The sequence below is a fragment of the Quercus lobata genome, chromosome 12 (assembly GCF_001633185.2).
Source record: "Quercus lobata isolate SW786 chromosome 12, ValleyOak3.0 Primary Assembly, whole genome shotgun sequence".
Taxonomy (NCBI): domain Eukaryota; kingdom Viridiplantae; phylum Streptophyta; class Magnoliopsida; order Fagales; family Fagaceae; genus Quercus; species Quercus lobata.
This window is the reverse complement of record NC_044915.1, coordinates 28362121-28504769: the sequence shown is the minus strand read 5'-3', so window position 1 is coordinate 28504769 and position 142649 is coordinate 28362121. Positions and strand designations below refer to the sequence as shown.

General features: G+C 34.3%; 14 protein-coding genes across 20 annotated transcripts in view; 6 read left to right on the top strand and 8 right to left on the bottom strand.

Annotated features, from left to right (window-relative positions):
- LOC115971924 (peter Pan-like protein) overlaps window positions 1-1383 on the bottom strand; it is a 5365-nt gene extending 3982 nt beyond the window's left edge. The window contains exons 1-2 of the mRNA XM_031092028.1: window positions 1304-1383; window positions 224-292 (exon numbers count right to left, since the gene is read on the bottom strand). Coding sequence (XP_030947888.1) covers window positions 224-241 — 18 coding nt within the window. The 5' untranslated portion in view covers window positions 242-292; window positions 1304-1383. The remainder of the gene's footprint in view (window positions 1-223; window positions 293-1303) is intronic.
- A 1897-nt stretch (window positions 1384-3280) lies between these two features.
- LOC115972147 (pectinesterase inhibitor 6-like) lies at window positions 3281-4337 on the top strand. The gene has a single exon (XM_031092324.1). It carries the CDS (start codon window positions 3544-3546, stop codon window positions 4135-4137), a length of 594 nt encoding a protein of 197 aa, XP_030948184.1. The 5' UTR covers window positions 3281-3543; the 3' UTR covers window positions 4138-4337.
- Window positions 4338-20642: 16305 nt separating this feature from the next.
- Window positions 20643-25437, top strand: LOC115971363 (UDP-glucuronic acid decarboxylase 2-like). Its single transcript, XM_031091242.1, has 7 exons — window positions 20643-21567; window positions 21726-21873; window positions 22334-22413; window positions 22852-22935; window positions 23052-23126; window positions 24260-24352; window positions 24716-25437. Exons 1-7 carry the CDS (start codon window positions 20965-20967, stop codon window positions 24929-24931), a joined length of 1299 nt encoding a protein of 432 aa, XP_030947102.1. The 5' UTR covers window positions 20643-20964; the 3' UTR covers window positions 24932-25437.
- Window positions 25438-27522: 2085 nt separating this feature from the next.
- Window positions 27523-30314, bottom strand: LOC115969776 (small nuclear ribonucleoprotein Sm D2). Of its 2 annotated transcripts, XR_004087070.1 has the most exons (7): window positions 30204-30314; window positions 30034-30074; window positions 29859-29883; window positions 28562-28639; window positions 28172-28258; window positions 27978-28082; window positions 27523-27872 (listed from the first exon to the last, which is right to left on the bottom strand). XR_004087070.1 is itself a non-coding variant. In XM_031089388.1 (6 exons), the coding sequence occupies exons 2-6, from the start codon at window positions 30036-30038 to the stop codon at window positions 27756-27758; spliced, it is 330 nt and encodes a 109-aa protein (XP_030945248.1). In that variant the 5' UTR covers window positions 30039-30074; window positions 30204-30314; the 3' UTR covers window positions 27523-27755. The 2 variants fall into 2 exon arrangements, 1 of the variants encoding a protein (XP_030945248.1); XM_031089388.1 differs by lacking the exon at window positions 28172-28258.
- Window positions 30315-40329: 10015 nt separating this feature from the next.
- Window positions 40330-46530, bottom strand: LOC115969897 (caffeoylshikimate esterase-like). The gene is made up of 9 exons (XM_031089532.1): window positions 46471-46530; window positions 46129-46162; window positions 45880-45973; window positions 45728-45760; window positions 41952-42098; window positions 41740-41870; window positions 41182-41319; window positions 40975-41073; window positions 40330-40858 (listed from the first exon to the last, which is right to left on the bottom strand). Exons 2-9 carry the CDS (start codon window positions 46153-46155, stop codon window positions 40472-40474), a joined length of 1056 nt encoding a protein of 351 aa, XP_030945392.1. The 5' UTR covers window positions 46156-46162; window positions 46471-46530; the 3' UTR covers window positions 40330-40471.
- Window positions 46531-56029: 9499 nt separating this feature from the next.
- LOC115970811 (outer envelope pore protein 16-4, chloroplastic) lies at window positions 56030-58843 on the bottom strand. Its single transcript, XM_031090425.1, has 6 exons — window positions 58662-58843; window positions 58500-58551; window positions 58387-58418; window positions 58132-58165; window positions 57946-58013; window positions 56030-56534 (listed from the first exon to the last, which is right to left on the bottom strand). The coding sequence occupies exons 1-6, from the start codon at window positions 58731-58733 to the stop codon at window positions 56400-56402; spliced, it is 393 nt and encodes a 130-aa protein (XP_030946285.1). The 5' UTR covers window positions 58734-58843; the 3' UTR covers window positions 56030-56399.
- An 8734-nt stretch (window positions 58844-67577) lies between these two features.
- Window positions 67578-68830, top strand: LOC115970810 (60S ribosomal protein L22-2-like). The gene is made up of 2 exons (XM_031090424.1): window positions 67578-67893; window positions 68441-68830. Exons 1-2 carry the CDS (start codon window positions 67652-67654, stop codon window positions 68583-68585), a joined length of 387 nt encoding a protein of 128 aa, XP_030946284.1. The 5' UTR covers window positions 67578-67651; the 3' UTR covers window positions 68586-68830.
- A 1258-nt stretch (window positions 68831-70088) lies between these two features.
- LOC115970806 (pentatricopeptide repeat-containing protein At3g62890) lies at window positions 70089-72457 on the top strand. The gene has a single exon (XM_031090418.1). It carries the CDS (start codon window positions 70285-70287, stop codon window positions 72004-72006), a length of 1722 nt encoding a protein of 573 aa, XP_030946278.1. The 5' UTR covers window positions 70089-70284; the 3' UTR covers window positions 72007-72457.
- A 7135-nt stretch (window positions 72458-79592) lies between these two features.
- LOC115970807 (magnesium/proton exchanger 1) lies at window positions 79593-89615 on the top strand. The gene is given in 10 exon segments (XM_031090419.1): window positions 79593-79884; window positions 80403-80864; window positions 81623-81798; window positions 82257-82375; window positions 82532-82692; window positions 86718-86776; window positions 86779-86859; window positions 87297-87513; window positions 87730-87859; window positions 88755-89615. Coding segments are annotated over 9 exon segments (1635 nt in total). The 5' UTR covers window positions 79593-79884; window positions 80403-80470; the 3' UTR covers window positions 89053-89615.
- A 3174-nt stretch (window positions 89616-92789) lies between these two features.
- LOC115970808 (blue-light photoreceptor PHR2) lies at window positions 92790-114303 on the bottom strand. 2 transcript variants are annotated; one of them, XM_031090422.1, is made up of 5 exons: window positions 114277-114303; window positions 95052-96078; window positions 93649-93863; window positions 93463-93558; window positions 92798-93210 (listed from the first exon to the last, which is right to left on the bottom strand). In XM_031090422.1, exons 2-5 carry the CDS (start codon window positions 96027-96029, stop codon window positions 93132-93134), a joined length of 1368 nt encoding a protein of 455 aa, XP_030946282.1. In that variant the 5' UTR covers window positions 96030-96078; window positions 114277-114303; the 3' UTR covers window positions 92798-93131. The 2 variants fall into 2 exon arrangements, with proteins under 2 accessions (XP_030946281.1, XP_030946282.1); XM_031090421.1 differs by lacking the exon at window positions 114277-114303 and having other exon boundaries at window positions 92790-93210; window positions 95052-96246.
- Window positions 102178-105817, top strand: LOC115970809 (putative S-adenosyl-L-methionine-dependent methyltransferase MSMEG_1480/MSMEI_1444). Its single transcript, XM_031090423.1, has 7 exons — window positions 102178-102674; window positions 103212-103363; window positions 103446-103566; window positions 103817-103941; window positions 104055-104183; window positions 104278-104442; window positions 105449-105817. The coding sequence occupies exons 1-7, from the start codon at window positions 102494-102496 to the stop codon at window positions 105518-105520; spliced, it is 945 nt and encodes a 314-aa protein (XP_030946283.1). The 5' UTR covers window positions 102178-102493; the 3' UTR covers window positions 105521-105817.
- On the bottom strand, window positions 107840-119932 carry LOC115970804 (gamma-tubulin complex component 4 homolog). Of its 4 annotated transcripts, none has more exons than XR_004087154.1 (17): window positions 119607-119932; window positions 119247-119526; window positions 118403-118539; window positions 117152-117250; window positions 116878-116998; window positions 115670-115942; window positions 115358-115438; window positions 115197-115280; window positions 113117-113203; window positions 112918-112973; window positions 112582-112779; window positions 112089-112314; window positions 111242-111330; window positions 109945-110098; window positions 108777-108899; window positions 108567-108692; window positions 107840-108457 (listed from the first exon to the last, which is right to left on the bottom strand). XR_004087154.1 is itself a non-coding variant. In XM_031090417.1 (17 exons), exons 1-16 carry the CDS (start codon window positions 119729-119731, stop codon window positions 108624-108626), a joined length of 2202 nt encoding a protein of 733 aa, XP_030946277.1. In that variant the 5' UTR covers window positions 119732-119932; the 3' UTR covers window positions 107840-108489; window positions 108577-108623. The 4 variants fall into 4 exon arrangements, 2 of the variants coding, with proteins under 2 accessions (XP_030946277.1, XP_030946276.1); XM_031090417.1 differs by having other exon boundaries at window positions 107840-108489; window positions 108577-108692; XM_031090416.1 differs by having other exon boundaries at window positions 108577-108692.
- A 1172-nt stretch (window positions 119933-121104) lies between these two features.
- LOC115971242 (uncharacterized protein C57A7.06) lies at window positions 121105-129631 on the bottom strand. Its single transcript, XM_031091028.1, has 11 exons — window positions 129161-129631; window positions 127770-127935; window positions 125690-126165; window positions 124600-124821; window positions 124181-124516; window positions 123333-123680; window positions 123179-123259; window positions 123005-123085; window positions 122536-122919; window positions 121923-122054; window positions 121105-121701 (listed from the first exon to the last, which is right to left on the bottom strand). The coding sequence occupies exons 1-11, from the start codon at window positions 129503-129505 to the stop codon at window positions 121519-121521; spliced, it is 2754 nt and encodes a 917-aa protein (XP_030946888.1). The 5' UTR covers window positions 129506-129631; the 3' UTR covers window positions 121105-121518.
- An 8955-nt stretch (window positions 129632-138586) lies between these two features.
- Window positions 138587-142649, bottom strand: part of LOC115969988 (poly [ADP-ribose] polymerase 2) — a 7683-nt gene continuing 3620 nt past the window's right edge. The window contains exons 7-18 of one of the 2 annotated variants that reach the window (XM_031089630.1): window positions 142451-142506; window positions 141843-141916; window positions 141593-141639; window positions 141424-141473; window positions 141068-141130; window positions 140741-140821; window positions 140434-140544; window positions 140194-140269; window positions 139923-140065; window positions 139424-139497; window positions 139091-139193; window positions 138587-138909 (exon numbers count right to left, since the gene is read on the bottom strand). In XM_031089630.1, the coding sequence (XP_030945490.1) occupies window positions 138817-138909; window positions 139091-139193; window positions 139424-139497; window positions 139923-140065; window positions 140194-140269; window positions 140434-140544; window positions 140741-140821; window positions 141068-141130; window positions 141424-141473; window positions 141593-141639; window positions 141843-141916; window positions 142451-142506 (971 nt within the window). In that variant the 3' untranslated portion in view covers window positions 138587-138816. The remainder of the gene's footprint in view (window positions 138910-139090; window positions 139194-139423; window positions 139498-139922; window positions 140066-140193; window positions 140270-140433; window positions 140545-140740; window positions 140822-141067; window positions 141131-141423; window positions 141474-141592; window positions 141640-141842; window positions 141917-142450; window positions 142507-142649) is intronic. The other variant, XM_031089631.1, reaches the window with a different exon arrangement.

The window sequence follows — 142649 nt, the reverse complement described above, 5'->3', positions numbered from 1 at the left end:
TGCCAATACGGGTATTCCTCCACCTAGAATTTACAAGGGGAGGAGGTGCCAATTGAGCTAGAGCCCATTGGCTTTGACTTAGCTTCTCATTCTACAAAATTTTCCCACCTCCCAATTAAAAACAAATTTACCCACAATTCGTTTCTTTTCCTTTCATTTTCTCAACAACCAAATAGAGTGTATAATAAAAATCAAAACCAAACATAACAAAATTTTTACTTACATTACGAAAACGAGCCATGGCATCCAAGAACCTTGAATTTCACAAATTCAGTCCCAGCTTCAGAGCTTTCTGATAGAATTTTAAACAATAAATAAAACATTTAGCATAATCAAGAACAATTACAAGAGCAAAAGGCTAGGATTTTTGAAGACCCAGCTAAAGCTAATTCCAGAATTAAAAACAACAGGTCTGTTTAATTCAGCTGTTTGTAAAGTGTATTTAAAAAATAATTCTTTTAAAATGCGCGTTTTGAAAAAGCGATTTTCAAAATCACAGTTAAGCCTTTGGCAAAACATGTGAAAAAGTGTTGTTTATATTAACTGAGCGTTTGGATAAATATTAGTCTAAAGTTACTGTTAAGGTTATCTTATCATGCCAATAACTTGCAGCTCCTGACAAGTACTTGTGCTTCCAACAGAGACATTATCATGAAAAACTGTCATCTCTCCAATATTCTCCAACTTTTGTTTTTACTACTATTACTTGCTTCCCCAAGATTGCTTCTCAATTTATGTGAAATAAGATATAAAAGGCATACAATCAATGAGTAAAGATTAACAGTAGGAATAAGCAATAACTACAAATCTTTAACTGTAGGCTAAGCTAGGAAGAAATTAGTGAAGAATTCATGAACAGATAGAAATCATCTATAATAAACAGACCCAAAAATAAGGACCCTATCTCCTGGTTTACTAGCTTCCATCTTTATTTTAATCATATATATTAATCCTGATCATATCCAAACTGTTTTCCTCAACCCCCATCTACCTGAAAATTTTCTTAAAATCTTCACAAAACCTTAAAGAAGCAAAAAATTCCTCTATCAAAGTATGTCCCAAAATTTTGTTATCAAAAAACATTGTAACAAACAGAGGCTTTGTGGGTTTTTTAACATAACAGCAGTTTCTTGCTCAGTTGCTCTGTTTTCATTTTGTTTTTTCCTTATCAACCTTCTCTCAAAATGTTATCTTAAAAAAAAAAAAATTGACTTGAAACAAATCGTGTAACCCTTACCAACTATGCAAAAGCTCAAATCTAGAGAAAAAATTCAGGGAAAAAGGGCAATGAAGAATGGTCTACCTGAGATTTTATATATAACGGTAGTGGTATTTGGTTCTTCGTGTTCGTGTTCTGTTAGTGTTTAGGGTTTATCGTTTTCCAATACCAATAACAGGGTTTTTTAGTGTGACCACCAATTCGATCCGGACCATGCCCAGCCCAATTTTAGCTCATAATCTCTAGGGAGACCAGCTTTAGCCCAATTTTGGCCCACTACATTAAAAGAGCTTACTGTGCTCCATTTATAAATGTATGTATGTTCTGCCCAATGATGTACAAATCAAAATTTAATTGAGCAGTTTGGCATGGTTTTTAATTCATTATCAGCCCTTTACTCACCACCACTTTCATATATGTATGTTCAAAAATAAAAGAAAAACTATACTCGGAATTGCATTTGAATTTTAGTGTTGAGAGATTTCAATAACATGGGTAGGGGGTTAGAGGATTTTGTCCTAATAAAATTATTTGTGTTGAGTTTAAAATAACGTCATACAACTAATCATTTGAAATCCACATATTAATAAGATTTAAGTTTCTCTATGGATATTATCAATGAGTAATACTAAAGAGGTTTCGCAAAATTTCCTTCTCAAAAAAAAAAAAAAAAGTTTCACCATTTCACAAAATTTTGCACAACCATTGATGTTGCAAGTTATTAGTGAACGTAACATAACTTCCAAATAGGCTTATTATTGACACCATTTTATTAGTACCAATTACATCATGTCATCTCAATCTTTATAAAAACATTTTCTGTTTCTATACATTTTCTATCATTAATAAATTTGAAAAATCACTTTTTTTTATTATACTTTATTAAGTCATATAAACTAAAATTTAAATCCCATTTTTCCCCTTCTAATGTGTCTTTTCAAATGAATATTGGATGTATGCAAGGAAAATTATTTGTTTACACTTTCTGACCTATACATAGTATACCTACTTTTTTCAAAATATCCCAATATAGCACACAATGACACATGATGTGTACAGTATACTGAAATATGAGATAATCAAAGCCACCAATTTCTTACCTCCAAGTCACTTTCAAAATAGTCTAGAAATTTCTCAATAGATAGTGGACAAGTAACATGTTCTACCAGATGTATCTAGAGACTACATGTTAATCTATGGATTGTAGAAAACTGAAGTGAAGATCATGTTTTAAATTTTGTGTAACAGATGGACCAATAAATACTGGGAAAGATAGGTAAGAGTAAAGACAGCAGAAAGCACCTTGTCAACGCTGGTGAAATGCTTCTTTGTTGTATTCATGTGAAGTGTAACCATTTTTCAAGCCAAATCATGTGAATTGTACTGTGGAAGTGAATGGACGGTTTTGATAAACTTTTAAAAGCAAGTCTGAAATGTCTACAAAAAAAAGTGGCTGCATTAACCGCGAATGCGAACTGATTAGATTAACTAGTAACTACTTCCGGCATACTTTTCCTACTGTCCAATCAAGAAACTGTGCCTTCCGTCTTCACTACCACCCCAATTATTCACCTTATCAAGTTCCTATTTCATTTCATTATCAGTTTAGTCATGGACCACACATGTCCTACCGTACAGTTACAAATTGCATAGTACATAGTTATCATGGTTTGTGTAGTCACACTGGACATTCGGTCAGCATCATTGATTCATTATGGGTTCAATTAGTAAAATTTCTTATCATGGAATTAGAGATTTGGATTTGAATCTTTTTTCACACCAAAAGAAACTCGTCAGCGTTTTGGTGTGATGGTAAAGGGTCATCATAAGTTTAAAATCATTTCGTACCTAATAAAAGAATAATAATGACATGTTTTAAAGATGTTGCTATGATATTTGTTAGTCTATGATCCTATACTTGTGGTGTCAGAATTAAGATGCAATTTACTCTAATGTGAAAGAAGGTACTGAATGGACCTTATCTTGAATTCGTGAGAGATATTCACCTGCCCAGTCACAACCTATTTCAGCCTCGCTATCTCTTTTATGGAGCTCACCAGCCTCTTGCCTAAAAATACTCCTGCAAAAAGATCTTGCCCTTTCCACGTCAGCCAAAAGCCCTTTTTTTTATTATAAATCTACCATCAAAAGCTCTATGATTTCACAGTTCATGGGAATCAATTCAGTATCATTGAAAAGCGTGACTCTTTATTCTCACTCTTCTATTTCATACATGGACTCTTTGTTGTAGTACTAGTATTTACCTAGTGATAAAATAGTTTCTACTTCAATTGCTATCACTTTCTCCATCTAACTTCTCTCGAATGAGAATGGCTTGTATTCATTCACTTATGACATTCATGTTTGTTGCATTGCTGATGAATTCAGGCCAATTGGCATATGGAAATGGATGCAGTTATGTTCAAGAAGCCTGCAGTGTGACTAGGTACCCTGATATCTGTGTTCACTCACTAGCATCATTTTCAAGCACTGCTAAGAGAAGCCCCAGCAAGTGGGCACGGGCAGGAGTATCAGTGACAATAGGTGAGGTAAAGGATGTTGCTAAAAACTTGAAAAAATTGAAGAAATATCGGCTTATGAAGGGAAAGAACAGAATTGCCCTTTCAGATTGCATTGAATGTATTCAGGATGCACTTGATGAGCTTCACAAATCACTCGATGTGCTCAGAAGGCTTAGTAAAAGCACATTCAATGAACAAATGAGTGACCTTCTTACATGGATTAGTGCAGCCCTCACTGACGAAGACACTTGCTTGGATGGTTTTGAAGACCAAAAGGGAAAGCAAGTTAAGTTGCTTCAAAATCAGGTTTTGAATGCTACTTATATCACTAGTAATGCCCTGGCTCTGGTTAACAAACTAGCAGCCACAGGTTTGGCAAGCATAACTGTTCCATAGAGGTTCTGAATATGGGTTTCATCATAGCATGAATCAATCTAGGGATAAAGAAGTCTCTGGATTGATCATAATCAAAGGCAGTATGACTAATTAGTATGAGAATAAGGCCATCTCTAGCCAAAATATCTCCAGCTTCGTATAGCCATAAAAATCTGTGTAGTTTCTTTGTTTTTGCTCCTCACAAGTGACAATCTAAGTGATGCTGTTATTAAATCTTTTTCATTTATAAAAATTTCTCTTATTAAATTTATAAGGTGATACAGTTTCTTATATTTGAATGTGGAATGTTACGCAAAATTAAGTGTCGGCATATATAGGCAACATCATATTTTGCCATCCGTGGGAATTGTTGGCCTTGCCTACAGATCCCAGAGAAAAGTTGCATGGTGCAGAGCTGATCAATGGTCAAACGCAACCACAATGCTGCCTTCAAGCTCCCAAAACCCCTTGATGGAGCAACAGCTAGCTGCAGACATTGGCAGAAAGTGTTCAGTAATTAGCTCGCCAAAACCAAGAAATATTGAAGCATCTGCAACAAGCAAGGCAAGATAATAAAGGAGATAACTGCTTTTCCATTACAGGGCAACTCATGCATATTCCCCGATTCCAGTGGAAGAGTTTATATGTAGCACTTGGTCCTGTCCTAAGTTCCTAACTCCTAAGGACCTAATCATATATTAACCAGATATAACATCAATATATTATATTTAATAAACTATAGTCAGTATGAAATTTATAATACATTAGTTCCATAATCAACTACCATAAATTGGCAAAAAACTTTGTGAGAGATCTGAGATCCCCAAACTTCTGCAGGCTAAGAAAAAATGCTATAGAAATTTAGCATTAAAGGCCAAAAAAATAATAGGCAAAAAGAAAAGAAGATTTCAGTAAAAGTTGTAGAGAATTATGCAGCCATATCAAAATCATCTTTGCTATGATATTTGTTGTGCTGGCAACACTCATAGTGTGTTTGGATACCGCTTATTTTGCTGAAAACTGAAAACACTATAGTAAAATAATTTTAAAATGTAGGTCCCAGTACGGACATGACAAGACAAGACAAATTGTACCGAAAATAATTTTGAAGTATTACTTCATGACATGACACGCAAAACGCACAGACACTCTGCATTTGTCTTCATTTAAAACTTGTTTATCTTCATTTACATGCACAGTGCAATGGGTCTCACTGTTCAAACATCAAACGCAAAACGTGCAATCCAAACGCATTCTCAATCTCTAGGATATTTTAATGAGTAACTTTCCCAAAACACATTGATACCAATGAATTCAAACAAATGGCAAATTGTGATTGGTAGAGTATGAAGTGGAACACAAAAAGTGATATAAACTATTTTATATTCAATATGATTAAAGTAAGAATGACAAAGACAACTTTTACCCTCTAGAAAATACAAACTAAATGGAAATCATAAATATAAAAAGGACTATTTCTGTCCCTCCTCCCCATCCCCTCCCCCAACCCCATAAAAATATGTTGTTTGCCGACATTATATGGCATTAAAGGACATTAAAAAGACAATTACATTTTTTGGTGTTTTCAATTGAAACATGAGTTTGAATCTTTCTTCCCACTTATAATGTATAAAAATTAAAAAATTAAAAGACATAAGATACTTGCCATTTTTTTTTTAAATCAGAACATACCATTTCTTTGACCATCAATGTTTAGTAGTCCTACTCCTACACCCTAATCCCATTTCCTTCCTTCTTACTTCTTAGGACTACAAAGTGGGATGTTAATAAAGTGTGGGCTTGGTGTGTTTTCTGACTGGACTTAAGCCCAGATTGGTATGGGCTTTTTTGCTGGGTAGGCCTCATCATAAACTGTCCGGGTTGGATGTTTACCCTGATCAATTCTTTTCATGTAGAGACCCGGGTAGTGGGGCATCCTTTTTTTTGGCCTCATCATAAACTCTTGAAAATCTCACTCTCACATGAGAGACTTTCTACCCCAATTGTTCATTTACCTAAATCAGTGTTCATTGAGGCTACATCAACTTGTATGACTCTCTCTCTCTCTTTATTCAAACTAAAACTTACACGTTTTGCAAGTTGTAATCTATAGGATTAGTGTCTATCTGCCTGTAATTAGCTTGCCCTACAATGTTAGCTGGAGCTAAAGTTTGGAAGAAAAAGAAATCTGATATTGAAGTCTGGAAGAATGCATATGTTACATTTAATATATATATATATAAATAAATTTAAAAAAAAAAAAAAAAAACCTAATAACTACATGAGGAATATAGAGGGCGTCTGGGCTGGACGTTTTCTTGCTGATGTGCGTTTGCGTTTTCGCGTGGGACCCACGCTACAGTAACACAGCAAACACCTCCTCTTTTTTTTTTTTTTTTTTTTTTTTTTTTTTTTTTTTTTTCTCGCGTTTCAAGAGTAATAAGTTACTGTGCGGCCGTATATGTGGACTTTTTCAGTGTGAACAGTGCATTTGTGCACTGTTCACGGACCCACAAATTTCATTTTTCACAATTTTTTTATTAAAAATGGGTCCCACGATACTATTCACATATTTAAAAAATATTTCGCTACAGTGTTTTCAGTTTCAGTTTTCAGTTTCAGCAAAAATAAGCTCAATCCAAACGGACCCTAGATTCAATTCAACAGTATCATAGTGAACAATAGTGTGCATGCCCCAAAAGTCACAAGATCGGGCCCTCTAACACTTGGTCTCAAACCTTCCACGCTTTCGTTTTTGGTACGATCGGACCTGTATATAACCATGTTATTAGAACAAAAGAATGTTACCATAAATACCAAATACACAAATGTGTAGATTCTGTAGAATAGGGTGTGATATATAATAAACACTCTTCATTTTATTTTATTGCTTAAATAGTGTGTGACATGATTGCATCTTATTGGAAGAATAGGAGATATCCTGTTAAAGATATAATAACAGGAGACAAGTCGTATTCACAATTAGAGGTGTGCATGAGTTAAGTTGGAGAAATTTTTCACCACAATTCAAGCATGTAGGTTGGGCTAGGTTGATGGGTTGTGCTTACATGTTTCATGCCACACAAATACAATGGATTTCATAAACTATTTAATTATCATTTTGAATAAATTATTACAATTCACATATTATGTTTAAATTATATTGCAAAATTTCAAATTCATCAAAACTAGTTCTCTAAATACCTTAGTAAATCAAACAAAAAAAATAAGTTTTCTTTTAGTATGTTGGGTTAGGTCGGTGGGTTGGATCATGCACACCCCTACTCATGATACTATTGCGTATGGCATGTTTGGTATGTCACCATGTTGTAATAGGTTTTATAATGGAATCACTAATTATGTGGAATAGGCATTCAACTAGTTTTTTTTTTCTCAAAAAAAAACTTTTTTTTTTTTTTTTAGAAGAAAGTATTCAACTAGTTGGTTGCATCTTTATTACAAGTAATAATTACTCATTAAGAATAACTATTATAGTAATTCATTTATAAAATATTTATAAAATGACTGTAAAAGGAATAATTTTCAAAATTAATATTGTAGGGACGCAATTTGAGTCCTAAGCCCAAAAGGTAAAAGGATCTAGACCCAAAAAGTCCAATACAATGAATTTGTAGAGAGTGAGTTGAAAAACTAGGTTCTAACGAGTTGGGTAACAATCATAGGGGATTCAAATGACAATAAAGTGAATATAGACTAGTTTTATCTAAAGAAAATCGTCATCGGCACAATCTAAGGAGATTAGTTCTTGTATATATTTCTTGAATTTGATTACAAGTACAGTTCTTAGTGTTACAACATTCTTCTCTCAATTCTCAGGTCTCCTTCCTTCAGGGTCTTCTTTCTGTTTGATACTATCTTCCTTCCTTCATCTCTACCCTCTATGTGTAGAGTAGATTGCTGGTGTTGATCCTTGTCCCATCAGCACCTCTCTGAAATCTTTGATAGTAGTTGTAAGGCTGAAAATTACTGTTCATGTATCACTTCCTTATTAATGCGGCCAGAGAGTTAGCTACGGAGCATTCGATGCGGTGACAAGAGCTTTCTCTTAGATATTTTAGGACTTCCCTCTGTCCTGCACCTCTGTGATGCTTATCCTTATCAATAGAATCTCCTGGAACGTTGCCTTGGATAGCAGACCACACCTTCGGACCTTAGCTTTGCTCAGCCAAGGAGACATTCATCCTCGGACCACCCTATTGGACTCTTGTGACCAAAATTCGCCTCCTCACTCACTAATACGGACCCCCATGACAGTGTTTGTCTGTCCTCAGACTACTTCATGTTCTCAGATTAGGCCCCTGGCCGAATATGTACATATAGATATATACCACTAAGCCTATCACCCCTACAAATATATTTCCAAAAATATAAACTTCTATATGCACATAATAATTATTATTAAAAAATCATTAAAAAAATTCTCTCTTTTAAATTTGAATTTTTTTTTTAAGAAATATAATTGTATAAGAATATTTCATATTGTGTTTATTCTAATGTTATAACTTACAACCAAATAGATAAAAAAAATTTAATTATTCTATAACATCTTATTCTAAGTAATAAAAATTTATTCTTACTATAATCTTCATTCAATGTATTAAACGTGTCCCTAATTTTTCAAATCTACTTTCAAGTTTTAAATGTGCATATTTTCTTTTCGCATTTTAAAATATATGTATCAGTTATATAAAAAAAATTGTATCAGTGCATTAATTATGAATATTGTACAAAAGAGATTAAAAGAATATTTTTCCTACCAAAAACAAACCAGCTTTATTTGGGAGAACTAAGAATAAAGAATAATACACTAAAATGATTAAAGAAAAACAAATCAAATTACACCTATTAGGGATGGCAATGGGGTGGGGTGGGGCGGGGCCGGAGGATGGGATCTTCGTCCCCGCCCCGCATGGTTGTTGCCCTTCCCCATCCCCGCCCCGCCCCGGGGTGTGGGGCATACTACTTTGCCCCATCCCCGCCCCTTGGGGCACCGCGGGGACCCATACCGCCCCGCCTCTAATACAATTTTATATATATAAATAAATTTTTTGCTACAATAATATAAATCACAACAAAACAAAATGTTTTAAAATCCAAGCATTTAAATAAACCAAGTACTTAAAATAGTCTAATACGTAACAACATAATTCAAAATTTCTTATAACAAAATAAACATTGTCTTTGCATGAACAAAATCATCAAGGATAAGTGACCAGCCTTTTTTTTCCTTTCAACTGTGCTCATTTAATAGCTACAAACAAAAATACTAATTTTAGATAGAAAAAAAGAACCAAAATTCAAACTGAAAAAAAAAAAAGATTTAAGAAAGACTAAAACAAAAGGAATGAGATGAACCTAAAACGTAAAAAGTAACGTCTTAAACTTGGAGACTTGGAGTGGAGTTTGGCTTAAAATTGAAAAACGTGTATAGGCTATAGAGAAGGGAGAGGGTTAATGGCAACAACAGTAGGTTTAGAATAAAAAATATTTTATCTAATGTCTTATGTTTCACTTTAAATATTAGTGATTTAGGGTTTACTAAATTTACAATTATAGTCCTTATTAGTGCGGGGCGAGGACGGGGCAGGGCGGGGATAAAAATACTAAACTCATCCCCGGCCCGCCTCGGGGTGCGGGGACAAAATATTGCTCCATCCCGCCCCACCACCTTTACGGGGTGGGAAAAACCCGTGCGGGGTGGGGCGGGGTAGGGCGAGTCAAAACAGGACGGGGCAAAATTACCATCTCTAATACGTATGACCATATAATCTTCTGGTATTTGAGAAATAATTTTTTTTTTTTTTTGAGATAGATGTTTGAGAAATAATATGTACTCTGACACATTCCAGTCGTGGTCATGATGGAGGTAGTTAACAAAGTGGTAGAAAAAAAGAACCAAAATTCAAATTGAAAAAAACAGATTTAAGAAAGAGTAAAACAAAAAGAATGAGATGAACCTAAAAAGTAAAAAGTAATGTCTTAGACTTGGAGACTTGGAGTGGAGTTTGGCTTAAAATTGAAAAACGTGTATAGGCTGTAGAGAAGGGATAAGGGTCAGCGGCAACAGCAGTAAGTTTAGAATAAAAAATATTTTATCTAATGTCTTATGTTTCACTTTAAATATTAGTGATTTAGGGTTTACTAAATTTACAATTATAGTCCTTATTAGTGCGGGGCGAGGACGGGGCAAGATGAGGATAAAAATACTAAATTCATCCCCGTCCCGCCTCGGGGTGCGAAGACAAAATATTGCTCCATCCCGCCCCCCCACCTTTACGGGGCAGGCAAAACCTATGCGGGATGGGGCGGGACAAGGCGAGCCAAATCGGAGCGGAGCAAAATTACCATCTCTAACACCTATGACCATATAATCTTCTGGTATTTGAGAAATAAATTTTATTTAATTTTTTTTTTTGAGACAGATGTTTGAGAAATAGTATGTACTCTGACACATTCCAGTCGTGGTCATGATGGAGGTAGTTAACAAATCAGGCACAAGTAGTGGCGAAACGTGCGAAATCGTTAAGTGCCACGTGTACGGAGGAGAGTCAACGTTGCTTAAGAAAAACGAATCCCCCTTCGACGTGCAAAGAAAACAAACGAACTTGTCCTTTTTTTCTCCGTGGGGCCTACCACTGTGCTTCTTCTATCCTATTCTATAATATGCTCCCTACTGTCTCCCATCAGTGACATATTTAGCGCATTCCAAGCCTACAATACCGAAAATAAAATGTGAATCTTTCAGGATACAAAGTTTGATACGTATTTAGTGCTTTTTGGCTTAGCTATATTTGTTACTATATAGTTTCTAAAAGGTAGTCCCAAACCTATGACAAATGTTAATAAGTACAGTAGCGTATGAATAATTTCCTGTGAGGTCATCATATAGGGTATGGTTTGATGGTAGGAGTTTGTATCTCAACATTCAGAAAGAAGTAGTTTAAGTGATAGTCTCAACAAAATCTATGTGACACACGTGATATTATCAATTACTGTCACGTGGCTTAAAATCAATGAGCTCACACTTTTTATTAGCTTGAATTGATGATAAGGGCTCGAAATAAAGTTGAAGGGATAAGTAGAACTCAAAAGTTGGATCCACTAACTCTACACTCTATAAGGTTGATAAATTTTTTTTTATATAAAGTAATTTCTTAACAAGCAATTTACGGTGCCCAAAAACAAAACTAATAATCTATACTCATTTTTTCAAAAGTCTTTTAATTTCCTTTTATTTTCTTAGATAGGAACTATTTTGCAAAAACAAGCAATAGGTCAAATAACTAATTACTATTGTAGATTTTTTCCGTTATATATGCCTTATTGACTTCATGCATGGAAAGGATAGCGAAACTTTATTTAAAAAAGGAATGTTAAAATTTTCAATCATTATATATTGACTGCTCGCCAACATGCATTTCTATACATGCGAAAAGAAGACTTATTTGTATGTTTCTTATTTTAAGAAGGCAATTGGTGTTAGCTAGACTTTGAGTCTTAGCTAAGCATAACTTGGGACTTAGCTAGCAAATCTCCACAATGCACATGGAACCATAATTAAAAACAGTGTCACTGGTTGAAAAAAAAAAAAAAAAACAGTGTCACTGGTGAAATCTGTACATGTAAGTAACTAGTTCACACATATATAAGAACTAGCACCAACATAGAAGTATTAACTATTAACCATGCTTGTTAAAGAATTTAACTGAGCTATGATAATCTTCATATATGAGTGAAAATTGGTTGAAAGCATTGATAATCTCCACAAGAATCAGAGAGTCGCTCAATTCCAATCTACTAGTAAATTTTTCTAGTGTCCAAGAAAATGCATGCCCCCACCATTTTCTAGTATGGTGCGAGGTCTTCTTCATCAGCTAACCCAACAAAAACAAATCTCATGGACTTCGTTAAACAAAATACAATAAAAAAATGCAATGACAAGTGAAATTAATCATATATCAATATCATAAACATAGAACTAGTTAGAGAAGCTTCCTTAGAACTTAGAAAGTTAGAAGTTGCCATTTATTAATTTGTAATAATGAATGAAATACATGTACGTGCAAGCTATCTCATCCAACGTGCAAATCTCTTGTCCCTTAAAATTTTCATAGAATGATCTTCAAACTATTGTTTTACTTTTAGTTTTCATTCTTATGTACCAGTGGCGACTCTAGAAATTTTGTCCAGGGTGTTCCTATTTCACATTGAAAAAATTTTGGGTCATTTCGGTCTATTTCGGGTGTTTCAGGACATTTCGGTAAATACCAGCCGAAATTCAAAATTTGGTCAGCATGAAGTTTGTGCTTTAAAAAAAAAAAAAAGTTCTTAAGACCAAAAGAAATTTGGATTTTGCACACCGAAAAACCTCAAAAAGAAAAAAAAAATGAAATGAAATAAAATGAACAAAGGTACCTATACAATAAACTATAAGTTCATTTGACATATTAATAAAATTATTAATTATTGTTATTTAGTTGTTTCATTAATTTGTTTGTCTTTTATAAACTATAATTTGTTGTATTGTTATTTCATTAATTATTAAATTATTAATTGTTGTTTAGTCTAACATAATTTAATTTGTTTGTTTTTTATAATGTATTGGTTAATTAAATTATTAATTATTTGTTTTCCTCAATTAATTAAATTTTCTCAATTACAAGAACCAACTGCCAATCAGAAAACTTCACAATCAAAATACACATTACACTAAAAAAACAATTAATAATTTAATATCTCACCGACACAAACACACACACCGACACTAACCAACACCAACGGATAAGATATTAAGATAAAGACAAATTTAAAAAGTCAAAAAATCAGCCAAATATTAATAAAGATAAAGTTAAAGCTTAGCAATTCAGTGGCCCAATCACAGAATCAGATAAAGACAAAGTATTAAAATTAGTATTAAAGAATAGAGAGAGAGAGAGAGAGAGAGAGAGAGAGAGTCATAATTTTCATTTCAGAAAAAGTCATTTAGATAGAGAAAGAGAGTGAGAGAGTGAGGGAGTTAGAGAGGGAGGGAGCACCTGCACCGGAGCAGCCAAGCATCGGAGCAGCTGAGCAGGTAGGCTTGAAGGCTGAGGCCGCTAAGGCAGTGACGAGGTCACAAGGCGACGAGCAATCTCTGATGAGGGCAGTGGCGAGTGACGAGGACGAGGGGCAAGCGAGCCGAGCGACGATGACGATCTGGACTGGACCGATCTCCGATGACGAGCGAGCTGCGAGCGACGTGACCGATCCGATCTCCGTGACTCCGGCTGTTGGCAATTGGCTTGAGCCTGAGGCGTTGCTCTGAGGGACTGAGGCAGTGAGCCGTTGCTTGCTCTGTCTTCACTCTTTAGGTTTGCTTTAGGCCTTTAGGGATTTCTGATATAGAAAATTAGAAGTGAGTTCTGATTTGATTTGCTCTATAGCTTTGCATTGGTTTTTTTTTTTTTTTTTTTTTTGAGAATCCGTGGGTTTGCCTCTGTAATCTGTTGGGCTTGCCGAGTTCCCGTGGGCTTGCCTCTGTTACCAAATTTTATTTTGGGCTTTCTTCATTTATTTATTTATTTTTTTTGCTTGAAAGCAGAACAATTAATTTTTTTTTTTTTTAATTCGAGGGTGTTCCTATAATACAGAGCAAGTATAAAAAAATTTGTAAAAAAAAAAAATTTTCAGGTTTTTTTTCAAGTCAGGGTGTTCCTGGGAACACCCTGACTTACACACCATGACTTGCACGTGGCGCCGCCACTGTTATGTACATATAAATGGTAAAGTGAGCACTGAGCAAAGATAAATGTCTGTGCTCCTCAAAAGGAACGACTATTCTCATTATTACGTAACTTTTTTTTTTTTTTTTTTTGCTTTAAAAGACTAAATCACTTTTGAAGATTAAATATAAATAAATAAATTAAAAATAAAAAATAAAAAAGCTACCGTCATAAGGAAAGGGAAAAAAAAACATGGGAAAGAATAATTTGCAGTAATGGGGCAATATTCTGTAGGTACAAGTTAGGTTTGAATGAAGAAATGAACTTCTAAATCACTCCAAGTTTCCACCAAATTGTCTTTTAATTATAAAGTCGCGTAGTAGGGGCTTTCTACATTGACCCACTCAAGGGGCGGCTTCTACTGGTCAGTGGTCACCCTTAACAATTTCAATTTGCTATTACTAGTTGATACAATTCGATGCCTCTTGTTTGAGAAATTTACAAAACAAAACCTTCCACATAACTTTCCTTTAAAGCTACAATAGCACACACGTTAAACATAGACTTAATAGCTAGGTTCAATCAATGTACGGAACCTTAATTTGCCCTCTAAACAAGGGAGATGGTAAAACCTAAGTTTAATTTGCCCTCTAAATAAGGTTTGGTCTAATTAATAGTTTTGAAGCGTTACATGATTCAAAAAATCCTAAGTTTAAGTCTTCTAACTGAATTGACACCTCCTCATACGTAAGTGTTTAAAGGGTCTAGAGGGAAAAGAGTATGAATAATGGAGTTAGCAACATATTATAATTATTTCTAAAAAAAAGAAAAAAGAAAAAAAGAGGCTTATAACTTAACTAGTAAAGTTTTTGATGGTAGAATAAGATATTTGATTTCAATCCCCCGCCTACACCAAAAATTGATTGGTGTCTTGATTTGATAATAAAGAGCTGTACGACACGGAACCCCCAGACCAATTTGGGCTTTGGGCTTTGAGTTCCAACTTTACAATACGGCCCACGGGCCTAACCCTCTTGCCCAAAACTGGACCCTGAGCCTGCCAAGGCCATGGGCCCAGGCCTCATGACATTACGCCTGGCCCAAAATCCGTTGAGCAAACCGCTATAATGCATGTTCATAGTAGCTCGTAACCTAGGATCTTCTCGGGAAGATACACCTCAGACCAGAGCATGATTGCTCGGGGACACTATACCCCGGTTACACCGGTATCGTCCTGGGAAAAGCCTTCGCCGAATATCCCTTCTGAAGTGGGAAGTCAGTTCCAATGTCACTCTCATCACACCCCATTCCCAACTAAAACATCCACTAAGCAATAACGGCATTGGACCTCTCCTACCACTAACTGCAAGAGTAATTATAACTCCTCACTAACTATTGGGCTATAAATATGAGAAGATAAGGGAGAGGAGAAGTTTGTTGAGAGGTTCTAGAGAAAACTGAGAATAGGAGCAAGAGGGCAACAAGAGAACAACAGTAGTAAGAGTAGGGGAACTTTTAAGGAGAAGTTGGTTCGTTGGGTCTCTGTGTTGGGAACTATTCAAGTTAGGAAATCCAAAGCCCACATCACAAATAGATTGTGAGCCCAAGTGAGGCCTAGTCTATCAGCCTCAATTTTGGCGCGCATCAGAACTATTATCAGGAGCGGATGCCACGGATTGAAACTCTCTAAAAAAAAAAAAAATGTTAGATTTTTGTAATAATATCTCAATACTATCTTTGTATTCTTCATATTTATTTGCAAAGCTTTTTACACAATAGCCACCCACGAAAATAGGCCAAAAGTTAAAAATGTGGTGTTTGGTACAGGGGAATTCACATCACTCCCGTCATCCAGATTCCTTGGAATGTGATGCCTTACAATCTGAATGCCTTAAAATTTAACTATTTCTATGTTTGGTTTATTCATAGCAATCTTAAAGGAATTATTTATTTTTCCCATACTATCCTTAGATTTATAAATCCAATATCAATTTTTAAAAAAAAAAATTTTCCTCTAAATAAATAACAACAAACAAAATATAAACTATAAATTAAGACAAATTCATTAAAACTATAGTTTAACATTTCAAAATGACAGTTTTCAAAAAAAAAAAAAAAAATTCAAAATGACATGTATAATACAAAAATAACTATTTAAATTATTGTTCTTTATGAAAATCACAACATCATGTTTTGTTAATAAAAATAAATATTTTATTTTAGCAAATAACCAATCCCAAATAGATATTTTATTTTATTTTAACTTTTATATTGTTGTGGCGGGAAGAGATAAAAATAAATGAATAGATATTGATGATTTGTTTTATGTTTTATTTCCGATTATTTTTTGATAAGTATGTTTTATCTCCATTAGTTAAATGAAAAGTGGAAAATTGTAAAATTGTCAATTTACAACAAATGTAATTTTTTAAACTTGAGAATCTGGATATCCACCTGTTTCAAATAAAATCCACATTCCTAAAAAAAAAAAAATTATGTGGGAATCCAAATACCCCTAGCATCTGATTTCTTTGTGTGATTTGCAATCAAATGTAGAAATCTTTTAACATTTCTAGGAATTCTAAAACATTACCCCATTCCAAACGTTACCTTAGTACTATCTATTGTATTTGGTTGTTTTTTATTTTATTTTTCCCCTAATTTTTTCCCCACTTCTCTATATTTTTGTTTTGGATATTTTAATTTTTTTCAAAAAATTATAATAATTTTCACAAATCAATTTTGTGTGTGGGTGCTACTGTCAAGGTTATTTTCCCATAATAAAATGGTATAAAAGTATCCGCTGTCATAAAAGCCACCAATCAATTTGCCCAGTTCACGATTCTCAATTGTTGTTAAGGGTTCACGAGAAAAGTGAATACTTTTCTTCTCTCTTTATGACAAACTTTTTTGGTAAGAGAATTGGCATCTCTTATTTTTTATGGGAATATTCTCTTACCATCAATTTTTTCTTTGAAACTCTTAATGACAAATGGTTAACACTAATTAGTAAATTACGGTTGATTGTGACTGACTATGGTGAAGGCAGCCTACATCGCAGGGTAGATAACTAGAAAGGAATAAATGATAGCTTTTATAAGCTTTATGAATATCGAACAAACAGTGACACCCTCCCTATTGTACTAGGGAACAGGCTATTTGGCTGAGAGCCTTTAGTGTCAAGCCTCCCTATGGTTTGTTAAGAAATTTAGAGTGTATTTGTATAGAACTTATTTTGCTGAAATTAAAAACTGAAAATCGAAAATACTGTAGCAAAATAATTTTTAAATGTGTGAATAGTATTGTGGGACCCATTTTTAATGAAAAAATGGATAAAAAATGAAATTTGTGGATCCGTGAACAGTGCATATGTGCACTGTTTACTGTAGAAAGTCAACATTTGCGGTTACTGTTCAATGAACAGTAATCGCAATACTCCAAAAACGCGTGAAAACACAAAAAAAAAAAAAAGAAAAAAGAAAAAAGAAGAAGAAGCAAAACGCAGGAACAAAACGCAACGCAGTATAAGTGAACCCAAACACACACTTATAATAACTATATATATAGGCATATGCCATGCAAAGTCAGAAATTTATTTTAGAGGCTCAATTATTATATTTATTTATTTTATAAAAATGTTAAGAGGGGGGGGGGGTTCAAATCCTCTATCCCACACTTCCTGATCCACTATATACTCCACAAATAAAAATATGTCACATGTCCATCTAATTTATTAAATGCTAAATTTATGCCTTCTATTATTTCAATTACCTAAATTTGATGGGTTATTTATTTATTTATTTTAGGAAGTTGAAATAATAGAAGGCATAAATTTAGCATTTAATAAATTAGATAGACATGTGGTATATTTTTATTTGTGGAGTATATAGTGGAGCAGAAAGTGTGAGATAGAAGATTTGGACTCGGGAGGGCATTTTACAAACCCAAAAAAAAAAAAAAAAAAAGATGCCTCTCAACCAAAAATTATCTTGTGTGCCCGCTCCATTAATTGAATAGGTGCACAAGATACCATTTCTCTCCCAATACTAGTGTCTAGTGGTCATACAATCATTGAAAAAATATTGGCAACTCAATCTGCAGAAAGAGAGGGGAGTTCATGTGAATATGTTTATTAATTAGCTTCGCATTATATATGTGATATTTAATATGATACATACTGAATTAGGAACTAAAATAATATATTTTATTTAATTATACAGAGATGATAATGTTAATTATACATGTATACGCATTATATGAACTAACATGTAACCTATGAAAATGTATGGATGCATTTAAAATTAAACACAATTTTTATTATAAAAATATAAATAATTAGCCAAATTATTAAAAAAAATAATAGCATGTAACACATACATATGTATGGGTACATTTAAAATTAAGCACAATTTTTATCATTAAAGTATAAAATAATTAGTCAAATTAAATTTTTTTTAAGTAAATGTAATTAGTTACATATTAAAATTCTTACCTAAATTCAATAATACTTTTGATTATTTTTTATAATTTTTAATAAGATAGAACATGTGGTAATCTTTGTTGTGTGATGATTTTTATTGAGTATATGTGATCGTTTTTTATTTTTTATTTTTATAATTCATTAATATTAGATTCTTGGTATTTTGCACCTATTAACTCATTAGGCACAAAGATTAAAAAACTTAAGTGGACACATAAGTGAATAATTATGTGTAATCCTCACGTAAATTTAGATATATAGCGCAAAATTAGACTCTAATTTCAATTTTTAATTAAATTTTCTCTAAATTTTGCCTCTCTCTATATATATATATATAGATGTCATTAAATTGCTACATTGATATGTACCGTTTGCTTAATAAATTTTCATTTTACTTATTTCTTTTAATTATGTAAAATGTTCCAGTACTTGTTGACCATTAACTATTCGCAACATCCAAGATAACATTTTGGCAAAAACATAAATTATACCTTTAAAGTTTGATCTTTTTTTTCTTTTTTTTGATTCTGTATGTCTTATTTTTGTCATTTTGGTCATGTAATTTAATATTTGCTGTCATCATTAGTTCTTTCTCCACTCCATTTAAAAAGTTAACGTTAAGTACTAATACTAATGGTAACAATAAATGTGAACTTACAATTAAGTTAATAAAAAAGCAACTTACAGTATCAACATGAATTTTGATCAAATTTAAAGTCTGTTGTATTTATTGTTTTTAAAAGAAAATTTAACAGGTCTTAGTATAAAAAATTATTTTTTAATGGTTAATGGGAATTATGGATGAAATGACTAATAGAATAGTAATGGCAAATGTAAACTTCAAATACCAAATTGGTAAAAATAAAATTTGCATGACAAAAATGACGATTGACCAAAATTAAATGGTGTAACTTTGTATTTTTGTAGTAATTTATTTGATATTGCTTGGGTATATTAGTTTTTTTTTTTTTTTTTATTAAAAAATTTTATTGGAGAATTATATATGATATGTCAGATATTTAAACAGTTACTATTTAGTGCTAACAAAAGAGGGAAGAGTGCTATAGTTAGGTGGAATAAGAAAACCTATGATGATAAATAACAAATGAATAGGATTAGCATAGATTAAAATGTTGTTTCAATAATCAAACTTTGGTGTGGTCCCAAAAAAAAGTAAATAAATAATACAAGCCATGTGGAACGATGGCTATAATTAATTTTATTAAATTCAAACAAGATTTTTATCATATTACCTAAATAGAGTCACAAAAACTATAAATTTCATGAAACAACAAAACAAAATATAAATTAACTGTGAGTTTCAGCTAACTCAACTGGTAAAGTCTCTGACGGTTGAATAAGAAATCTGGGGTTCAATCCCCGCCTACACCGAAAACTAATTGGTGTCTTGGTCTGATGATAAAGAGCTATTATCAGGAGAGGACGCTATAGGTTAAAACTCTCTCTAAAAATATATATATATATATAAATTAACTTTTTATTAAGGAAAAAGTTAATGAATTCTCTAAGAACATTTGTTAATTAACTATTTAAGGAAATATTTTATAAGATTAAAAAAGCAATCAATGTTTTGGAATTTTTTTTTTCTTTTTCCTATTAAAATTGTATAAAAACTTTCTTAAAATAGTTTAACAAATTTTTTAAATACACCCGTATCCCTGTTAACCTGACCATTTCATAAAATCCTCGATCCAATATCAAAATTCTCTCTCTTTTCTTTTGTTTAATTACATTTACCCTAACATTTAACTTAAACTTTTGCTAGTGGTCTTTGACTTTTTTATATCACAATTTTATCTTTATTTATTACATGTGGTAGGTTTGTGCACGAATGTTTTATTCATGAACTTCTTGTGCACACGATCTTTTGCCTGAATAGGTTGTAATTGCAATGGCATGAGACATAGGTTAGTTTGGGCCAGTCCTTTTACTCATACATTTAGATTTTGGTCTGCGTCAAGCTATAAGCCAAGGTCCCAAACCCATCCACAACTACTGACCACAAAGCAAGATTTGAAAGTCAAAAAAGCCAACTTTTATTAGAATTTAAAACCCAATACCGCCCACATAAAGCAAAGTAATTAATAAATGTTTATTTTTTTTGGTAGATGTTTAAAACACATTACAAACTCCCCTCCTAAACTAGTAATTAATTAACCAAAATAATTTTTTTTTTCCAAATAAGCATATATTTGGCAGTTTCAGAAATTAAATATTGGCAATTGCCAAAATTCCAATCCCAAAGTTTCTTTAAAAACCTTCCATCATTTGTCTAAAAATATGTAGTATTATGAACGAACAAAAATTTTCCACCGTCTAATGACAACCGTATGAACTATGAACCGTTTACTTTTCAAAACACAAAAACCAAAAGGGTATTTCCGTAAATACAACACAAACCAATGCCTTATTTAACAGCCCTCACACCTTAAATATCAAAAACCCAAACACCACCTCTCTGACCCTTCCTCTATTTTTCCCACTCGCCGAAGCGTCCGAGTTGCCGGCGAGTTAACTCGTAACTCAGCACACACTCAATCACTCACCGATTCTCCTTCATTTTTCACCCCCTCATTTCCTTATTACCCAGAAATACAGAATTTTGAATCGTTTAAGAAGAAGAAGATGGGTTCGGAGCTGACTTTCAGAGGACACGAGAGCCAACCCGTGTCGGACACGTACACACCGAAGCAACCAAAGCCATGGTTCTCAGTGACCCAACCGATTCGGTACATGCTCCGAGAACAACGCCTGGTGTTCGTCCTCGTCGGCATTGCTATAGCCACCATCGTATTCACCCTCGTACCTTCCTCCTCCACATCCCGTGTCGAGTACGGACACTTCACGATCCCAGAAACGACGACACGGCTGAGCCAGTACGACCAAAAACCCATGTACGAGCACCGCTCAGCTTTCCACATGTACAGCTCCGGCAAAGTCCCCTTGGGGCTAAAACGCAAGGGTTTGCGGATCGTGGTGACCGGCGGGGCCGGGTTCGTTGGGTCCCACTTGGTCGACCGTCTGATGGAGCGAGGCGATAGCGTGATCGTGGTCGATAACTTCTTCACCGGAAGGAAAGAGAACGTGATGCACCATTTCGGTAACCCTAGGTTCGAGCTTATCCGACACGACGTCGTCGAGCCTCTCTTGCTCGAGGTCGATCAGATCTACCATCTCGCTTGCCCTGCCTCTCCTGTTCACTACAAGTTCAACCCCGTCAAGACCATCATATCCTTTTTTTATAAATACTATAAATATAAAGTCGACTTCAGATCTCTTATTCGACTATAAATACTCGTTGAGCTAACTGAAATTTCTATTTCAATTTCTGATTTATTTGTTATTTTTAGTATTATTTAGTGTTTGTTCCTTAATTTAATTTGTACAAGACCAATGTTGTGGGGACATTGAACATGCTGGGACTTGCGAAGAGAGTGGGTGCGAGGTTTTTGCTAACGAGCACAAGTGAGGTGTACGGAGATCCACTGCAACACCCTCAGGTCGAAACCTATTGGGGAAACGTCAATCCTATTGGTACGTTTTTCTTTTTTTTCTTTTTTTAAATAAATTTATTTCCGGCAAGGCAAACGTGCGTTTTTGTCGGAATATCCGGTGGGTACGGCGTTTCGCGTGTGTGTGTGTTTTGTCGAAACGGCGCAACTTAGCGTGATTTAAGGTTTCCGGTCCTAATCTGCGCGGTTTAGGGGTCCGGTGAAGACTCACTGTTTGATGTAAGAAAAGCCAGTTGTCATTTGCTTTGTTCCGTTTTGAAACTCACTCGAAAGCCTGGTTGTGGGACCCGTGGAAAAACGAGTAACCCGTGATGTGCGGTCTTGTTAATCAGACGGTCCACGTTTATCTTTGACTGTTTGAGTTTTTTCTTTCTGATTCATTGGAGGGAGTGTTTTGTAATTTGGGATGTGGTCTGAAATTTTAAGTGTTAAAAAACTACTAAAATTAGATCTGACGATTTTTAGTTGGGGATTTGCGACAGGTGTTAGAAGCTGTTACGACGAGGGAAAACGTACGGCGGAAACGTTGACCATGGACTATCATAGAGGTGCAGGCGTTGAGGTCAGCTTTTTATTATTATTATTATTTAATTTACTAAACTAAATATTTCCGTTAATGTTGATTTTCGTTTAATTAGTTAATTAAAGAATATTGCTTGTGTTTGATATTTTGAACTTTCCATGTGTGCACATGTTGTGTCACACATATCTTAATTAAAATGTTGTAGGTCCCACATTATGTGATTAAAAAAAAAAAAAAAAAATCATGGCTCGTTTGCTCTCATTTTTACCAGCTTCTTGATTTTTAATTTATTAAATTTATGTACAATTATTATTGGGGTTGTTAGTATATTTAGATGAAGTAATGTATTATAATTTTAAGATATATAAATCTATGAGAATATGCACTTCCAAACAAGTACCATATCCATGTGATTAATACATGGGTCCAAATAAGTACTATATGATATATCAATGTAACGGCATGGGTTTGTTGCAGGTGAGGATTGCAAGAATCTTCAACACCTATGGACCCAGAATGTGCATCGATGATGGTCGTGTGGTCAGCAATTTTGTTGCCCAGGTATATCATTAATGCAATATATATTTATTTATTTATTTATTTGACTTGGTTGTGCAGGAAAAATGAGCTGTTTATTTAATTAGTTTAGTTAATGATGATTGGCGGTGATAATGTAGGCATTAAGGAAGGAGCCTATGACTGTTTATGGTGATGGGAAGCAGACAAGGAGTTTCCAATATGTATCTGACTTGGTAAGTGAATGCTTAATTGTTTATTCATCATGCGGGTACTGTTGTTTATTCTTTGTTTGGTGTTGTCAAGGATAATTTATTGTTTGTTTTCCAAATTGCTTCTGATATCCTTTTGATGATCTTAAGTTGCTTCACTTACCAAAAAGATATCAAATTGCATCTCATGCCAAGTTTTACTTTTATATTTTTAACTAAAATTGTTAAAGTAAAGACTGAGACCTTGAATAAATGAAGATATTAAAATGTAACTGCTTTATGCTTCTTGTCTTTGCTATCTAGTTCAAAAACTAGGCCTTATGAATCTTAGATTACAATAAGAGATTACCTTCCCCATGTGCATAGCACAAATAAATAAAAAATTAGTGCAAACTTGGTGCCTAAATTGAAAAATATTATTGAATCAGTCTGGTTGTAGACTTCATGGAACCTACATTATTGTTTGTTCGAATCCTACAGTTTGGATAAAATGTTAACCATGAAATAAACTCTCAGTTTTAAGTGAGATTAAGACGATCTTATTCCCTACATATGAAAAGAGCGAATTTGAAAGCTGAAGGTGGGCCAGCCGGTTATAATTCCCCTTTACGTTTGTTATAATTCCCCTTTATGTTGATATAAGGCATGGATCGGTCTACTGAGTGAATTTTAACTCTCAAGTCTCGAAAGCATTAGAACTTTGTTTAAAGTTTAAAGCAAACGAACACCTTAATAAATTAAAGAGCGATCCCAGGTTGCTTTCAGAATTTAATTGATATTTCATGGTAGCAAGATGTATATTTGATGTGGTAGTAAAATATCAATAATGACTAATGAGATGGCTTCTAGAGTTGTTGGCTATCTGGGGTAGGGCGGCCTTCATTGACTAAGATATTATTTAATTTATATGATTGGGAATATTATTTCTTATAAGTGGGGTATCTGGGGTAAGCCTTTATTTTAATGAACGGAACTGTCTCTTCTGCGATAATGAAATTAGTGATAAGATTATCCTTAAAAAATAATTGGAATAATACGATTTATTTATTTATTTTCTTCTGTTTTCTTTTGGCGCTTTGTGTGGTAAATTTGCAATTACAGTTTCGTAATTTCTGTTCAGGATTATTAAAATTTTCTGGTATGTTGTGCTACTACAGGTGGAGGGTCTGATGCGCCTAATGGAAGGAGAACATGTAGGACCTTTCAATCTTGGTAATCCGGGTGAATTCACCATGCTTGAACTTGCTGGGGTAAGTTTATTGCTCTTCTGGAATTCTTACTTGCTCATTTTGAGAGAGGGAGAGAAACAACAACAACAACAACGTTTCCTGTTTCATGCCTTTGCTTTCCTTAAAAAAAAAAAAAACTAATTTGTGTTGTTGTTTATAACTCTTGATGGAAGGGAAAATTTGATAGGATGGTTTAAATTTAATGGAAGGGTAGCATCCTATAATTTAATCCTATAATGGTTACTATTGATGAACAGCTCAGTTGTTGGCTCTCTGAGGTTAATTTACATTTCTGGTTGTGAGTTGTGACAGTAAAAACAAAACAAAACAAAACAAACAGAAAGAACAATAAATTTTGAGCTGTACTGCGTGTCATTGGTGCAGGTGGTCCGGGAAACAATTGACCCAGACGCAAAGATAGAGTACAAGCCCAACACAGAGGATGATCCCCACAAGAGGAAGCCTGATATCACAAAGGCTAAAGAGCTACTTGGCTGGCAACCAAAGGTGGAACTCCGCAAGGGTCTTCCTCTCATGGTCTCAGATTTCCGGAAACGTATCTTTGGTGACCACAAGGAGGGTGGCGCTACTACCGCGTAATTCTAAGTCAGGCATATATACTTGAAGAGTGATGACAGAGGGAAAAGATAATTGTTTCTTGGAAAGCAATTCTCAGCTGTTTCCCTTCTGCAAACAAAATACAGTAGCAACACCAGAAGCAGCATTTGTGCTGCTTTTGATTCTTCTTTGGAATAGGTTTTAGGTGTCCCTTTGGCATTTGATTTCCATCATCTTAGTAATTTCTGGGTTACAAGCCCATTTAAGCGTAATAGATTTGTGATTCCAAAAAGTTCCTTTCCTTATTTTTTAAATTTGATTTGTTAAAGAGGCCTACAGTAATAGCTTTACCTGCTGCATTTTCATTCCAGCTTAATTATCACAGTTCAGTTTGTTTCCGTTTAGTTCTCTTAAAAGGGTGTAAGTTATCGCAGTTCAGCTTGGCAATGTTGACCCTTGAAGATCTCTTGCTCAAAGATACAATTGGCTATAAACTGCTATACATGTATAAGTGAAAGCTTACTAATTTTTCAAGTGTTCAATTCCAATCAATCAATAGAGATTATATTTCCTAAGTGGATCAAGAGGTTTAAAAAAAATACTTATACACGTGTACGCTAGAAGCCTTGTTTTTATTGTTACCATTAGGATCCAAACTTCTTTGTTGATACTTAAAACCTAAGGTCATTTTGCCCTACACAACGTAACACGGGGCACGCTGATGAACTCATTAAGTGCCAAAACTCTTCCACTAAAGTTTCTGAACAAGCTTCCCAAATTCCAAGAAATAACAACCAAATAAACGAAGCCAAAGCTACTCTCAAATCAATACGGTTATCGCAGTCTGTTCCTGAACAATTCTAGAAACAAGAAAACTGCCATACTACCGACAATTTCCTTTTTTTCTTTTGAGAAAGATACGACCAACAACTTGGAAAACCAAATAACTAATGCGAGTGAAACAATTTTACCCTTCTTGCTTTTGTGGGCCGTGAAAGCTCAGAAATAGAATATTCTAAAATTCAAGTCCCGTGTAAGAAAATGACGATACTGTCAGTACAAACTACAAATCACCACAGAGTTGGGTCCAACCAATTCCAATATGGTTATCAGATCGTAATTTACCAAGTTCTGTGCCCTTGAGTCTAGACAAAGGTCCACGGAAAGAAACATGACAACAAAAATAGAGCTTTCTCAACGAAAGAGGTAAAACTTAAACTTAAACCGATTCTCACCAACAAACAAAAAAAAAAAAAGGGGGTAAAACTTAAACCGAATAAGCCCCACAATGTGACGACCAGAATCCTATCACCTAACCCAAAAGTAACGGAAAGGAAAGTAGAATATAAGGCAGTACATGCATTTGTGGGCAACAACTAGGGGTGGCAAAATAAGCACAAATCTATTTGTCCATCTAAATCCACTCAATTATTAGTTGGGTTAAATGGGTACCAACCCAATTAGACGCAGTGATTATTAGGTTTTAACTAAAAACTCATTAAGGCCCATTTAATCTAAAAACAATATACCCAAATTCAACCCAGCCTTTCCCATTAAAAAAAAAAAAAAAAGCTTCGAACGTTTCAATGTTTCAGGGTTTTCATTTTCTTTCATTTTCTCGGCCTCCAAACACTTCTCTCTCTCTCTCTCTCTCAACAAATAAAAAAATAGAACCAAGCAATCGAAAATTTCATATAAACTAATACCGATTTCTTGCGCTAAATTTCACGCATGGAAAAAAGGTTAACCAAAAAAACAAAAACGCAAAATTTCCTACATTTTTTCATCAAACAAACAGATCAAACACACAGAGAGAGAGAGAGAGAGAGAGAGAGAGAGAGAGAGAGAGAGAGAGAGAGAGAGAGAGAGATTACGTTTTCCACCGCCGAGGACTTTGTGGACGGGCTTTTCTTTGCCGAAGAGCCTATAAACCTTGGCTTTGGCAGAGCCGAAGGGATTGAACTTCTTGTCGGATTCTAATTTGGACAACGATGACGACAAGTCATGGTGATCGGGGATCTTTTCAACGATCTTGTACATAAACGACTCCTGCTAACGCACATGGTCCGCCATGGATCTCCACCACACCAAAGAGATAGCTCTCTCTCTCTCTCTCTCTCTCTCTCTCTCTTGCTTGCTCTCTCTTTTCATTTTCCTTCATTGTCCTTGGAGAATTTCTATTTGCTTCTAGGACAGTTGCTTTTGAAATTCCAGAAAAATTTTGAGCTTGAAATGACATTTCTTTGTATTTGTTGCACTGTTTGGTTGTCAAGAAAGTGAGAAAATAGAAAAGAAAAAGAAAATATTTTTTTTTTAATCTGGATTTTTAATATAATTGCTAATGTGGATGTGCTTATGTGAAATTTTTTTATCCCAAGAATAGAGATTAGAGAGAGTGGAAAAGGAAATCCAAAAAAATGTTGGAGTTTTTACTTTAATGGCATTTTGGTAATTTTGATAATTGGGTAATTGGGTGAGTTGGGATTTACTCATAATAATTGGGTTAGGTTGGATTTGAGTTAGAAGCAATTAGTTAAATGGGTTTTGACGAGTAAATGAGTTTTATATACCCAACCCAATTATGCCCACCCCAAATCCACCCAAACCCACCCATTTGACACCCCTAGCAACAATTAACATAAATCCTCAGCAAGGTCACACATTCATAATAATAACGGCAATTCCCACGTGATCAACAAGTTACTAGCAAAACAAATAGATCATTAATAGTATTAGGAAGAACTTAAGCAAGGAACAATTCTCCTACTTAGACCACATTGTCATTGTTAAGTAAACCTCCAGAAAACTGCGACATCATCAAAATAAGTTGTTCATCTTCAGATGATCATGAGAACTGCGACATCTCTCACTTTGGGTTCCTAAGAACGATGATAACAGAGTCTCCCCGAAGAAACATCTTACTGATAAACCTATCTTTGTTGACAGGTTGAGCTTTCTTCTTGCCTTTACCAGTCTTTGGTACCTAAACCAAGAGTACAATGCATTAGTTAAATCAGCAAGCGTTTGATAGACATGATAGCATCAGATTGAGGAATTAGAGGGACAATATATTGCTATGGAAACCAACCTCAGTCCACATCTCCCTGACATTTTCAAGAACCATGTTACAGTGACGATCAAATGCCCTCACACGACCTAGAAGCTTCTTGTTGTTTCGGCAGTTAATGAGCACCTTAGTAAGGCAAGAGACAAAGAAGCAATCAACAATAAATCTATCTGATAACAGGTAAGAAAACTATATCTAAAGAACTGTACACTCACTGATATCACAAGCTATAACTCCAAGGGACTGTTTGAGAATTCTAAAAACTGGACCAGGCCTGGTCACTTGCATAATGCTATCCAGTTCTGGTGAAAACCAACAGCACAACAGTTTAAAATATTGCCCCTGACGCCTAAATGTTCAAACTAAGCTTAATGGCAATCAACTCACCTTGACTTAACAAACAACATGCATTCCCTATCCAATCAGATCACTCCCAGCTGACTAGATTTTGGGGTTTACAAATGGTTGCATATCAATAACATATATTTTTTACCCATTAACACAATGTTTGATTTACAAACACACACTCAATTTATTGTTTAAGACTTGCTCTGACAATACACTTAGGTATTTAATAAACTGCGCTTTGAAGATAATATATTTACCTGTGTGTTATTCTTAACACTCATCATCAGAACAGAGAGTGGCCCGGTGTTGAATTCCTCTTCCTCATTCTTGCCTCCCTGTCACAAAGAGTTTGGGTGAGTAGAAGCTTATATTGAAAAATCATGGAGCAATAGCTAATATCAGTAGAAGGGTAAATTCAATCCTGTATCAGTATGGGGAAAAAGAGAACATAGCAATGTAGCTAAAAATGAGCCCCACAAAAAGGATGACACCATAATACCTAAAGATAAGATACAGTATATAGGAGGTGTTACATAGAAGAGAGCATGCTCATGTAAACGTAATCAAGAATGGTGATGTAAAAGTACCCAAAATGGCTTAAGCAAAATTTCAATCATATATATATTTTTTAATAGGTAACAAAGTAAATCAAGTATGTAAAAGGATAAAGAAAACTTGATAGAATATCATTTTTCCTGATGACATGGTGTTTTATGAAAGCAATCTTACAATGGCTTAAGCAAAATTTCAATCATATTGTAGAATACGAACCTACTTTTTGTATTATAGCTATAACCACTTTTCAAAAAAACCACATCTGATTTTCTATTATCAATTTGCCACTTCCTTTCTTTACTTGTCAGCATCAAAACACAGGCATTTCCATTATGCTCTGAAAAACCAATTTTCTTGGCCATTTTTATTCCTATCCTGTCTTCTTCATTTGATTTGGTTTAAGTAACAAAATAAGTAATTAAGTACCTATTGTTAGTCCAACCCCAACGTATTTTTGGCTCAACTTTTTCAGGGTTGCCTTCTTTTGAGCTCAACCTTTTTCTTTTTTCTCATAAATTTAAATTTTACAAATTGGGTTATTTGATTGTTAGTGTTTTGCCTAAGCCATTGTGAGTGCTCTAAGGTAAGTGAAACTACAGTGTGGATGAATAAAACTCGCATGAAGGATGGCTATGATGCCAGAAGTTAAGAGAAGCTTCAAATATTCAGTAGTAAAAGTTAATATGTTGACATTATAAAACAGAAATTACAACCTCATCCACTTTCCTCCCCAAACATTACACAAGCACAAAATAGGCATAGGTTGCAGTACAACACGGAAATTTATTTAATAAAACAGGAGTAAGTATCTAAATGCCTGATACTTATGACAAATTGAAAACCTTATCACATCGTAAAATTCTTCAAGCAATTCACATTTTAGTTTTGACAGAGATAATTGAATGACCAAATGACAAACACATAAAAGGGCATGATCTTAGGAATAACTATCCACTGAAAACATTCACAACATGTGTGTGTAAAAGATAAATTACTTACAGTGGTATCCTCATCCATTGGCTTACTGCAATAGAAATAGACACCAAAAAAAAAAAAAAAAACTGATTAGTAAATTTAGTAACCGAAATAGCAAACCCTAATTCTCAATCAAATTAAACAAAACGAAGAAAATTTTGGGGAAAAAAACAAAAAGGAGTAGAAATCTTGAAGTTACCTCATGTTGATGATAATGTGATTCTCTACCAGGAAAAAACCCTGAAAACAGAAACAAAATAAGGTGTTTTTAGGGTAAAGCGGATCTAAAGAAAGATAAGAATGTGCTTAAAATTGAATGAGAGAGCTTTGAAATTGAAGCAAATTAGAGGAAAGCGATAGAGAACTTACACCGATTAGGGTTAGGGTTAGGGTTTAGGGAACTGCTCCTATTGTCGAGAGGAATATAGATCTCACGACTGAGAGAGAGAGAAAGAGAGGGTTGACAACTGACTATGTAAGTCCAGTGCCAAGTCACTTTATATCATACGACGTCGCGCCGACAAACGGGCATCGTGAGTCGTAGTAAAGAGATTACAATAGACTAATGATTTTTTTTTTTAATGAAAATACACTTTTAGTCTCTACATTTTGGACAATTTTTCAATTTGGTTTCTAAATTGATTTTGTTCCTAAGGCAATCCCTGACTTTTTAAAATCGTTTTTAAAATAGCCCTTACCGTCAACCTAGTTACAAAAAAAACTGAGGTGGCAAACGGCATGTCTTATTTGTTGACATGGTGCTGACGTAGATATTAAAATATTATTAAAAAAACTTATTCAGCTTTTTTAAAATGACAAGTCAGATTTAAATTAATAAAAAATTAAAACAAAATCCAAGTCAGAAATTTTAAAATAAACATTAATTTTATATATACATTAAAACAAAATAAATTAATTGAATGTCTCTTTTTTTTTTTTTTTTTTTTTAAAATTCCTTTCGGTATTTTTTCTAAAGTTCTAGTTCTTGTTGTTTGTGTTCTTCTTCCCCATAATCAATCTCCAGAGCAAAGAACCAAACCCCAAATCCATATCTCCAGAACAACACAGCACACTCGCCACCCAAATCGACTCACCACCCTAACCGACTCCACTGCCTCCATTGAGAGAGCTATTTTTGGATTCTCTAGGAAACCCAAAAACTTAGTGGCTCCAAACCCAAAAGCTCGACTACTTCAAGAAACCCAGAAACTCAAAAACTCCAAAAAAAACCCAAAAACTTGGTGTGGTGGGCCTTTTTGTGGTTAAAGTGGGCTGGGCTACCTCCTGCGGTATTGAGCTCGAGTATTCTGAGTAAGGAAGTTAAGACTGGTCCAACTGCAACTCAATTTGGTCCGGCTTGTGCACAAACTATGTCTCGTCTGCCAAGAGCACGCTTACGGCGGGCAGAACGTGGTGTTTATCCTCCGTTTATGCCGCAGAAGTAACTTTTCTCCAGTTTCTGCCGCAAAAAGAACTTTTCTCCAGTTTCTACTGCAAAAGGAATTTTTCTCCAGTTTCTGTCGCAGGACTGATTTTTTTGCTATGTAGCAAAACTTTCTACTGTGTAATAAAGATTTCTACTGTGCAGTAAAATTTCCTGCTGTGCATTGAAGTTGTTTACTATGCATTAAAGTTTTCTGCCGTAAAGACTTCTGCTGTGCAATAAAGCTGTCTGCTGTGTATTAAAGCTATTTGCTGTGCTTTAAAGCCTTCTGCCGTGCGGTAAAACCTTTTGCAATGTGAATGACTACTCTTTGTTTTTACTGCAGAAATACTTTCCTACTTCCTACACATAAACAAATTCAAAACCCAAAGAAAATACCCATCAATCAAATGTTAGTTTAAATGGGTTAGCATATTCTCAAATATATACATGCATATATATGAGGATATATACTTATACATATTCACATATACATATATAAAATATATTTTGCGGAACATGAGAAACAAGATATATGTGTATATATATATATATATATATATATATATATACTTATGGCAGGATAATGATTAGTTTGTGTTAAAAGTAAAACACTTAATAACAAATAAAGAAGAAAGCTTCCACATAAAATGTTTAGCTAGTATAATAGCTAACACGGTACATATAATGAAAAGGTGCTACAGCAGAATAACTAGTACAAAAAATAAAGATATCACAGCAGGACATTTGATGCAGCAGACGTGATAAAAAACGTGCTACGACAGGATAACTAAATACAACAAATATAATTTATAATGAGAGAAATCAAATATATTTGCAATCAAAATCAAGTATTGAATCTTCCCATAGGATAAGTAAACCAAGAAAGAACCCAAATCTCAACTTGAACAACATTGTCATAGGCTTTTGCCATCAAAATTGTACATTTTGGAGAATAGGCCTAAATGGCCATTAGTTATTACTTTTGGGGACATCAAAGAGTGGGTTTGCTAAGAGGGAGGGAAAAGATGGTCTATTGATGCATGCCCCTATTCCTGCCGTATTTTCTCTCTTTGTTTTGCCACTTTATTTCTTTCTCTCCGTTCTTTCTTTACTCTTAATTTCTTACTACTTTCCTGTCGTGTGTTGTTCCCCATTTTTGGTCTTTCCTTTTCCTAGGTACCTCTCTCTGGGTGCTTACTACCCTCTTACCATGGGTTTTCCTCCCTTAAGTGCTTCCCTTCATTGAGTCTCTCTCTTTCGGTGTTTTTCTCTCTTCCCCTGTTTTTCCTTTTCTTCCTCTGTTTTTCCTCCTCCATTCCTCCCATTTTTTCTACCTGGTTACCTTCCTTCTATAGCCAACTGATTCAATGGGATTTCTTCCTTTTACCCCTAGGGCTTCACCAACTGTTTTTGGTTTGTTATGGGCATCCTTTCAAGATTACCCACTCACCCATTGGTTGCCCAAACCACTGCCATTGTTCAGTTCATGTCTGCTACACCACTACCTATTTCACGACAAAATTCCCTTTTGTTTGTTCCTGCTGTATACCTTTACCTCATTACCTAGCTCTATGACATGCATTAAATGGTCCCAACCATTTATTACTTCTTTTGGGTAAAATATCATCCCAACAAGATATATTCCCTAAAAGAAGTCACGGCAGGAAATCAAATATAGACCCCATTTTCCCCCCACCACCAAACCACGCCCTCTGAATCCCCTTGATCGTGGGCCCACCTCCCTTGTATTGGCTGGGTACAGGTTGGTGGTGCCCTGACCCTTCTATGCTTGCTCTACTATCTTCTGTGTTTGCCTTCCACGCTGTTTCTGCCGTAGCAGATTAGCTTTATTTTGGTTTGCTGCGTGTTTTGTCTTATTTCTTCACGTGTTTCTTGCTACGTTTGTCATTTTCCTTTGGTTTGGCTTTTCTTTCCTTCATGTGATTCTTGCTGCTAACACTTCCTGCTGTTCCTTGTTTCTTTTCATTGTGCTTCTTCATATCAGTTTTCACGCTTAACCTTTTATACAAAAGAATTTGGGCCTTTGTGGGCCAGATAATGTTGACTGGATCAAAAGGGTCTTAGGCCCAATTTGTCTTTGTCTGCCGAAACTATTCTGCCAGGGAACTGTATTATGCGGCAGATCTGTATTCTGCGGCAGATTTGCGTTTTGCTATAGATTGCTTTCCATTGCATTTCTTTCTTTGGACTTCTCTTGCTCTTTGGTCTTCTTGGTGGGCCTTTGGACCTTGCTTTTTCATTGGGCTTTCTTCCTCATGGGCTTTTGGATATGGATTTCCAAAAATGGGCCTTAACACTTGGTTTCTCTAGGATTCGGATTCTCTAGAAAACCCAAAAACTCGGTTTAAATTAAAAAAAAAAAAAAAGAAGCTTTTTCAGTTTAAATCTGGGTTTCTTTTGGATCCGTGATTGACCGAAGCTCTAGCGGTGTTGGCGTTTTGTTTGGTCATCTTGCTTCAATGGAATCATCAATCGATTGGGTTGTGGTGGTGGCATGGCCATGGGTCTTCGTGGCATATGGGTTACGGGTTGTGGGTTAGGTGTGTTATGGGTTTTGTGGCTGAGGTTTCTGCTAGGTTGTGGCACGTTGGTGGCCCGATGGTTGTGGCGTGATGGTGGGTCGTGGTAGCATGGAGCTGTAAGCTATGGGTTTTGATGTAGATCGGCGGTTGTGGTAGAGGATTTGGGTGGAGGTGGTTTGCTTCGATGTGTTTGTGTGGGTAGAGATGAGTTTATTGTTTTCTTCGATGGGTTTGTGTGGGTAAGAATGGGTTTGTTATTTTGGATTTGTGGCAGATTTGGTGGATTTGTGGCTGTTACTTTTCCCAATTATCCCAAAAATTAGATTTAAGATTATAAAAAAAAAAAAATTAGCTTTAATTTTTTTTGGATAGGAACTCAATTTTTTGAACGTAAAAAGCTTTTTTTTTTTCTTCTTAATTTAATTAAATTAATGTTTATTTATTTATTTATTTTAAAATTTATGACTTGGATTTTTGTTTTAATTTTTTATTAATTTAAATATGACGTGGCGTTTCAAAAATGCCAAATAAGTTTTTTTAATAATATTTTAATATCCACGTCAGCGCCATGTCAGCAAGTAGGACACACCGTTTGCCACCTTAGCTTTTTTTGTAACTGGGTTGACGGTAAGGACCACTTTAAAAACGATTTTAAAAAGTCAGGGATTGACTTAGGAGCAAAATTAATTTAGGGACCAAATTGAGAAATGACTCAAAATGTAGGGACCAAAAGTGTATTTTCGCCTTTTCTTTTATATAACTTTTATTTTTAAAAAAAATTTATTTTAAATTTTTTTTTGAGGAACTTTTTATTTAATAATTGATAAATATTATGTCCACAATAATTTTTATAATAAATCTTAAATGGCAAGGACTGTTTTTGATTGGCAAAAAAGTAATTTTGATATAGAGGGCTGTCCATGGGTTGGGCCAGGTCGGTTTTGGACCCAACTTGGACTCGACCCGCCGACATCAGGTGGAGGGCGGAGGAACCCGAAATCGACTGTCGGAAAAATCGGTCAAGTCGGTTTCGGGTGAGGGTGAGGGTTGGTCGGGCCGAGTGGGTCATCGAAATTAAGAAAGCATCGAAATCTGAAGAAAAAAAAAAAAGCGTCGCTGGAATCTAGGAAAACTCACCGGAATCTAGAAAAGTTCGTTGGATTTTGGAAATATTCGCTAGATTTTGCATTTTCTCGTCGGATTCTGCATTTTTTTTGCTGAAAATTGCTGGGATTTGGCTAGATCTCCTCGAATCTAAGCTTGATCTCATTGCTCCTTGAATCTAAGCTTGATATCGTCGGATCTCTTCGAATCTAAGCTCGATCTTATCAAATACTATCGAGTTCTCGCCAGATCTCCTCAAATCTAAGCTTGATCTTGCCGGAGTTGGCCAAAGTTGTATATAACATCGGTTGGGTTGGGTGGCTCGGGTTTTGGGGAAGTAAACCTGCCACTCAACCCGCAGGCGTTGGGTCTTGGGCGCAGAAACCCGTAACCAACCCACAGGAGCGTTAGTTCGGGCTGAAATCGGGTGAAGATTGGGCGGTTTGGTCGATCCGGCGGGTGTGGGTCGAGTTTGGACACCCCTAGATATAGTGTATTCAAATTAGAACTAGTAACAACTTATCACTAGAATTTATTGTGAAAATATTGTAGATATAACACTTTTTTGTAATAATTCAATAATAAAGGTGAGAATTTAAACAATGGACATCTCTATTGAAAATATCAAAGATGTACGGTGCTCTTTTGACTACTATAGAGTATAGACTAATGTTGATCATAAAAAAACTATAGACTAATATTAAGACAAAATATTGTCACCATTTTTTTAAAAATAATTTTGCTAATTATAATGTACAAAGTACAATAGAAGACGTCTGTGTTCTTCTTAACGATTTGAAATAGTTTGTAAAAGCTTTGGCTAAAAAGTAAAATAAAAAATTCAACCTCTAACTTTAATTGTCATTTTTGTCCTTTAACTTTGTTAATTTTTTTTTTTTTTTCAATTTCTTGAATGTCGTTAACATGGTTCTTTTGTCCATTGCCTCTTAGAATGCTACCAACGGAATAATTGAAAACCTCAAACGGCCTTTTTAAAATAGGATAGTGTTTATTACACACTTGTGTGCATCCACATAAGTTTTTAATAGTTTTTTTTTTCCTTTGAAGTAAGGTCCTCACAAGCTTAAAAAAAAAAGAAAAAAAAAGGCTTTCTCACAATTGCAAGTGCTCAGAAGTACACTTCGTTTCCACCAAGCTAGTTGTATAGGGTTCACTTGGATTTTTTTACCTAGCAACATGTTTATGAGCATCCAATTCATTATGCAACAAACAGCTGCATAAAATGTTACTTTCTTAGCATCATATTAAGGAACATTAAGGAACCTAGTGGTGTTCAAGATGATCATAAGTCATAACCCATTCTCTCTTGAGATGTTCATATTATTGAAATGAAAATGCCTAGGGAAGTTGGCCCAAATTATCCTTGTGATGGATGGGGCACTCTAAAACAAGTGCTCAATAAGAGCAGGGTGATGTTTGATAAAGCCTTAGAGAAAAAAGCCCTGCTAGGGAGATAATAAGAGCATTAGAGCAATTGCATTAGTCTGACCAAAATTTTCCATTTATTTTACACTAAGAACTTACTTTTTCTATTTTACACTACCATTTTTCCAAAAAACCCACATCAATTCATCTATTTTACAATCTATTCTATTTAAATAATAATAATTTTTTAATTTATTATTATTATTCTTTTGTTCCTATCTCTTTATCTTTTCTTTGTACTTATCTCTTTCTCTTTATCCTTATCTTTATCTTTGTCCTTTTCTCTCTCAGACCAATCTTTTGTCCCTCATCCGCTTCTTCTTCTTCTTCCTTTCACAGTTTAATGTGTTAGATCACCTCCCACCCCACAAGCAGCTTCTTCTTCTTCTTCTTCTTTTTCTTATTCTTTCCAGGTCAAATCAACTCTCCACCACAAGCACCACAAGAATCAAAACTCACAAGCACCGATCTCTGTCGACCCACAAGCACTGACTCCGTTGACCCACAAGCATCGATCTCCGCCGCTGGCACCGATCCACAAGCATTAAAACCTATTTCCATCGACCCACAAGCATCTAAACCCATTTCCATCGACCCACAAACTCTAATCCCTACCACCAGCATCAATCCATAAGCGGTCAATACCAACACTAATCTCTCTCTCTCTGTTGGTTTGTCCATGTAGGTGTGTTTGTGTATCTCTGTGTTGATTTGTCTGTGTGGATGTGTTTGTGTCAGTGTGTTTGTGTGTATCTGAGGAAAAAGAAGATGAGGAGAGTAGAAGTCTGAGACTGAGTTCGTTTTGCACACAGAGAAGAGAGAGAGAAAAAAAGTGTGAAATTGTGAAATTAATAAAATAATAGTATGCACAGTTACAGTAACCGTGTATATTTGCACGATTATTGTAGCAAATGTGTAAATATACATAGTTTTAGAAGGACTGACGTGGGAAGTTTTATGGCTTAAATATGTAGAATTCATCTCTTTTTCTATTATGCAAGAGTATGCAAGAGTTGATGCGGATGCTCTTAGAGTGTGTTTATTTGGAGGTGAAATAGGATGGATAGAAAATTTTGGAAAAAAATGGAATGAAAAACTTTTTTGGAGTGTATTTGGTTGGGTGGAGAGGAAGGAAATTAAATGGTGGGACCTAGGTGTTTTCTCTCCGGGCCCACCAAAAATTTTCTCTCCAAAATGGAGAGAAAACTGAAGGAAGAAAATGAGACTGCTTAATAGATGAAAATACCCATGTGCACTTGCACATTGCCTCTGCCAATTTTTTTTTTTCTTTTCCTTTCCAAGGCATGTTGCCTCTGCCTTGTTTTTTTTTCTTCTTTTCCTTTCCTAGGCAGGTTGCCTCTCCCAATTTTTTTTTTCTTTTCCTTTCCTAGACATTGCCTTCGTCCTTCCTTTATTTATTTATTTATTTTTTGGATTTCTTGGGCTATAGGTGTGATAGTTGTTTTGTTTTGTTTTTTGTTTTTTTTTTTTGTTTAACTAGACATGATTTTTTTTTTTGGGACATGATTTTTATTTTTTAATAAATTTGATGCGATGATTATTTCACAAGTATAAGTGTTTGTGGGGTGTGGCGGGGGGGGGGGAGGAAGGGCCGGGGTTCAAGTATCTAAGAGAGAGTTTTACGCACATATATACTTAGGTTAGGTTAAAGTAGAATTTATATCTTGTATAAAAAAAAATTAGGTGATTGCTTTTTTTTTTTTTTGGTTATTTGTCACTTTTTTGTTTTAATTGGCCATCATTTTTTAACTAGGGTATATGAGTAAATTTATACAGACTCACTTTTTCTATCATTCCACTTTTTCACTCAAAACCAAACAAAAAGGAGAGAAAATAAATTTTTTTTTATCCTTCTACTTTTCCATTCTTCCACCATTTTTTATTATTTCACTTTTCCATCCCTCCAACCAAACGAACCCTTAGTATTGGTGGTGCAGAAAAACTTTATTACTATTTTTAGCACCACCAAATACAAATTTATAGCTACATTGGTGGAGTCAAAGCCAAATAATTTGGCTCCATAGCTATAGTGCATAGCCAAAAGTGGCTGTGCACAGTAGCTCATAGGTTAAAAAAAAAAAAAAAAGTATTATTAAATTGTGTATTCATACTGCTCTATATTAAATATATTATTTTATTCATATGTTCACACTACTTTTTAGTGAATATATTATTTTATTGTAATTGATATATTATTTTATTGTGTTATTTATATTATTTTATTGTGTTGAAAGTTAAAATAAAACCATTGATGTTGGGTGTTTTGTAAAGTGAAAAGGTAAAATAGATAAAATAATTTTTTATGTAGCCATATTGCTAAATTTATGGCTCCACCAATATGAATGCTCTAAAGAGCTCTTGTTTTGGGCTCAGTTATGTTATATATAACACCCACTTTTGTGGTTATGTAAGATTTCAACGGTTAAAACTAATCATACCACTCATTTGTTGCCTTCTTGGACCAAATAAACTTGTTTTCATAGAATCACATATCTAGGAGGTTGGAGTCATTTGTGAAATCCTTAATCCAATACTTGAGGATTCCACAAAGGCTCCTCTACCCTTTTTCTCTTTTTGGGCATTTACATTACTAAAAACCTCAATAAATAACCACGGCCCCGAAACAGAGTTTGTCATTCAATTCAGAGCATCCTAAAAGTTGGCTCTTAAGGATTTGCGGGAGGACCCATATACTACTGTTAGCATCCATGGTTGATGAATAGGCTCTGAGAAGACCAAAAGGTTAAAAAATGGACTAATTCGAGACCATATTCAGCTCCATTCTTCCAATGAAAACGCAGACCTCCAGCAAGGCCCATAAGAGGCACCAAAAATAGAATTAGTGAAGCCTAATCTTTCTACAATGCTCAATTCCAATTGTATCAATTTTAGTTTCTTGCAAAAGCTGCTAGGGAACGAGCCAGCCCTTTGTAATTCCAAGATAAAGCAATCGTGTTACTGGTGGGGCATGTTTTAGCCCTCCACCTAAGCCTAATCATCAATGGCAAGAGAAAAGCTTGTAGAAGCATATTTGATGTGAGATATGTCTGGTTGTGAGTTGTGACATCTTCTTCTTACTAGATACTTCAGTTTGCTTTGTTTCTTCTTCCCTCCCTTGGGGCTAATCCCCTTTTGATCACTTAAGTCTTAAGCCATTATTATTCTTGTACAGATCAACCACAACTCCAATCAATCAAGATGGGTCAGGTCAGATGATTAATTTCAAGAAGTCCTTTGTGATGTTCAATAAGAATGTACGGGATAGGAATTAGGAAAAGGCAATCCGTTTGCAGCTTTCCAAAGCCTAAAACCACCCCCATTTTCATTCTAAGTATCTTGGATGCCTCTAAGTCGGGAGCTATCCACAAGAAACATTCTTGAGATGGTAGTAGAGAAGATTCAATAGAAAGTTCAGGGATGGAAGCAAAAACTCATCTCAAGCAGTGAGGTCGTTTCTCATTAGATTCGTAGTTGTTGCTGCCCTCATCTGCATGATGAACTCTATGAGCCTTCCAAAAATTGTGTACACCTAGATTGATTCCATCCTCAAAAGGTTTTTGATGAGGAAAGCAAGAAGATATTTACCTCTCTATCTTAAACCTTGGGACTCTGTGAAAACCTAAAAGCATTAGAAGGATGGGCTTTAGAAGAATGGGAGATATGAACAAGGCTCTCATGGCTAACAGAGAAGGAAAGGGTTGACTCTTTAGTAATAAGGAGGTATGTCAGCCCTAAAATTATCTATAATTTAGTGAAGAGACACATACCAAATGATAATGTAGAATTACACCAGCCAAATCCTCTAGAAAATATGTCAATACACCTAAATTGGACTCTCTTGCACTACAAAACACGCAGGTTATATCTGCGTTTTTACTTCATATATTCTACAACTGTTTAAATGCAACTTATCATTATGATTAGATAAACTTAATCTAAATTGAATTCGAACGGCTTAGGTCTATCAATAAGAACATTCCTTATTTTATTTCATTTTTGAGATTCACTTCACAATTGGAACAAAATGAAGACCACTAAGGAATAATTACACAACACGCAAAGAAAGACTAGATGTAGACAAGCAGCCCAAAAGTGTGTTACATTGATGAGTGATGAAGTGTACGGCGTCCCTTCAATCCACAACAATAGCTGCCTGCTGAAACTGTTCGCTGTGGCTGTTGCTTGTTTGTTGTTGCAGATGATGCTGAGGTAGTGCACATCTCAACGCCATTTCTAAATGGGTGAATTGGCTGAACTGTCACAGCATTGCCAACGGTTGTGTGCTTTTCAAGCCAACCTATGATGTCCCTAAAGACAATATCAACGTTTTCATCGGGCTCTCCGGAGGTTAAACCATGCCACATTTCTGGAAACAGTCTTATGGTCTTGTCTGTGCTGCCAGCTCGCTCATACAGTGCCCTACTTACTTCTGGGTCAGTCACTATATCAGCTTCCCCATGTAACACAAAGAATGGTAGTGTCACCTGCACAAAAACCACCCAAAAGTATTTTACTTTACTGCAGAATAAGACAAAAACTCATTTCCTTGTCACAAAGAGAGTAAAAGTCAACAAGTTTTTAAGTTTGAAACAGCAATAACCTCACTTAAAGTGTTTTCAAGGCTCATGCTAGTTCTCAGCATTTCTAGTGCTGTTTTAAGCCTAGGCTTGTCTTGGTATATCAAATTGTTGCTCCTTATCTGCATCCATCATGAAGGAAAGGAGATACACCGTGATTTAACTCTTCAGATAATAGCTCATTTTCTCTACAACCTACCTTACTAAAAATTGAAAATAATTAACCTTACCTGTTCTCTCTTAACGGGGTCTTTGAAAGCTGCATCAATGACATCTTTTGTGGGAACTATCTTCCATTTTGGTATAACGTCTTCTACTCGGGTCAGGATATTCACGATCACTGGGTGTGGCTTCACTTTCTCTGATATCTAAAAACATGTAACACCATGGAACATTACAGAGAGAGAGAAGAAGGGAGGACCACAACTTCTTTTTGGGTAAGGACTAAAACATCATTGGAAATTCAAAAACAAGTTGAGTTAACGTTAATCACATGGAGATTACGATGAAGGTACTATTCCTTAGATGCAATAATTTAGGTTATTCAATTAAATTTAACCATGTGGCTGTATTCACCAATGCAACATAGAAGGTATACATATCTCCCAACAACAATTACTAAGTAGCTTATTGGTCAATGCAATCATATGAATGAATTTAATTAGAAAACCGTATTACATACTTTACGAAGTATGCAACTGCTTCCTCACAACCTCACAACCTTTGGGACCCATAGGTCATGTTGTGAGGTAGCACATACAGCTGCTTCATATAATAATTTTCAGTACCTTACACATGGGTGCAACAAGAATAGCACCATTCCAAAATGTAGGGTCCTTTTTGTGCAATAGTAGGGCCACTGCACCTCCCATGGACTCTCCATACAAGAACCTGCACTTATTCCTGTACTCTTCCTGCACTGAGAAATCATTGTGAATAAATTTTAGAGGCTGTGAATAAGCATATCCTTGGTAGCTAAGTTGATAGATTGGATGCATACCACTGACTGACTTGAAAAAATTATAGCAGTCATTAACGATGTTTTCGAACTTCTTGATGTAACAACGAGAACCTTTAGACCGTCCATGTCCTTCGTAATCGATCCCAAATACAGCATATCCTGCACGAGCAAGCCTTACCCCGCATTCTAAAAGAACCGGGATGATCATATCAATACTAATAAGCCTTTTAGCACACATTTTCAACTATCTTTACAAAGTGCTCGAAATTTTTTTTTTTTTTTTTTTTTAAACCCCTCTTTATTTAGTGATATTTTCCCTATACACTACGGGATTAACATGATCTTAAATTCTTGATAATACCCTTATAAAACATGAATTAAATTAATAATACGAAAATGTTTTTTTTTTTGGGATGTTTAGAAGTGTGACAAAAATAAATAACACAATGGTTTTTTTTTTTTTTTTCCTTATAAATGTGATGTGACTTAAGAGCATTAGAATCAGTTCATGCAAAAATTTCTATATATTTTAGCATAAGTTTTCAAAACACTCTATATTAAATTATCTATTTTACATTATATTTTATTAAAATATTAATTTCTCTTGATTTTTTTTTATTTATTTATCTTTTTTTGTACATAACAATCATCATTCACTCTTTTTTTTTGCACTCATAATATGTAAAGAAAGAATAAAAAACTAAAGGTAAAATGAATAATATCACAGTAAGTTTACATGAATAGTAACTATGTATTTTTACACAACTTCACATAACCTGATGCAAGTGAATTTTGGGTTTGAATGGTTAAAATATTGTACTTTTTCTATTATATAAATAATTTTTGGGTCTATTTGGATACCGATTATTTTGCTAAAAATACTGTAGTAAAATAATTTTTAAAATGTAACAGTATTGCCATGAGTCTGTTTCCTATGTTTTTCATTTATTGGCTGAGTTATGAATAGTGCTGTGAGTCCCCGCACTTAAAACGCAAAATAACTTAATTTATAGGTTTTAAACCAAGTTCCAACCACCTCAACCTCCTCCCACCTAAGAAATGCGCGGAAGCAAACGACTAATTAATTAGCGCCTTCTGTACGTTTAGATATATATATATATTTCTTTCCTTTTTTCGAGAGAATATATATTTATTTCTGCTATATATGCTTCTGGTGGAAGTTGAAATGCCCAATTGATATTATTCGTTGCAAGTTGCAGCCAAACAACCTAACTAATTCACCATTGACTTTTCGACTCGGAAGTTGACCCACCTTAATGGTACAAAATTTATATCTTGTACCGTAGATTTTCATTACCAACAGAGATTTTCATGGGGCCATGATTAAATATTAATAGACCGGACTTATGGTTAATTTAATGACTAATTAAAATTGCTTTTCAAGTGCACAACTGGGTTTATAGTACATTATATAACTAGAGTATAATTACAAAATAGCCTAACCATTGTAGTTGTAAATTGGAGTTATAAACAGTGGACACTAAACACACACAACTAATATGGGATAAACATCCTTTTTTGTTTAGTAAACAGTGATACTTATTAGAACACACATAAATATAGTAATATTAGTGTTTTAAATCGAGTTTATAATATATTACATAACCAAAGTACAACTACAAAATAGCCTAACCGTTGTGTTCTAATAATTATTATTGTTTACTAAAAAAAAAAAAGATGTTTATTCCACATTGGTTATGTGTATCTAGTGTCCGTTGTAACCACAGTTTATAACTACAAAGGTTATGCCATTTTGTAGTTATACTCTGATTATATAATGTATTATAAACCTAATTTAAAATACTAATATTACTATTTTCATGTGTGTTCTAATAAATATTAATATTTACTCAAAAAAAATAAAAAATAAAATAAAAAGTGCACAACCTTCTGTGGCAGATCCATAAAATAATCTACGTATAGTCAAAGAGATGTTTGTCGTAATCTAAGTACTCTCAAAGAGAGCAATTGTTTCTACAACTTTTGAAGATTACCATTATATTGATATAACTTTAATAGAATAATAATTAGCCAAATTAGTACATAAAAGAACAATTATAGCACATATAACTTTATAACTATTTAATCTACAAATTGTTTAAATTAAAATTTTTAAAATTATGCACAAAACATAATATTGACTAAATAGTAAATGACACGTCTTCTTTTTTTGAAAAATAATTACAATTTTTCTCCCCTAAACCCTCAAACGCTTTGTGCATGAAAATATATCAATTTAGCTACAAGCCCCTTAGCAAATAACATTTTATTAAGATTTTAATAAAATTCAATGATGAGATGTTGTGTATATTAATATAATAAAAAATATTAGTAAATGATGTCTTTTTAATGTATAGTTACACCAATTCTCTCTCTCTCTCTATATATATATATAATGTGCCAAGCAGTGATGACAAGTGGAACAGAAAGATATGATTATATAAATAAATAAAAGTGGAAAAAAAGATAAGGGAAGACTGCAGAAATGGTTAAATTTTATCTTCAATCATATTTGTCTCTTCTGATTTTCTACAATCATCTTGGGTGCCTAACCTTTCCTTTGTTGGCTGTGTTCTGATTTTTCTTATCCCAAAAAAAAAAAAGTCCTAAATCTTGAACAGAAAAGTCATATGTTCACATATGACATGAATAAAGGCTACAGATAATTATAATTCGAATATGAATCAATAGAGAATGAAGGTTTGGAGCATTATTTCCACCATCTAATAGTAGCTTTAAATGTGATGAAATCATTCGGTTTAGTACACCTTCCCCTTTTTCTCACGTAAATATAAGTTTTATGTAAAAGATCTATACAAGTTGTCTATCTTTATTGAGAAAAAGGTGCAGTACAATACACTGAATAATTTCACCTAAAGGTGTAACAAACATTAACTACACAGAAGCAAAAAGGTATGAAAAAGTGGGTAATGTGCTGCTAAAAAAAGAAAAAGTGGGTAGTGTTTATTGTTTAATAATTAATAATTAATTTTTTTTTTTTAAAGTAAGAAAAGGCTTTAAGATTGATAGACGCGTCCATCCATGTCTATCAATAATTCAATATTAAACAGATAATCGTGAACATTGTACAAATAGAATGCGAGTCTAGACCAGTGGACATCGCATTTAAATTAAGAATCCAAGGATTATTAAAAAGTTGTGGGGAAAACTTTGACAATAACATTATAAAATCCACGTTTATAATTATAGGTAAGCGAACGAATTAGCTGATGACCTAGCTAGCTAAGGCAACTTAATTTGGTTCTACGAGTTTGGGTGAACAATTTTCTGGCTAAAACTTGGAAACTTACACGATCGGGTTTGGGCAGTTGGAATTTGGATGCTTTGGCAATAATGTCTACAAGAGGTTTGGTGTTGTAGCTTTATTTTGGTCGATTATTTTGTCTTTGAAAAAGATGCAAGTCAGAGAAAATGATAAATCGAAAGGTTTAGTATCTAAAATTTTAGAATTAAATACAAGCATATGGAAGTTAAATGATATTTTTTTTTTATTATATTTACAATGAATTTTAATATGAATTTAACAAGTGAATTTTAGTATGAATATGAAAAGAGAACGCACTGTTTACCATGCTTCGAAAATTGTTCGTGAAATAAAAGGAATAAAATGTGCCAATCTTTTGAATCATAAAAATACTGTTGCAACCATTTAAGCAAGGTACACAAAGTCACACAGATAATTGGAATGTTAATAATAAATAAGCGTAGAAAATTTGAAATAACAAAGAGGAAAGAGAGTAAAACAAATCAAGCCATTTAAGAATATTTATTACCTCTCATGAAACCACTGCACTCCATGCCATACCCTTCAAATCCCAGCAACAAATATTAATTAATAACTCCCATTCACATGTGTGTGTCTCCGTGTGTCTCCGTGAGAGAGAGAGAGAGAGAGAGAGAGAGAGAGAGAGAGAGAGTGAGCTACCATGGCAAAGGAAAACAAGAGCCAGTGGAGAAGAAGAAGAAGGCAACCATCTACAAGTAAAGAGCTGCACTCCTCTTGAATTCCTTACGTATTCCTGATATAACATAGTATCACAATCTCAACATCATTACACAAAGACAAAAACTCAGTAAAGCAAAATGACTAGAAGAAAAAGAACTCGCAAATTTACCATACTCTCATATGGAAGACCTTTTTTTTTTTGGCTCAAGAAATATATGAAAGACTTACCTCTTGATATTCAACCTCCATCTTCATGCTAGAGCTAGCAAAACAACACACAGACTATTACACAATCAAAACCAAAATTTTCTTGCTTCCCTTCACAAGTGATGGATCTATATATAATGAAAGACAGTCGTAGAGGAGGTAGATGATTATTTATACTTTGTACAAGAGAAAAACTGATTTGCTTAATAAGAGAGTTCCCCAAATAAGAAAATTGGCAAAGGTTACAAATTTGAGAGAGATAGTCATAGATAATATATAGATGCTCTTTATGTGGATTTTGACGTGTTTAAGGAGATTGAAAAGGTCCAAAACTAATGACGTGGCCTTTGAAAGAGCCCATACCGTATTTCTTTTCTTGAGACAGCACTTTCTAGATTTGCGGACTAGATGCTGCTTGAGCCATCCCAAGTGATCGGACCATCCCTATCTATGCGAGTCTTTATCACAATGTTATAGTTTATATAACTTTACAGTACTGTATTAGTTTGTGACATTTATGATTTATTTTTTATTATTATTATTTTTTTTTTTTTGTGTGGTTAAAACCGACTTTCATTAACCACACAGAAACAATGAGTAAAACATGGGTCCTCATACTACAATCCCAAGAAAAAAACAATACACATAGGTCCACAAGGGGACTTTCCAAAACCACAAAATCCTGGCCAGAATCCATTATGGGTCTTTTATTATTTTTACAGTTTACACTTTTTTTTTAATTAACAACATTCTGTTTCATTAACCAACCAAAAAAAAAAAAAAGAATCTGCAAGTAACATGTCTCTCTTCCAATCTACTATAAGGGAGGGAGTAATTATTACACTTGAAAAAAAAGGGAATGGAGAGAAACAAATAATATGAGTTATATCTTTATAGTTTACATGGAATAATTTAACGTTACTAGTATCATATAAGATATACTAAGCTATGTTTGGATGTACCCAAACGAGGGACTTATTGCTCTTGAGCATAATCCAGGGAACCAAAATGTAAATATATCTCCCAATGCATGATTAAATACAAAATGCTAATATCTTACCGTAGTAGGTTATATTTATTTTTTCTAAATTTTTAATCATGCATTGGGTATTGTGTTTTTGACTTTTTGTGTTGGGTGAGTTGAGCGTGGGCCATTATAAAATTAGAATTATTTTAGATTATTTTAATATATATTTTTTATAAGATACTCAAAAAAAAAATATTGTGAAGTATATAAATTTATATCATTTATCAAATGAGATTAATGAGTCTCACAAAAATAATTCATCTAAATTTGACAAATTTAAAGATGGTGCATCTAGTCATTAACAATTTCTCTTCCCAGACGTAAGTGAGGAGAATCGGTACACAATCCAAGTTTCACCGAGAGATTCTATAAATAATTTCTTTTGTAATTGTACTTCATATTACATATATGATGGGTTTTATATATAAGACATAATTTTTATATTAATAAATAAGATATATTATTGGGATTGAAGTGATAGCTTAATAACATTTTTTTGTGACGTACCGTGTATGTGATTTGAATTTCATTTTCTCCTCCTCCATTATTTACCTATCAAAATAAAGAAAAAAATATGATATTCAGGCATCTTGAGAGAGAGTTATGGGTTTTTCTTTTTTTTGGTGTGTGGATACAATATACTTGGATCTTAACCTTGCATACAGCTGAAAACTGAAAACTGAAAACTGAAACTGAAAACTGAAAACTGAAAAACACTGTAGTGAAATAATTTTTAAATATGTGAATAGTATCGTGGGACCCATTTTTGATGAAAAAGTTGCTAAAAAGTGAAATTTGTGGGTCCGTGAACAGTACACGATGTGCTGTGATTGATCAAAAAAATTTGAAAAGTCAAAGTTTGTGGCTACTGTTCATTGAACAGTGCATGAACAGTAGCCGCAACACTCAAAACGCTCAAAAAAACGTGAAAAAAAAAAAAAAAAAAAAAAAAAAAAAAAAACCAAACAAAACGCAAACGCAGAAGTTTTCATCCCAATCCAAACGCATTCTAGGTGTCTTCAAATGATCAAAAAGCTCATATTATATACTAATAATATTGTTTTCACCAAATTTTAAATATTTGGTCTCTAGAAGGACCCTATAATCCCCATTTGAATGGTAAATATCTTTCCTGCCTTTGATAAGTTTTGTTCATAAAGGAGATGTCGGTTGTTGCCAATTGCACGCTTTCCACGTGAAAAGAGAAAGATAATCCTTCTTAAATGAAATAAATATACATACACGGGCTCTACAACCTCTTTGAGAGCTCAATAAACGCAAGCCAACACAGCACAAGTATAATTTCCGATTGTTGAACAACCAATAACTCCTTAGCTTTTTCTTTTCTTCAATGAAAAATATATTTTTATATATAAAAAAAAGTTTTTACAAAATATTTTTCATATTTTTAGTGTCCATTATCATGAATAGTGCAAATTAATGTATTTTTTAAGGAAAAAGTTTACCTCCAAACCAATTTGGAGGAAAATTGCTCTAACCCATGTAGGTGAAAGTTAAAAAGACAATCCATATATACTTTTTTTTAATGAGTTATGTGATTTTTTTACATAATATGCATGAATAGTGAGTCTTATAAATCATCACATAGTAGGTTTAGATGATTTGGAAGAAAGCTTTGTCCATTTTTTAATGTTTAATAGGGTCCAAAAAAAATAAAAATTACAAATTAACAGAAAACATATTTTTGTGGTCAATGAAAAAAAAAAAAAGAAAGCCCAATAGAACAAAAACGTCCTCTAAACATTACATACTCAATAGACAAGTACAAATAAAATTCATACAAAAAAAATAATAATAAGAATAAAATTTTCACAATGATAACTTATCTTTTCACTCCACAGATTGACCATTGGCTTATGTTTACTACTTGATTGGTCATTATTATTATTATTATTTTTTTTTCAAATGACATTTTCCTAGAATTATTTTTCAGTTTTTGATAATTCAATAATTACAACAATAGAGAAGCGGAGATTTAAACCATGAATGTCTCTAATAGAAACATTATGAGGTATTAGTTAAGTTACAAAGTTCTTGAATAATCAATTATTTTTTGACTATCCTTACGCGTGTGTGTGTGTAGTCTCATTGGCCAAGATTTGATAGATTTCATTAGACTTTAAAAACCACTAGACCAAACCCTAGAGGAAAAAACCTTCTCAATTTTCAAATATCTTTAAAATACCTTTTCCCCCATAGGCTATGAAGCATTAGGATAAATTCACACGCATAAAATCATGACCACCCAACTACTTCAAATGATCAATAAGATCAACAGATAGACAAATTTACTCCAAAAAATGAAACTAATGCATGTTACGTAGCACAAACGTAGTGTAATATGAGAGTAATATTATGTCAAAGGTGGTGCCTTATATGGAGACAGGTTTTAAAAGTTATAAGAGAAAGCAAATTATAGTCTATAGGTTACCTAACTGCATTATTAGGCCTCCCAAGAGGTTCTTTCTATATGACCCACTAAAAATTTATGCGTTTCCTAAGGCTAAGGCAAGGGATAAAGAGGCTAATCAGTTTTTTTTTTTTTTTTTTTTTTTTTTTTAAATGGGTTTTAGTTCATGAAACCAAAGCATTTGTTCGAGGTTTTGCCGTTTTGGTGTATGTATGTGGGTACAAGGAGGAACTCTGGTTTTATATTTAACAAATAGAAAAAGGTGCTCATGAGCTTATCAAATATTGGCTAATTTATGCGATAAAACCTCTAATCATCGTACGAAAGGCAGTTGTTTAAATCAAAAACTCGTTGCTGATGTAAAGATATGTTGCCTTTAAAGTTCCATTTTTAACTTTTACCTATAGCTTGTAACTTATAAATCAGTTTATTTTCACTGTCAATTTGTAGATATAACTATATTTTTATTTAACTTAGTGCAGATTATTTTTTTTTTTTTAGTCAGTCCATTTTCAGAACAAGTAATAATGGATTTAGTAATAATGGGTTAGCTATCGTTGTCTTCTTTATTCATTCAGCTGCCTTCAAAGTCCAATAGATCAACATAGTCTTTATTACTAACACAGAAAATTCCACTCTAATAATTCACTTCACTGGGGCTGACATAAAAGCACAGAGAGAGAGAGAGATATTGGTTACTGTATGGAATTCATTGACACCTTTTTAGAGCATTCTCATCAAATATTTCAAAAAATTTAGTATTTAGTATCTCAAAAATTTAGTTTATCAATTTTAATAACTATCTTTACAATATATCCAATATTAAAGATTTTATATTTTTTACCATTTCAAGAAAAAAATATATATATTATATATTTTATTCTCAATCTCATATCTTCCACTACCAACAAACCCACTGTCTCTGTCAACACCCATTGCCGTCACTGTCAACAGCCACAGCAACCACCACCACCCATAACCTCAACCCCCAACCACACCAAAAAAAAAAAAAAAAAAAAAAAAACTTCAAATCTCATACTATCTTCCATTACCAACAACCACTGTCACTGTCAAAACCATTGCAACAACATCAACGTCCTCACAAAACATTAAAATATTAAACCACCAACCAAAAACAACCATCACCATCATCAAGTTACCCCCAAAAAAAAAAAAAAAAAAAATCCCATACAATCCACCAAGAACACCACCACAGCACTACCACTACCACTGTGATTTTTCAGTTGTTGATGTTGATGAAAGAAGAAAAGAGAGCAGAAGTAAGACTGGCGAGAGAAAGAGAGAAGAAAAGAAAGAAGAGAATAATGAGAGAGATCAAAGAAGGAATAAAAAAATATTTTTTTGTTTACAATCCAGCTATAGTGAACTATTATCAATAACAACTCACTGTAGCTGAATGCTAAAATATTTAGCATTTAGCATCTTTATCGTAGGTATGTTTTTATGATTTGAGGTATTAAAAATGCTAAAAAATAGCATTTAGCATTTTTAACACCTTTGGTGAGAATGCTCTTATTGTTTATGTTAGGATTGTATCATTTATCTATACTATTATTTAAGGGGCTTCCCCTATTTGGATTCCTCATTTTTAAGTTTAAAAATACCCTCATCATACCCACTTACAAGTTTTCAACTAACAGGGATAAATATGTAAATTAAAATTTTTATATTTTAAGACCCACAAACTCACGTACAGTTTGCAGTTTCTATTTCACTTTCTATCTCTCATTCTTCTTCAGATTGAAGACATTTAGTTTAGCTTTGCATCCTCCTTTCTTTTTCTTTAGATTAAAAACATTTACTGTTAGAGACTCCAACAAATTTTCAAGTTAGTTCTTCTTTGTTTTATTTTCTTTTGTTTATGGTTGACTTTCCTTGAGTTCTACTTTTTTTTTTTCTTTTTATGTGTATCACATTAACTCTCTTTTTTTCTTTTTCTTTTTAAATGTAATTTTGAAATGAATGGTTCCTTCATATACTTTATCATTGTACTTTTTAATGAATTGTCATTTCATGTTGTAGATATTGTGATCCAAAGACAAGACTGCTTTATGCTACGAAAGAAGCATTCAAAATCATTCGTGAACAGTTAAACAGTATGGCTTTCCTTACCTCCTTTAGTAGCATTTGTTTACATTTTATTTAAAAAATTTGAATTGAAATAAAAATAGTTACCACAATACTCTCTAATTAATTATCAAAATATAAATGATCAATTACTGTTTCCTTCTCCTTCCTCACTTTTTTTTTTTCCTTCTTCGTATTTTTTTTTCTTTTTAAGAAAATTTTTTTTTTTCCCACATTGTATATGTTTTTGGCGTTAAATTTTTTTTGTTTTTTTTTTTTTTTACCATCATTGTATATGTTTTTGGTGTTAAATTTTTTTATTTAGGTATGTAGCAACCTTGAGTTCTACATTTTTTTTTTATATGTATCACGTTAACTCCCTTTTTTTTAAAAATGTAATTTTGAAATGTTAACTCCATTTTTTTTTCTTTTTCTTTTTTTCTTTTTTTAAATGTAATTTTGAAATGTAAACTCCCTTTTTTTTTAAAATGTAATTTTGACACGTTAACTCCCTTTTTTTTAGATCTCCATTAGTTATTTGAGTTCTACTTTTTTATTTTTTTTATTTTATATATATGTATCACGTTAACTCCCTTTTTTTTTCTTTTTTCTTTTTTTAAAATGTAATTTTGAAATGTTAACTCTCTTTTTTTCTTTTTCTTTTTCTTTTTTTTTTAAATGTAATTTTCACTCGTTAACTCCCTTTTTTTAATTTTTATTTTTATTTTTAGATCTTCATTAGTTATTTATTTAAATAGTTGATGATGTGGTGATAAGATTTTAAGAAGTCCATGATTTGAGGTATTAAAAATGCTAAAAAATAGCATTTAGCATTTTTAACACCTTTGATGAGAATGCTCTTATTGTTTATGTTAGGATTGTATCATCTATACTACTATTTAAGGGGCTTTCTCTATTTTGATTCCACAATTTTGATGCCTAAAATACCCTAATCATACCCACTTACAAGTTTTCAACTAACGGAGATAAATATATAAATTAAAACTCCTACACTTTAAGACCCACAAACTTACGTACGTTTTGCCAGTATCTATATCACTCTATATCTCTCATTCTTCTTTAGATTGAAAACATTTAGTTTAGCTTTACATCCTTTTCTTTTTCTTCGGATTAAAGACATTTACTGTTAAAGGCTCCGTCAACTTTTCAGGTTCTATCTTTTGGAAGTTCCTCTTCTTTTTTTTCTTCTTTTTTTCATTGACTTTGTTTGAGTTCTTACCTATCATGGCTGTCAAGTATTTAGAGTTTGAGAAGTACTTACCTGTGGGTGAATGTGATTTTTATAGGAATTTGAGGTTGTTTTGATGCTTGCTTATTATCCATGGCTGACTTAAAAATTTCTATTAGGGGAGTTTGTGTTTGAATTGGCTGCTTGAGAAAGGATACTGGTAAGGACTATTTCTATTTGTAGTTTGCACCAACATGTTTCCAAACATTTGCTTTTTATTTTTATATTTTTTTATAATGAATTTGTTCTTTATTTTTTAAATGATTAACATTGGATTTTTTTTTTTTTTTTTTTTTAAGTACAAACTTTTCACTCAAACACAAACTCCTTTTTAGTTTTTATTTTATAGGAATTTACGCTACTTTGGTTTTCTAATTTAATTATGTTTTGCTTTTTTTTTTTTTTTAATATTTTGATAATGATAACCTAAAAAAAAACTTCAACGTGTTTGTGAACCACTTTCCCATCATTGTTGATTAATTCAAAGTCATTCAACATGTTTGTGAACCAAACAAGTCATTCATGGTCATTTAACGTGGTTATCAAAAAAAAAGAGAAAGGAGTCATTCATCGTCATTCCATTTATTACAATTTTAAAATACTTGATTTATTCAAAATAATGATAATCTTAGATTTATCTCTTTTCTCTCTCTCAGGTTGATATATACATAAATTTCTCAAATTGCATTCAAGATGCATTGGAATGGAATATTAGATAAGTTCGGGTGAGAGATTTTATAAGAATTATTGTATGATTCAAATTAACCTCACATGAAGTGATTGTTATCTAAGAAATTGTTGTAAAAAATTTCTTTTGTAAAAGAAATTATATTTATCATTTGCATAATTCTATATGGGATTCAATTTATAGTTTTTTGATAAGGATAAGATAAGGATAAGGGTTTTTTTTTTTTTAAAAGGAAATAATTTTTTTTCTTTTCTTGATAGAATCATTGAAATCAAAGGTATTTTTCTTTTGTTTCACTAAGAAGGTGAGGAAAAAAGAAAGAAAAGAATTGAACGTGCGTAAGAGAAAGAAAGAAAGAAAAGAGAGAGAGAGAGAGAGATAGATTTTATAACCTAAAATTTAGGATTTTAAAATTAATAATTTTACTTAGATAAGTGAAAAAGAGTGGTGGATAACTGGAAATTCTTTTAACTACATGAGAAAATCTAATTAAAAAATTAAAAATTAAAAATACATGGATGATGGGATAAGGATAAAGGTTTAAAAAAAATGGAAATAAGGGTTTTTTTTTATTTTATTATTATTTATTTTTATAGCTTCAACTCTAATTCAACGTTAATCTAGGTTTTTTGGGATAGAATCATTGAAATCAAAGGTATTTTTCTTTTGTTTTTCTAAGAAGGTGAGGAATAAAGAAAGAGATTTTAGAAGAGGTTTCTATCTAGCAAAAGAGATTTAAAGAAGAAAAAAAAAGGGTAGGTTTGATAGCCGTTTAATGGATTGAGGTTTTTTTTTTTTTGGATGGAAAAGTGGATTGAGTTTTTTATTTTATTTTATTTTATTTTGAATAAATAGGGTTGTTTTGAAGATATGGGTAAGTTAGAGAGTGGTTCTATTTTGAAGGAAATTTAGTGGTTTAGCCGTTTAGTGTAATGAGTGGCTCCATTTTAGGATTATCATAAACAAATAATAGATAGTTATGTCTCCATTTTTATTTCCATCAAAAATGTTATTCCATAAAAATTGCTACGTACACTTTCTTGATTTTAAAGGTAGTTGCGAATTTTGAATTTAATATCTTTTTGACTTTTGTTATGGATGTGTAGCAAGTGACTAAATTTTAGGATTAAAAAAACTAAATTCTAGAATTAAACAAAAAATGATAACTGTCACAAATAAAATTAAAAAAAAAAAAAAAAAAAAAAAAAAAAAAAAAAAAACCAGCCTTTGAGCACTCTTGTGAGCGTGTGCTCAAAGGCTCTTCTATTTTTTAGGTAAGAGTTAATTTAGAGCATTTATTATAATTTGGGATTACTACATTTTTCAATTACAAAGAAAAACCTAGAGGTGTGATGAGTATGATTTCACCACACATAATACTCATTACACCCCTAGGTTTTTCTTGTAATTAGAAAATATAGTAATCCCAAATTATAATAAATGCCTTAAATTAACTCTTACCCAAAAAATAGAAGAATCTCTAAGCACACGCGTGAGTGAGTGCTTAGAGGCCAACGTAACATTATGCCAATTTATTTTTTATGCAAACTAGGAACAAAAACGTTCACTAAAGAATACTAAGCAGGGACAACTTGTTTATTTGAAGATAGTGAGGGTGCTTAGAGCTTTTCAAGCACCTAATTATTTTAATTCTCCGTCCCGCACATGCTAAGTAATTATAGGTTGAAATCCCTTTGGATGGTTAGGTGCTACCTAAAGGTTTCAAATCCAAAAACTCATGAATCTCATGAGACCCTAAGAACTATTAAGGTCAATTCCTTGAGTTTTTTGAAGGAGAAATCTAACTATAGAAAAGTAGCTTTCAGAAATGAAAGGAAAATGAACAGGTGTGAGTTGGAGGAGATAGAAAGCTTGTAAACGTGCAAATAGACATCATTGAAACACATATGACAGAATACTTTTATTCGGATAACAAATATTAATGCTCTGTCTAATGACTCTTGTAGTATTGGCTTAGTGTTTCTATTTCTTTCCTTTAAAAAAAGGTTCAAAGTGTCAACTGCATCCATTTGCAGTTCTAAACCCATTGCTAAAATATGTTCTGGATATATAGATTAGCCTAGTAGATGGCAAAATTTGGCATCAATGCATTAAACACTCATCAGTGCCATTAGGGGGTTTTGGATAAGCAGGCTGTTTTCACCTCATATCCACTGCTCAGAGTCGAGAGGATCCTGAACAAGCTAAACTTTTTGAGGTTTGCTTGTCTGTTTGCCATTAACTTTTTTGTTTAGCTCTTTAGTTTATTTATATTTTCACCTGATTTTAAAACCTCACTTTTTTCTAAGTATAATCACAATTTAACCTACTTTCAGCAAAAAAAATAAAAAAACCAAATAAGTTGGTGCCAAATGGATTAGCATGCAAGGCTTCCCCACTCAATTCAGTGCATCTTACAAAAAGTTTACTGCACTCAACTTCTATATTTTTAAGACTCCCCCTTTGAGCCAATCAAAAACCTTTATCCACAGAACATCGTAATCAAATTCATTGCATTGATCTTTCACATATGCTAACAATACATCTAGTAGCCTGAGTTGCACAGCAAAACTCAATCATGTCAACTAGAGACAAAAACCAAATAAATCTTTAGTCAACCAATTGACAAATTGATCTTTGAGGAGTCACCATTGGGAAAAAAAGTTTGAGTACCTTATGTAATTGCTGATTGGTGAATAAACAAAATAGTGAGAATAAACTTGTTCCTCAGCCAAAGGCTTCCACCAAGAGTACTTCAAGATATTTTGTATTAGTCCGCAGCAGTGCTGAAGACAGAAGCCAGATCACTTCAAGATGTTCTGGAGTAGTCCGCAGCAGCACTGAAGACAGAAACCAGACCAGCCATCCCAATTACTTGTGTCCAGCTTCGTGTCCTAGCAGCAAAAACTGCCCCTGCTAGAGCACCTGCCACCAAACCATTCACCTGTGGATGGGAAGAGTGAAATGAAGAAACTAAGCATTATCCTTTGTTATTTAATTAGAATAATGTCCGCACCATAAAATTCTTCTAACCATTTTCAACGTCCTACCCTTTCATAGGGTTAAACTAAAAGGCAATAGGCTGCAGACAGTAGTTCTTGTAAAAAGCATATGCAAACATGTAGAAACTTGACCTACCCTTTCATAGGGTTAAACTAAAGAAACTTTTACGGCTCGAAAGCTTGCTAATAGTTTTGTTTGGCATAAATTAAAATTTTGAACCTTCTTCACTAAGAAATTTATCAGGCTATGAAATGAGTGTTTAAGGCATTGGGATTGCCTAACCAAGGGAGGTTTCTAAAGTAAACATCATCCTCATCTGAAATGTATAACTAAGCCTCTTAACATTCAAAAGTTCAGTTGCATCCAAGCACATGAACTTCAGATAAGCTAGTCTATGTACTCCTCCAGAAGTTTGCAAGGGCTGAAAAAAAAAAAAAAAAATTAAGAGTTGCATGTTCACTATCAGCATTTCTAAGAATTTTGACATGCCAATACCAACTGAAGCTACAGCAGAAAAATCAGGCCAGAAGATGCCATATCAGATGTCTCATGACCAATATTATTATGGATTTTCCATATAAACACAACTCTAGTACTAAGGTCTAACGTCAGGATAATAAAAAAAAACATATACATCCAAAAACAGCTGATATGATGTTTATCTAAGCACACTATGAAATTAAAAATAGACTCCTAACCGAATGAGACAACCTCTTGTCTTTCTTTTTTTTTTTTTTTTTTCTTGGATATTTCAATGGGTACAACAAGGAGGGGGGATTTGAACCCTAGACATCTTCGTTAGGAACACCAAGACATGCCAGTTGAGCTATAAGGCTCTTGGCAGATAACCTCTTCTCTCATTGGCCTTTTTAACAAAAGACAATTCTCGACTAGAAAGAATGAATTCTAAAGCATTTCATATGAACTTCCCAAAAAACTTAGAATTTTTTCATCTTATCAATTGATGAGAGGGAATAATTTTTGAGCCCCTATATGATTACCTAAGAAATTGTAAAACTAAAATAAAGAAAAAGCGGAGGATACTCCACACTCATACTGAAATCTCTGTATGGCTGCATGAAGCAGTTTGAAATTTTCATTTAACAATCCTACTGGAAAAACTAATGTTACCCCACTTGGTTATGGTATTTGCACTCCATGATTTCCTTTCTTACTCAAAGAACAAGGCCTAGGTAGTAGCTATTAACTAGTAAGTACTTGAATGATACTGAAAAAAATGACAAAATATTGAAGGGTCTGGACTCTGGACATCTTGAAATGTTTGTGTTTACCAAAAAGCATTTAGACAAATGTGATAGTAAATGCACGAAAACATATCATATACAACTAACCCAATCGTTCTGCCTCCGGTATCTTTGAATTCCACAGCGAGTAATCATATAGATTCCAGCAACAAGTCCTAAACCCAAGTTTTAAGTGTTAAAATGCAACAAACAAGCCCAAAAAAAAGTCAAAAAAGGTTCATCAACAACAACAACATGCTAACAACAAATAAAGAGTACCACAAGTTCAATTACCGTATTGAAAGCCGAATTTGCCAACTGCATTGGCCTGCACAAGACAACCCATCATCAATGTAAGTTGAAATGCAGACCATATGCACGCAATGCAGCAATTCCACAAGCACACAAGCAAACAATTATACTAAAAAACACAAAATTTAATGGGAGATTGAGAGAAATACAAACTTGATACCAAAAATTAAACTTTATTTTAAAAATTGAAAGTTGGATCAAATTTCAAGGACTAAAAGGATAATTTTCAGTACATACCACAAAAGATGCACGAGCAACTCCACTAAGTCCTACAAACAAAAATAAAGGCATTAAATTTGGTAAATCATAGCTCAAAAATTTGTAAACTTGTTTGAAAGGTTGGTATTTACCTTGTTTACGAGCATCGTAGGGACCCATACATAAACCCCATATTGCACCAGCCTGAATAGTGAATATGATCTTGTTTAGCAAATGGGTTTTTATAAAACCCCCCCAAAAATATATATTATATATATTGGTGATTGTAAAAGATCGAGTTTTTAGTTTGTTACCGTTCCGACACGGAGGATTGAATCAACGGCGAGGGAGGAGCATGGAACGGCGCCGTTTATCTCGTCTTCCATCTCTCATTTACCGGTGTAGAGTCTTTGAGAGTTCTTTTCGAAACGTCGTCGTTCTAGGGGATACACGAATTGGACTGCATTGATGTGGGGGCCAATCCAGCCCAACCCTAACTTTAATTTTTGGACTCTTGTTAGGTTTGGGCTTAGCCTATAAGCATAAGGTGAGTTTAATCTATTAATATTTGCTTTTTGAATATAATTTTGTTCATTAATCATTAGCACAATTAATTTAGTCCTTAGAAATTTTAAAAATGACTAAGTGTCTGTTTGGATACTACTTATTTGTTGAAAATTGAAAATTTATTATTGAAAATATTGTAGTAAAATAAATTTAAAAAATGTGAATAGTGGTATGAGATCCAATTTTATCTAAAAATCTATGTTTTACTGGGTTTGGTGGTTCATGAACAGTGTCGTGAGACCCACCATTTTTCAGCAAAACGCACAAACATTTTCATCCCAATGCAAACTCACGCTAAAGATCAAGGTTTCACTCCATTTCCTCTCCATTCCATTTTTTTTGGTTAAAAAAAGGTAAATTATATTGCACCAAAATACGTTTAATAATTTCATAGAACATTAGAATAACCACTTTCCTTTAGCCCTTGAAATTTGATAGAGTTTTTGTTGAGTAATCTCTATAAAATTATTGTGTTAGTTGAGTGATTGGACTAGTAATTAATTTAATTTTTATATTAAAAAAAATCAAATGATACATGATTTCTATTTGATTTTAGTGATTAACTTGGATGATAATTGAAAACAATGGTAATGTTGAACCGTTTTCAATATTTCAAGAACTAAAATGACTCAAAACTAAAATAGTTGTGGGAGAGACGGGAAAACTAGCTCTTAGAAAAAGGGTTTAGGCATCACCACCATCCATTTTCAATATCATATAGAGTCGCCACTTGTTTTGTAAGTAAAATAAGAAAACTATACAAAAGATTACAAAATGTCTTGAATAATACACATTCTCATTAATTTGAAATAAATACAACTTGATAGAAAGAACTATACATGGCTTTGTTTCCTAATTACAATCTAGTAAAAAAATTACAAGGCCTTGTTTCCTAAATACAAGGCCTTGTTTCCTAGTTACAATATGTCTAAAAGAAAAATAGGACACTCTCCTACAAACCTAAGATTCTCAAATTCAGGGGCTAGGTTATAGGATGAGAAGGTGTAAGGCACCCATCCTGCCCAGAAAAAGTATGGTCTTCTAGAATTTTAAATGACCTTTTAAATACCTACTAAAAAAATGACATGCGAATTATTGTGTCAATATTCCTAGATCTATGCTTGGTTAATGTGAAAAATACTAGATCTGTTGTATTTATGTAAGGAGAAATCACTTCTGAATTTTATTTAAAGGAAAAGGATTTTTCAAAGAAGTTTCAAATTAAGCAAAATGAATTTTTTGATAAAAAAATTCAGATCTATTTTTTTTAAAAAAAGCAAGAAATGGATTTTTAAAAAGAGTTCACAAATTTGATTTATTAATTAAAGAACAAAATGGACCTTCAAGAGGAAAATTAAAATCTGATTATTTAATTAAGAAACAGAATGGATTTTAAAAGGAATTATAGATCTAATTTTTCAAAATAAGAAAGAAAGAATTTTTAAAATAAAATTTCAGATGTGATTTTTGTGTTTTAAAAAACCAAAAGAGGTTTCAAACATAAATTCAGATATGATTTTTTGGTTTAGGAAAAGAATGGAGTTTTGAAAATAAATTCAGAATTGATATTTGTTTTAGGAAAAAAATAAGGTTTTGAAAAATAAATTCAAATATGATTTTTGTTTTACATAAACAAACAGATCTAGAATTTAATCACCTGCATTACATAACTACATGAACAAAACACACACACATAAACAGACATTCATCATATAATCACTAGAAAGAAAAATCACAGCAAACAAAAGAAAGAACATGTTAGGGAAGGCATGGAGAATTGAATCAGTTACATGAACATGTAAATAAAAAGATGGAAACTGACAAGTAGTGTAAAATGGTCATCCATAAAGTGACCGTCATTACTAAGGACGATCATAAGCACACATTAATGCTTAGATATAAATTCCTCACTTAAATGGCACAAGTGTTACGGATGTACAGCCTTTCCAACCACCAGCTTATAGCTGTTACAGCTACCTCAAGTTGACCGTTACACAGTCGTTACAGGACATTGAATGGGGAAGTTAAATGGCTATTAAATGAGTCATTTAACCTTCTAGCTCAACCATAACGCCTGAGAAGATAAATGCGCAGAGCATTTACTCACAAAGAGGCTATATAAAGCCGAAAGCAACAAGTAAGGGACAAGCTCAATTACATACTAATTATTCTGGTTCCACAAGAAATAAGCTAACTTAAGCATCAGAGGCTTCCCAGTGGACCCCACACTGGTGTCTTCATTGCATTGTTCATTTCTTGTGAACAGGATCTCTAGACTCCATCGTACTGACGAGGAACATACTAACGAGGCGAAATCGCATTTTATCAATTTGGCGCCGTCTGTGGGAATGATAGGTTATCAATCAATAAGCCGTTGAATTCTCTACTGACTAAATTCCTTAGAATCGATGGACTCAACCACAATTGCGTCGTCGGACCCGGTGGTGATGGCTCAACAAATCCAAGCACTAACAGCCAATGTGCAAGAATTGAAGAAACAAAATGAAGACTTGAAGCGAAGAATGCGTCCAGAGGGCACATATACGACATAGTCACGGCGTAATCGCAATGACAATGACGACAAAGCCCATAGTCCAAGAAATAGTAGAAGAGAAACTTCTAAGCACACCACACAATCGACTTATGGCAACGATCAGATGATGAAAAATATGAGGAAGGAGTTAGACGAAGTCAAGAACGCCATGAAGGGAAAGACAGCGCCAAATCTTGATGGCATGATTAAGAGGACAGACTCACCCTTCATTGCCAGCGTTTTGGAGTGCCCCTTGCCTCCCAAATTTCGTCTCCCACAGCTGGAGGTTTACGATGGCACTAAGGATCCCCTAGATCACATAGGGGCATTCAAGACAATATTAAACCTCTAGCAGATAAACGAGGGAATTTGCAGATCATTCCCAGCAACCCTCAGATGAGCAACAAGAGTGTGGTTTAGCAAGCTGCCCGCAACATTTATTGCAAACTTTGAGCAGCTAAGTGACTCTTTTGTCCGTCATTTCATTGGGGGCCAATGCCATAAGAGGTCTACCTCATACCTGCTAATTGTGAAGCAACAAGAAGGGAAAACCTTGAGAGAGTATGTAAAACGCTTCAATAAAGCAGTGTTAGAAATTGATGAGGTAGATGATCAGGTGATAATGACAACCTTCCAAACAAAGTTGAACAATCCTAGCCTGGTCTTCTCTCTGGGGAAGACTTTGCCAACTACAATGACAAACCTCCTGTTCAAAGCCTAGAAGTACATGAACGGAGAGGATGCATTAATGGTGAATGGAATAGATAGCAAGCGAAAGATGGAAGAAATCGACTAGCTCCAACACAAAAATAAGGAGAAGACGGATCGTTCCCCTAGTCGAAAGAATGACAACGAAAATACACAGGCTTATACAAGATAGTCAAGTATTCTAGAAAAGGAACTTGTTACCTCGAATCACTCAATGGCAAATAGTTACCTTGTCCATCGAATGTAGAGCACTTTGAAAGGTATTATTGCTAGTTAGATGGCATTTTCAATTTTCTTTCATCAAACTGTTTTCTAAGCAGGAATGAATAAGGGGGCATTTTTCCCCACATGAATAAACGTCATTCTCTTGAAAGATCTGAAAGTATTATTTACCATAAAAAAAAGAAAAAAAATCAAGAAGAAAGCCCGAGTAATTGGAAAAAAATCTCGATAAGAGTAAAATCACCACATAAGGTTCAATTCGAACAAGTACAATCATAATGACGATCAAATTCTCAAAGCGAGAGTAAGTCATATGATTAAATTTGCATGGTTAAAAAATTGACGAGCACAATCATAATGACGATCAAATTCTCAAAGCGAGAGTAAGTCATATGATTAAATTTGCATGGTTAAAAACCGATGAGCACAATCATAATGATGATCAAATTCTCAAAGCGAGAGTAAGTCATATGATTAAATTCGCATGGTTAAAATCCGAAAGAGCAATTTTTCTAAAAAGGAAAACAAAAATCAAGGCGTGCGGGAAGCTCAAGAAAACTTCATACGCGCAACCAATGAAGAGAAGGCACGTGTCAATCACCTAACGAGAAAGTTGCCTCGCATTCAATGTGATAGGACAAGAATCTTGGAACACGAAGGAGAGATTTAACCGCCAAAAACATTTCATATTCCTATGCTCGTCCAAACAAAGGACGACAAAGGAATAAAGAGGGCAATTGACGAGTAGTGTAAAATGTTTGTCCATAAAGTGACCGTCATTACTAAGGATGATTGTAAGCACACATTAATACTCAGATTTAAATTCTTCACTTAAATGTCACAAGTGTAACAGACATATAGTCTTTTCAGCCATCAACTCACAGCTGTTATAGCTACCTTAAGCTGACCGTTACAAGACATTGAATGGGGAAGTTAAATGGTTATTAAATGAGCCATTTAACCCTTCAGCTAAACCATAACACCTGAGAAGATAAATGCACAAAGCATTTACTCACAGAGAGGCTATATAAAGCCAGAAGCAACAAGTAAGTAAGGGACAAGCTCAATTACATACAAATTATTCTGGTTCCACGATAAATAAGCTAACTTAAGCATCGGAGGCTCCCCGGTGGACCCCATATCGATGTCTTCATTGCATTGTTTGTTTCTTGTGAACAGGATCTCCAAACTATCTATCGTACTGACGAGGAACATACTGACGAGGCGAAATCGCATTCTATCAAAAACTTACCTGCATCAATGCATCAATGAACTTTACAAGTGTGAGAGACCAGGGAACTTGGGTGGTGCTCTCAAAAAAGAGATTTTGGTGCTTTGGGCACCTCTTTTTTTGGGTAAGTGGTGTAGAGTCGCCACTTATTTTTTTATACAAAAAAAAAAGAAAAAAAAAATAAATACAATTACATATTCAAAATACTTCAAATGTCATTGATTGAATAAATAAAGTACAATTTGGTAGATTAACCTTACAAGGTTTTGGTCCTAGTTACAATCTATGCAAAAAAGGAAAATACAAAGCTTTGGTCCTAGTTACATTCTACCAAAATCAAGGACAAAACACTAGTCTACCTATCCAAAATCCTAAGTTCGAGGGCTAGGTTACGGAATGAGAAGGTGTTAGGCGCCCATTCCGCCCAGACAAAGTCTGGTCTTCTAGACTCTAATGACCATTATATACCATTTTTGTATGATGCTAAATGATATGTTATAATACACATGACGAACACTTGACAAAGTTAATTTAAACAAATTTGTCTTACGGATACGTCCTCTTTTAAAAGAAAAATCTGACTTTGTTTTTGTAAAGTTTAAAAAAAAATGAGATTTTGTTAAAAAGAATCAGATCTGTTTTGAAAAGTTTTTTTTTTAAAAAAAGAGATTTGATTTATAAAAACCAAATCTGTTTTTGAAAGTAAAAAAAAAAAAAAAAAAAAAGAGATTTGATCTGTAAAAACCAAATATGTTTTTTGAAAGTTAAAAAAAAAAAAAAAAGATTTGATTTGTAAAAATTAGATCTTTTTTTGAAAGTATAAAAATAAAAAAAAATAAAAAAAAAGACTTTTGAAAGAGGATTCACATTCATGAGACAAACTTACTATGCATGCACCACATATTAAAAAGAAAGACCTTTTAACTTAACTCTTAATTTCTTGTTTGAGATTTCAAAATCTGTAATTTTATAAATTAAAAGGAAAAGAAAAGAAAACTTTTTTCAGGAAAAAAATTCAAATCAGTTTTATGAACATAAAAAATACAAATCTATATCTAAGGAAAGTACAGATCAATTTTCTGTTTGAAAAAAACTCAGATCTACATCTAAGGAAGATATATATCAGTTTCGTGTTTGAAAAAAATTTAGATCTGCATCTAAGGAAGATACAGATTTGTTTTGTGTTTTTTAGATCTACATCTAAGGAAGATACAGATCAATTTTGTGTTTGAAAAAAAGGTTTTAATGATCATTAACAGATTTTGAAATCAAAGAAAAAATTAAAACTAGACAATCAACTTAAGAACATGTCAAAGAAAATTTCAACTAAATATCTAAACATAGCAAATATGAATTTAGAACAAGGCACAATAAAAATTAAACATATTAACCGCATTTATGCAACAAACAATCACAACATATTAACTAATGGAAAAGAAAAAAAACAGATAGAAGAATGAAACTAGATACCTCTTGCATTAGCGTGCTCTTCGACAGAAGAATATTTTAGAAATCAAAAAAGTTTTCACCTCTTTAAGGTCTAAAATACTTTAATTACAAAAATGAAGTTCTTAAAGCAAAAGCCTCCAGAGCGTCTTTAACGTAAGGGGAGCAAAGAAGTCAAAAAAGAAAAGCCCTTTATTCTGATCTTTTTCTTATATTTATAGAGGTTGGGATGCTTAAAAAATAAGTTGAATGAGATCATATACGAATTGGAATGCGTCCTTATTTCTAAAAAATGTTGAAAAAGATAGGCTTTATCTCAATCAGGAAGCTCCCGAGCCAAGTCGAGCATTTAGGCCAATCAACACTTGGGAAGTGCCGATTGGCACTCCAAGAGTCCTGATAGGCCCTCTTGGGTGCCAGGCCCGCGTTCAAGTTTTGATTCAATTTGGACTCCTTTTTTGAAAATTTTTGAGCCGGAAATTGCACCTAGGGTCCTAGACACTTTTTTTCTTTGTATTCTAAAAATTAATCCATTTTTCTTGATATTCAGGTCTTTAAAGTGATAATTATCTTATAGATAAATATTTCAAAAAGACTTGATTATCTATAACTTCTTTGTTATATGATTATCCACTTTATTTCCATGCAAGCAGGCTTATTTTTGACACTAACCAAGAACCAATCACAGAATTATTTAATTAATTTTAATTGTATAACCAATCAAAATTAATTTAAATTAATCATGCGTGATCGATTCCACCCAAACAAAATGCATGCAGATCGTGAAAACTTGATCTTGTAATATCTTTCAATTTAACGATCCGATTTAGGAATCGGACATACCATTGTGACTGTTAGAATCTCAAGATTATTTTTATGATATGCAATGAATGAATTAATGCATGTAATGCAACTCTAAATTTTGGGTATATGAATGGTCACTCTAGCTATCTTCCAAGATTAAATTATGGGTGCAAAATCGAGTGTCTACAACAAGGAAATGGGGAAATAATTTTAGAGTTAAAGAGAGGGTGAGTCTCTCTAAGTCCTAAAGAGATTGTACTTAACAGAAAAGAAAGTCCTAAAGTTGAACTTCCAGAATTTCTTTTATGTTAAGAGCAGAGGGGTCCTGATTTCTGATTTTTCTTCTATATTTATAGAGGTGTTGTGCTTAAAAAACAAGCTAGGGTTGCTTAGAAAATCAGCAGGCCTGAGTTAGGTCAAATTTTGTCCCTAAAAAAATCGAATCTGATGTGTTATAGCTTGATCTGAAGGTTTTTGGGCTGGGCCTCGAGGTTGTGCCAATTGACACTATGGAAGTGCCGATTGGCACTCTTGAGTGCTGGGCACATTCTCCTTTTTTGGTTTGATTTGGACTATTTTTTAGGGGTTTTTTGAGTCGGGAATTGCATTTGAACGTATTTTAAACTCGTATTCCAAAATAAATTCATTTTAAATTGATAATCAAGTCCTTAAAATAATAATTATTTGAAAGATAATTATTTTAGAAAAACTTAATAATCAACAACTCCCTTATTATCTGATTATCCATTTTATTCATATGCAACCAAACTTATTTTTGATCAAATCCAACAGCCAATTACATAAATTACTTAATTAATTTTAATTGTTAACCAATCAGAATTAATTTCAATTAATCAAACGTGACTAGCTTCACCCACATAAGATGCATGCAAACCGTAAAAACTTGATCTTGTGATATCTTTCAATTCGACGGTCCGATTTGGGAATCGGGCATATTGTCACGATCGTTAGAGTCTCAAGATCAATTTTATGATATATGATGAATGATTTAATGCATGAAATGCAATTATGATTTTTGGATATTTAGAATGGTCATTTCATTTAACTTCCAAAATTAAATTATGAGTGCAAAATTGAGTGCCTATAGGTTGTTTAACAAAAACAGAAAGAAAGGAAAAATGCATTTTGGTTTCTCAACTTTCATGTAGTTGTCGATTCTGGTCTCCTATGTTCCAAATTGAGTAATTAGCACCTTAAAATTGTAGTTTTCTATCAAGCATCTTATAGAACACTTACTAGCTGATTGCAAGAACCTCTCCAAAGCCATTCGCAACAAAGAGGCCGAACATGCTTATTGCAAGGACAATAAATGCTTAGATGCTCTTGTTAATATCATGCCAGTTTGTTTCTTTTGATGAACTACGGTTTGTAGTAGAAAATTTGCTAGCTCCTAACAAAGCCGAGCATGCTTGTAATTAATCTATTATTGATTTTTTTTTGGGGTAAATAGGGAATTATATTAAATATTTAAAAAAGTTACTTTTTATATATATTAAAAAAAAAAAATTTACCTAATGGAATTAAAATACATTTTACCCAAAATTAGTTATTCTAAAACAAATAAATTTTAATTCTTAAAAAAAAAAAAATAATAATAATAAATTGTCAGTAGTAGAGAAAACGACGTCGTTTGTGGAAAACTGTGACAAAACTCTCCATCCAAAACCCTAGAATAGCCCGGCCTTTATAGTCGTATTGTATCATTCATTCACAGAGAGACATAGCAAGGGCTTGCGCAGTGGCCAGTGGGTTTAGTCCTTAGGGAAGCGAAAATGAGCCGACGGGCAGCGGGAGCTGGAGCGGCGGGGCTGAAGGGGAAGAAGAAGGGGGCCACATTCGTGATCGACTGCGCAAAGCCGGTGGAGGATAAGATCATGGACATCGCCTCCCTCGAGAAGTTCCTCCAGGAACGCATCAAGGTCGGCGGCAAGGCCGGCGCTCTCGGCGACTCCGTCACCGTCTCCCGCGAGAAGAACAAGATCTCCGTCACCTCCGATTCCAACTTCTCCAAACGGTATTTCCGTGTCTCAAATTAGATCTTGCATTTAAGTATTTTTAGTTAAATCTAAAGGGATTATTTTTATTAATAGGAATTGGTTTTATATGATACTAGAGATCTGATTATATATGTTTGTAAATAAGTTCATTCGATATCAAATTATTATTTGTATTTTATTGATAATATGAATGGCACATTTTGTAGTAAAATTTACATTTAATTTGTTAAGAATGAATTGTTGGTGATTTTAATTTTTATATTTTCATGAATAAAAATCATTCTATTTAATTGTTAAGTGGCTCGTGAATGAGCTTGAGCTTGTTTGACAAGAAAATAAACCAAGCTTGAACATGTAATCTAGTTTTGCGATGAGCTTGAGTTAAAAGAACTAATCAGGAACTTTTAATACTCAGTTTGGTTTTGCTAGTTTACATTCCTAGTGGCATCATATACGCTGCTAGAACTAGGAAGATATAATTGTGAAATGGTTGCTTATGTTTTGTGTATATAATGCAAGTATGATTTACTCCTCTCTTTTTCTTTTTCTTTTTGTGTTTCTCAGTTATCTTAAATACTTGACCAAGAAGTACTTGAAGAAGCACAACGTGAGGGATTGGCTTCGGGTGATTTCTTCCAACAAGGACAGGAATATTTATGAATTGAGATATTTCAACATTGCCGAGAATGAGGGCGAGGAGGAAGATTGAAATTATAGTATTCTATGTCGAGGCATCATCCATTAGAGGACTTTTTTTATTTTTTTGAGGAACATTCATTAGAGGACTTAGTTGTTCTAGAGCGTCTTTTTATATTTTCCAGCATTGTTTTGATCTATCCACTAGACGGGATTGTTTTCTGATTTTCAAAGTTTATTTCCTCTTAAAAATTTTGTACTGTTAATTCTGGTTATCACATTATTAGTTGTGGTTGATGCACTACATGTTTCTCTCTCTGGAGTTGTATTGTGGTATGCCTGATGGTTTTTAATATCCTCTGTTTATTTGCCTTTTTGTTTGGTAGATGGTGTTTTTGGTGTTTGCATGTCACCATTTTTATTGCAAAGTCCCAGTTTCAGTCAAGTAATTGGTGTTTAGGCACATATTCTAGCCCCTTCGAAGAAGTATTGTCTACTTCTGCTAGTTGCTAGGTTTAAACTTTCTAGCTTGCTTGATGAAATGCCAACAATGTATCTTCACTGCAATGGCAACTATTGGAGAGGAGTTGAATATTCAAAATTGATGTGGATTTTGACCTGAGTGGCTTGTGGAGACCATAATAGCAACTGAAATTGTATTGACAAAGAATGTGTTTGTGTGTGATAATTGGTTGTCAGGTTTTTAGATGTCTTTGCAATATTTTCCTTTATGTGACTTCGTTATTGTTTTTGGTCACTTTCTTGTGCATTACATTATATGCACGGGGCAGGCAATATTAGTTGCCACTTTTCACATAATTGTCATTCTGGAGTTGGAAACCACTGGATGGTCATGTTGGATGCTTTAAAGTAACCCCCTCTTTTTCTCCCACATTAAGTTGAGGTGGCGTTGCCTCTGAGGTTCGAACCTGATCTCTCTCATATGGGGAGAGCCACAGAGAGGCATGGAGCCCTAAAGCTTGTGCATGATGGTTGCTGAAATTTTAGTTCATCGAGTCATTTCAACCTTACCAGTTGCTTCTACTTTGGTGCCATTAATCAGAATCTATTAAGAGGCTGTTTGAAGTGAAGTAACAAGACAGTCAAAATTTGAAGCAGACTCAGATGGTTTGTTAATGTGTGATTAATTTTGGTGGTTTACACTTACATACTTCCCGCTCTCGCCTCACCCAAACTTAAGTTCAGTTTAGATGTGTCCAAGCTGTGGGGCGAAGGGTATGTCATAGGTTCCATTATACCAGAGTCTAAAATTCTAAACGAAAAGACTGCTATTGCTGTATGATCGAAAAGTATGCCACCAACATAAACAGCTAAATAACGCACTATTCCACAATTTACCTTCGTTGTGCATTGGAAATTTCCAAATAATTGCTCTTCATTCTGGAGGTTATACTCCCAAGTATTGAAAGTACAAATTTCGGTAGTCACTGGACAGGGATACTTTGCTCGAGTGCCTCATCAAAAAATTATCCATTTTATTTTACTTTTTTTTTTGGGGGTCTGTTTATTGATGATCATTCTTTACTGAAAAGAACTAAGACACTAATCAGTTTATTCTTTAATCAAGATCTCTTATTCTATGATAAGAAACTTTATTCATCAAGTAACTGAAACCAAAGAGTCATTTACTCATTTAGTTGATATATCCAAAGGACCCTGCCACACTGGCTTAAAGGAGGGAAGCCAATTAGCCAAACCTTATATAAAACGATTTACACAGTTTCCGCCTGCCACTCACTGCCTGCAATGCAATGCGAGCATGCACAAAGCTCATATCCTCTACTCACCCAACTCTTCATTTTGCTCATCCAACCCTTGAATCCTTCATCTGGAACACCCTCATTCGAGCCCACTTCCAAGCTGGGTCTCGAGCTGAGCTTCTAACCCATACACCACTCAATGTCTTCCTCCGAATGCGTTTCCATGGAGTCCAACCCGACTTCCACACCTTCCCATTCCTTCTCCAATCCTTCAATTCCCCACCTCACTTCCAATCAGGAAAGCAAATCCATGCGCAAGCTCTCCTCAATGGCCTTGCTAATGACCCGTTTGTTCAAACGTCCCTTATAAACATGTACTCAACCTGTGGCAATTTGATGCTTGCGCGTCAAGTATTCGATGAGATTTCCCAACCTGATTTACCGTCTTGGAATTCAATTGTTAATGCGAATGTTAAAGTGGGTTTGATTGATGTTGCGAGGAAAGTTTTTGATGAAATGCCTGAAAGAAATGTGATATCTTGGAGTTGTATGATAAATGGATATGTGAGTTGTGGTGAGTATAAAGAAGCACTCGCGTTGTTTCGTGAGATGCAAATGGTTGAAGCGAATGGTGTCAGGCCTAATGAATTCACCATGTCGAGTGTGCTTTCAGCTTGTGGACGGTTAGGTGCACTTGAACATGGGAAATGGATTCATGCTTATATTGGAAAATGTGGGATGGAAGTTGGTGTTGTGTTAGGGACTTCGTTGATAGAGATGTATGCAAAGTGTGGCATTATTGAGAGGGCAAAATGGGTGTTTGATAATATGGGTCCTCATAATAAGGATGTGATGGCTTGGAGTGCTATGATCTCGGGATTGGCTATGTATGGGCATGCTGAAGAATGCCTTGAATTGTTTACAGAGATGACAAGTTATGGGGTGAGGCCTAATGCTGTGACTTTTTTGGGTGTTCTTTGTGCTTGTGTACATGGAGGTTTGGTAAGTGAAGGGAAGGAGTATTTTAGGAGGATGAGTGAGGAGTTTGGTATTACTCCTTTGATTCAGCACTATGGTTGCATGGTAGACCTTTTTGGGAGAGCTGGTCTCATTCAGGAGGCTAGGAATTTGGTTAACTCTATGCCGATGGATCCTGATGTGCCTGTGTGGGGAGCTCTACTAAGCGGATCTAGGATGCATGGGGACATTGAAACATGTGAGATTGCACTTAGAAAACTAATTGAGTTGGATCCCACAAACAGTGGTGCCTATGTGCTTCTATCCAATGTGTATGCGAAAATGGGTAGGTGGGCAGACGTGAGACATGTGAGAGCTCTTATGGAGGCAAGGGGGATCAAGAAAGTTCCTGGTTGTAGTTTGGTGGAGGTGGGAGGTGTCCTTCATGAGTTTTTTGTGGGAGATGATTCTCATCCTGAAACCAAAGAGATATATAAGATGCTTGACGAGATTATGAAAAGGTTGAAGATGGAGGGTTATGTGGGAAACACAAATGAGGTATTGCTTGATTTGGATGAGGAAGGAAGGGAGTTGGCACTATCTCTTCATAGCGAAAAATTGGCAATAGCCTTTTGCTTTTTAAAGACAAGTCCAGGTACCCCAATTCGAATTGTCAAGAACTTGAGGATATGTAGTGATTGTCATGTTGCAATAAAGATGATATCTAGGGTGTTTGACCGGGAGATTGTTGTTAGGGACTGCAATCGATTTCACCATTTTAAAGGTGGATTATGCTCTTGTAAAGAGTACTGGTAGATTGGTAAGAAGTTCTAGCACAAGGTTTATTGGAATTTGAACCTTCCTTCAATAGGCCACATGGGTTTTTGATCCTATACAACATGGGGGAAACCCAAGCTGAGATCTAGAGTAAGTAAACCTCAAAGGACAATTCCAGAATGCTTCTTTGGCCATATGAACTTGGATATGTTTCAGCCAATAGTCAGATGGCTGAAACTCTGCATTTGAGAACAAAGGAATTTATTAGCTAAAAAGCAAAGAAATCCATCATTAGGCTTGAACAGAACTATCCATGTTGACTTCTTTCAACAATTCCAAGTTGAGGCAAGATTTCGCTTGTGATGTTTTGTTTTCTTTTGTTTATTATCATTGATGTGTTTAGGTGAGTATCAAACTAACAACCTCAAACGCAAATCGTGTGCTTGGTGTTCATAACTTCAGTAAGAAATTTGCACTTAAATCGTGTGCTTGTCTGTGTGTGTTAATGCAGTAATAATATGTAAAATAATCTTTGCAAATGATTCATTCTTTCTTAACGATTTCCAGTTGAAATATTAAGGCTCACCATGAAACTTGCTGAGGTATAACTGAAGGCAAGTTTATAGTGTCATACCAGGCCAGTTTAGGTATTGGAAGCATGGACACAGGCATGACACAGTGATACTAAGAATTTTTTAAAAGGGAAATGCTAACGAGTACCTTTAGGGCACTAGTTAAGAATCCAGTTAAAGAAAGTTTTGACATCACTTTTATGGGAAAAGAAAAAAGCTGTCAAAACATTAATTGCTTTTTTTTTTTTTTTCCCATAAAAACTTTTTTTAACTGGATTCTTAACCAGTACCCTAAGGACACTCGTTAGCATGACCATTTTTAAAATTATAATATGAAACAATTGGCACACCACTGGTATGATACAGATATAACACAAATGCAACCCAGGCACAATATTCTAAAAATTATAATATGAAACAACTGGCATAATACCGGTATGACACGGATATAACACAAATACAACATAGGAACAATACAGATACGTCACCTTAAATGGAGTGTCCATATTTCTTAAGTTTAGTTAAGGCAGAAATACTATTTTCGTCCCTACATTTTCACCCTATTCCCACTTTTTTATTTTTACCACTTTTAATCCCTATTTTGAAAAACATATTCCATTTTGGTCCCTATTATCATCTCTAACGGAAATATTTTACATAGCTAAGAGAGTGCACTGTTAGCGAGTAATGCCATAGATGCAAATTATTTAACAACATTTTTACAAACTATTGATGTGGCTTTAATATTTTTCAAATAGCTATTGTAAGTAATAATGTAATGTTAGTGATGGGCCCATATTAGAGCTGGTAAGAATTTGTCACATCAGCAGTTTGTAAAAAGTTGTAAAATAATTTGTATCTATAGCATTACTCCACTATTAGCACTGCACTGTTAGCACTCAGAAGGCTTACATGGCCATTAAAAAAAAAATGGCATTTAAATAATGCTACATTAGCATTTTAATATTTTAAACAACTACGTCATTTTTTTTTATTTTCTTTAATTATTTTAAAATAAAATAAAATTTTAGTTATTATTTAATCATTTAAATAATAATTAAAATAACATTTTCATTATTTTGTTGGAAGATTACATCATTTAATTTTCTTTGTATTCTTACTGTTCATGTTCTTCATGTTTTTAGTAAATTAATTAATTCTTTTTTTCTTTTCTTTTCTTTGCCTTTCTGGTACATTCTTTATAACTAAACAAATCAAAACTCAAAACTTAGATAAAAAAATAATCAACATACACCAACCAAAATCTAGAAATCAACATGCACCCACCAAAATTCGAAACCCAAAAATCAACATACACCAACAATCAAACCCAGAAACAGGTATGCATATCCAAAACTTTGAACCCAACATACACCCACTAAAATCAAAAGATCTGCATCCTCTTTGTTCACAAAATCAACACCAATCTCCAAGTTAGAAACCTACCAATCCATCGAAACACAAAATCAGATCCCACTTAAAGACCTACCGATCTCCACCATCCTCCAAATCCCACCATTCTCTAGAACCCACCCTTTGGAATCATAACCCACAAATCCACAAATCATCCACAAATCAATGCACCAATTGTGCACACAACGAATGGAGTTGCCACCTAGTTTTTGCAGTGGTCTAGGAACTATATATATAGCGTCCTTTCGAGGAATGACCTTTTGGTCTTACTACCAGAGATATGGGTTTCGAGTTAAGGTACGGTCTTGAGAATGTGTTAGACACCCAAAACCGCCCAACCCTAAGGTTGACTTTCTCTCATTGTGTCTTTTGTCTTAACCCTATTAAACGCACATTCAACATTGCATCTATACTCACACACACGCTAGCATACATCTAAAAATCAACATGACATTAATCATCCCAAAAAGACGTAATCATACATCTATTATGGCATAACATAAACCCTAGCATGTTACTATCATACATATCATATCCATGGTAGCACATAGGCATAGAAAGATCCAAGCAAACATGTGATTGCATCTATACTTCAAGAAGAACTCAACCAAACAAACATGTTTATCTCCATCATCAAGGCAAAATCATATTCAAAGATGCATGTTTATGTAAATGCATGACTTACCTCACTTACCTTGCTGCATCTTAGCACCTATGACATAAATGTGTGAGCATGTGAATGCGTGTTCATAGCATCAAAACAAAGAAACACAAGATAAACCCTAATTTAATCATATGAAAGACAAACAAACAACAAACATAGAACAATGATTCATACCTATAAAAAGGGATCAAAACAAAGGTATAATATGTGAAACAAATGAAGAAAACAAAACAAAAAACTCAAACTAGGGTTTCTGGGTAGCAATATGCGTGCGCATGATTAAGCCTGCATACGTATAATCCAGCATGCGTACGTAGCCAAGATTATGCACACATGGGTTTCAGCCCAGAAACCCTAGCCACGAACATAGCAACACAGAAAACAGACTAAGACTTCAAAACAATAAATCTAATAACCTATCATGCTTTAAAACATAAAAACTACACAACCTAAACTAAGAACAAAGATATCAAAGATAAACAAAACAAAATATATTCCTAAACATGCATTGGATCTAACAACAAATGAAAACAACACTTAACACATCAAAACATATTCATCAATATATCAAATCATTCAACTCTCCAATCAAAACATGATGAGACAAGACAAAACAAAATAAAATTAAACAAAACAAAACATATTTCTAAGCATGAATAACATATAAATCAAATATAAACAACAAGAATACAAGTTATACAAAACCAAAATTAAGGAAGAGCCATGAAGAGAGACTCACATTGCTTATGGAACACAACTCATTAGATATTTCACCAGCCCCTTAGTGCCTACACAACAAAATTCAATGAAAATCAAGGGAATAAAAATATTCAATATTTCATAAGTAATCACAACTCAAAATAAAAGATATTCTTAAAAAGATTGTTTGAAAAAGGTTTTTGATTTGGATTAGAAAGTAGTTTTTGCCCTAATGAGTAATAGAGAAAGGTTTTGAAAAGCCAAAAACGTACTTAGTGCTTGATGTGCAGAAAAATCAGAGTTAGAAAAGAGTTTTGGAGAATTTTAGGTGAAAAATCAACTCTCTCTTGCCATGGTTTTAGTTTGGAGGCATAAGGATGTATTTATATGTTTAAATTAGGATTTTTAGGCTTATTTTTAGGGTTTTGGATGTTCCAAAGGGTTTAGGAGCAACTCTCTCTTGCTAGGGTTTTAGTTTGGAGGCATAAGGATGTATTTATATGTTTAAATTAGGATTTTTAGGCTTATTTTTAGGGTTTGGGACGTTCCAAAGGGTTTAGGAGTCGGGCCCAATCAAAGAGGGAGACTTTGGACCCTAAAAACTAAAGTTCTGAGGTTCTGGAATGGGCCCTGTGTACGTAGATTTGTGCATGTGTATGCAGATTTGTGCATGTGTACGCATGAAGTTTCATGTGTATGCACAGCTCTGATGGCCTGACTTCAAACAGTCATAACTCACTCAATTTAAGTCCAAATTAGGCAAAATTTGTGTTCAAATTAAAGCCCAAGATGTCTAATTTCGAATGCAATAAACCTCACTCAAAAATTATTTGTGGATCAAAAGTTATGGTCAAAACAATAAGAAAAGGTAATTTTTCAGCAATGTTTTCAAAACGATTTAAGCACTTTTGAATTGTGATTACTTCCAAATTATCAAAATAAATTCAATTACCTTTTGTAGACATGTCAAGCTCATCATTGGGACCAGGGACTAAAGTTTGCTAACTGGGTACAAAATTAGGCCTCTACACCAATCCGCCACAAACCCATAAACCAAGATCAACAAAACTCACAAACCCACATACCCACCGCCCACAAACCTAGATCTACACCACTGAACTGAGGGATAGAGAGATGAAAGAGAGAGACAAACCAATCTGAGAGAAAGAGACAACGATCCGTGAGAGAGAGAATCGAGAGATAGAGAGAGTTTGAGCCATTTAGGTCTGAGTTTGAGTGAATCGTGAGATAGAGAGATTATCATGGTTGGTTAGAGAAAGAAAAGAAGATAAAGAAAAGAAAGAACCATCGCTGGTTATGGTGGTGGCGGCAGTGGCAATGAGCAGAGGAGGCAGGCCATGGAGAGAGGAAGGTTTGAGAATATTTTAAAAGGCAGGGGAATCGGTTTGATAAGGTAGTGTTGGGTTTTGAAGTTTTTCTTCTAATGGTCCATTTGGGATTCCCTTATTTTGTTGAAACTGAAATTTTTTTGCTGAAAGTACTGTAGATAAAGGTAAAAGTTAACTAAAATAGTATAGTGGGACCCATAAATAGTACAAAAAAATGCAGTGGGACTCATGAATAGTAGCAAAAATAAGCTGAATGGTAAAATGAGTGTGTGAAAATTTTCTAGGTTTGTGAATTAGAAATTTTGGGGTTTGGTTGTCAAGAAAATACATGAAAAGAAAGAAAGAAAAGAGGCAAGAAAAAAAAAAAGATTAATTTGCTAAGAATATGAGTCATGTTTTGGGGAAGAACACAAAGAACATGATGATGTTTTTCCAAAAAAATTAATTTAATTGTCTTGTTTAAAAAAAGAAATTGAGAATTTTGTTATTATTGTTTTTTTTTTTTCTGTTATGTTTATCTATACAAATGTTGATATGGACTTTTTTGATGTTAAATAAAATTTTTTATTATTATTTCAATGGTTACGTAGGTGTTCTGAATGCCAACAGTACACACTGTTAGCTACGTAGGATATTTTCGTTAAAGAAATGACGGTAAGGATCAAAATGAAATGTGTTTTTCAAAATAGAGACTAAAAATAGTTAAAAATAAAAACTAGGAACCAAAGTAGAAATAGAATGAAAATGTAGAAATGAAAATAACATTTCTTAGTTAATGTACACAGTTTTTCATAATTTGTTGAGTTGTAAAATGGTGAAAAAGTGTGACAAATTGTGAGGACATATATAAAGTGATTTAGACCAAGTTGTCATTACCAAAAAATCCAGAAGAGATATTTACAATTTTTTTTAATTTGTTTAGGGTAAGAGCAATTGCATCAGTTAATGCATAATTGTGCAAAATGGAAAAAGTGGCTAATTTTACACAATTTGAGTAAAAAAACATCTACATCAATGGGCATAAAATTGTACATTTATGCACAGTTGCTACAGTAACCGTGTATATTGTAGCATGTGCATTTAATATTTTATTAGTTTGTTCTCTCTTTTGTCTCTGCTCTCACTCTCACCTGACTCTCTCCTTGTCTCTGCTCTCACCTTAGCTCACTCCCCCTTTTCCTCATTTGCTCTCACTCACACCATTGCCGCTAGTCAAACCATGCCTTCACTACCACCAATCATCAAACCCTCCACTGCCATCGGTCAAGTCCATCACACTTGCTGCCATGAGCGAAGATGCTTCATTATACCCTCCAATCAAGCCGACCAACTTTGATCTAATCATCCTCGGCACAGGCCTACCAAAATCCATGATCGCCACCTCCGCCTCCGTCAACAGCAAAATTGTCCTCCACCTCGACCCCAACCCATTCTACGGCTCTAACTACACCTCCCTCTCCCTCCACGACCTCTCCTTTTTCCTTATTTCCCATTTTGCCCCTCCTCACTCTCTGTCCTTCGCCCCATTCGACGGCCACAATTTCATCCCCGCGGCTCTTGCCGCCCGTCCCCTCTTCTCCCATGTCAAAATTTTCTCTTTTGCCCCTAATGTCCTCAGCGAAGAACATTCCAGAAATGAGTTTCAGATTGGGTCTTGAATAAATGTGTAGAATAGATAAACTGATGTGAGTGTTTTGTAAAAATAAGTATGTAAAATAAATAAAAAGTAATTTTTTTGTGCAAAATAGAAGGAAAATTTGTATCACTGATGCAATTACTCTAATTATTTATTAAAATTTTTTACTTCAAATCAAACTTTATTAAAAAAAAAAGCTAATAGTCAGCACTTATTACCCCAACATTTTTTCATAAAAAGGACAAGTATAGATCTCTTTATAGTCCAACCACTTTATATTCCCTTTTCACGTGATTTTTGCTTCCCACAATTGTCGACCTTTCCACAATTTGTTTTTTACCTTTTTTCTTTGAGAAGGACCTTTTCACAATTTCATTAATAAAGAATTAAAGGCAATACTTGTTTCTTCTATGATCAATGTGAATTTCATGTCAACATGGATACCGGCAAAAGTTGCAGGTAAGAAACTGCGGTGAGTGACAATTAGATTAAGATTTTTTAGAAATACTAAAATAACTTCTTCTTCTTTTTTTTTTTTGGGTAGAACTTTTAAAGTTTTAACCTTCTTAGTTCAGTCTAAAAAAAACAAAAAAGTTGATTTAAATCCAAAATCTCCAAGCCCACCATAATATTATCATTAAAAAGATTTCTTAGGATAATTTTGACATTTATATAATAAGTTATTATCAACATTATATAATTTAATATTTAGATTGAATTATTCATTGTTAAGTAGGTGATTTTAAGATTTTTTTTTTTAAAAAAAAATGAATTCAGATATCACTTTATTGACATTATTTAAACATTAATCAAAGTAATTATTGGAATTTTTTTTAGATAGTTTCAATTTATGGCATTTGCTCTTGATGATAAAAATTGATGACGTCTGCTTCTGATAATAACTCTTTATCATCAGACCAACAATTCAATCAGTTCTCTTATTCAACTATTAAAAATTTTAACAATTAAGTTAACTGGAACCTATAGGTGATTATTGGATCTAAATCATTCATTTATGGTTAAAGCTTTTTATTATATATAAATATTTATATATATATATATATATATATATAAGAATAGTTAAAATTCTAAGGTAAAAAAAAAAAGGAAAATAAAATGTAAGAGCTTTAAGAATTCTAAAAGACAGAAGAAGTAAAATAACAAAACAATAAGGGATTATTTGGCAATATATTTTTAGTAACGTTTTTAAATATCGTGAAAATATATGTGTAAAAAAATATTATAAAAAAAGTATTGTGTTGTTTAAATAAGAAAGATGGTTATTTAAACATAACAACCCTAAAATTTCTGGTTCACCTTTAAAAACAAAACATTTCTACTAATAGGAATTTGATTTGAATCATAGTCAGATTCACAAATAGAGTATCGTACAAATAAAAGGACAAAAGACCATGCATGTTTATGTCGTGTGAAACAAATCGTTCTCCTCCATTTTTTTTGGCCTTTTCAATCTATCCCATTTCCAGAAAAACGAAGCTTCACCACGTGTCTTCGGAGCTCCGGCCGCCAATCCGCCTCTGGAAATCCCGGGAACCCTTTTGTTCCTTTTCTCTGTTTAAAGCGGTGGGTGCACACATCTGTAATAATCTTGTGCTGTTCTTCTTTTCAATGCCAAAAAAAAAAAAAAAAAAATCGCTTTTTGGGGCTAAAATTAAGATTGAGCTTTTTGGTTTTGTGGGTCTTTCTTAAAAAAACAAAAATCCAATCTTTTTGTGGTTTGGTATGGTATATGCTTGAATAGTAGAATTCAATGAAGATTTTGCTGAAGAGCTTCATTAAGTTAGTAGCTTGCAGTTAATTCAAAGAAGTTGCAATTAATATTTCAGCTTAGCAGTGGCAGTTATAGTGTATAGTGGCAATAATCAAATGCTTTTATCTACTTAAGTTAATGGTAGCTCTTGAATTGTAGCAACAGATTTTTCTATGTATAAAAGGGAAAAAAAAGTTCAAAACCAGTTCAATGTGATAATTTGAACTACCCTTTGATTTACTTGATCTAGTATGAACCATGTTGTAGACTTCTATTGTTCTTTTTATTTAGACCCTTAAATGTTTGATATGTGGTCCTGTTTGTCTGTCAGGTCTTCTTCCTGTTTTGTTGGAGCTATAGATGTTAAATGCTTGAACTGCGATTTGGGGAATTTTATTGATGGCATTTTCACATAAGCAAATTGCAGAAAGCATACATGGGGTTTTCAACATTCTTGGGGTTGAAAAATGTGAAAGCTACTTACTTTTTGGTGGTGAAACTGCCCTGGGGAATGGTTTTCGGGCCTTCTTATATTTTCTTGGTCTTGCTTACTGTTTCATTGGGTTGTCAGCTATTACTGCTCGCTTCTTCCGCTCTATGGAAAATGTTGTGAAGCATACACGGAGAGTGGTAAAGATAGATCCTTCCACTAATGCTGAAATTGTTAAATATGAAAAGGTGTGGAATTACACAATTGCAGACATTACACTCCTGGCCTTTGGTACTAGCTTTCCTCAAATATCATTAGCCACTATTGATGCCATACGAAACATTGGCAGCCTGGTTGCCAGAGGTTAGTTTTATAATTATTTCTTTTCTTTCTAGACATAAAAAAATAGTTTTCGGAGTTTTATTGCCAACTTATTGAGCTATGATACCCTATAGTTCTTCAGGATTTTAAATTTATGCTGTATGTTAAAGGTCTTATTTTTCTGTACCAAACTTCTATGCATGCTTCTTCCCTTTGAATATGAATAAATTCTCTCAGATGTCCACTATAAAAAAACTTAAAATCTCTCTTCACCTTGCCTCTCCCCCCTCCCCCCTCCCCTCATCTTTGATATTTGAGTAAGTACTTGTAATATTAAGAAGGGATCTTATATTTGCTTATGACAAATATGATCTCTCAATTCCAGTTGCTAGAATTATGGTTAAATGATCAAGTCATCATTTCTTGACAGCTTAAGCTTTTGAGATAATCGGTAATTTATCATGGTATTAATCCCTATCTCCACTCTTCCTCCCATTTATAATGTTAAACATCCCACTTGTTGGGTCCCACTTACTAAGGGGGAGTTTAGACCCACACGTAAGGAGGAACATTCGAATTATGATATGATTAAATAGACCATTTTTTAACAGCTTAAGCTTTTATGACAATTGGTAATTTATCATTAGTCTAAAGGGATGCACTCAATTGTCAACAATGATGAATAATTTCGCCATCTGATTTAATTTTTCTTCCTTTTGAATTGCATTGCATTATATCTCTTCAATTTCAACCTGGTGTTTACATATTTTGACCTTTTGTAAAATCCCCATAATTGATAGGTTTGGGTCCTGGCATGCTTGTTGGTTCTGCTGCATTCGATCTATTCCCCATCCATGCTGTTTGTGTTGTAGTTCCAAAAGCTGGAGAGTTGAAAAAGATATCTGATATAGGAGTTTGGCTAGTGGAGCTCTTTTGGTCATTTTGGGCTTATATTTGGTTGTACATAATATTGGAGGTAAATCAAAGTAATCCTCTCCTTTTGTGTGAACCATCATGATTTTTTTTAAGAGAACCATTTTTCCTATAGACACAATGTATAATATATATCTTCAGATCGTTTCTCATTCCTATATTGTTTGATATGCAATGAAATGATTCAAATATATGCTCTTTTGGCCAATGGCTACGTGTGCATAGGCATTGCCATCAATTGATTTCACACAAGCCATGACAGCCTATGCTCTCATCTAATTATCGGCCATCATAAAAAACACTCATAACTGATAATCTTTGAATTTATAGCTGGGTTCAGGTAAAATGCTGATAGGTGTAGGAGAAGATGATCCAGTTGTCTTATTTTACCACTCCCTGTGGATTTGGTATTTTAATTCATTAAAGCTTGACCCTTTATATTGTTTGCGGCTGACATGTATGAAGAACTCTCTAAAAGAAAGGTTTTACTTGACACTGCAGGTATGGACTCCAAATGTGATAACACTTTGGGAGGCCTTATTGACAGTACTTCAATTTGGATTACTGCTGACTCATGCTTATGCTCAAGACAAGCGTTGGCCCTACTTGTCTCTTCCTCTGTATGTTTTCTTTGACCTTTGATCTTTGGGGTTTATAAACTTAGTTGTTCATTTTAGGATCTGTGGCGTTCTATTCTCTTTCGGCTGTAGTCAGTGACTTTATTCTGGTTAGACTACCTTGATTTTCTGCTTCTGAGACTTTCTTTGTATCTCAAGGACAAGAACTGAGAGGCCAGAGGACTGGGTGCCAGCAGAAGCCACTTCTTGCAAATATGAGAGCAAGGTCTGTAATGAGTACTCTGAGTTACATCAAGTTGGTGAAGATGAAATCAAGGATATTGTTGATATTTTCTCCATCCATTCAAGAAGTGGGAAAGGTACCTACCTGACATGCCTAAATGTGATGAAATATTATTCTAATTAAGGCAGTGATAATTTATTGACTAAATGTTCCAAAAATCTTTTCCTAAAAGTCTTTCAGATGAAGTGGAACCATATAGATACTGTAAATTCTGCTTACTTTTAACAAGAGTGACTATGACTTGTTTAGGTGGAATGGCTTGCACACACTGTGCATTTCATTTTTCTTATAAAACGATCTTATGTTTTGTTTTGATTTTGAAAATGTTATAAGATATCGTTGATTTAAATGCAAGTCTGAGTGGATTTTCTTTCTGCTGAGATCTGGGTGGTTGTTATTTAGGAAAGAGATTAATGGATTGAAGGGCATTTGGATTATGTCTTATGATAAGAATCTGTGAGTAATGTTTATTACATGGATGTCATAGGTGATTGGAGGACTAATTGCCAAGTGGTTTGCAGAGCCACACCTAAGTACCTAAATTTTGATTTTTATTAGAATATCAATCATTATATAAAAAGTTTAAATAGTTGTAGCAGAAGCTTCTTCTATTAGGCCCAGAAGGCTTGGAAACTCCTTTCTTTGATGGGATTATTAGGTAGATTTTGCTGTCCTTCGCCTATATGCCCATGTTGTTGCTTTACTTTGTTAGCATGATTTACCATAGAGCTTTTATGAATTTGATTAGAAGAAAACTTAAACCTTTGAAGGAAAAAATTGGAAACAGGTTTTTTGGGTTTTGTCTCTTGTAAGAAGGGGAGGAAGACAAAGAGAGGTATAAAACAACTAGGTCTGTGTCAGTGTAGATATGTACATTCATGTATCAACAAGGTATTATGTTCTGTGATATACATTATGCATATGATGAAATTATTTGTAAATAGCGTGCCTATTGTTTTAAGAAAGACTCATCAAATGGAATGAAGGTTCTACAAACTTGGATTAAATTTCAAGTATTGGAGAGTGTTGAGGGGAAAATTTTGATGTTCCCAAATAGAATATGGCGTAGCCAAGCCGAAACTCAATGATGGGCCCTTGAAATAAAGCCCAAAGGCTATTGGTGTGGTGTAAGTCCGCCCAAGTAAGAGATAGAGGCTGCACCCTAACAAGAAGACAACAATAAAGCCTGATAAAAATGTTAGTATTGTTAGTTTGTTATATTATTAGTCTTTTTATAGCGTCATAGTTCAAATTAGTCCTCTAGCGGTACGGTATTATCTCCAGCGGTAGGGGTGAAATTATACTTAGAGTCCAACAGTCAATGATTAAATAAATTTAGGAAAATGTTCACTCCTGGGGGTCCTTGTGTGTCTTGGTCAAGGGAATTTATAGTACTTTCAATCATCATTACATCAATTATGAGGGAAAAATTCAATTGTTACAAATACATTATATTCTTCATCATAATAATAACAATGATTAAATGCTCCATAGTTACAAATAAAAGAAGAAAAATAAGATGGAATGAAGGGAGAGAAAGATCCTCAGCTCAGTGCAGTAAGTATTAAACTAAGATTTTGGTGAGTGTATAATTATAAGGCATGAATGAGGTGAATGTGGCCTATTTTGAGTGAATGAAATGGGATTAACACTGAGATTGAAGCTTTTTGTGAGTAATGGGCCGTTTGTGTCTAGTTGGAGGACATTTTTTAGCTGTGGTTGTGTAGAGGGGTGAGGAGAATATCTGAAATTAGACGAGTGTAGGCTGAAGATGATGAGTGGTGAGCTTAAGGAAAGCTAAACCACGAGCAAAGTAATAAACAAACCAAGGGTTTCAGAGGGAGTGGCTATCCTGATCAGTTATGAGACGTTTATGGAGTAGGAAGGTGTAAGCAAGGTGGTGAATGTTGGTGTTATGGTGACTATAGGCTGAGAAAGGTTGTGAGTGAGCTTAAGAGAGCTTGGGGAAGCTTAAAGAAAGCAAATAGGGATTGAATTTCTGCAGAGTGTAGTCAATGACAGAAATTTCTAGAGAGGCTTCTTCCTCCCCAATGAGCTGAGGTGTGTGTCTTTTTATAATGGAGGTTGAGAGAAGCATTGATTGACAAGAATCCAAAAACGCATGACTTATCAGGGGTGACGAATCAAGGTTAAGCTGCTTGAGAATTTTTTGTCAGCAGTAAGAGATTCACTTTAGGGGCTACCTTACTTCTTTGGATAATGATGAGATTTTAGAACTCTTTGCATTAAGTGCCAAGATTTTCGGGGCTGAGCTTAATTATTGTGTATCAAGAGTGAATCCTAATGCTGCAAACTGAGATTTGGTCTCACAAGAAGTAAGATTTCAACACCCCAAGTCAGGTGTCAAGTTCTAGTCTACTTCAGAGGGTTCCGCTGGAGATCCCTTTATGCCCTCCAAACCACATGTTCTCAAATTTTCCCCTTTAGGATTCATGGGCTTGGTACATGAATCATGTCTTGATCATTTTTAACATTTATAACATCAATTTGTTGAAATTTGGATAATTTGGTTTCAGCTCCCCTTCCGCTGGAGGTGCAATCTTGAGGAAGATCATGAAGTCTCTTCATCCTTTTGACTTCAGCTGATATGACAGCCTTTGGGCATTGTTCACGTTAGGCAGAGGGTGGTAGAAAATTGATGGGACAGCCCTTAGTCCATTCTAAAAAACTTGGTTCCCTTGTATGAGTCTCTAGTTGCCTTTTGGTTAGTTGCTTGTGTTTTTTGCTTGGCTTGCTCACATGGGTTGGGTTGTGTGCACATGTTGCCATGGGCTTTCATTCCTAATGGATTTTATTAGTAAATATTTTTGGGTTTTTCATAAATACTTGCAATGGGCCTTTGAGCAATTAGTTGTAATGTTTGAAACAACAGGACAAGTTTCAAAATACTTTTGTAAATACTATTTACTTTGATGAATTCCATGTTGCAATAATGTTCATGGTTTCTAATAATCGCATCATAACTTAAATGATGAGCTTGTGGGTTTGAACGTTTACCATGAGTGTCGAAGGCGTATATTATGAATGTCGCGATGCAAATGATGTCCATGTATTTCATGGGTTTATAACAATAAATATATGTCATGGGTCTAATAATCATAACTTTCCATGGGCTTTTACAAGATGATTGCCATGGGTTTTGAGAATAGATAATTCATAAATTCCATAAACTTGTAATATTGTAGTAATATGTTTAAGAATTTAAAGTATTGTTTATTATCGGACTTTTAAGTGAACTAATTATGATATAGTATTTTGCTGAGTATTTAATAACCTTGGGTTTTTGATAAAATAGTGCCAAGTAGTTAGCTTGGACTTTTAATAGTGCCAACGCAAGTTGGGCTTTTGATATTGCCAATGAGAATTGGGTTTTAAATAGTGCCAACGTAAGTTGGGCTTTTAATGTTGCCAATGAGAATTAGGCTTTGATGTTGCCAATGAAAATTGGGCTTTAAATAGTGCCAACGTAAGTTGGGTTTTTGATATTGTCAATGAGAATTGGGTTTTGATATTGTCAATGAAAATTGGACTTTGATATTGCCAATGAGAATTGGGCTTTGGATAAATAAATTGCCATGGGTTTAAATCATGGGCTTTGATCATGGATTTGAATTCCATTGATAAAATTGTTTTGCCATGAACTTGAATCATGGGCTTCTCAAATATTACCAAGCATAAGTATTCTTGGGCTTTAAATAGAATATGATAATAAAATTGGATAAAATATGAGTTTTGAGGCCTTTTGTGATAGTTTATATCATAATCCAATTTAGATAATAAGATATGAAACATTTGTGATTAACATAATAATAGAGCAAAAAATATTTAGAAAAACCCAATAACTTATTAGTGGTGTTTGAAAATAAATAGGTGGTACCCAAATAAAATTAGGTGTAAAAAAAAAGTACCCTAACAAAGAGCTAAGGAAATTTGAGAGGGAAAAAGAACAAGGCACGATAACTTCTGTAATATGGGGCTCTGTTATGCTACATAATATTAGGGATATTTATATTTTTCTGGCATATTTTAAAACTATAAATCAAAAATTAGATTTCTCCATCTGAAAGTTTATCTTTCTAGGTCCAGTGTATGAAGAAGTTCCTAGCATTGATGATGTTGCTGAATCCTCCAACAGATATAATCATATAAGCAAAACAAGATCAATTTAGAAAACTCTCATGTGCTCAAACTTTGGAAACAGCAATTTGCTGATGCACTGATGGTATCTTATTTCACTTTGAATTGCTTAAAATAACACCTTAATTTCTGTACTATTCCTATTCTTTTCTCTTGTTCAACAGCATAAAGTAGTTTTTTGAACTCAAATTCCTTTGAATCATGTCCTTTTTTTCATTATTTTAAAAGAGTATTGAATCTTACCACACTGATTTACACATCTAATGTCTTGCCTCTGGCTTTCTTATTTTGAATTGCTAACTAGAGATACAACTCATGTGAATTAATATTAGATTGGTTGGGGACTTGATACTTATGTTTAGATGCATTTATTTTCCACCATGTAGTTGCATGATCAGAGGGATGTGTAGATTTCACTATATCAATTTACTTGCACCAAATACTTTTTCACATTTATTTATCTTTTTGACCTCCCAAGCATCATCAATAAATTCTGGTGACTAATTTTAGTTCCTTGAACAGTTGGAGAGCACAGAATCAAGAAAACTGAACAATGTCTATCTGCGACTAGCAAGAATTTCCTGGCAGTTACTTCTTGTACCGTGGAGACTCTTGTTTGCTTTTGTGCCTCCTTACCATATTGCTCATGGTTGGATTGCCTTCATCTGTTCTCTACTTTTCATCAGTGGGATAGCTTATGTTGTAACTCAGCTGACAGATCTTATTAGCTGTGTCACAGGTTTTCCTCCTCTCCATAAATAAAAATCCCAGTGTTCTCTGTTGTGTTTTTCTTTGCTTTGGTTAATAATATTTCATTCGGAAAATAAAAATAAAAATAAAAATAAATAAATAAATAAAAATCCCAGCTCCCTTTATTTGGTTGATGATAAATATGATTTTGCTTTTAATCGAACCAATATCTTGTTTTTAATGTCCTATTTTAAATGTTTTTCAGGAATAAATTCATATGTTATAGCATTTACAGCATTAGCAGCTGGAACTTCATGGCCAGATTTAGTGGCAAGTAAGATTGCTGCTGAACATCAGACAACAGCAGACTCTGCCATTGCAAACATCACTTGCAGGTGTTACTCGAAAATTCAGTTCCAATTTTTGGGCCATTTCACTTATTAATATAAAGTTTGATATAGAAAATAAATCTTTCAAGGAGGAAGTTTCTGGATGATATTTCAATTGTTAACCTCAAAGATTTTTGTATCCTTCTCTCTTAAACTGTTAAATAGGATTCGCAATGGTAGAAATTCCTTGTTAAGTGTCAAATTATGATCATTACTCCTTATTTCTTGAGAACCACTCACTCAAGGACTAGGAGAGATACTATCGTATTCCCTCCATTCCATATTTTTGGTCCTTTATTCCATTTTAGGATGTCCCAAAGTATGTTCTTCTTTGGAAAGTTGTTGAACAGAAAATTGATAACTTTCCTAACTTACCCTTAACTTTACTTGAAAAGTCAATACCTCTCTTCACTAGAGTTTACATTAAGGAGGATGGTTTTGGAAACTTGTACATTTTTATTGGAAAGAAATGATTTAAATTATTATTTTTTAAGTTGGGTTTACAAATAACAATATGAGTCAGAGGGAGCACATAGTTGAGGTCAATCCTTCTCTTTTGGTCATTAAAGTCTATTACTCTTGCACCATTTTTTTTAAAGCCATCAAATCTCAATAAAACAATTGATAATTGAGTAATGTAGGGAAGGAATATAATTAGTAAATATGAGAGTTATGTAACTCTGGATTGTAGTTTCTCTCTCATTTCATTCTTTTTTAGAATTGCATTTTTTAGTGATTTTCAAATAAGTAGGTTTTTTTTTTGGGGGGGGGGGGGGGTGATTTAGGGTCCATGAATTAAGACTGTTTCAATTTATATGCCAAGTTAATGACTACTACTCTCATGCACAGGAAGTGTAGAATTTGTCAGCCACTCAAATTTCTTTTTCCCTTCTTTCTGCAGCAATTCGGTGAATATATATGTTGGCATCGGCATTCCATGGCTGATTGATACAGCATACAATTTCGTCGTATATAGAGAACCATTGCGGATCCAGAATGCAGAGGGCCTTAGCTTCTCTTTGCTTGTTTTCTTCGCTACTTCTGTAGGGTGTATTGCTGTTCTGGTGTATAGGCGTGTAACATTGGGTGCAGAGCTTGGAGGGCCAAGGCTTTGGGCCTGGGTTACCTGTGTGTACTTCATGTTGCTTTGGATTATTTTTGTTGTTCTTTCTTCCCTCAAAGTTTCAGGCATCATATGAAAAGTTATAATCAATGTTTTCTATTTAAATTTTACAGCATATTATTATTATTATTTTTTCTCTCCCCCATCTCAATATTGTATGCTGTATGTATCCAATGCGTTTCCTTCTTTTTGCCTTGTCCCTTCTTTTGGGACTAAACTATACTTCCCTTCAAGCGAAGGTTTTTGGAACTCTAGTTATTATGTATTGATATCACAAATTAAAGCCTTCTCTGCTGCTTTCATTCTCTACATGAAGTGTTACCACATGATCAAAATACTGTTTCCGGATGGTGGGCATTCATAATTTTGATCAACCACAACAACCGGAGCTCCAAGACTTTTGTTCTGTTCTGAGGACAATCATTTGACAAGATACATTTCTTTTATTAAGACAGGTCACAGACAAACACATGGTCAGAGGGGCCCAAAGATTTGTCTTGCTGGTAGATAGTGTCATGTATAATTGCATTGTGTTTTTCGTGCATTATTCAACAAGAAAAACATTCATTTGATGCCTTTTGTTTTTATCCCACTCAGATTTTAGGCCAAAGGGTGAAATCAATTCCAAAATAAACAAGACATACACTTGGAAGGTCCTTTCCATTTCCAAGATGAGGATCAACGGGTTAGCTCCTTGAGGACCCAAAACACTGGGAATTTTGATGTAATTAACTTCCCTCTTCCCTCCCTGCTTCAGAACCTTATTCAGGGTATTCCTATTGCACATTTCACACAACTCTCAGACACACTTGCGTGGCCCCACAATAATGGCACGTGTTCCGTGAAAAATCAATTCCAAAATAAACCAGACATACACTTGGAAGGTCCTTTCCATTTCCAAGATGAGGATCAACGAGTTAGCTCCTTAAGGACCCAAAACACTGGGAATTTTGATGCAATTAACTTCCCTCTTCCCTCCCCGCTTTAGAACCTTATTCAAGGTATTCCTATCGCACATTTCACTCAACTCTCGAACACACTTGTGTGGCCCCACAATAATGGCACGTGTTCCATGAAATCTACTTCTAACTATCTATTTCATAAATAGAAAGCCCCATTTAATGCTCGGGGTTGGAAATGGATTTGGGCTTTAACTTGCCCTAAAAAGATACAAACGTTTATTTGGAAAGCTATGCACGACCGGCTGCCTATTCGCACTTTCCTAATCGTGGGCCGCTCTCATCTCAAAGCTCAATGTCCTAGGCGTCATCGCCTAGAAACAATCATCCACATCTTACGAGATTGTCCCTGGGCAAAAGAGGTGTGGAGTCAATTCTTGGGAATCTTGCCCATGTCTTTCTTTCAAATTTCTTTTGCAAGATTGGCTCCGGAGCAATGCAACTGCAGATAAGAATATCCTGCATCTTCAACTTCCTTGGCATATTTCCTTTCCGTTTCTTTGTTGGAATTTATGGCTGGCTAGAAATGATAGGATTTTCAAGCACCAATCCCGATCCCAACATAGTCTTATACACTCCTCCGTCCAGGTTGCATCTGAATTTCATTTCCTAGCGAGATCTACCAATCGGCCCCAGGTTAGGATTTCACAACTTATATATTGGACAATGCCTCCTGCACCCTATATTAAGCTAAACACTGATGGTAGTGCCATTAGTAATCCAGGGTTAGCCAGGGCTAAGGGCGTTTTGCGAAACCATTCGAGTGAATGGATCTCTAGATTTTCCATTCACTTAGGACTCGCATCAAATAACATGGCTGAGTTGGCTGCTGTCCACCAGGGTTTGGCGCTCGCTTGGGATATGGGCTTTAAATTCATACAGCTTGAACTCGACTCTAGTGTTATGCTAACTTGGTTAACTGTTCACAATGCCACTTATCCTCCTAATATGTTACCTTTAATTTGTGATTGCAAGAACCTCATGGACAGGGACTGGGAGGTTCGGGTGCTTCACGTGTATCGTGAAGCTAATGCTTGTGTGGATGCTTTGGCGAAGTGGGGAACCCATTAGCAACACTTTTTGTCTGTGTATAGTTCATGTCCCAGTTTTGTATATGTGTGCTATGTAAGGGATTTGGCAGGCCTTGGAGCAACTAGACTTTGTGCCCGACGGCTCACTGGTGTTGATGTGTAAACTCTTTATATTATAAATAAAACACCCATTTCCATCCAGAAAAAAAAAAAAAAATGACACAACAAAATGCTCATTTGAGCCCAATACATAACACCATAGGCCCAATAAAATGATAATATATCTCATGTATTGGATATATGCATTTTTTTTTTCATGTGAGTCTTATACAATTATGAGGTTTACATATTATGAGAGGAATGATACATATATTAAATACATTAAATAATTATTGCAATAAGATAGTTGTTTAGCAAGATTGGAAAAGTAGCCTGTCTTGCAAATGAATGCCAAGTTGGTGACATCATATACTCTATATAAAAATAACAAAAAAAATGTGCTACCCATCAGGAATTAATATCAAAGGGCTGTTTTCTCGGTGGACTGTATCATGGATTTCATGGTCAAAGGTGTAGTACGTAGTATGGTAGATGAGGTTTTTAGCAGGCGAACTTTCATAACTAGTAGTTGTAGATCAACTAAAATTCAATGTATATTTGAAACTGAATGTTACGTGGGCTGTCTAGAATAATGTTTCTGTATTTGATTATTAGTTGTTGTTTGTTTCTGCATCAGGGAAGTGTGTGTGAGTATTTTTTTCTTAATCTTTAGTTGTTTGTAACTTTTTGTCAGGCAATTGTTTTTGTATTTAATTATTAGTTGTTTGTTTGCAGTTCTTATTCATTTTTATTTTTATTTTTAAAATTCAATGTAGATTCAAGATTCAATTGAGTTCTTCTAGAAACACAACAAAATTTCATTAAAAAATTCACAATATTCCTAATATAGCCTACCAATTTAAACATTGTTTATTGAGAGATGCTACGTCTACAATATTTTTATAACAAATTATAGGTGGTTAGTTGTTATTGGTTCAAATTTCAAACTAACGCTAAGATTACTTTTTTGCCTTAACAATAACAACTAGTAACAACTTGCCACTTATGATTTGTTGTAAAAATGTTATAGACATATCATTTCTCTTGTTTATTAAGAATTCGAATTACAGATTTTGATGGACCTAAATTTCATTAAAAAATTCACAATATTCCTAATATAGCCTACCAATTTAAACATTGTTTATTAAGAATTTGAATTACAGATTCTGATGGACCTATGTGTGAGGCAGTATATTAATTTTAAAATATTGTGGAACTTTATTGTGTCTCTAACTTTATTAAATTCAAATTCTTGTTTATTAAAAATTTGAATTACAGATTCTGATGGACCTAAATTTCGTTAAAAAATTCTCAATATTCCTAATATAGCCTACCAATTTAAACATTGTTTATTAAGAATTTGAATTACAGATTCTGATGGTCCTATGTGTGAGGTAGTATATTAATTTTAAAATATTGTGGAACTTTATTGTGTCTCTAACTTTATTAAATTCAAAAAACTGAAAATATGGCCATCAAGACCAAGGATCCCACAGAACTCAACTTGAGAGAATTGAATTGTTAAAAGGACACCCACCAAGGAGAGATCAAGTAGGTAACAAACCACATCAAACTAAATTTCTGTTTGCCATGTCTTTGAACAAAAAAACCACATTGGTCTATCATAATGCTTCCCTCTCTGCATGTGGTTCTTCCTATATATAAACAGGCGTCCAGTAGTCTGGACCAACTTGTAGAAGAGCCCTATGATATTAGGAGTACAATAAACGAATTATATGGAACTTCTTTCATTGATGATTAAACCATACAATTTCATGAATATAATGATGAAAACAAGGAATAAAGCAGACCCAAAAGGATCTGTTATTCACAAGAGGGAACTTGAACATAGAAAATGTTTATAAGGGTAAAACTAGCCATCTTTAGAACAAGGCAAAGTTTCCATAATCAACCATTTATTTGGCAAAGACAAAAGTTCAAGGAACAACTCTTTTAAAACAAGCCTACTCCATCTAACAGCTAAATCTTGGAAAATCATAAAGAAGCACAAGAAACTGCCATCCCAGAACAATTTTTCCTTCTAATTTGCAGTACAATCTTTTTGATTAAGCAAGGGCACCCGTACAAGCTGTGACTGGAGCTTCATTCTGTCTGTTTGCAGAACTGTATTTCTTGGTAATGAATCTGCAATTAACCAGTCATATAAAATATTAGTTAGTTTGAGAGAAATTAAACAGGCATGATTCAACTTTCAAAGAAGCCCACAAGATTTCTAGGATAACGGAAATGAAATCAGAAGTGATTAAAACTCAAGGTATAAAATGAGATAAGATGTTTTTGTAAGAACCAAAAGGTTACAGAAAGTATACCAATGATAAAGGAACATGACATACTGGTATTAGTGCAAAACATGCTTTATGTTCAGTTAAAAGTTACCTGAAGAAATCCCTCCACATCAACTCAAACATTAACCAGTTCATTCCAGTATCAGGGGAGCCACCATCATTCCGGTTTGAGGAAGCAGAAATAGTTCTATCAGAAATACAACATCATTAGACAGTGACTACAAAAATAATTAATTGAAAAAAGTACAACATCATTAAAAAGTTGACTGAGGCACACCTAGCAGCTGTTTTCTTTAGCTCATCGAACATAGAGCGGGGAGAGACGCATCCCATGGCTAGCCATGGAGAAATTTTGCAGGAGAAGTTTGCACCATATATACTGTCATTGCTTCCATCCTTGGTCCCCTTGTGTGGTTGTGCTTGGCACTCAGCTGCAAATTTTTGAAGCCTCTGAAGTGCTTCAGTCTCACCTCCCACCATGGAAGCATTGGCCTACAGGACATAAATGACAACAATGTAACAGAGTTATTTTACCATAGAAATAATGATTATTTGAGTATTAGTAATTGTATGTGGTGCCATACATGACAATAATATCTGCACTGTATTGTTTGCACTTTGCAGGGCTATGACTAGAAAAAAATTTTGCAACCTCAAAATACAAAATATTTTAACATGTCAACATAAGAGATCTATGATGTTGGTGAATTACTTCAAGGGGTAAAATTTACAAACAGGTAAAAGTTTTGAGTTTTATGCCAAATCAACCAACCCAAGCACCATCCTATACAAGTCTATAACAACCATTGCTGCAGCAGCTGAAGTCTATGTTTAGAAGCTAAACCTAATAATAAATAAAGCCAAACTTAAAACTTTGTGAGCCAAACAAAAAGACCTTCATACTTTAGTGAAATGTTTTAGGCAAACTATGAAAATCATTGAGTGAGACTTCATAAAAAAGCAGAGGATATACTGCAAAAGTAACCAAAGGAGTACCATGCATTAGGAGACATCCAAGCTTAACATTAAACTTTGGTTTCATTCGGCTCCTTTATGCAAGATGGACAAATTTCACGTGTCAGATGTGAACTACACTTTGGTAAATACTCAAGTGCACTATCGAAGACATTTACTGATCTTCCCCCATGGGTTCAAAACAAGACTTCTCATGTTCCAAATCCAAGCAATCGATAGCCTCATTTCCCAGTTTAAGTGGCTTATTGCAGTCATATTCCCATTATGCATACTACAACAGTCCATTCCCCAAGTAATACTTGTTTCTGTATGTTTAACCACTAGTTACATCCATATTGACTTACAAATCTTTCTTTTGATTCCCATCATATGTAAAACTATCCACTCTTTTGTTTAAGATAATTAGCATTTCCTAACAAACTAGCTCACTATTATAAAATGTTAAATCAGAGACCAACTATCAAGACCTAAGCTTTCATAAAAACTAGAAGTCTTCATATTTTCTGCTTCCCTTTTCATTATATCCTATTAGCAATATTCACCCATCTCTACTTAATTCACAGAACCAAAATCACAAACTCAAAAATATGATCATGCCAAAACATCCAAAGGAACAACTCCATAACATGACAAACATCACAAGCACAGAAACTAAACCATATAAAACAGTAACAGAAAAAGAACAAAACAAACAGAAGTCCAAACCTGAGACATTGTAGCAGATGGGTTAAGCCCCAAATCCGCCAAGGAAGGAATATCCCCAGCCTCAACATCACCACGAGAAGGCAAGTTCTTCAATTGATCCAATGCCTCAATGGTCTTCCTCACCTCCAATCCCTGCACTTTCTCCTTAAACCCACCATAATTTGAAGGCATATCCTCCAACTTAAACGGCAAGTCGTCAAGATGGTACAAAGTACTCCCCCAAAAGTACTTAACCTCCACATTCTCTTCCTTCATAGCACTCTCAATCTTGTCCTCACCCTTAACCTCATCATGAGAAACCTCTCTGTGAGCATACACAGCATCAGCACCAATAGCCTTAGCCAACTCAAGAAGCACTGTCTCAGGCTGACCAATTCTCACCACAAGATCAGACCCTTTCGCCTGTAGATTCTTCCTCAGGTCAGAGACCGATTCAATCAAGAAACTAGCTCTGTATGGACCAGTTTTATCAAACCCAGATGAGGATTTTCCATAATCTCTCGGGTCAAAGCAATAGACAGGCAAAACAGACATGGCCTCGTTGTTTGCTGTGTTGAGGCACTCATTGTCATTGACACGAAGGTCATTGCGGAACCAAACTATGGCAGCTCGACGAATTCCAGCCCCGTTGTTAGGGTCTAAGGGGCGGCGAGGACCTAGAGAGAGAGGGTTCTGTAAAGGGTTGGCTGAGATTGTGGACTTGAATGAGAGTTTTGAAGGAACTGGGGCTGTGGTAGAGAGAGAGAGGTGGGCAAGAGAGGAGGCTTGAGTGGGTACTTTCACCTTGCTTGGATGGCGAGAAAATAAAGATTGAATTTTGGTTTCAAGAGAAGGGGTTTGAAGGATTTTAGGGAGAGAGATGGAGAGTGAAAGAGTGGCAAATGGGAGAGCGTCTTTGGAGGCTACAATGGCATGTTGGTTTTGCTCTTCTGAGGATTTGGTTTCTGGGTTTTCAAGAGCTTGAGTGTTGGGATCCATTTTGCTAAGGTTGGAGAAGATAGAGAGAGAGAGAGAGAGAAAGAGAGAGCTTGGAGTTGGAGATAAGGGTTAGGTGTGTGTGTGTGTCTGCGTGTGTTTCTGTTTTTTTCAAGTCTGGTTTGCTCTTTATTCTTTTGTTGTTGGTGTTAAAGGAGTGGAGGATTCCGAGGTTATCAAAGGAGAGGGATTTAAAGCCAATTTTTTTACTCTTTGCAAGTTTTGTTTTTGTATTTTACTTCCCTTATTTGTCCACCGCAACAATGTCTGCACCACCTAACATTTTCTCTAACTTTCAAGTTTCAACCTCATAGCATTCAGTCTTAAGTGAATCATGGGCGTTTTGAGAATGTACCCTTTGGGTTCGGTAGGATTTGATTAACAATATTTTTAGGTAGGTACCATATTAAAAAAGCTATTAAAATTTATTTCCATAAAAAAAAAAAAAAAAACTATTAAAATTTATATCTACACTTCAATGAGAGATGCAAACTTTTTTTTTTTGAGCTGAAAGATGCAGACTTGTTTATTCAGAATTTTGCTTGGACTAGCACATATTCATCTGGAATTTTTTTTTTTTTTTTTTTTTTTTTTTTTGCTGAGACATATTCATCTGGATTAATTTATGTGTCTGTGGTATATTTTGATAGTATATGACCGATGGTATTTTGACCACCTAAAATTCATCACTTTAGACTAGGTTCTTTCCTACTTTTCATTTCCTGGTCATTATATGGACGCTTAGATATTTGGGATTATGGGCCAGCAATGTGGTTGATGATTTGGTGCAATGTCAACATTAGTTGTGAGAGAGAAAAACGATTATGTGAGGGTGGTTCAATGAATCAATTTTCTTTCTTTCTAAATGTGGGACAGTGGATTATAGTTAAGACCTGGATGAGAGATTTAAACTCTAGATGTTTTCATTGAAAACATTAAGAGATATCAATTAGTTGAATTACAAAACTTTCGACGTGTATTTTTTTTTAATTAAAATATTGAACTTGAAGGTGTATACTAGTATTACCTTTGCTGATAACTTTTTTTTGTTGGCATATCATACCATGGTTTTTAATAACTCCTATTCTACTCAGAAGTTAAGACTTATTATTTATTCCGTTTGTTTTAATATTAATATTTTTTAAAAAATGTGTCATTTTTTAAAATATGTTTTTTGAAAAATTATTTCATTCTTTTATGTTTGGTAGTATTTTTTTTGGAAACTATATCATTTTCCTATATTTGGTAACATCCTTAAAAATGAGATATAGAGCCTGTTTGGTCGGGTGGTTTGGCTTGGGCAAACGCACGTTTTTTTAATGAAAACATTGATTATAAGTTGTTTAGCCAGGTGATTTATAAGACAATGCGTTTTTACAAAACCCCAAAAAAGCATGTTATCAATTCACAGTATCGGTCAACTTTTTTCAAAATGCAAATTTAAACTGATATCACGTTCTCCTATTTCACTTGTTTGGGATTCAAAATACCGAATATACCCTCAAATACATACCCTCCCTTCTCATGAATCTCCTCTATTCTCTATCACCTCTGCCCTTGCTATTGTGTCACTTCCTTCTTTAGCCATGCACCTATATAGATGATTCGAGTCACGCATCTATCCCACTTTCTATGGGGTAGGGTTCATATTTTTAGTTTCATTTTAGTTTTGGTTCAATGAGGTGGCACTCTAATTTAACGCCAGGTAAACAACTCCATGTTATGTTGGAATTGGAGTTGGCATGTGGATAACATGCAAGAATAATGGTAAATGTTAAGGGCTCTTTTATATTATTTTATGAATAGTCTACCAAACTTTCAATAAATGATCAACAACCATTGCATTGAAATGGTGAGACTTATTCTACAGCCATAGAGAGGCTAATAGGCTGCAATTTACGATAAGCCCATTATAGTAATTGCACCTATTATCTAAATGTTCAATGAATAGAAACAACACTTTTCTACATATTTTACCAAATGCTTAATTGTGATTTTAAAAACTGTGTTTTAAAAACACACTTTTTGAAACCGCTATTATTTAAAAACAACTTTTTTCAAACAGTTTATCCAAACGGGTCCATAGTTGTTTTCAATAATTTCCATATTGTCTATTAACTTCGCTCATTTAGTGTGGTATGAGATAGAGTTGTTTTTTCGAAAAAAAATTTGCTAAAAACAATCTCTAAAAAATAAGTTATATTCTTAATAAGATTTTTCATTGACCAAAGATAGTGTAATCAAAGGGGATTTTGTGCATAAGATTATTCTTTTGGGGTTTTTTTACCAATCCAGTAGTCTCACATTTAAATATTGCTTTATCTTCTTTTAGAAAACATATAAATATTACTTTTGAGATATATAATTGTGTTAATTGTCCTATTCATTACACAGACTAGCATAGTGCATGGATCATTTAATATAAAATTTTGTATATGAAAAAGTTTATTGACTAAATATGAGATATAGCATGTCTCTCATTAAGCAAAGAGAAGAACTACTGTACTAATAAATATGAATCTAAACACATACACTATTTTTTTTTTTTTTTTTGAGCCAATCACTAAAAATATTATAGTTCTCCTTCAATATTTAAGTCAATTTTTTAATTAAAAAAATAGTATTTGAAACTTATGGTATAGCTTCAAGATGTTGTTCTTTATCATTAATTAATATTATATATAAAAATAGAGACTTCAAGTGGGAGTATATGAGGTTCTGCCACGTGGCATAATCCTTGAGTTTCTCTCATTTAGGCTTCCATCTTATTAAAGTTTGCATTTATATCAAATTTTTAGTTCATTGAATGTGCCAATGGAGTAAATGCACATATTAATTATCTATAAGTGTGTTTCCAAAAATATAAATTTATCAATAAGTGTGCACTAATTTTTTATATATGTATTTTATATGTTTTATTTTTTAATTTTTTTATAAGAAAACAAAAACTTCGTGTGGGAGACCATGCAGTCCTTGTCATGTGGCGTTTTGTTAGAATAATTTTTCATTTAGCTTTCCACCTCACATTTTTTTTTAATATATGTAGTTGCACGATTTTCCTGGCCCAAATTCGATTGATTAGGCCCTGGCCCAAAGCGCAACCCACAATAAATATTTGTAGAGGATGGGTCAAAGAACTTGGTCTCAGTGAGTCTATTCGGTCTGATACATGGACAGCATTGTTGCAGAAAATAAAAACACCAGAATGGATCTCTCACGTATAAGTTTATTTCTTTAGTTCCTCATACAGAATTTTTCGTCCCCTTCTCTGAGGGACTCCACTACATTATATAGTTCCCTTCTCTCATCTCAACCCTACACTTGTTGACCATCTAAGCACCTACTTGAGTGGCTGTCCCATCAGACGCCTTCATCTCTCCCCATGTGAGTTGCAGAGGCTAAGGCGGTACTGTTCAGGGGTCATTTCCTCATTAATGCGGCCAAGAGGATGGTTGGGGCGCAATTAATGTGGTGGTAGCTCTCCATGGGATATTTTGGATTTTATTTATTTTATATGTTGGGAGGATGAACTGAAGTGGCTGGGGAGAGTTCCTCGTCTGGGCTTCGTGATGTCCGAGGAGGAGTTACTCCTCGGACAGATTTCCTTGGCGTTTATTGGGATTGAGTAATGCTTCATACGTGGTTTCTCTTCGGACATGACGCTCCTCGGACGGGCCTGAATTTGGAATAGCCCATTATTTCTGGGCCGGGCCCCACAATATATATTTTGGATTATAATAAAATTCTATTAGTAGGATATTACTATTTTCATTGAGTGTTTAACCTACCTTTATCATTCTAAAAAAAAATTAATTTTTTTTTTAAAAACTACCATTATCATACTAATAACATAAACGTGACATTATAAATTTTCTATGATATTTCCATAAGCCAACTAAACATTAACATTATATTATAAAAATTTTATGCTAACTCCAATGCATTGAAGAAACAAAAACAATGATTAAACAAACAATCAACTTATTAGTTATTACACCACATAATAACTAATTTCTCAAAAAAAAAAAAAAAAAGACTAAGTTCTAATTTTATGACATTTACTCTATAGTCTAAATACTTCATCCCCTTAATTTTGTATTACACCATTAATTTAACAAAACTCTCTTTATGTTATCACAACATCACTTCATGTTATTACTGTAAAATATTTTGAACATTCTATATAACTTTTTCACGGTAGCTTATAGCATTATTTGCGCATCGTGCGGGCCTATTACTAGTTTCTCATGGCAGCTTATAACATTATCCGCACATCGCGTGGGCCCATTACTAGTTGTGTTAATTGTCCTATTTATTACACAAACTAACATAGTGCATGGATCATTTACCATTAAATTTTGTATATGAAAATTGAAAAAGTTTATTGACTAAATATGAGATACAGCATGTCTCTCCTTAAACAAACAAAAGAACTACTAATAAATATGAATCTAAATACATACACTAAAAATATTATAGTTCTCCTTCAATATAGAAGTCAATTTTTTATATAAAAAAAATAGTATTTGAAATTTATGGTATTTCTTCAAGATTATTGTTTTTTTTTTTATCATTAATACAATACACTAATGAATTTCTTTTTCATGTTTGTGAAATTTGAATCTAAATTTCTTATTTGATGTCATAAAAATTTATCAATTAAGTTCACTAAATTTCACATATAAAGGCAATTGTTTACATGAATAGTTTGGGTATCTACACAAATGTGAGGGGAAAAAAAGGGAAAAGAAAAATAATAGCAAAATGAATGATCATTATATCTTGGATAAATTTTTGTGCCCCAATAGGGATTGTTTTGGTTTTGTTGTTGTGTCATGTAGAGGTGTCAGTTCAAGTTATTGTGTCGGGTTCGTGTCGTGTCGAGTTAGGAGTATTCAACTAAATGCTTCAACTTAATCCCGACCCATTTAACAATTGTGTCAGCTCTTCAACCTTAACCCAAATTGTTAATGAAAATGGGTTGACACGACCCGACCCACTTGACTCTCTTATAAAACGGGTCGTGTTGGATTGACATGAATGTGACACAACCCATTTCAACCCGCTTAATATTAAATATAATATCCAAATAGAAAATAAGTTTTTTTACATTCCAAAAGTAGTGCATACACTTCAAGTCTTCAACTCACATTCAAAATAAAATAGTTCAACAAAAATATAACATCCATCAAGAAATAAGTTCTTTACACTTCAAAATAAGTGCATACACTCCAACCCAAATTCAAAATAACATAGTTCAACAAATTAAAATATAAAATCCACACATAATTTGCCAAATGCTAAGTATCAGTATTGAAAGAGTTGGTGCAAATAGTAGATTGATCGTGACTAGGGTTTATAAAGTTTCAATTTTCAATTATATAACTTGCAAGTTTTTGTAATTACTCACTTTTCTTTTTAAGTTTAAAATATAGGTTTGATATAAAAGGCACTTAAAAATTTGAAAATAAAATTAATATTAATTTGTTATACGAGTTAAATGGATTGTATTAAATGAATCATTTTAGGTTAACACAAATAAATTGGTATATCAAATATGTCTATTGTGAGTCATGCGAGTTAACCCGTTTATAACACGTTTCTTATCATGTCGCTTTAGGGTTGACATGTTTATAACCCAAACCCGCTAAGGCTCAACCCTAACCTGCTAAAGCCCATGTCGTGTTCGCGGGTTTGGACAAACATTGACACCTCTAGTGTCATGTGCATTTTATGCGCATAGTAAGATATGACATATCATTAACGAAACCTCTAAAGAACAAAAGAGTCTCCTCCATTGATCTATTTGTAGTGATTTTATGACATTCTAATTTTCTGCTAATTGTTTTGATGCCTTAAACCTTTTTCTTTTGTGAAAACATTGGGCAATGTCACAGCCCATCTCCTAGCTCACTGGGGTGGCATTTTGAAACCAGAATGGGCTAATCCCCATCTCTTGTCCTCATGTTTTGGTTTCTCAATTTGAAGGAGACAGTTCTAGGCCCAATAATGGTGCTCTTTGGTACTCTTCTTTTATAAGATCACATAAACGACTGGTCGTCTAAATGATTCACTTTGACTAAACTATTTGTCGTTGCCACTATGCATGTCTATTTGCCATCCTAGTGGAATCGATTCGATACTCGGCATTGAGAAATGGGCACAACTTCAACAACAGTTGCATTATCTCTTTACAGTTAAAAGTATCTGTTAAGTTAGTTAAAAATCGTTATGGTGGTTAGTAGTTTGTTACAACGGCTATCATGAGCTCGTTCTTCAACCAGTTAGTATAAATAAACATCTCACTTTGTAAAGAACTGAATCAATCAATCAGGAAAATCCACACAATTTTCTCTCATTTGTTTTCACTTTCTTTCCCTTCTCTGCTTTCTTCACTCTGCTTCTTTCTTTGCTCTACTCTGTTTGAGCTCTCAAACTCAGATACCCAATACAGAACTCTTACAAAGATGGAAGCTTTATTGCGCTTCACACGTCCACCGGCCATTGCTATCTTACGCCCACCATTGACATGCTCCTCCAAGAAGAGAGTCAGCGGGTTGAGAGCGAAACTCGATGATAGCACTGACCCATTACTCCAAGCCGCCATTAATTCTGCTTCTCTTCGTTATCAGGAGACCCATCGACCTGGTAAACTCATAACTTTCTCTGAGACATTTTATCAAACACATAATAGAGAACTTGTTATTGTAGTCTTATGGCATTAGCTTCATTAACACTCATTTGTCGTTTCTATAATTTTGTGGGGTCTTCATCTCTTTTTAAATTATAATGGCCATTTGGGCCAAAGCTCATTGGTTCTTTGTAATCTTTTTGTACCCATATATCCTTGGGATTGATTTTGAATGAAAAGTTAACATATGTGTCAAGTGGGCAAAGAAGATTTGCAAATAACGCCATGTTTATGGGCACTTTTCTAGTGCATTGGGAGTAATTGCACCTAAGCAAGTTAGTTTGGTAGCCAGCCTCTCATATATCTTTAAAGGGTTACTTAATACTATAAAGTATTAACTCTGTATTCTTGAATGCATTGATACTCTGTAGAAATTCTTGCTTTAACATGAAGATCATTTTTTTTTTTTTGGAGCAAATAGATAAATTTTCTTATTGCAATATGTTTTTTTTCAAGTAGTGGGATATCAATGTTATTGTTGCTTGCATATGCAGACCCGCTTTTTCTAGACACATATGCGGGTTGTTTCGTTCCTCCTCCTGTTCAGACGGATATCAAGCAACACTCAGACCATTATTGTCTTGCAACAAGATTTATTGATGATGCGTTGCTTCGTACAGTGAACCATATTGATGGATTTAAGCAGGTAGTTAATTAAGTAAAATTCTAGGAAATTAGATAGTTTTCACCATGACAAAGTTTAATAGAGATTGTTTTTGTATGGGCAGGTTGTTTTGTTTACAGATGGCATGGACACTCGGCCTTATAGGCTTGGTTGGCCGGCTTCAACCTTGATATTTGATATATCGCCTGAAAGGGTATTCAAAAGAGCAGCACAGAAGCTTCAAGGTTTTTGTCGTTTAACCAATATAAGTGGTGTATGATAGTACATCAAACTGTTAGTGACGTCTTCTGGTTCTGGTTCTAGTTGCGAAATTAGTGTTTGCAGCAAAAGCATTACAATTTTTCATGCATATCTTCCTGTCATTCTTGAATCTCAGTGAACTCAGCAAATCAAGTTTATTTGATATGCCTTGCTTATTTTTTTGAAACAAAAGAAGGCAATTCAACTTGTTCTAACTTTCTTAAAATTCATTAGATATTGGGGCAAGAATTCCAAGAAACTGCTTGTTCTTTCATGTTCCAATGGAGTCCCTTGATATACAGCAAACCCTATGTGCGAAAGGTTTTACTGGTGATCGGCCAAGTATATGGGTCATCCAGGTGATTAAAGATTTATGGTCAACATCAATAACCACTTACAATCATTTTCACCAAGAAACAAATATTTGAGTTGCTTAAGTAGGTGAGACAATTATTTTTCTATGAAATTATAGGGGTTTCCTGTGATGACTTTGGCCAATTTTGAGGATATTTTAGTTCTTGCAAGTAATTTGGCCATGAGTGGATGTTATTTCTTGGGAGAAATGCCAGCTTGGTTGACACAAACTGAATTTGGACCCAAGGTTAGATTGTTGTGTTCTGAATAAAACTTAGTTTGGCTTCATTTTCTTCTCTTCCTTACGAAAGATACCACCCCTCTGCTTGTGTTTTGTGCAGTCAACTATAAGGCAATGGATGAACAAACTATTCATGAGCAATGGGTTCAAGGTGGACATGATTAGCTTTGAGGATGTTGCAGGGGATTTACACAAGCAATTAGCATTACGACATTACAATAAGATACTGTTTGCTGCAGAACAATTACGACTTTCTGATGATCAGGTAATTGTTTACACAAACGATTTATGGTTTGATGCATAATAATTGTGATTTTCCGGTGATCATATAAAGAGAAACAGAGGAAGTTTTCTTCTAATCATTTTGTGAAATGCCCTGTTATGCATAGTGATTTCAAAATGCCATATTATTTGAGGGAGAAATGCTTGGGATACTAAATGTTTTATTACAAAATAGTTACAAACTAACATGGCTGCTGAGTGTCGAATCAAGTGTATCACTCACACCACCCCTATGAATTTGACGTGCAGTTCATGCAAGTACACACTTCAAACTTGGCACCACTAATACTATTTATGGCAATGTCAATTTGTAGCTAAAAATTGTAGTAAAACTGGTAATATCCAGCATCACTCCTATTTCCAGTGATTTTTTTTTTTTTTTTTGAACATTTTGATTTTTACTGAATATCTTCTCACATTATTCCTGAAATTTTAACTGAATTTTATTGTTTCCCCTGATTGTTTGAAGTTTTCATGATCCCATTCTTATTTCTGTGAATAAAAATTTTCCTAATCTGACGGACTGCAGCTTTGTTTTCTTTAAGCACTGTTCCTGCAGCCCATATGTTTATATGACTGAATTAGATCTTCTAATTCCTAGGTAAACTGGCCTGCCTAAACTGGGTTGTCTCAAACATGACAGCTCTATTTGGGGATTAGCAATGTGGAAATGAGAGCTACATCAAAATTTTGCCCCGGTTTCCTCTTTGGACATGGGACAGTGACAAATCTAATGATTTTTTTATAACTCTACCGAATAAAGAGAATATAGCTACATTAATATGAGAAAGAAAATTTCATTTTCTACTTCATAATTTCTTTTGTGCCTAAAATGGTATGCTGTGAAGTGTTGCAAGGATATGGGGCTTCTCAAGAACACCAAGTTTGCAATATGAATTTGATTTGCCAACTGACATTTATATGCATAGGCTACTTATGAAAAATATAATGGGTTGAGTTATCTAATGAATTTACATTTTTCTTTTCAGATGAGAACTTTTTGGAGAGAATTTCAGAGGTTGGAGGAACAAGGGGATGAAGATGGGTTCGAAGAGCTCTAATAAGTGTAGATAATGTTTTGTTTTTCTTTTTTTTCCTTTTTTGTTCCTTTTTGTACATGTTTCAATGTCTGGCTCCCCCGAGGAGGTGGACTCTGGATCATTAATGGAAATAATGATCTCTAATGCCAAAAGAGAGATGCAAGCACAAATGCACAATAAAGCAAGAATGCAAGAGTTAGGGAATGTAGTACATAGGTGTCATCCTATATACACCAGGTGCGTCATGTAATACACACATAGTTTCATGATGACCAGAAGTTAAAATACATGCTATAGGGAATATAGCACATTGTTCTATCTTTTACTCCAAAAAGTTCACATTTATTGTTACTACAGTCTTGTTAAGCCATATCAATATAGCATTTTGATTCATTTGGTTTATTTGGGTCCATTTTGGACTAATTAGGCCTTAGATTTTTATTTATTTTTTTAAGATTTGGGCTCAAAATTCAAATTTTTTTCCATCTTAATTTTTGGATTGAAAAGTATGAAATTTTATTTTGGCCAAACTCTTTAGTTTTGGACTAAAATATATAAACAAAATAGACATTAAAAATTAGAGATAATAATAATAATAATAATAATTTAAGTTTTAAGTTTTAATAATAATAATAAATATTAACAAGATTACCTTATAATTTAAGTTTTAATAATATAGACATTATACTTACATTTGGAAAGAAAAAAAAATGTTACAATTATAAACTTAATATAGCATGCCACATGTATTCTATAGAATGGGAGTGTAAATTTTTTTTTTCAATATTCTTGGATGGGGGTGTACATATTCAAATTAGTAAACCAATTATGGAATTTTTTATATAAAAAAAAAATTTAATAACATCTTTTCCATTTATATAAAACAATATACTATTTTTTGAGGAAACAGTAATACTTATTAGAAAAATACACACACATATTGTTAAACAAAATATATTATATGTTTCATTATATAAAAAATTATAAAAATATAAAATACATTTAAATAATACATGCACTATTTAACCTACAAATTTTACATTATATTTTCTCAAGTATTGCTTTGATTTGCGACTACTTACTATTAAATGTCCCAATTATTTTTTGTTGTGGTGCATAAGTTGTCCCTTACTCTATGAAAACACCAAGACGATAAGATTTATATCCAAGTAAATTAAAAAAATCATAAGACAGACATATATCTTTTCTTTTTTTGAAGATTAGAAAATATGATTTCTTCATTTCTTGTTTGAAAACAATAGACTTAGATTATCCAAAAATAATAATAAATAACACCGGAACAATATCATGCAATTCTTAAACTCCCTCAAACCCAAACCTAGCCTTGAACTCAAACATCATAAAAGTTAAGACTATCCCGTCTTGCCTTATAGCTACAAAGTACAAATTACAAACCCACTGAAAATCACTTTTATATATACAAAAATCACGTATTCAATTTTTTTTTTATTTATTTAATATTTGCATCTACAAAGAGAGAGGGCTGCAAAACCGCTAAAAACACCATGTGAATGCCCAAGACTGGTCTGGTCACCAAAGAGTCAACCTTCGGCATATATTTATTTATTCTTTATCCTTGAGATATTTTGTTTTTGACATTATAGAAAATTAGTACATTTTTCATAGCAATAGGATCTTTTTTAGAACTACACATTTTCTTGTTTAATGTTTCTTGGGATTGAAAAGCTCATTCATGCAAATTTTTTTGAGAAATGATATGTCCACAACATTTTCGCAACAAATTCTAAGTGGCAAGTTGTTACTGATTGTTATTGTTGAGACAAAAAAGTAATTTTAGTATTAGGTTCAAATTTGAACCAATAACAACTAACCACCTATAATTTGTTATGAAAATGTTGTAAAAATATTATAAACGTAGCGTCTCTCATCTTTTTTTCATTAATTTTCTTAATGAGAAAAATCTTTCATCCATTTATAAACCCTATTATCCAGGAAAAAAAAGATTCTGTCCTAAAACTTGTCAAGATATATGACTTGTAACTTTAGTTTGATCTTCTGTTAAATCGTTCAGAAGCTTGTTTTGGAACTTTGAGATCCCTTCCAATCAATCTAAGACTAAAGAAAATCTGGAAGGCCTTGATTTGAATTGTCCCTGATTTGGTGCACATGCAATACTTTTCTCACGCCGAAAATTTTCTAGGTTTGATGTAGGTTTTCAGAAAGTTTGATAGGACAAAGTTAAATAAGACAGCTTAAATCCAATTTGGGTATTTTTCACTTAAGGCAAGCATGTTTGGTACTAATCCAATGCTTGCAATCAATTTATGGAGGCATACATGAATAACTTAGATCCACATGAAAGGTAAACTCCAGCTTTTAGACGATCCCTTCTCTCCAAATCATGGTAGATAAATGAAGGAAAGTAAATAAAATAACAAACCAAAACAAAACCCAAAGAAAAAAAAAAAACTACAGAACAATATCTTGCAATTCTGTAATCCCCCTCAAACCCAGCCTTGAATTCACACATCTATAGCTACAAACCCACTATAAATCAATTTTATATATACAAAAAATCACGTATTTAGAAAATAAATAATTTATAATTTAATTTTTGCATCTACAAAGAGGACTGCAAAACAGTTAAAAACACCATCTGAATATGCCCAGGACTGGTCTGGTCACCAAAGAGTCAACCTTGGGCCTACAGGCACATGATACTACCTGCCAAACTACCTAAATGGCTGAAGGATAGTTTACCATAAAGACCAACAAGCTCAGCGCAAGAATACACCCAAGGCCTCAAGCCGCTACCAGAATCCACACCTTACCTTCAAGGGACCCTCACTGGATAGTCAAATGATAAGAAAGAGCCCATTAAACTAAGCCAGCTACCAAAAGCCCCCACGTGATGATAATTGATAACCAGAAAATCATCAAGCTGATGACAGACATGCATATCCTTAGAGGCACCACCTAAATGTCAAAGAAGTTGGCCATTTCATAATCTATCTTCAGACTAGCATTAAATAAATCATTGTCACTTGTCCTTCAACGGGAAAAAAAAAACTAGAAATGAATTTACCATTGCTCACATGGCAGTAATCTTGAAATTAGCAATAAGCCTGCCACTGAATTAAGGCTATTGTTGATTTAAAGCAGGAAGTGCTGGACGTGGTCTAACAACATTCAGCACACCTCTTGCAGTTGCCTGTTAAGAGAGAATCAATATTTTGTCAATAAATTATAGGGCTAATGTGAAGAGTATCTAGAGGAAACATTCGTAAGGGAATACCTCAAAAAAGGAATTAAAGTTTAGACGCAAAAGAAAACGTCTCAGAAATGGAGCTCGCTGACTCCCAGCAAGTCTGCTACTGCGCAATATAGTGTATAAGGAGTTCGATTTCTTGTTAAATTCCTGTAAGAAGTAAAAGGGAACGCTTAAATATGAAACCATTAAAATCACTCAAAAAATTTTGGACATATGTTGTGTGATAGACACAACAGGACCTGCATCCACTACTAATGAAGTGCTAATTACTTAAAATAAAAATCAGATAGGCAAACCAAGTCATGTGGCACCAAGACAATCTAGGGAAAATTCCAGTGACATGTGTTAGTCCTTTTTGCCGGATTTAATATAATGTAATAAAAAATGTTTATATCCATTTTACCCTACACTTCCCATTAGATCAAAGAGCCCCTGACTACCTTCAACTAGTCATATTGCAGAGTCCTTACTCATTGAACATTCAAATAGATTCTTGAATAGAAAAGAACAAAACATCTATTCTTCAGTTAACACTACAATTTGTATGCAAGCTTTCTGTTTTGGTCTCTTGATTTATAATGCTTCAATCATAGCTTGATGTGTCACCAACTCACCATGATCTGCCCCAAAGGTGAGCCGTTGCTATGTATTTGTCCTAATACCACTTAGCAAAGCATATTTTGGAAATGGAGTTCACAGATCAGTGTATGCCATGCTTAAAACATCAAGACGTGGAATTTACATCTCTATCTCTATCTCTCTCTCACACACACAGAGTAAGGGAAAGAAAGGTAATAGTGGAACGGGCACAGCAGATTTTGGATTGGCACTGATAAATCCTACAGTTCTCAACTCCTTTGCAATCATAATTCTACTTTTGATGCAGACAGGATTTCCAGTTATGTTGCTTAGGAAATGGGGATTGCTTTGGAAACACATTTCCATGATATGCAAAGGTCACATCTCATGTTCACAGCTGCAGGGTTGCAACAATCACTTTGAAAAACTACATATAATCGTTTTTCACAGTGCAATAAATACAAGTTTGAGACAACTGGGCCAAGTTCAATTGATGGTTCAAACTCAAAGCATGAAGAAAAATGACCACTACTAAACGAAATGCTTATTTTCTCTATTATCATTTATACATGCAGCATCCATAATCATATTAGAGAGAATTTAACTAAGGTACCTCTGTTATATGTTCCAGTTCAGATGTATTTGAACCATTTTCTTGGTTTTCTATCTTCCAGCAAAACTGCAAGCAAAGTTTCATTATGCCATCCAGTATCCTTGACACAGAGCCAATATCCAAGAAAGATTGTGAAATTAAAGCTGACAAATACCTGTTAGAAAATTTAAGAATTATGAAAACATCAAAGCTGTAATCAACATTGAGTGTGCAGAATATATATTAAAGACTGAACTATCAATAATAGCTATGTGGAAAACAAGCATCCCTACACCAATGCTTGGGAGAGATACACATGCTTGGCAGAGCTACTTCCTTGAATAAGATGCCACAAATGCTTGGGAGAGATACACATGCAATTTCTTTTAGTATATAGCAAGATCTTTCTCTAAAGATCTGTTTGTTTCAGTGAAACATATTTTCCAGTATTCCATACTACAGAAAACAAACATCAATGGAAAACTAACCATTTAAACTACGAAAACCGCTCCATTTGAGCAGTATACATTTTCCAGAACATTACAGAGCTCATAAACCAACCACTCTCAACACTCTCACTCTCACTCTCACCTGCACACCACAGACCACACACCAACCAACAGTAACGCCTCTCTCTCTCTCTTGGCTTGGTCCTTGAAGGCAGAGTTGTTAACCCCACCATCACAATGTCACCCAACATGGAGTTCAGCATCACTGACCTCATCACCAGGATTTTTGTAAAATACTAGGACTCCTTGCCGATTTGTTTCACAAGGGCCATTTCGTCATCATTGAAGGCTTCATCAAGCACTTCATGGACGAGATCAGGAAGGAGGTCTCAATAAAAAGTGAATCAAAAGCAAGCAATTACTTGGAATTACAAGAAATGTTAATGATTTTCCATGCACGCAAAATCACAAAAAATGCTTTCTAGCTCATTTTCAAGGCCACAACTAAAACACAGGAAGACAAGTCAGTTTTCCTAAAAACATTTTCTAGAAAATGAATCATTTTTAGGAAAATGTTTTCTGCTGAGACAAATAGAACATTAAGTCTTTAAGGATATCTAATTGGAATTTGAAAAGAAATGAGAAACATTAAACATAGGACTGCACAATGATGCATCTGGCACCAAAAAGGCATTCCATAATTGTAACAGAAACAAGCAGTACCCAATTCTGTTGAATATCTTTAGTCATTAGCGATTGTATACATTTAAAACAATTAAGCAAACAATAGCACTAAAGAGTTCCCAGAGTAATATAGAAGATTATAATGCAGAAGCAATTTGCAATGACAAACCATTTGTTTTACTTACTCTTGATGAAAGGCCACGAGTTCAGTAAAGTCATGAGAATCTTGAATATGAGCTTGCAAAACATTCCATTGAGATTCTATAACATCCACCTAAAATAGAAACATGAAACTTTTAAAAGGGATAGAGAATTCATAAATGATCAATGAGCATAGAGAAATCACAAACTTCATGATTTAGGTTTAAAGAAGAGAGAAAAGCATACAGTTACTAGATAAGAATGGGCATTTTCTCCAGATTATTCAAAGAGCACTAACTGGTATGAAAAGTATAAACATCTGAAGTAACTTGATCAGTTACCCATTCAACCAACTTATGCAGCATATTGATATAGAAAATAATTCAGAAATAAATTATATTCAACTATTCCTTAGTTGTAATTATAACCATTTCTCTTGTTTCTTATCTAGTAACATGCCATGGTTGGGAAAGCCTACTTAGGATACCACAAAAGATTGATTTGATTGGTGTGTACATGACTACATTCCATATGTAATTAACAAATGTATATCAATCGATACTTGAGAAGTCTCATATGCGCCATTGTATATCATCTAATAGACATCCCATATGGGTCATTGTTTTATATTCACTTTTTTTACTGTACCGAGTCTAGATCAGATCCTGTGTCTCTGTATCAGCATATACCTCACCATCATCCTTAATGTAAATGTTGAGCAAATGGCTTAGAATATAAATGGATGGGTTTTTCATATTTTCTTTCTTCTGTAAATATATGGTAAAACCGTAAATGTACAATCAGTATAGAATACTTTTTTTCCTGCTTGGCTTGTTCCAATCTCCGAAAAGATTTAATATAGAAGTGAAACTTATAGGCATCAATAATGACCTGGATATAAAATTGAAGATTTCTGATCAAGAATGCCATATGTTCTCTAACACGCCACATTGGTCTAAACCGCTGCCTTCGCTGCTGAGATACTGGGCGATTCACACGGTCATTTCGACGATTGGCAAAATCTGTGTGATCTTGATGCATCACAGAGGCCCATGATTTCTCTAACTCCATTTGTGTTCGCTTCAGCCGCAGCAAATATTGGAAGACCCTGCGATACCTGGAGCACAATTATTGTTAAGATGTGTATAGATTAACAGCTTCACAACTATCAAGTACTTTTCAACTAATTAGCAGCTCCACAACTATCAAGTATTTTTCAACTAAAGTACTTAGTTGAAAAGGCTCCTCTTTTTACTCCTTCATGTAAAAGAAAAAATTTAAAAGAATCTTGTTAAAAAGTTCCAACTTTATTAGCTATATCAAAACAAAGAAAGAAGGAAATAAAAAATGGCATCCACGAGTTACAGGAGCAGTAGAGTCTTACTTTGAGAGCACTTCTTGGGTAAAGAACAACTCTAAGGGCCAATCAACAGAGTATTCAAGAGCAATACCATCCCATCCATCAAGGGACATCTCTGAAGAAGCACTTGACAAAGCAGAACTTGAGTTTCCATCTGCATAATCTTTTGGCTTTGGAATATCTACTTGGGAGGATTTGACCGTGAATCCAAATGAAGGCATCCTGGAAGAAGTAGAAATTTAAATGAGTACATATGCTTGTCAAATTTTAAAATGAAACGATATGACTGACAGAAAAATGGTTTTACAGTCAAGTTTTTAGGTAAATCACTGAGTATGAATAGTCAATCTTGGATCTAACCGCAATGATACTCTCGGATAGTATTTGTCTTCCTCACTAATAGTCTTTAGTGCAGCCTGCATCATTGCAATCAGTACCAATGAATGTGTTTCCAACCATCAGTAATAAATGTGAAACATACATAACATGTAAGAATAGACACTTTCGCTGCATCAATGCCTATAATCACATGCACTAGAAATCACTCATGCTAACTTACCAGCTGAAATGGGACCATAAGATCAGCTTCAGCAGTAGACTGGCGAGGAGGCAAACGCATCAATTGGCGACTCTCCTCAAGAAAGCACTGTAAAAATCATGTCTTATCCAACATTTAGATATCCACAAGAATTCAATTAAATTGCATAGCTGTTTATCTACAAGTTTTTTTTTTTTTCTTTTAACAAGTAAAAATTCCAATTGTCATAGTATAGTAAGTTTTGTGCCAATAAACTATAGCTCAACTAGCACTTCCTTCTCCCATAATAATTGGTTGGAGGTGAGGTCATGGGTTCAATTTCAAGTCCCACTGGATGTGTGCTTACCAATCAAATATATATGTGTGTGTGTGTGTGTATATATATGAGATTGGTTCAAGTTACACCTAGTGTGACTTAACCAAAGTTATACATTTTTTAAACTGTCCATTCCTATTTGATCTAACAAGTCAAAAAATCACCATTTATTATGTCATTAAATAAAGTCAGCTTAAGTTTGACACCTTGGTAAAAATTTTCTATTCCCGAAATCGTCTCTCTCTCTCTCTCTCTCATTAGGTTCAGCCTCTTGACTGTCTTGAAGACATACTTACAGAACACTCAGTTCTTCAATGGTTAATGGTCAGAATTGGCCTATCTTCCTGACTTCAGATTCAACCAAGCAGGTGGAATGGCTATAATGGAATATATAACTCTAAATTGATATTCTCCTTTGCTTGTGTACATTATTCTCCACAGTGACTTCAAATGCACGAATTTGTTTTACCCAAAGTACAGAACCAACCAATTAATACTAAAACCCATCTGGATGCAAATAGTCCATTAATATCTCAGCTCTTCCAATCAAAAAGAAAAAGAAATCACAATCCAAAGAGATTCTATCTAATTAAGAATTTTAAATTAGGATTCTGTCTTTATTAGACAAAAACATAAACTGAAATAAGCACAAATCACCCATGTAAAAATGGGCATAAGAAAACCAAAACCCATGAAAGTGAATAACGCTTTCCAAGCAGGTTACCCAAATACAGAGCCAAACACATCCAAGCTGAACCAAAATACAATCAAATGCCCCAATCCCTTTACATCTAGATCCTTTGCCAGATCTGGTTCTTCTGGGTCAAAGACGAAACTGTGTTCTAAAGATTTTAGTTTTACTTACAGAGAGAAAGAGAGAGTGATAGGAAATAAGTGTTGGGAATAGAAAATTTTAATGTGAAATGGCTTATTGCTGATGTGTCAAACTTAAGCCGACTTTATTTAATGACATAATAAATGGGTTTTTTTTTTCTGACCATTAGATAAAATAAGAATGGATGGTTTAAAAAATGTGTAACTTTGGCTAAGTTACACAAGGTGCAACTAAAGTTTTGTGTCACACGTATAGTCATTTTTTTTTTTATAACACATGTATAGGAACTTATATTCAACCAGAGATGTACCAAATACAAGATATATTTATAAACAACAAAAGTTCAAAAATAAGATGAGCAAAAGAGGTTCCATTACTCCATTATCATTATCATAAATCATTTGTAGCAATTTTCATATTTATTAACTTTACAGTATCATCCAAAAGGTACACCCGAATTTCACAAGTGGATGTGCAAAAATTGGCATGGCATATAATGCCATTAAATAAATACTTTGAGGTACTCATTGCTATCATATATAAGCAAATGAGAGAAAACGTCATACATTTAGCATGAAAATCATGACATTTCCCTTAATGGGGTTCAAACAAATCCATATCAGACATATGAGAAAAGATTCTCAAAGCATTGCCACAACAATTTCATGAAGAGGATCCTCCTCCTCCTGAAGGCAACATATGCAGATTAACATGCAAGGTTCATGAAGCAAATGCATCAAATATATTCATTAGTCCTTTATAAAAAGCAGCAAAATCTAGATGAGCACAAGCCCTAGGACAGCACATAAAATATGATCTGTTTGAAAAGTTTGAAAGGTGCTGGTGACATGGACTAACCTCCCCATCATAAGATTAATATAAAACATAGCACCCATAGGTGTAGTCCAATAAAAATGCAAAAAGGAGCAAAAAACAGATTCATATTTTACCTGGAAGAAATCTCCTTTTGCTAAAAGAAAATAGTCTTTCAGGGCCTTCAGGTGGCCATTCAAGTCAGCGCGTACAACCACAAGCTGTAGAAAAAGATGGAATACTTTTAATGTAGATGCTCTAAAAGATAAAAACAACCAAATTTTTGTCACATTCAGACCTGCCAAAGATGACTGGCAGCAATAGCCCGAATAGAGTCAACAGCAGACTCAAATGATCTTTTATGAAACTCAGATGATTCCTGCACATAATAAACAGGTTATTCACCATTAAAATTTTGGTGTTTCAAGGGGGATACCATCCATTACAAAGTATATATAATATCTTCCAAGTCAGTGCATGGACTACAGTTAAGACTGGATATTATTTTGTGCAATAAACAAATACAATCCACACTCTCCACATGTAAATATCCATCAAAAGTGGGGTTGCACACAACAAATATGTTACAGAGTACTGTGGTGCAAACAACCTTTAGATCTAGAAGCATAGCTTCAATCTTATCTGCCTCAGTTTGTGGAAGTAATTCTTCTCCCATCAGTTTAGCATCCATGAGAGGCTCTTTTTGAAAAGAAAAGCGGCCCGTTAATCCCTGAAGCTTCTGAGAGCCTCTTGGCATCTGCTGATGATATAAAGCATCCTCACGCCGAAAGGAGGGGCTTGGATTTCGAAGAACCCTGATGGCTTTGCCAGCAAAAAGAATTGATTCTGCAACACGCATGTGGATGTACTCAGGCAGCATATCCTGCAAAATAACATGGAAAGATTAAATAACTTGGGAAAGCAAGAAAGTTCCAATGATCAGTGCCTTGGTGCAAAAGAGAATGTAAAGTCGAAAAATTGATAAGTGAAGAAAACTTTCTTTTAAAAAAGGAAAAAAAGGAAACACCATTATTTCTAGTCATTGCACTTCCTTCAAGTCCTCAGGAAGTGAGCAAGATGTCATAGATAGATATCATGCAAATGCAATATAAGTAGGAGGGCACTCTTCATGCAAATCTTAGTTCATTTTTATAGGCTATCAGTCATAAATAATTTCATGTTATGTCTAGCATAGCCATAGTCACACTGACATATAGAGTACCTAAAATTTTAAATAAAAAAACCATTGACAGCATGTAGAATGCACATGTTGGCTGATATAGAGTATAAACATCCTAAACATGACTCAAACTTAGCTTGTAAAGCATAGCCTATTGATGAAATCAGATACTTGGTGACAAATAACAAGTACAAACAGTCTACAAAATAAAAATTATTCCAAAGAGTCCAATGATCAATTATGATTGCTCATTTTTAACCCAATGCCAAAACTATTCAACGCTACTTCGCAATCTCATTGCAACATATAAAGACAATCTACAAAACAAAAACAGCAACGACATCTGCAGCATAATTTCAGACAAAATATTATTATGGTATAACCATCAGTGCTTTTCTGGCACACACCACTGATTAAAGATAACAGTGAGCATGCCTGTGAGAACATCTACTAGAATATCCAGCTTGATTAACAAAAGATTACACAGATAAAGTGGAAAATCTAGCCAATATATATTATTTAGTCATTAACATCATCATCATCCAAATCTTAACAAACTCCCATCAATACACTAATTGAGTGGTCATTGCAAAATAAAAAACAAATCAAAATTTTGAAGATAATAGTTCAAAAAATACCAAAGAAATATGAAATCCCAAGTGCCAATCTGTCAAAGATGTATCATCAGTTGATAAGCGAGCCAACTTCTCAGGTATGTCAGGAAGAGATGAGCCATGCTCTACATCTGTATCCTCCTGCCTGCAAAGTTAGAAAACAATATAACCAATTTCAGGTTTATAAATCTATAATGGATGCATATATCAGTCATACGAATATCCAAAATGGAAAATTGGCTGAACCTGATTAGTACATTCTTATTGGCTACAAGAAACATACTTCTTTAGTCATTACCTCCGAATGAAAAACTCTCCATGCTGGTCTTGAAGAATCCCATAAACCATCCACGAAGCAAGTTGGTTATACATGACCTGATGCCCATGCCAAAGAAGTCTATACTTTGGACATACAACAACCAACAAAGATGAACATCATCAGCTCAGCATACATTTTGCAAGTTGATCAACTAGACTCATGCTCCATACATATAATATATTAAGAAATGATTCTTTTTTGGATAGGTAATAAAGAAATATTTTTATTAAGAATCAAGAAAGCTCAAAAGATAGAGCTTCCTAAAGAATTGCAACCATAATCGTAAAGGTAATACACTCAACTAATGTGTTACAAGAAATCTCCCCAGCATATCACACCATTTAAATAAAATGTGCAAACAACTACAGTTTAGCTCAATAAGGATTTCTCAACACCCTCAAGTATTCAACTATTCCACTTGTCCCAAATCAACAACACAAGACACATAGGGTCACATTCCATGTGATACTATTCCTAAGTCTCCCGTATAGTCCCTTCCAGCAACAACAAATATCAATCACTTTTTGGGGCATCACCCACTGCACCCCCCCAGAAGCCGGGAAAAAAAATAACCATAATTGTGAGCAACTGCACAGTGTAGCAAAAGATAACCCACGGATTCATTGTTTGCCTTACACACACAACACCAATTGATCAATGGTATACCCCCCTTAACAAGATTGCCTATGATCAAATTTTTGTTTAGCATTGCTGCGCACACTAGGGATGGTACTTTTTTAGGCACGTGTACAAAACAAAGGCATCTCCAGGGAAAAGGCTTTCCTGCTAGCATTTCTCAAATGTTCATAATTAGATTGAAAACTAAATTCACCATTGCTATTCCGTACCCAGTAAGTGCCTCCAGCAAATGGCAGTTTGCTGTATAATAAATCCATTAAAGAATCCACCACCTCCATCTCCCAATCATGAAAATTACAAACAAACCTCATATTCCAATAGCAGGGCCAGTCATCCCCTCCTACACTCACCATGGAAGACAGAAGCATCCTTGTTTTTAGCAATCAAATACAGATCGGGATACAATTCCTTAAGAATGGTCCATATTTAAGTTATGCAGATGTGATTATACATCTCAATGCCATCCTAACAATAAGGAAATGTACTATAAGCATTATAAAAATAAAAATAAAAATTGTACCTAAAGAAAAGACAGAATTATCATCAATGTAAAGTAATTAATAACTAATCAATTTGCCAAAACATGTATACCTCTGAATGCAAGTCTGCAACTCAGGCACTCCACAGTGGCACCGCTTGTGTAACAGGTTAAGAAGCTGACCTCCACGAATATTATCACGCTCAATTTCCAAAATCAGCTCATACAAAGGCGGCAAAAGAACAAAAAACTGAAGGGGGGGAAAACAAACTATAAGAACAATACGAGATCAAAATATCAACTATTCACCCTAGCATCCAAAATTAACAACACCAACAAAACCTTAATTAACATGTATACATTTTCTGCATTGTGTTCTATCCAAAGTCATAGTCTCTGTTAATTCCTTAATTAACATGTCATTTTTAACTACTTCTACTAATGTTATTTTTTGTCTTCCTTAAGTTTTTTTTATTTTTTATTTTTTTTTCATTCACTCAAATTGAATCGGCTCACTCTTACGTCTAACTAGTGCATTGATCGCTCTCCTCTCTACTCTAAACATGACCGAACCATTTCAAGCCCAATAATTTGTTTATTTTAACATTCATACAAAAATTAGCAAGTTATAGTGTCTCACTAAAAATAAACTCGAATTAAGGTGTTGATACCCTAAGAAATAAAAATTCCATTTGGAAATTACTTATTTCTGGTAGCTTATTTGCAAACGTGAGACAAAAAAAACTAAAAACTAGCTTATTTTCAAAAAGCTTAAACATAAAGCTGAGATAAAAAGTAGTGTAGACCTAAAAACAGTACATATAATAAGCAAAAACTAGCTTATAATCAAATGTCAAACGGAGAAGGACCTCATAGCTTAGATTTGAAGGAGGCACAATTAACACTAATTAACATGTTACAAACTTAAAAAATAAAAAATCAAGAGAGAGAAAGGACCTTATTGAGGCCTTGAGTGACAGTAGCCAAGATAGGGACAGTTTCGGCCAACAATTTCTGCTCAATGTGGAGCACGGCGGACCTGTACACTGAAAGTATTTCCACGACGCCATTAGCAATGGCTCTACGGTACACGCTAGCGGGATTCTTCGAGGAAGAGAGGTCCAAAGGAGACTCATTTTTGGCAGATCTTATCCAGCTTAAATTCCGAGACTCGGTAGCGAAACGATCAAGCTCTCTGTAGTAAAACCCTAAGGTAATTATCCTCTCAATTAGATCCCTGCAAAATTTAATCAAAATGTGAGTTACGGAAATTGGAAAAAAAACGACGAGGCATATTGTTTGAGATTGGTAGCGTACCGATCGCTGGGTTGGATGAAGGAGATATCGGAGGCTAGCTTGAAAGGGCGGTCGTCGGAGTTGGAGTTGTGGATGATGAGATCGCCGGTGTAGCCCAAGAGTGCGAGTAAGAGCTCGTGGAGCATTGTTGGTTTTTTGCTTTGATTTTATGGTTTATGATGTTTTGAATAATATGGACTCACTCTCACTCATTCTAGACTGAAGTGGATGGATAGAGGGAACAGGTTTTGAATTCGGTTTAGTTTGGGCTCCAAAAACTGAAATGAAATTTGCCGGCTGGAATAGCAGGTTGCCACGGTCTTGTTTTGTTTTGGTTTGGTTTTTTTTGGAGGAAAAAGAAAGTAGTGTTTATTTCTTATTGAAGCAATTTTTAGACCGAAGTAGACTGAATAAGACCGAATGTGCCGAATTAGACCAAATAGAATAGACTAAATAGGACCAAATTGGACCGAAGATGACAGAACGGACCGGATAGAACACCGAATCAGACTTTTTAATATTTATCATTTTTATTGCATTTTTATGGCCCATATTTCTAATATCTATTTCAGTATTATTCTTTGTATTTTTTATCACAAAACTAAAAAGATTAGCCCAAAAATTAAATTTCTTACTTTTCAACCCAAAAATGAAGGGAAAAAAAATTTTGAGCTAAACTTGAAAAGAAAACATATAAAAAAAATCAATTTAAGGCCCAGTTAGTCTAAAATAGATGAAAGGGGACCGAAATTGACCGAATGGACCAAATTTGACTAAAGTAGACCTAATTGGAACAAACAGAAATTGTTTAATTTTAAGAAAAAACAAATTATCTTAAAAAAATTTAGAAAAAAATTATACATTATATTACAATACAAAATAATTATTTATTCCCACATATTGCATAAGTTTGTAACTAGTTTTAATTAAAACTGAATGTGCAAGGTTATCTCATGAAAACTTAATGTATTATAAATATAATGGTAAAAAGTAAATTAGTAAATTACATTGACATATCCAAAGTATAGTGAAATTAGACTAGTTATATCCAATTTTAAGATGTGTTCCAGTCAACTCAACTGATAAAGTCTCTGATGGTTGTATAAGAGATCTAGGGTTCAATCCTTGCCTACACCAAAAACTGATTGGTGTCTTAATCTGATGATAAAAGAGCTATCATCAAGAGCGAATGCCATAGATTGAAACCCTTTCAAAAAAATAAAAATCCAATTTTAAGGAAATGAAATTCTGCCCTAAATGATCCAACGTAACAAGACAAAGTTTCAAATATATTCAAACCAATTCCTCCACCCGAAAAAGAGAGCAACAATCTTTCTTGGTAGTAGCCATTGGATTTAAACAATCTAAATATGAGACTCCATAAAGCATAAACATCACCATAGATCAACAAATGATCTCGGAGAAGAGACAGTTCCATAATGGGACTTCTCTCTTCAAGAGACGAGACCACTATGGGTATTTAACCAAATAGCTTTTACGGTACTATCTGACCAAAGAATTTTAAAATATACATGTTATTAAGTAAAATGGCCAAAGATGTAGTTTATTTTGGCATATAACAACTGTCACTTGTGTTAGCCAGACTACAATCAGTTTCACAACATACTGGGATTTCAGGTAAAAATTGAATCACTAAATTAAAGATATGACAAAAGCCTAATGTTTACCTGCAAATACACGGATTTATAAGCCTCTCAAATTCTCTCTCTTAACTTAACCCTCAATACAAGACAAAATCCACAGATATTCCTATCCAATTCTATATAAAGATCTCTTCCTTCTCTTTATTTCTCCCTCCTTTTTTCTATTTTTTTCTTTTGGTGTAATAGTCCCCCAAACATGGAAAACTGGGAACCTGTTTAGATTAGAAAGAAATAAATACGGGAGCAAAATTCTGACGAACAAGAGTGTCTCAGTTGACTTTTTTGGTTTTGCCCTCTGCCTTCTTCATCTTTTTTCTCGGTATGCTGCCATCACTTCTACCCTTCTTCATCTTCTGTTTCTGTCCACTCCATTTGTGATCCTCCTTATTTTCGTGAGGATTCACTTCCTTGAACTCAATTGGTTTAATAATCACACCAGGTTTCTTCACCACCTGTACATAATTGTTCAAAGTAGAGAAATGAGAAATACAGGCAAATGAAAAAATAATTGTACAAATCAGCCAATTCAAGGGAAGGGGGGGAATAGAAAAAGATTTATGTAGAAGGGCAGAAGTTCTTCATTGGAAATAACTATTTCTTATCTGGTAGTTCATTTAATATCTTCATGTGCGCAAAAAGAGAATAATATGTAAAATTGTATTGAAATACTTACTGCAGGTCGATTAAGAGCACCAACTGCAGTTGCTGGGTTGAATTCAGGTCCAATGGGCATGCGGATGCTCTGCTCAAAAACTTCCTTAGATGTGAAAGGGTAAGGCAATGTTTTTGTAAGGAGTTTCTCAGCCTGCCAAATCAAAATTCAAAAAAGAAAAAAAAAAAAGAACCAATCAAAAAAATGAACACTCATTTGATCAGCAGAGAAAGGCATAGTAAAGCAGATTCTTTATATGATTAGCTGAATAACAGAATTCGAGTCACTAGAAGGTTAACAAGAAAATTTTTTTACCTCAATACACCACATAACCCCAAAGGATTGCCTGAAGCACTAAGCCATATATCTACCTAAATATGAAGAATATAACTCATTCTTTGATCTTCAATGTTAATCCATTAATAATTACCACCAGAAACATGTACACCCTTAGATGTCATAGAAATTATCGTTCTAAGTGACCACTCTAAAACTAGTGAATCTCAACGGCTGGTGACTTGCTTAATTTTAGATGGTAACTCAAATTGACTGATAAATCATAAATCTGTAGTTGCATTTAGAAATCATATCAAATTTCAGTATAGCTATCTGAGATGCATTTAAGACCACAAACCTTTTTATCTAACTTCTCAGAGATAATAACATGTTTGAGATGTGCATCCTTTCTCTTCTTAAGAGCTTCTTCTCTCTTCCTCTTGGCATTCTCATGTTCTTTCAGCATCCAAGAAGGTAAGCCTTTCTTTTTCTGTACACGAGTCCATTGGCCCCAGCCAGGAAGTAAGACTGGCTTTTCGGGTTCAGGATTTTCCTCATTCAGAATCTCCTGTTTATCATTCTCAAAATCTTCCTCCACATCATCCCCAGCAAAAGCTTGGCGAATCAGCTCTGTCTGGGAAGGGAGTTCATAAGTCGGTTTAGGATCCAATGAAATAATCCCATCCACCATTTGTCCTTCACTTTCTGTATCACTGTTTTCACCCACTTCCTTCACAGGCTCCTAGAACCAAATAAAAAAGTAAGAGAGGCAACCAGTGTATTAAATAGTAGTTCAAATATTTTAAGAAAACGCAAATAGATCATACCTGTAAATCTTGATTATATTCAGGTTCAACAGCCACCGGGGACTTTTTGCTATTGGCATCCACTTTGTTTCTGCTTTCCATCTGCTCGTTGTTTGCATAGTCATCAGTAAGACACCCCCCAAAGAAAGAAAATCCTTAATTCTTAAAAAATAAAAGATTTATGGCAAAAATAACCTTTCTCCATTTGTCTGATGCAAAAATAGCAACGTCATATGTTGTCTTGGGACCTGGATCTCTAACAATATCATCAAAGCTCTGCAAATTTTCACATTTATGGATCAAGAAACATACAAGAAAACAGGAGGATTGCTCAAAGAAGTCAAGTTACCTTAAAAACAGAATCCTGACGAAACTCATTAGGTAAAACAGAATCAACATGAACATCCTTCTGCATATCACTACTTCCGTCTTTCTCCATATCAAAAATATTTTCTTTGGCCTCCAAGTTATCATCACTATCACTATTAGCATAGAAATTATCCGTTTTAATCACATCTCTTGATTCTGGAGCACGTATTTTAGCTGCACCAAATACCCTTCTACCACTTGAAGCCTTTATTTTTGAATTTTCTGCCCGACTTGGATCGTCCAGCTGCTTCATTGACACTTCATACTCTTGAAGAGCAAGTTTAGCTTCTTCTTCAGCTGCCTCCTTTCTTTTCTTTAGTCCACGCTCCTACCCAAGAGCAAATTAAAGAGAAATTATAAAGATGTATATATTAAAAGATAGAACAAATCAACAACTTATATTTTAAGGTCCAAAGCAATGAAGCAGAAACAGGAAGAAATATAAAGTTACATTCTTCTCTGTGAATTTGGTGCTTTTCATTTGCCCCTGCCCTTTTTAAACATGAAATATAGCTAGCAGAGTAATGATTCTTCTTCTTTTTCTTTTCTGTTCTTTACTTTTCTTTTTGGATAAGTTTTGACCCCAAGGGGAGGAAAAGGGAGAGATTCAAACTAGTGACCTACGCTTCATAAGTCATGGTCCCCAACCAACCCCTAGAAATTAGCTAGAAAGAGTGCTGCTAGAATAAAATCCACTTTTCTAAAAAATTTCTGGCATCAAGGGGTAGGATTTGAACCAGTGGTTTTAGTCCATTGAAGCTAATACCACCAGTGGAAGAATACAGTACAACTTCTTAAGAAAACTAACAAGAGAACACCAAATATTACCATGAAAGGTAAAGAAAAAATTCCTGAATCAGGCACTTCATCTTCTTCTTCTAATATTTTGAGGGTCTTCTCTGTTGCTTTTCCCAATAACTTGGATGCCCTACCCTCTTTTAAAACAGAAGAATCTTCATCTACATCATCCTCATCACTGGTGTCATCACTGCTGCTGCTGCTGCTACCGTCTTTCATAGAGTTCATTTTTCTAGTCAAAAGAGCATGCTGTTGGAGCTGTTCAGTTATAGCAGCTCGAGTACCTTCATCTTGGACTTGCAAACCACGCTGTAGAATGCGTGTTGCCCATTTGGAGGTGTTTTTGTGTTTCAGTGTCATGCGTTCCTGTATCAATTCAAAAGTAGAAACGAATCAGCAACAAACACTTGAACCTGGAGTGTTATATATTCTCTCTAAATTATAGTTACCTCTGCCCGTTTGAACTCTTGCTTCATTGCCTGCTCTTTAGCAGCTTCTGGATCCATTTCAATCAGTGCAGCTGCTGTTTTCAATCTGTCTTTCTTCAACAAACGATGGTATGTTTTGGATTTGATCTTTTTTATGTGTTTTGCTTTCATTTCATGACGGAAAAGAAGGCTGCGCATTTTAGCAATACGATTATGGCGCTCCTTTTCATCTTCCACAGATACCTGCCAAGCAAGGTTGACCATTGAAAATATAACAAACATCACAAAACCTGTAATTCAAGAGATCTTGCAAAAATTCAGGAGTATCAAAGTTCTAAATGACATTCATAGTTAATTCACAGTTGTCTAGATCACTTTAAAGTGGCTACGGATTGCTTATCCTTCAATTTTACAACACTTTTCCATTTTATAATATCCTCCCTGTTTCTTTTTAGAGATGGGATATTTTTAAGACTGATTCTAGTCTTCCATAAGAATCAACCTTTCCCTGTAAAACATCTATTTCCAACAATGTTATAAATGAACTCTTCAATCAAAGTTTACACACGCTCCTTTTTAGTCTTAAACCTATGACCTTACCTTCCATCGAGAAAGGTGAAAGTGCCATTCAAGCTAGAGCTCATTGGCTTTAGCTTTTCTTTCTTTCTAGACACTTTTGTTTTTTATTTGATTTAAATGCAGATATTTTTAGAGACAGTTAGTTTACTCCATGTGGAAAATCCAACTATTACACTAAAGCGTAAAACAAAACATTTAAATGTTATATCATCTTATTTAACATCCACATGTGCTTGTGATCTTCCACATGCCCATGCCCATTCACACAGGTGACAAGATACTTGTCATACTGAATCCACTCTGAATGGGATAACCAAATCCATTGAAAAGATTCAACAAAATATGCAACCCCAACAATTGCAATGATACCCTAGGTTGTAATTGCTCAGGCAATCAGTAACTTTTACTAAACAGCACCATGAAAACAAGCACATTTTTAAAAAGTAAGGAAAGGAGAGGACAATGTTAACCAGATATTATATATGATAGGACACCAAATTCAATGTGCAAAGTATATATACAACTTCCATACCTGGTTTAATTCAAGAAGCCTGGAACCATCTTTTTTGTGAGCTTCCATAACATCATCATCATAAACTAAAGATGCCATTTTCTTCTCAAATTCAGTTCTAGGTTCAAATTCAGAAGCTATTGCTCCTACAGTTGAAAACCCCAGGTCTGTATCTTCATCAAAATATAGGGTAGGTGCCTCCCTATTTCTCTTAACTAGGGGCTCCCACTTGGCCATGTCTTTCTTTGATATTTTATATGCTGCCTGCCTCTCCATCTTCTCCCGAATTACTGTTGGAAGGGGAGCTTCAATAGCCTCAGATTTCTTCATTTGATCCATTATCTTTCTAAGTTTGCCAAACCCGGGTTTCTTTTGAAGAGTGCCTAAAAGGTCTTCCATGCTAATGTGGCCATCACCATCCAAAACATCACGAGTAGGATTATATTCGGACTCTGGATATGCCTCAGATATAACAACATTATTTTTCTTCTTCTTCCCTGTACAAATAAAGTTAAGGGAAATCAGGTCACAACATCTCAAAAAGATAGATGATTGACTTCTAATGGCCACAAGAAAAATTCCCAAATGCCCCCATCAAAGGTACATTTCATTTTAAGTAAAATACAAGCAGAATTGCTATACACACACATACACAGACGCAGACTTTCTTCTAATATAAGTTATAAATAATTTATTGGAGAAGAAAAGCAAATGTACACAGGATGTATATGCTACATTCTCTCAAGAAAATATAGACATTTATTTTTCAGTAATAGAAACTTGACAAGATGAAATACAATGCGTGACAAAAAATTATCCAAAACATTCCAACCATACTAACATTGAAAACATCAATATTTAACTTTCATTTTCTTTCATAATACAAATCCTAGAAATTTCTTTTACACACATCTTGCAGTGCAGTGTAATTTCAATTCAACAAAAGCATGCTGTTCTTTACAAGCCATAACCCTTGAAATTGCTTCAACACCAATGTAGTTATAGGTCCATATTACTTATCAAATCTATGACATTGTCAAGAAACCCAACATAACCAGTGAAAAACAACCTCAAGGCACCATGTCCTAAACATTGCCCAAGGCGCTTACCTAACCAAAGCATTGCGTCAAAATCTAATCTAGTTTGTATAGTGTGCATGTGAGTGGCCCTGATGCAACTTTTTAACAATGTTACACCACTCAATAACTTTGCAGTAGATCAATATTTTGACACACACACACACTGTTGAATCACATGACCTCCACATATCCATCATTCTCTTTCCAAATATCAGCACAATTGGAGATTAAGAACTTCTTCTCTTAAAAAGATATATTTAGATCTTACATTTAGAGTAAGGCATGAGGTTCAGATGGGATAACAAAAGATACAATTGACACGAATTCTGACATCCATTATAAGCAGGATGGGAACATCAAATCCAACAGTAGGCTTGGAAAAAAAAATCCAATAAAAATTTATTGAATGATGTAATTTTACATAGAGTTACAACAAGCATAACTTGAACCTCCACCCCATATTTGTGTGTCTATGTGAGTGGAGAGATGAAATTAAAAGCATAATTCTCCAATTTAATTTAACAAATATAATCATACTCTATCACCATCACGTTCATTCCACACCAAAGAAGAAAACCTTATGGTTTTGTAGGACAACAACCTTGCTATTGAAACCTACAATGCAACATGTAGTTAAAGAAGCAAACCAATTTATTAATTAGAAATAATATTTTGATTCAAGGCCTGTGTTCATGAGATACAAGATTGTTACTCCTAAGATATTTAGGCCTTATTTGTTCTTCCTTTGTATTAGGAAAATAGATAATCATTCAACAAGAATGCTCCAGTTTAAAGGATTAACACAGTTTAGTGTTGTTTAAATACAATAAATAATAGTCATTTGTGTAGCGAGACATTCCCTTCTTGTACATGTTACCTCAACTGAGGTGTAAAAGGTGAGCACCTCACCAAAGACGCCTTGCCTCACCCAAGACCCAAGGCAAGTGCATAGAGAGCATTTGACTACACTATTCAAAACACTTCAAATGTTACTAATTAAGATTCTTAACACACCACCTTACCTTCAAAAGCCTCACTTGGCATTCCAGTGATTCCTTCCAACATCCTGACATGCCTTCCATCATCATCCTCTTCAATCTCATCATGGGAATCTTCAAGTTTGTTTCCTCCATTATCCATGAGGTCACCATCCTCATCCTCATCATCATCTGATGGCACATTCTCATCCTACATAAGCAAGAAAAGAGAAAAGTATACATAAATACACATGTTAACAAATGAACTGGAAAGCAGCATGATAGCTGATGCTATTCTGCAATAAGAAAACAAGACAGTGGAGACCAAGGAATACAATTTACTTGGACTAAACTTCTTCTTTGCAAGGTTACTTCTTCAATACAAGAATAAGACTGTGGGTTGAATCTAGCTAACAAATGCCGTCTTTATTAAAGATAAATTCTCCACAATGCAAGATCATAGATATACCAGCCAACCACACAAAATAATAATAATAATAATAAAGATCCCAAAAAAATTTATGCATACTGACTTCTTTTTTTATTTCTTTGTTTTACAAGGAACGCCATCAAGGTATGGGCCAGTGGGACCATCCATGAGGGGTAAAACGCCAGATGCCTACACACCCCCACTGAGCAGGCATCGAGTAAATCACAAAATGCCTCAACTAGGAGTCGAACCAGAGACTTTTGGTTTACAGTTAGTCTAGGCACTCTCCCTTACCGCTACTGACTTCCTAATACAAATCTTGTTATTTTATAGATTTTCACCTTCTTTTGTCTATTTAAATTTAGAAAAATCTGCTCTCGACTTCAATTCATCACATCATGCCCAGCGATAGGCAAATAATTCACAATTTTTTTGTGTGTGCGTGCGCACTCAAACACAACTTTACCCTAAAGGCTAAATTTGAATCACATTACCCAATCATTTCAATTCTTCCGCATACCATAGAATATCAGTCAACTTTCCCAATTAAAAGGTCAGCATAGTGAAATCTCAGCAGATTTCCTAAACCTTGCCAAAGCTCTAAATCTTGAGCTGAGTTTTCCAACTCAAAATCTACATCGTTATTCAAATCTCTTTTTAAAACTTAGAACCCAATTCCATAATCACAACTAAAGCAACACTTCTATACTAAAGCACTCAAAGACAGTTTTTTTTTTTTTTAAGCCAAAAACTATGCAGCCACAAATGCATAAACACCTTTATACCTATGCCCAAATAACAAAAATCAAATACCATGTACTATCCAACTAAGAGAACCTCAAAAGGCTCATTAATCTCAAAGAACTAGAACCTTAAACCACAAAACATTCCCAGCTAAACAAAAGCACAGAAATTCAAAAAACTCATAATAATTCAAGTTCCACAATGCAAAAAAAGAAAGAAAGCACCATAGTTTAAGAGAGAGAGAGAGAAAGAGAAAGAGAACCTCGAAATCTTCGGGAAGCTCGTATTCGAAGTTCTCCACAGGGTCGAACCGACGATTCTTCCTGGACTCTTCCTGGGGGATTTTCTCCTCGTACTCGTAAATGTCATCGGTGGGAAACTCTCCCTCATCGGAATTGATATCTTCGTCTTCGCTGTTCAACTGGGTGCTAGGGTTTAAGCGTTCGATCTCCTTGCGCAGTGAATTAGGCAAGCGAGGACCCTTCCTCACATCGTTTCTCTTGGACTTCTTCTTCTTCGTCGATAGGGTTTTAGAGCCCAAACTCTTTTGCTTCTTCATCTTGTTGTGCTTTGGTTCGTCTCTCCCTTTTCGCTTCGTCTCCACCATGGCTGAGAGAGATAGCAGAAAGAGAGAGAGAGAGAGAGAGAGGTTTTAGCTTGGACTTGGAGCGGCCTGATGCGTAACCTGCTTTACAATTTGGAGGGCAAAACCGCAAAACCTCGTGTTTTGGACCCGAATCAAATGGACCGGATTTTGGGATATAAGGATATTTGAAAATCGGATCCTACTGACGGGTGCAAGTAGATCCACGAATCTCAAACCGACAATGACTCATTCTATTTAATATATATATATATCGTAGGGGGCAAAACTGGTTTGGCCCAGCAGTTGATCACGAATGGGTTGAGTTAAGGCCTTTGGTAGATTAAAGAAATTTACAGTGATTGTATATATTCAAAAAAGCCTAAATCTTAGATACCCTTTCTCTATATGCGTGTGTTAAAAATACTTAGCATTTTTTTTTAAAAAAAAAAAGGCCTTTGGTAGAGGTTAATGGCTAGGATCAACCTTTAATACCTTTGGTAATCTCAGTTCAGTAATTTAAAGAAATAAGGTTGACAAGAATTACTTTCTCTCTCTATTACTCTTTACCAACTTTTTCCGATCCCCACTCTTAGAAGAGCTTCCTTCCTTTATATAGCTGCTTGGATTACATCACAGCCCTCCACTTGGACAGTCGCTAATCCTTACTTGGATACTTGTCCTATCATTGCCTTGTTGGTAGTGATAGAGTAGGCTGTGGGCTATAGGGGCATTGTTCAGGAGTCATTCTACTATGAACGTGGTGGGCTGAGTTGGTATAGTGCATTAAATGTGGAGGTGATGGGTGTTTTATCTAAAAACTTTCTTTTTCCCTTGCTTGCATGTCTCTACTTCCTTCCTCGGCCTTTGGGTTTGGTGGTTTGTCCTCAATCCCTCGAGGATCATCTGCCCCTTGGACTACTTAAGTGAGCCGCTCTCCTCGGTTTCTTTGACTGGGTTATCTTGACTGGACTAAGCCTGATCTGATGAATAGTTGAGCCCCATTGTCCCTTGGGTGAACTCTGCCCAATGATCCTCTCTTTTCAGGCCTCCCCCCCCCCCAACACACACACACACACACACACACACACACATATAATATAAGTTTTTCACAACTTATTTGATTTGATATAATTTATGCATAGTAAAATCAATTATAATTGTCAATCAATCTTTATGTGATATTTTTCAAATTATAATTTATCCCCTTAACAAATGAGAAAAAAAATGTTTATCAAAGCATTTTCTAATTATTTGCATTTCCCCTTTTGATCAATTAGATTAGACAATACTAATTGGATAATGATCAACCCACTTACTAGTTTGATCATAGTTGGTTTAATTCAATCCATTTTGTCTAGTTAGAATTTTTTATCCTTTTTTTTTTTAAGAGAATTTGGAGGATAGGGTTACAAATTATGATATGAGATGATATTCAATGAATTGCATGCTCTTCACTTGTGTTCAAAGGCTATTCATTTTTTGGTTTAGTATCAAAATTTCCAAGCCATCGCAATTCAAGGTTTATGCCTTGATCCAATGAGATTTATGCATTTGCCAATCAAAGATATCCACACAAGCTAAGCTATTTTGATTTTGATTTTTTGGTGTAAGGACTCATCATGCCCCTAGCTATATGGGTGATTGGCAAATGCACCAATATGCATAAATTTTGATTTGGAATGAATGAGAATTTTGACATTAAACCAAATAAAGAATTAATATAAATTAGAATGATTAATTCTTATTAAATAAATTAGGCTTAGGACTCTTTTATAATAGCTTCTTTTCTCACCACGACCACATGGATTTAATTTGGTTTGAAGATGTTGGCTTTGGTCGCATTGAAATAATAGCACTTTATTTGTCAATTAGTTTTTGTACATTAATTTTTTTTTTTCTTTTCACCATTTTACAATTGTAGGGATAAGGGGCCTAAGATATATGTTAGGCCTTAGACTTTGTTTGAGGACACTTATTGGTCCGAGGATAGATAAACAGTAATGAAGATGTAAGACTTAGAACTTCATGAGCAAGCTATGACTGAGAAGGCTCGGGAAGGTAGGCCGAGGAGGAGTATCTCCTCAGCTAAGCGAAGCAGAGGTCAGAAGGTGTGTTCTGTCATCTAGAGTGACATTCCAAGAACTTCTATCGATAAGGATGTGCATCATGAACATACAGGACAAATGAGAGCTATGAAATATATAAGAGAAAGCTGCCACCATCGCATTAAATGCTTTGCAGCTAATTCTCTGGCCGTATTAATGAGAAAATGATACTTGGACAATAGTTTTCAGCTTTACAACTACTCCTCAGAAACTTCATGGAGGTGTTGATGTGATAGGGATCAACATCAACAATCTAATCTACACGTGGAGGGCAAAGATAAAAGGAAAAAGAAAGTATAAAATAGAAGGGAGGCCCTGAGAGAAAGGGATCGAAAAATTGAGAAAGAAATATTGTAGCAATAAGAGCTGTACTTGTAATCAACTTCAAGAAAAATATATAAAAACTGATCTCCTCGAACTGTGCCAAAGACTATTTTCTTTAGAGAAAACTAGTCTATCTTTACCTTATTATCATTTGGATCCACTATAATTGCTACCCAACTTATTATAGCCTAGTTTTCCAATTCACTCTTTACGAATTCATTGTATTGGGCTCTTTAGGCCTAAATCCTTCTAACTTTTGAGCTCAAGACTCAAATTGCGCTCTTACAACTATTATTTTATTTTTCTTCTTCACTCTCACTTTTTATTTTACACCATATTATTTTCATCTTTAACTTTACCATAACTCTCAACCCTCTATCATTTTATTGTAAACTATGATACTAAAATGATAATGCAAAATATTGACCTAAATAATGAATGGGTCCAGTTCATTCCTTTTGGTCTAGTTGGAGATTTTTTTTTTTTTTTTTTTTTTTTTTTTTTTTTGGAAGGGGTGGGGGGGAATTTGGAGGGGATGGGAGGAGAGGCTTTCTACTTATGATATGAGAGAATATTCAGTGAATTGCATGCACAAATATTTGAAAAACACTACATGGTGAGTCAAATGAGTAGACTTTGTGAAGGTGCAAGTTTGATGGTTAGAAATGATTTTTTTTCTTCTAAAGTTTTGCAACAATGGGTGATACTTACATTTGTCTCCTTATCAAAATGATCAAAATGAACCGAACTGATCACTAAAAAAAAATTAAAGTGAGTTAAATGTCATATAACTAAACCACATGCCTTCATGCTTCTTCTTTTTTTGTTACTCTCTCTCTCTCTCTTCTTTATTATTATTTTTTTTATATGGAGTGAAGATGCCTTCATTACAGGAATATTAAAAGGGTGGTAATTATGATTATCCACAATTGACAAACGGTCATAATTAGTTTAACTATTACCTTTTTTAATATATAAGATTTAAATATTACCTTTATATGTATATATATATGTGGGGATCATTCGGTCGATAGGCCCATAGGATTCAGAATTGGTTGAGGATTGTTGGGCCAGTGGCCCATCCGAGGTCGTGCACCCGTCCGAGGACGCCATCCTCCTCGGCAGTATGCGTCCGAGGACGATCGCGTCCGAAGACGATCAGGACGTGGTATCACCACGATCAGACCTCAGAAGTAGGTCATCTCAAGGGGTAGAGTAGCCGACTAAAGATGAAAGAGATAAGGCCAACAAATATCTAAAACTATAGCTGCCTCCGCATTAATGACCTCTCAACCAACTCTCTGGCCGCATTAATGTGGAGGTGATACCTGAGCAGCAGGAAAGCAGCCTTACAGCTGCCCATAGGAAGTTCCAGGAGGCGCCAGATGGGACAGAAAGAAATCCCCCGGGCACAATCTACACGTGTTCGGTGAAGATGGATCGCGCAGGGGAGTATATAAACTAAAAGAGGAACATGGAGAAGGGGATCGAGAAAAAGAAAGAGAACACACATAAAACTAAAGAGAAAGAAGGAAGAAGAGAGGGAGAGAGAGTAACACTAGGGATTTAAGAAAAGACGTTGATTATACCAACAAAAGAGAAGGAAAACATGGTATGGGCTTGAAAGAAAATTTTGGAGGTAGATACCACCGTTAATCTAGCTCTTTACACCCACGCTCTACAAATCATATTGTCTGGGCCTTTTACGTACGAACCCAATACTGTTTAGGTTCGTCACCAAATCGTGTCCTTACAATATATATATATTAAAAATGAACACATATATGCTTGGCCAACATAAGCCAATGAACACTATTTTTTGTTCACTTCCACCTGTCACAAGAGTGAATAATGAATGAGAATATCATAATTTAAAATCCATTAAATATGCTTATAACTTACTAATTAATAAAAAAATAAATGGAAGAGACCTCATAGATGATATATGTATGAGCTAAAATCCGAGGATCCTAAGTGGATTGGGCCAGAGTGATATCCGGGACAATTAATTTGAAGAGATGGATTTTTAGACTAACAATTAAAACTTGAACAATAGCTCTTAAAAAGAATTGATCACAATAGATATGATGAAACAAATCTCATGGGAGTTAAATAAGACTGGATTATATTTTTTCTTCCTCGTTGATGAGGGTTTACACTTATGCAAAGACAAGGTTCAACAATTTTTTGTGTTCTTGTTACTCTCTCCTTTCTTTTTCTTAATCTCCAGATCAAATCCTTGTACACAGGGGATCTCTTCCTATATATAGCCTCCATGCTCCAATCCTGCCCTCCACTTGGATGGTAGATGATTCTTCTCCATGATACTTGTCCCATCCTTCTCCTCCTCTTATTTCGAGGTGGTGCTGAGCAGGTAACAGGCTATGGTGGTATTGTTTAGGTGTCATTTGGCCATTAATGCGGTATGCGTAGTTGATACCGTGTATTTAATGTGGAGATGATGGTATCTCTGCGAGGAAATTTCCTCCAAGACCTATCCAGGTCTATTACTATTACCTTTTTCGAACCGATATGTTTGGGCTTAACCCGTGAATTTTGTAGCTTCCTCGGACTAGTCACTTCCTCGAATGGCCTTTTTCCTTGGTTCATGTGGGCCTACATAGCTTGCTCATATCTATAGTTGGGCCCAATTAGAGCCCACCTAAAGCCCAATTTGCCATTTGTCCCTTTGGTCCCCACAATATAAAATAGCGTTTGGTTATAAGAATTTAATATCCTTTTTGACATCCATTGTGATATTATAATTTATATATATGTTTTTTGTGGTTTGAACTCTATCTTCTCCTCCTCCACTATTTACCTATCTTAAATAAATAAAAAAAAAAATATATATATATATATATATCCAAGGAACATAATTTGCTCCAAATATTGCCTCCATATCACTTGTTAAATAGCAAAATAATGATGACAGTGCTGGAATTATCGGCTTATCTTTGTGTGTGCTCATCTATTTATCATATTGCATTCATGTTAAATGTCCTGTACATGTTGCTATTCATAACTCCTTGAATGGGGCTTTTAATTTGCTCTGTTAAATTATATATGATGACCAATTGTAAGTAATTCAGACCAATATAATGTAAAGGAGCCTAAATAGTTAAAAACTGAGAGAAAGAGAGAGAGAGAGCATAAGGTTTTTGGTTTACTTTAGTCGCTACCAATTGTCTTATAACATTATCAACTGCACCACACTTTTGGTGAAAGGTCAAAATTTACCTGAAAAAGATACGATCATGGTCAGTGGTCACCAAGCTATTTCATGTAACTGTACAATGAGAGAGCTAGCCAAATAAAAATAACACCTCTCTCTCTCTCTCTCTCTCTCGTTTACGTGCTTTATACATGGTTAAAGACCTACATGTGCATAGAATTGGCCTCAAAAGAAGTTGTCAATTTAAAGCAAACACAGAAGGTAGAAAAGCAAAAATTGAGTGATAGCATTACCTGTTCACGCAGTTGGGACTTGGTTGGTAGCTAGGTTGAAGAGACAAGGGTGAGGAACCCATGTTGGAGAAGGGGAGCACGTGCAAAGAGTTAACTGGCATCTGAGAGAGCCAAGTGCATTGCACGTGCCCTGCTTCTCCAACAAGGAGCTTCCCACCCATCAAGTCTGTACACACGTTGAAGTATGGTGGGTGTAACTTTAGTTGAAATGGATAGAGGAAGAAACACGGTATTTATAGGTGCAATGGTGAGGGAGAGAGTGAATTTAATGACCATGGTATAGGACTTAAAGAGCAATGAGTAAATTCGAAGTGTGGGTGTGGAGAGAAACATCTGTGCCGAGCCATGCCATGCCATCATGCTAGTATATCTAAAGAGACCCAAAAAGGTTGTTGTCTGCCTTATTTCCAAAAAAGCCAGCAACCCTTTGCTCCTCTTTAAGGATTCAATGCAGAGAGAGACAAACACAAGCCTCTAAAACCTCTTTTCCTATCAATGCAATGCAACGCAACGCAATGCAATGCTAGCCATTGGATCAAGAATCTCTTAGGCCAATGATGTTGGGAGTTGGGACCCACCAACATGTGGGGCATGGGCCTACATGCTCCTCTCTCTTCCTAGATCAAAACTATTGGGGGTGGGGCCAATTTGTAAGTTGAATCGGTGAACACCTTTTACTTTTTGGAAAGAATTGGATGGTGCAAGCAGAGGAGAAGAATAATGTATGAGTGCACGTAGGCTTTGCGTGTTGGGCGCAAAGTTTTTGAGTGGGGTATGTCATATGTGTGTGTGTGAGAGTCTGAGTGTGAGTTTTTGAGAAAGGCTGGGAGGCTCCCTAGGCAGATATGATTCTCTAGATGCAGTAGGCCTCAGCTTTTCCCCCTAAAAATTTGTGCTGGTTTCACTGGATGGGACTCCAAGAATTTCAAAGCTCCTGCTGATATATTTACAAGTTAATATTATGTCCACATTAAGCAAACTGAGTAAAGCTTTGAACATGGAAGACATCATGCATTTTCACCACCAAAAGAATTGAAGCATGCATATGTGAAGTTAATTCCTCACCACACACACTATTATGTTGTGTGTGGCCACCTCTTCTTTTTTTTTTTTTTTTTTTAATAGATAAGCAAGAAATTTCATTAAGCATCAAACAATAACAGTACAGTACAACAACTCAAACAACAACTTTCAACTTAGTAAATCACCTACAACCAGATTACTGAATTATTTTGGGGTTTTATGTGTTATTTTCGAGCTACTTTGAGAGATTTGATTGGTCCTAGGTTCGAATCCTACTCGGAGAGATTTGATTTAATTTTAATTAATGAATTCAGAAGAAAAGGTTCACCATATTCTACTATTGAATAAAAATTTGGATAAATATTATGTCTCACTTGAATTGCACCATCTATCCTCACGAGGAAATAAGAAATGAATCCTCAGTACACCCGACCTGTTATAGATGTCATGCTAGCATCATTGTCCTACAACACTTTTTTATGCATATGAACTCCAAATTTTAGCTTCAAATGCATACTTCATTTTACTAGTCAAGGCATGCGATCTTGGTTTTTTCTTTGGGTACTGGCTTTTTTGGTGTGGTTGATCAAGCATGATTCAAGCCACTAAATTATAGTGTAATTTAGTATTATAATTGTTCACTCCTTGCCACTTTTAATCCCATAAATTTGTGTTTGTCTTTGTAAAACTTACATGAAAGTTGGATTTAATAGAATAACCCAATATATCAATGAATTTATAGCCTAATAATAGTGCTTCTCCTCTTGCAATGGAGGCCTGAAATTTGATTCAATAAAGAGAGGTCTGAGGTTTGATTCATTACAGATACAGATTTTGTGAGATAAGATTTTGTGAGGTTTTATGAGACAAGAAAATTAATGGTGTATCTGTTGTCTATTATAAAAAGTGAAATACATTAAATATCCACTCGATATTATATGAGAAATTGCAGTCTTGATCAGAAGGACAATGTGGATTGCAAAAACCCATCATTACAGCCTACTGCAATCTTCATTGCTAAAGAAGATATTTACGTCAAGATTAAAAAGAAGACAGACATTGTCTGCGTGCTTAGCTCTGTTGTTTATCTGAAGAGACATAATATAAATGCAGCAAAGCAACAACAATGTGGACGCATTCCTTCATGGCTGATGCATTAAAATGTCGGTGAGGTTTATTACATTCACAGTGCTTTTTTATGATGAATAGAAACTGTTCCACTCTTGAATCACTATATATTGTCTTGTGGAAGAAGAACATAGATTCAGGTTGAGGTCATCATCAAATCTAGGGACTTTAATATTGGCGTGTACATGAACTGGTGCAGTAAATGCTTTATTTGGTCATACACTCTTATGTATTCAAAGGGCTTTTGAAACTCAATCATGCCTCCAAGAAATTAAATTCTACCATACTTGATGCATATGTTTGACTTTGCCTCAAGACTGAGGAACAGCAACAAAACAAAAGGTACTTGAATGTGCATTAATATTGGGAGTGGAAATATTTTAGTTCTTTTCTTGGACCTACTACTATCCAATCAAATCTAATGCATCCGAGTACCGTACTTGCTATATTTTATCACAAGTTATATACTTCTTGCTATATTTTATAAGCGGTGATAATTACATACAGTATACGAAACACACAACTGAAATCATATTAACACAATTTTAGTTAAAATTTTCTGAGTGTACAGTTATAATTAGCATTATATGACATCAATGTTAGCAAGTTGGTAATGGTAGGTTAAGGGCAGAATTATAGACTAAAATAGTTACCCTTCCCCTTGGAGAGGATTAAAGAGGAGCAACGCCCTCTAATGTATCATAGCTTTCTAATTACATTGTCTTTTTGGTATATAATTTAGTATATAAATTGAAAACTGTGTTTGAGAAAGCTTATTTTTAATAGCGAGATCCTTTATAAATTATAGTAAGTTACTCACTGAAAAAAGCACTGCTCGAAAAATTATGCCTGAGAAAGCTAGGCTAAATAAGCCTAAACAAACACATATGATTTAAGTCCTCTTCTTTAAATGCCTCTGTTTCTTTAAGAACTGACATGACTGGATTGTAGGCAACTGGTTAAGAAGATGGTACTGCAACCGGGTCATTGAAATTTTGAAATGGCCAAATTCAAAATGACAGAAAACCAATTTCTTATGCTTGACTGCTCATAATTCATTTAAAATCTTTTAAAGAAGATATGATAACCCATGAATTAAGCTGAAAATCACATCTGTAAGAGACATATTTACAACTCATTTTCATATCATATTACATTCAAGCGCTAGGTATGGCACATTCTTTTTGTTCACATTGGCAACCCCACCCCCTAGAAAGACGAAGAAAAGAAGCCCCCCTTTCCCAGCTAGCAAATCTGCAAAATGGAATCACCTTCCGATACCAGTCATAACTTGAAATTGAAATTCACTTGAATGATATAGCGCATTCTAATCTGATCGACATTGTAAACTATGTATTCGTTGTATAATAAATCACCCTGCAAGAAGCATTTTAATTTTAGAAGACATACACTAAGCTATGTACCCTCATAATTAAGTGCCCTGCACAAATATTGAACAAAAGGTAAAACAATCCCAACCAAAAAAAAAGGAGGAACAAAACACACAACAGTTTCTAAATTTTACTGCCAAAATTTTCTAACTCATGATGCATTATACCTTATGGTCCATATGTTTAGCTCTTCCGAGGGGAACAACAACACCATCCTCAAGTGTTTGAGCTTCTGAGAGATCTGGTGCAGTACCTCCAACACCTTTTGTACTGCAACAAAACATCAGATTTTAATCCACATCGACTTTAAAAGTCTTCAATATGATAAATAGTCTTGACATTACTGGTAATTCCATGCAATAACATGAGCGCATTTTCATACTTCAACCATTGAATTTGGCAATTCCACTTTTTCAAAGCAAGGCAGATGGAATGATTCAGGTGTCAATAAAAATAATTAAAAAAAAAAAAGAAAAAAGAAAAAAAAAAGACAAACCTACCTTAGCTTCCCCTCTGGCAACTTATCAGCATCATATTTTGCACTTAGAAGCTCAGCCATGTCACCCAGAGCTACCTGAAAAGTAAATGGTTAAAGTCTTATAACAGCAGTTATCAAGGAGGAGTGGAGGACTGCACAAATTTTATGGGTCTAAAAGAAAATAAGAAAAAATAGCGTTACTTCCAGAAGACTAATCTGGGTAGAATAGACCAACTCAGCCAGAAATAAGATACATTCGAGTGGGAACACATACAGATTACTGATATATAAGTCCAAACTCCTGTTAGAATGTTGGGCTTCAATGTAGAACAGAAAAAGGGTAAATATTCATATAGTTGTCCAGCAAGACCCATCTGTTCGTGAGTGGTAATCTAGTGCATACATCTTACCATTAATGAAATGTAAGACATTTTTGTATACAGTCAGTGATATGAATGTGTTCCACCCCAAAAGAATGTCTTTTCATATAACAATAATGTTTTTACAGAATAAAGAACAACCTCACACAAAAGCAGCACACCAGCCTTGGAACCATGAGAAGCATAGCAATAATTTGCACTTTTGGAGAACATGTCAGCAAAGTAAACACCCTTCCCAAACATGTAACCTGTTACAGGTGCTTCAGGTGGAGCTATGCGCAAACCTGATAGAATACAAGTTAGGCTTAAATATTTTTAAGTTATTGATGGAAATTTTCAGATCACATGATGTGAAAACACACACACACACACATTTATTAGTACTTATGAATCTTGAGAGGAAAATAATGACCTTGGGATAAAATGCCAGTCCAATTTGTCAGCCGAGAACCATGCCATAAGAGCATTCTATTCTTCACACTGTTAAACTGCTTGCAGGAGTAATAGGCAGTTAAATTAGGACTTAAAACCTAACGAATTACTTATATATCAGAACCTAATGAAACAAATAAAAAATTGCTAAAAAAAATCTGCAATGATAGAAATATTTTGTAATAAAGGTCATTTATGTTCACAGAAAATGCCTCGTCACCTTTTTGAAGCGTTCAGATTCACCCTCTCTTGATACCCTGAATATTTGAACAATGTCCACAGTGTAATTTGAGTGTGTTTTTGCATGAGTGTTCTGCATATATTTTGCAACCTGAAAAGATGAGGAAACAAAAACTATGTATCAGATCTACATACCAAAGTGCCCAGCTAATAAACCAACTCATGGAGTCATAAGCTATATTTTGCATGTATTATAGTTTGGGGTCGGGGGCATTCTTTTTACTGTCCTTTGGTGTGTGTGTGTGTGTGTAAATAAGTATTACTGTTAAAACTTCTGAGGCTATTACCATAGAGAATTCCTCAGAATTAACTTCAAGAGGTGACAGTTCAGAATGAAGCCGTTGGTAATGAGAATACAAGGGGTCGCCCTACAATGATGGCAGAGGTGTAAATAAGTAGATTACAGTAGTGATAAATAAAAATATAAGCTAACTCACCATGATTAAGTAGGACCATTTACTCTGATGTCTTAAATGGAATGATAAAATAAGTCGGACCATGTGCTCTTTGCATATATTACAATGGCTTCTTATAAACATGCAAATATGACTTTCAGAAACTTTCTAGACACAGCCAGTCAATAATTAAAAAGAAGACAAGTGAATAAGTAATACCTCTGTTCCAGTGTCATCTTTCAACAGCTTTGTTGCAACCTCAATTTCAGACAGGGCCTCAACCTTCAATTAGATGCAAGAAGTTGATCAGATCAGTGTTTCTCATAATCAATAGCAACTGAATAAATTTCCAAATACAACCAAAATCTCACTGATAGGCCACAGCAGGGGGTTACATAAAAGGATACTATAGCATCTAATATCCCTGGAAATAAAATAATATAATACCAAAGTTGTCAAGAAAATAATTAAATCCCAAAGAGGGTCCTACGCCCGCCCTCCACAACCGAAACAAGAAGAAATGAAGTTAACTGTGACAATATGGATATATTGAATTAAAGAAAAAAAGGGATTACCATTTCCAACTTGTGTTTCAACTTCTGAGGAGAGTCAATTACAAATTCACCTGCCATCATTTACTCTTACATATTAAAATAGATGCCATTTTTGAGAGAAAATAGACAACCCAAACTATTATATCCCTAGTTTATTAAGTGTACAGTGGAGAAAAAAGAGAGGACTTACGCATTTTCTTAAATCCAAAGTCATGGGGAATAACAGTGTAGAATTCTCTACAAGAAACCATCGATTAAAATTGGAATCTCAAACTTCTTGAAGCTAGAATGCATGATTCAAAATCAAAACAACGTAAAAAGAAAAGTAGTGTGCTTTATAAACAAACGTCAGATGTGCTGTTTAAAATGCAAAGCTAATTTAGTCAAGCACTTGAAAAATACAGTGTAACAGCTCTCTAGCAAAGAAGGAAAAATCTTACCCACTTAATTGCTCAAGTTTTCTCCTATCAGATTGGCCAATCACATCAGCAATCCTCTTCAGGACATCATAACCCTAGACATTGTCAAAGAAAATTAGTTCATGGAGTGTTCTCAGAAAACAGTGGTACAAGAAATAAGACAAAAGGTATTGCGACATAAAACTACAGCACACAAAAGTGTAGGCAGAGGAACTATGCACAACCCATTCAAAAGCCTGGAAGCACAGACACAAAAACAGACACGGGCATGAGTACGGGTACGGCGTGAGCAATTTCTGAAAAATTATAACATGAAATGGCCAGTACAACACCGGTATGACATGGATCAGACACGGATACAACACAGGTACGACACCCTAAATGAAGTGTCCGTGCTTCCTAGTTTAAAAGTTTAGTTGATTTTAGGATAATTAATCATTGAAAATTCCTATCGAAATTTCTTCATGATATCCTTCTTAGTGTGAATCCCTCTAAGTATTCCCTAAAAGTAGCTAATCAATAAAATAGAGATTTTTCTCAAATACACATAACTAATAGTATATTCTGTTATAATTTTATCTCCAAATCAAATATAAGCAAAAGGAAACTTGCATCTAAAAAAGACTTACCTTCATAATTGTTGATTTGCTCAGCTTTCCAAGTGGCAGCTTATTAGCATTGTATCCTAAATGATTATGTACAAATCAAATCTTTGTAAAAATAATTAAAGAGAAACAATTACCATATCAATGAAATATATTTTGGTAATAGCATATCAATAAAATATTACAACTCAAAGGAAAGCATCCATCAAAACACACTTTATTT

Bases quoted from the DNA above. Each gene is read 5' to 3' on its own strand.
- LOC115972147 (XM_031092324.1), top strand. From the start codon at position 3,544: ATGAGAATGGCTTGTATTCATTCACTTATGACATTCATGTTTGTTGCA.
- LOC115971363 (XM_031091242.1), top strand. From the start codon at position 20,965: ATGGGTTCGGAGCTGACTTTCAGAGGACACGAGAGCCAACCCGTGTCG. The intron at 21,568-21,725 runs ATATCCTTTTTT...TTTAATTTGTAC, and splicing joins TCAACCCCGTCAAGACCATC to AAGACCAATGTTGTGGGGAC. The intron at 21,874-22,333 runs GTACGTTTTTCT...GATTTGCGACAG, and splicing joins GGGAAACGTCAATCCTATTG to GTGTTAGAAGCTGTTACGAC.
- LOC115969776 (XM_031089388.1), bottom strand. The intron at 28,083-28,561 runs GTAAATATATTA...TGCCTTACTAAG, and splicing joins GTGTTAAGAATAACACACAG to GTGCTCATTAACTGCCGAAA. The intron at 27,873-27,977 runs GTTGGTTTCCAT...CTCTTGGTTTAG, and splicing joins TCAGGGAGATGTGGACTGAG to GTACCAAAGACTGGTAAAGG.
- LOC115969897 (XM_031089532.1), bottom strand. From the start codon at position 46,155: ATGAAGATGGAGGTTGAATATCAAGAG. The intron at 45,974-46,128 runs GTAAGTCTTTCA...ATGTTATATCAG, and splicing joins TGGAGGTTGAATATCAAGAG to GAATACGTAAGGAATTCAAG. The intron at 41,871-41,951 runs GTATGCATCCAA...ATGATTTCTCAG, and splicing joins TTTTTTCAAGTCAGTCAGTG to TGCAGGAAGAGTACAGGAAT.
- LOC115970811 (XM_031090425.1), bottom strand. From the start codon at position 58,733: ATGGAAGACGAGATAAACGGCGCCGTTCCATGCTCCTCCCTCGCCGTT. The intron at 58,419-58,499 runs GTAAATACCAAC...TTTTGTTTGTAG, and splicing joins CTACGATGCTCGTAAACAAG to GACTTAGTGGAGTTGCTCGT. The intron at 58,014-58,131 runs GTAATTGAACTT...ACTTGGGTTTAG, and splicing joins CAAATTCGGCTTTCAATACG to GACTTGTTGCTGGAATCTAT.
- LOC115970810 (XM_031090424.1), top strand. From the start codon at position 67,652: ATGAGCCGACGGGCAGCGGGAGCTGGAGCGGCGGGGCTGAAGGGGAAG. The intron at 67,894-68,440 runs GTATTTCCGTGT...TGTGTTTCTCAG, and splicing joins GATTCCAACTTCTCCAAACG to TTATCTTAAATACTTGACCA.
- LOC115970806 (XM_031090418.1), top strand. From the start codon at position 70,285: ATGCGAGCATGCACAAAGCTCATATCCTCTACTCACCCAACTCTTCAT.
- LOC115970808 (XM_031090422.1), bottom strand. From the start codon at position 96,029: ATGGATCCCAACACTCAAGCTCTTGAAAACCCAGAAACCAAATCCTCA. The intron at 93,864-95,051 runs GTTTGGACTTCT...TATGTCCTGTAG, and splicing joins CATCTGCTACAATGTCTCAG to GCCAATGCTTCCATGGTGGG. The intron at 93,211-93,462 runs GTAACTTTTAAC...GGTTAATTGCAG, and splicing joins ATGTGGAGGGATTTCTTCAG to ATTCATTACCAAGAAATACA.
- LOC115970809 (XM_031090423.1), top strand. From the start codon at position 102,494: ATGGAAGCTTTATTGCGCTTCACACGTCCACCGGCCATTGCTATCTTA. The intron at 102,675-103,211 runs GTAAACTCATAA...TTGCATATGCAG, and splicing joins TCAGGAGACCCATCGACCTG to ACCCGCTTTTTCTAGACACA. The intron at 103,567-103,816 runs GTTTTTGTCGTT...AAAATTCATTAG, and splicing joins AGCAGCACAGAAGCTTCAAG to ATATTGGGGCAAGAATTCCA.
- LOC115970804 (XM_031090417.1), bottom strand. From the start codon at position 119,731: ATGCTCCACGAGCTCTTACTCGCACTCTTGGGCTACACCGGCGATCTC. The intron at 116,999-117,151 runs GTAATGACTAAA...CTAACTTTGCAG, and splicing joins GGAGAGTTTTTCATTCGGAG to GCAGGAGGATACAGATGTAG. The intron at 108,693-108,776 runs GTATTCCCTTAC...CTCTCTTAACAG, and splicing joins ACTTTAATTCCTTTTTTGAG to GCAACTGCAAGAGGTGTGCT.
- LOC115971242 (XM_031091028.1), bottom strand. From the start codon at position 129,505: ATGGTGGAGACGAAGCGAAAAGGGAGAGACGAACCAAAGCACAACAAG. The intron at 122,920-123,004 runs GTATGATCTATT...ATTTGGTTCTAG, and splicing joins AATATAATCAAGATTTACAG to GAGCCTGTGAAGGAAGTGGG. The intron at 121,702-121,922 runs GTAAGTATTTCA...AATTATGTACAG, and splicing joins GTGCTCTTAATCGACCTGCA to GTGGTGAAGAAACCTGGTGT.